We start from the raw sequence: 144,179 nt of genomic DNA, 5'->3' as shown, positions 1-144,179 counted from the left end.
TCACTGGACTTTTCCTTCCAGGTGTATTTTGTGGATTGCAAAACCTATGGATCGGTTTCAAGTGCTCAGAGAAAACTTATTAAGATATTTAACTACCTTCACTTACATGCTCAGAAGTGACTCATTAGAACCACTATCAACATGAGGCTGTGTTAACAAGCTGAAATAAGTGGGTCATGATCAGACATATAGATGTACTTAGATTTATTAGGAGATTTCTGTTTAAAGTCCTTCCATTAGACAGTATAGTTGCAAGTGTAACAGGGTTAGAGTGAGTCTAGCACAGAGGTATGTAGTCAACTTTTTACTGTACAGTTTTATTTTGGAAAAATCTGTAAAAATTATTAGGCTTTCTCTTTGGCATATGGTATCATTGATATATTCTCAAGCATGACAGCCTTAGTTTAAAATTCTACGTGGCAAAAAAGAAAAAGATCTTCCTAAGAGTAATTTCTGAGCTCATAAAAACCCCCAAAACACCAGTGGAAAGTCATTCCTGCTTTTTTGTTGTTGTTTTTTTGTATGGTTTTGATTGAAGACCAACAACAACAAAAATCAGATTGTGACCTTTCTTAATTAATATTCCAGTCCTTGTTGGGGGTACTGTGTTCTGGAGCCAAAACTGGCAAAGGGCTTCTGCTTCAGAAGAGAAATAAACTGGAGCCGTATCTTTGAAGATCCCTTAGATGCATCAGAAATACAGTTTCAAGCCTTTTGGTGTAGTCTGTGCCAAGCTTGTGTATCCTGAACAGCCCATAAATGTTGACACCCTCTCTTGTACTGCAGATGTGCCGAATAGCCCCCTAATCTTTACAGTGGGAAATTGCCAGTGCTGTAGCTGCTGGTCTGTTCTGCCCCACCTGCAGATGTTGAAGGAAAACAGGCTGACGTCCTGTTCTCATCCAGCCCTTTTGCTTACTGTTATGAGCCTGTTAAAATCTTTCAGAAGAACAAATTTTGTTAGATCTGTCACAACAAAAAATAGTCACCTCCTTTGATGCCCCTTCAGAGCAGCAGCTTCAAATGTAGAAGGATGTAGGAACCAACACTCTTTTCAGAGGCTGGGTGATTTGAATTTTTCTCTTTTCTTCTTTGGTAGGAAATGAGGATGCAGTACTGACACCCAGCAGCAGTCATGCGGATGAGATTCAGTTTTAAGCTATGTCTACTGAAGTCCTGCAGAGGTGCAGCTTTCCTTCAAAATTCTGTCAAGAAGCAAAACATGCTGATTTTCAACAGCATACTTATATTTTACTATAGTGAACAGTCACTGTGAGATGCTTTGGTTTTATCTGCTGTGTCCTGTGACTTCAGTGTTACATCTTATGCTGCACAGTCACTCGTGCAGGGTGCATTCCACTTTAAGTTCTATGAAAAACATTAGGATTGTCCAGCAAGTGTATGTCTGCTCTGCAGTATTGTGCTGCTCTGTGTTGAGTTTTCTAGTTGCAGTTCACACATACATGCTCTGGGTACACAGTAACGTCAGGAAGCTAATGCTGATTGTGTATCACCTTGCAGCTGATGCCTGTAGCAGTTGAAGCTGATGCAGTCTCTAGATGGATCAGGCAGAGACTTTCTGTCTTTTACTGAATATGTTGTGAGGCACGTAAACGACATGTTATCTAATACTTGATTAGCAGGAAAGGATTAAGATTGCTAAGGAAAAACAGGCTGCACTTTTGTTTTCCATTCCACAGTGTTTTTGCAACTTCTTGTATGCTTTCTTCTCTCCTATTATCACAGAGATATTATTATTATTCTATTTTTATTTTTTAGTATAACATATGAATTGCTCTTTTTTCTTCCCCTTTGCTTATGAAATGCTTTCAATTGAAATGACTTTCTAATAGACAAGCATCAAAGTGGAGAAAAAGGAACATGTCAGAAATGGTCAGTTCTCTTGACTGTTCCTTGTGACTTGTGTAATAGCAGGCCTGCTCTGTCTCAAGGCTATTTGCTTGTCAATGCATGAGAACAGGAAAACAGCTCCTTTACCACCATCCTGAGACCTTCATGCTGGAGCTGTGGAGGTGTCAGTGGGTCAGGCTGACTGGGAGCAGCAATCCTTACCTGGAGGCCATTGTGCCCTGGGTAGCATGTGATTCATGCAGTGGGACTTCTGGGTGCTGGCTTTACTGCCACTGGCAAGGCAACTGGCCTACCCATTGTAGCTACCATGCAGCACAGTGTGGTGCCACCTGCCTTGCCTTTATCTGATGGTGCTGTGGGGTGTTCTAATGTGAACGATATTTCTCTTTGGTAGTGGAAGTGATAAGTAAAGCTGCTTTTTGTAAGGCTTTCATGGCATAGCTTGAGTGACCAGAAATGTGAATGGGATCTGAGCAGGGCATTGTGGGAAAATCCATCCAAGTTCTGACTGATGCCTTGTAATTGTGGGGTTCCCATCATAAGATTTACTCACTATGTATATTCCTCTTCTATCTCATTTCTACCTTATTAAAATGCCTATTATTAAGCCTTTTGTGTCAGACCTTTCTGACAGATCCAAGAGAAGCCCTGTGTCATCTTTCTCTCACCTCACCCAGCAGATTGTGAAATTGTGAGGCTGTGGAACTGAGTGTGTGATGAGATCAGATCAGATCTGGAGCACAGCCAGCCACCAGCACAGAAATGAGAGGCAATATCTGAAGTGTGCAGCCAAAGCATTGTTTCCAGACACCAACATCTAATGTATGCCTTGACTACGTCCCAACTAGCCTTCCCTGTGCCATGCTTTCCTTAAGAAGAAAAATTGGGCAAGTGAACCAAAAAGAAATCGTGGCCCATTCCAATCATGCCCAGTCACACCAATTGCTCTTGTGACTGGGACGGCAAGACTGCAGAATACAGTGAGGAATTCATTTGCTATGCAGTACAAAGAAGCTGTTATCAATGCTGTGATATTTTGGTGGTAGTTCTTTGTTAGCTGAGGACTTGTGGGTTTTAAGGACATGATATTGCTGTTAAAAAAAAAAAAATTAATGGAGTTTACCTCGCTTACACTGAGTGTCTGTCCATAAATCTCCAGTGGTAAAAACTGTTACAGAGACAAAGCTTCACAGTCTAAGTGAAGGCTGCAATTTTAGAGATGGGTAGGCTGTGACCTTTATCAATCATAACAATGAATCACTTATTAAATATCAAGGAATGAAGGGCTGAGCTTAGGAGTTTGGTATGCTCTACTATGAATGTTCACACAGTGTATACAGCACTTCTTGTTTTATTTGAGCTATCAGAAAGATAATTTTTTTTCAAACACTAATTATTCTTGTGTGCTCTGTTTTCTTCTTCTTCTACAGCCTATACTTCACGAAAATATTTCTGGTCTTGCAAAACATGTGGAGGCACTTGCTATTTTAAATCTTTGCCTACAACAAGAGTGTAAGGTTAGTATTGTTTATATTCCACGAAGTCAGTCTGATTTTACAGACGCTTCTTTTGGTTTTGTTTTTCCGTGTTACTGCCTTGCATTGAAACTTAAGAACAGAGCCTATGTCCAGGAGAAAATGTCTTCAAAAGCTATATTCTCTCATTATTGTCAGTTTTTTTCAGCTGAATAATTACCCACCAAAAGAAATTCTAGAATGAACACCAGCATAAATGACAATAACTACTTGTTTGTGTGAGATTTTGTTACTTAGTCTCTTAGGCACTGTTCTGAACATAACACATTTTACTCCGAAGAAAACTACAAGCTATTAACATTCCATATTTAGAACATTGTTCTAAATGTTTACAAGTTGAGAACTGTGCTAAATGTTTGCTTAGGTTTCACTGTGATTTTCACTGCTTTTAGGAGATCAATGTTGTGCTGAAATAACATTATTTAAAGCTCAGCTTCTTGAAAGAGAGGTGAAAATAGCACAATAGTTTATGAGAACACTTGTGCAGGTCCATTTCAGAAAACTGGACAAGACCCAAGATGATACCAGAAAACATAGAATCACAAGGTTGGAAAGGACCTACATGTTCCTATGGATTTTTTTCTATGTGCATTAGGTAGAGGATAGAGGACCACACTGTTTGTTGTCAGTAAGATTCTTCTGGGATTTTATAACCTACAAATTATGTTGGCTCATATAAGGAAAGTTTTATACCCAGGCTTCACACTACTACTGAGCAGAATCACTTCGGAGTTCTGAGAGAAACTTGAGTATCAGCATCTCATTCTGGATCTATGTGTTATCTTCTTTTGGCTCTCATGCTGAACTTTAAGATAAGAGTAGCTCTTAAGCATTCTGGAAGAGTGGGGATGCTTTTGATGATATAGGAAAAACTGCAGTACCAGCAAGAACCATAAAGAATCTCTAAAAGCATCAGAACTATTAGAACTAATGTTTGATGTTTCATTTAGGGTGGAACTTGGAATTTCTCTGTGCCCTGGTTTATTTCTTATTCCCCAGATAACTTGATCTCTCAAACAGGGACTGAGAAAGATTTATTTCTGTGTTGGCAGCTTGACCACACTGGCATGCTGAGCTACCATCCTTTCACTTATCTCTCGCAGGTGATTACCCAAATGGAATACCTCTGTCTCTCAGGACACAGAGAATTTCTTCATATCACAAAGGGTGAGACACACAGACAAGAGTGCTGCTGTGTTGGTACAATCAGTGTCGCTAATTTATCCATCATGTTGTATTTTCTAAATCAAGAATTTCAACACCTCCAAATAAATATCAAGAACATAGTAAAGAAATGACATTCTATGTATGTATAAGACATATGTATCCCCTCCTTATAAAAGGAAAACTTAGGAAGACTATATGGGGGCAAAGATCAGATGGTGCTGTCTTGCAGGAGATTCATTTTTTTCCCCCCTTTGTTCCAATTAAAATGTGATAGTTGTGATCTCGTTGTGCCAGGATATTGTTGTATTTTATTTAGAAGGCCAAAGTTGAGGTAGCACTGCCACAGACTCAAGAACAAACTCTGCAGTACTGCTCAGGTTTGGAGTCAAATTGAGGTGCTCCATGGGATGGAGAAAAGTGAGTGTGAAGTATTATCTTCTGAGTGGCCCAATTTCCGGAGGAAGAAAGGTCAAGAAAGCTTTGGAAAGCAACAATTGCTATTATTTTCTATAATTTGCCCAGAATCATATCAAGTCTTATACCTCAAGGACTACCATCCATTTATGAGCCACTTGATTGAAATGGCATTCATCTGATTATTCATCTACTACCATTTTACTGTGAACTGAGGGGTAATTAGTTGTTTTCACTTAGCAACTTTTTTCTTTTTTCTTTTCTTTTCTTTTCTTTCTTTTTTTTTTTTTTTTTTGGTCTGGGAAATATAACAACAGCAATATCATTGCCCATTTGTTTTATGATAGAGTAATTGAATGTTCAGTGGCTGAGTTATGAGACTGAAGAACAGGTAGTTTATCACAAGTGAATTGGATTACTGCTTTGCAGAACACAGGGGCAATGATGGTATCGCTTAATTATAAACTTCCAAGGTAATCTGCTCAGCGTTTCTTGGGAAGCCTTCAGAGGTGCAGGGCCAAACATGACCTTGAGATCAGTTGCTTAAGAGTTTCATGGACTCTTGGGATGCACTTCCCGTGCTTTGTACCACTTTCAAGAAACACAGCTCATCTGTAACAAATTAAGATCACTTACTTTCATCATTTTATTGCTGTGAGACCATAAGAAATTGCTGTGTGCTCCAGAACCTGTGATTCGACAGGAGAAAAGTAAATGCTGAGATGAGTTTTAATCATCCAATGGCCTTGAAAAAATCAGAAACATTTGAGATCCATTATAATTACAGTATAGTGAAGGGGAGCAATGCTGGAAACTTGCCCCACTGACATTTAGAGTTAATGATGGAAAAAACTGTGCCCTAAACGAGAACATAAACTTTTCTTGATTATTAGCAGTTATTTTTTTATGAAGAATTATGAACACACACACACAATCACTCCACATAACGAATAGGCATGATTATTAAATGTAACAGCTATGGTCATTGGCACGCTGTCAATTTCAGGTGCTTTCCCTTAGCTATCTTTTCCTATGATTTCTTTCTCCCAACCATTACAGAACATTTTTATAATCTTAAGGACAATGGCTATTTATTCTCTTTCAATCAAAGGTACTTACTGTAACTTTTTATTCACCCTGTAGGAATTTTTAAAAAGTTACCATTGTTAAACAGAACTACAGCAAGTACTTTTTATATATTCCATTTATTAGAAAGCACTGATTATCCAGATTTTAAGGGATGTAAGGTTAGGAATATACCACATAATGTAACAAATAGAGTCTTCTGTTTCCAGACCAGGTTAGTAACATTATATATACATCACAAGGATAGATGCTGTCTTAATGTGCAATAGGGCCATAGTGGTAAGAATTGTTTACTATCCTTCCTCTTAAGCCCTTTGCCCACTGCTTTACTGTGGTGTGGTAATTCTGTTTTCTGTCTGGAATGTGTGCAAATGTACTTGGTAGTTCACGTGGTTCTACAGTAAATGAATGCAATCATATGGACTTTATGAACTTGTGTGGTGATTCACAGTCATGGGTCTGGTTTAGACAGAGCAGGAAGACTGAAGGAGAGGGATCTCACCATAAGCATATCCTGCAGCTCTTGTCAGAATGCCATGTGAGGGTAAATCTTCAAAGCTTAGATTAACTCCTTTGATGACAGAAGTTTTTAGAAGCTTTTTAAATTCCTTTTTGATCTTTTGATGCATTTTGGGGCTTCACATCAAAATCCTTTTCCCTCTTTGCCCCCTGCAAAAAAAAAAACCAAACAAAACAACACAACAAAACCAAAACAAAACAAAAAAAACCCCAACACCAAAAAGCCCCAACAACAACACAAAAAAACCCCAATCCTGCTAAGAACAAGGATGCAGTGAGGCAAACTAACCCATGTGTGAGGGGTTGGCATAGTTTACAAGAGCACTTTCATTCCAGCTTGACAGCAGCATCTGAAACAGCTGTTTGACAGTGTTTGGCACTTTGTCAGGCTACTAGTGATAGCATTTTTTCAGTCCACTGGGAACATGCTTAGAAAATTCTGCTATCCAGTGATGTATCTGAATGTCTTTTTCAATAGTATTTAGTGTGGTGGTTGCTGTCAGCCATGTAAGTTGGCACAGCTGCTTCCTGTAGATTATCCTGGGAGGAGGGCAAGCATCACAAGTTATGCAAAGGAAAGGCTGGACACTCACTGTGTGGGATCTGCCTGGCAGAAGGTGTATTGGTGGTGACCTGGGGGAACAGCATATTTGTTACTGCCAATTCTATTGAGAGCAGCTGAAGTGCCTATTCTTTCTTTTTTTTTCATGAACGAATGTTGTCTACTAAAATTCTTACATTTTATAAAAGACATTGGCTTCTATGCAAAGGCTGAAATGTAGGAGAAAGGATTTATTAGCAATATGGAATATATAGCAAAATGGAAAGAAAATGCTACTCAGATGGTGTTTTTACAGATGCTAGATTACTGCTGGAGAACAGGAACAGACACTTGTGCATACAAACCCTTGTTAAATCTTTTAAGCAGTGCACAAGCTTGCTCATGATTTATTCTGTTGGTTATTTTTATTTTCTCTTTTCCTTGCAACTGTGATGGATTGCCTGGTTAATAGTGCCTGGAACTCTGCCAGCATCAAATATAAAGTACACATTTATTTATTTTTTTTAACTTGCAAATTTATAAAGATTTACAAACTTGTTAGATGACAGCAGAATGTGCAACAAATTGATTCTGTTTTGAATTCTTTCTGCTGTACAGAATTAACTTGAAAGGAATTCAGGAACAAACATTTTTCTATTACTAATTCCTGGATACTGTAGCTGGCAGACACTTTATTCAGTTTATTCCCATGTTTTTGTATTGTAATAGGTCATATGGTCTTTTTAACTTTGAAGAACAGGCTTCAGGGGGAGCAAGTTACTTGAATAGGTGTGATCCCAGATGTGCTCAAATTTACAAACTTTCTAGAATCTTCATTACTCCTTTATCCTCCAAATAAATGAAATAGAATGCTGAAAATACTTGGAGGGATGGAGCACTGCAGGATGAGGGGATACTTTTTTAAGCAAAGTGATTGGCTCTCTTATGTGTTCTCTTTCTTCAGGATATTTGCTCCTTCTGGAAACCAAAAGAAACCACAAACCAATCTGTCAGCAGTGATTGCGTACTGAATAAAATGTCTGAGGTGTGATAGGGACAGAGCTTTGAGCAACCTTATCCAGAGAAACCTATCCCTGCCCATGGTGATGGGGGGAATAGCTAAATGATCTTTAATGGTTGCTTCCAACCCCCAAATTATGTATGTTTAATAGCCATGTGAGTGGTAAATTCATTCATAGAATGTTAAAGATTGAAATAGTGATGTATTTAGCATCACCTAAGGTCATGTGGTAGAAAATACAATGAAAGAATAATGGTACTAAGCTGAGGCTTATAGAGTACTGTTACTGTGTCAGCATTAAAGCTTTGAACAAAATCATATTGCTGTCTTACAAATTTGTCTCTTTTTCTCCAGAGAATACTGTCAATTCCGCCTCAGATAACAAAGTTAGGTTTATGTAAAATGGAAAAGTCTGAAATTTTTAATATCGATAGAGCAGAAAAATTCATGTTTGCTTCTGTTACAAAGCGATAAAATTCTTGTCCTCTTTAATCTGTAAACCTGCTTCACAGACTGATGTCACTGGGACTGTGCACACCAGACCAGTAGCAATTATTCCAGCTACTAATGCAAATACAATGATTTCTCTTTAATCTTAGTTTTTTCAAATTCATATCCTAGAGATGGCATCAGTCATCCTAGCACAATGGAATCCCCACTGTGTGGCTGATTGTTTCCTCTTACCTCCAAGTCCCTTAAGTCCAATTCTACAGCTAACCCCAAGTTGTTGAGGGATGTTGCTATTGTGCATATGCAGACTCCGTAGGACAGTGCTGGTTGCTGAGGGACTCAACCCAGCGTTGCTCCAAGAAAAATTTTGCATGCATGGATACTGGAGTTTGCTTAGTGTCAAGCTGTGAAAATTAGGCTTGTGAACAATGACATGAAAAATGTTTGTTGTCACTGTCAAAAACTTTTCCAGTGAAGCACCAGTGCATGACAGCATCTCTTTCCTATTCTTGTTGTAATCATTTTCAAGTTTCCTAATTTCTAGGAACAAATATGCCTTTTGTTTTGTCTTATATGACATGATTCTAATGTTCCCTTACAAGAAGCTGTTTTTCTCCTTGTTAATTATGAAAAAGCAATTCTAGTGACTGTTTTCCAAGTTATCCAGCAATTAAGCAACAAAATGTTTTTCTCTCCCGTGCTTGTTTTCAGAAGCAATAGGAGAGCTGAAGATAGCTATTAATCTTCTCTGTTATTTGCAAAAGATACAGTGCCCTCCCCCACCCCCTTTGATCTTTTTCTGTAGTACTGAGGATGCCATTTGCTTTTTATTTTGTGGATTGGAATGCTGATGATATTCATTGAGACTTAGCAAATAGATGTATTGGGCTAGCTGCAGCATTTCTCTTTAGATTACAACCCTTCATTTGCATGGAAAAATGTGCTTTGTATGGGAAGATATTTGTCTAATGCTTCCAAGGCCTCCAGCCCTTTACTGTACTTTTTAGCTACCACTTGCTTTTTAGCATAGTTTGGGTCATTGATCAAAAGAATCACTAAGAGTGCTAATTGAACACTTCAGAAACATGAAAGAAGAAAGCAAAGTCTTTTTTTCTTCCTTTTTTTTTTTTTTCTTTTTTCTTTTTTTTTCTTTTTCTTTTTTTTTTTTCTTTGAATTAGTTATCTATTTTTCTTTAATGATAGTTCCAGAGCTTATACTTCTGTCTGGCATCCAGTCCACAGAATTGTCCTTGAATGGGCTGGTGTGACTTATCCAGTGTAAACTACACAAGTCAGCTTTCTCAAAGTGAAGCAAAACGTTTATGGCAGCCTGCTGAGAGGACACTTTCAAATCCTGTTAAGATCTTATGGCACAGCACTGCTGGCTGCCTAAATAACAATTTAATAGGACAACTCAGTTTATTATTTTCTTGGCATTAGTATTGTATCCTTGATGATTTAGCATAAGTGATAGATGGACTCAGAAAACCTATGACATTTTTCAAGTGGCAGAGCAGAGTCTTTGCAAAGCTAGTGTTACGCTTATTTGATGGGTGAAGATGCTCCAGTCATTAGTGGAATGAGGGAGAATTTCAGAATGGTAATTCACACTGTCTTGAGCTTCCTCAGCTAATCTTCTAGTATACACATCTGCTTTTGAACTTTTCTCTGCATTGCTTTTCTTCTCTTTTAGGTAAGCTCCCAACTCTGGGTGCTAGAGTAGCAAGTCAGGAGTGAGGAATGGCGTGAACAATACATATGAATACTTTGTGTACTGGAGGCTGATATTCATAGATGCGGGACAAAGAGAGGTTGGCTAAGGCAGTCTTAACTACCTGTCTACTACAGGCTACTACTGTGAGCCTGAAAAGCTTGTGTACACCTCCTGCCTCTGCCAGTCAGGGCTAAATCCCTATAGGTTCCCCACTTTATGGCTGCCTTATGGTTTCCCCTGGCCACAGTCACAGTCCCTATTGTAGAACTGCAGGTTCTCTAGAGTAGGCATCCAGGAGGGTTTTGAATGTTACCGGAGAAGGAGATTTTGTGATCTCTCTGGGCAGCCTGTTCCAGAGCTTTGTCACTGTCACAGTAAAGAGTTTATTTCTCATGTTCATATGGAACTTCCTGTGTTCCAATTTGTACCTGTTGCGCCTTGTTCTGTCACTAGGCACCACTGAAAACTGCCTGGCCCTGTCTACTTGACTCCCACCTGTTAGATATCTATAATCACTGATAAGATCTCCTCTCAGTCTTCTGTTCTCCAGACTTGAACATTCATAGGTCTCTCAGTCTTTTTTCACAAGGGAGGAGCTCCAGGCTCCTTGTTCTCTTGGTGGCCCTATGCCCAAGAGCAATTTGTTCCTATCACTTTTTAGCAACTTGTGTCTAAGACCTGTCTCCTTGAAGATGATTTATTTGTGAGGCAGATGAAGAACATGACAGCTATCCCAAACATGCTAGCATTGGCTAAATCAATACACAGCCAAGGGAGCAGTGGGAATGCTGCCTCACCCCACCAGTGAGGGCTGATCTGAAGTAACTACAAATGATGTGGGAGATGATGGGGTAAAACATGGCACAAAGTCTAACTGTGATGTTTGAGGAAAGGAAATTAGAAGGAATCCTATGAGTTTCAGACTTTGGGAAACTGTTCCAGCTGTAACTTCAGTAGACTGATAAGAGCAAACAAGAGTGAGAAGCCTCTGTCATATTGGCTGGGGTGTCCTCATGGGAGTCACTGGATGGCCTCAATACCAGCTTGTGCCTGTAATAGAAGTTCAAGCTGCAAAGCTATAATCTTCCTTTCCTGCTGACCTGCTTCAAAGTTTTATTCTTGCTCACAAGCATAGGACAGGGATCTGTAGCTTGTACTTTTCCTAGGACTGATCATTCACATTAAATGTATTCTGAGTGAGTTATCTTCACCATTGTTCCACTTGGGCACATCCTGAGTCTTTTGCGTGGTGTGACACACTTCTGGAGAGTGCACCTACCTACTTATTACAAAGGCTTAAATGTTAAGGGGTGGTTAACATCAACCCTTGATGATGGAGCTGGCATTTAGCTTGGGTCAGTACATTAGCTGTTCTTGCTATTCAGGTGTATTGTAAGCAAAACATTTCTGATTAAGGCTAAACCCTCTGTTGCAGGAAAATAATTTAAATGCAAAAGAATGATTTGTTTGTACTCTTTGGACAGTATTGTGTACAATCTCTGTGTTGGGTGAGGTATTCTCTGGCCGTATAAGGTCGTCTTGCACTGCTTAAAGGCTTTGCATTCTAACACTTCAACCATGCACAGAGCAAGCCCAGCTTATTTGACATAGCTGGGCTTTATTGCTTTAAAACTGACTAGTATTTAAGTTTCTTCTTTAGGAAAGGCATTAAAAAAATCCAGATTACTGTTATTAATAAGATATGATCTACTCCAGCACATTTCAGAGATTCGGTTCACTAATCTATTACATTACGCTCCCTTATGTTTCAGTATTCTGCAAGTGGAAAAGTAAAGTACGAGATGAACTTTTAAGCAAGGTTTACTTAAGTACAAGGAGCTTAATGTGAATGGATTTTATGTACATATATGTATCCTGCTTTTATTTGCCTAGCAGAGCCCTCAGCCAGTACTTAGGAAGGCATTGTTCTCACAGTTGTACAGTTGCAATGTGAGAGTCCTCGCTTCAAGGGACATTGGTATTTACTGATGGGGAGCATATGCTGGGAGGTGGATGTGAGGGTCTTGTGCAGAACTGGGAATTCAAAGCAGTGACCAGGCTTTATGCTCACCTAGATAGCTGTCATCTGACTTCTGGTTGCAGCACTGTGGTTTTGGGATAGCAGTTCTCATTAAGTCTAATTCCAGGTACTTCTGTCTTCTTTATAAATTAGAACTTTGTTTGTGTATAGTGTAAGTACATGTTAGATTTTCTATATGCTATAATTAACCCTTTCTTTGAAGGAACAGAGAGCAGAAGGAACATGTATTGAACTGGCTCTGATATATACGTTTAAACAAAAAAGATTTCATTAAAATAAACACTGTGACCCAGAGGAGAGGTAATTTCTATCTGGGGAATCTAATTATCTCATGTTGCAAAACTGAGAGCATAACTCGGAATGGATGTATTTGGGTTGTGTTTGTTTGTTTGTATCTTATTTCCTGTGAAAGCCTCAGTGCAGGATTTCACCAAAGGCAGAAGCTCTAACAGCCAACGGACAATCTTGGTGAAATGAAAGAACTTATGAGGACTCACTCATAAGGTGCTGGAAGGTGCCCTTCTGCATATCGTCTTGCCTTCATTGTTTTGTTAAGGATTCAAGAAAGTTTTGGTTAGGTAGGAGGAGGAGGAGACTGTTTTGGTTTTTAGCTTAAATTCTGACGCAGATTTCTTTACTGCATATTAAAAAGTAGTTCTTTGAAGCTGTAGTCAAAGATATGAAAGTTTAATTCATAGCTGGAACATAGTTTAGGGCCAGAAGGGACCATTAAGATAGTAATTTCCAACCTCCTGCATAATTACTACTTGCTGTTGTGGAGTGAAATTGAAAAGCTGTTGTGTTTTTTTGAGAAAGATCATTAAAAGCCAAACACATTTTTAACTAGTTATAAATACATTTTGAAGTACCTCTAATGAAACTGAAAATATTAATGTGCTCTGTCCAGGTCGCCCATGCTAAAATATATGAGATGTGTCTTTACTTTTTCAAGATTGCATCAGAATAGTTTATATACTGATCAAAGAAAGGAAGGTAGGAAAAGGCTTGACATTCTTCATCCCTTTTTTGCTGTTAATGTTTTTGGCTTTTTGAAACTTTAAGTTCTATCAGGAGGTAAATATTATTCACAAATTTGGGCTAAAAAGAGAAGAATGTGAGATTTGCATGATATAAACTGATGTCATATCACACACACTGAGTGTTGTAACTCATTCTAGACACTTTGCAGAATGATATTTCTCTTTAACTCACAGAATGTTGAACTTGAAGATTTCTGCTACCAAACTCTTATTATAAAATCAGTATACTTATGTATCATTTTCACTAGGTAAACGTTAATACAAACATCCAATCAGAATTCTTAATGCCTTACCATGTAACTACTGATTTATATATCATCAGTTACAGTTGAATATATCTTATAACACAGAAAGTGCTGTAAGATAATTGTATCATCTGTGCATAGTGCCATTAAATTTATATGCATGCAATAGAAATTAGGAAGAATTGTGATGTCACTGCATAAAATTAAGGTCAAGGTTTATTCTAGGCCATCATCTTCTCTTACAGTGTTTTCAGTGGGCTGATTTTCATTAAAGTAAGATTTTTTGCTTGGTACTCTGAATTTGAGGAATACAATAAGACATTTCTTGTCATCATTAAAAGCCATTTAAGTCATAGTGCAGCCCTACGTGGCTGTTTTCTGACAATACATTAGGGACATGTGCATTAATTTCCCATCAGATCTGTAGATATGAGTTGGGACTTATGGGATGAAATTTTCAAGTGGAAGGACAGTAAGAAAACAGGAGATTTTCTTGATTATTCCAAGGTTTGTCTTCAAAGATATGTTTCTCCATAAAGATAATATTCAAGTGAATATTTTTTTTAATGGGAGAAGTGATGCACTTTGCAATTATTATTATTTTTTTTCCAATTTCTGTCAAAGGAAGGAGCTGAACCATAGCTTCTGCAGAGATAGGCAGGAAGTTGTAAGGCTTGACAAGCTGAGATGTTGAGTGAAAGGATGAGAGGCCGGCAGAAGGCTGCTGTTTTGTGTGTGTGGGGAAGCAGCACAATGCCTGCAAGTCTTTAAGAGGTATGGAGGGGAAGGGAGAAGAATATAAGAGCTCTGTGTTCAGAGGTGAGTGAAGTATGCATTGTAACCTGAGGGACAGTGAGGTTTCCATTCTCCTACCATTCCTTCTTATGTTATGGCTTTTGTGTACTCATCTTTGGAAGCTGTAATTCTGGGTAGTGTTTTCAGGCTGTGCTTGGCACCTCCCACTGTCCCTTTCCATCCACCAGAGCTAGCTGTGGATCTGATGGGAGATGGTGGAGAGAGGTGGTCAGTTGTGGCAGTTGTTACAGGTGGTAGTGAGACCATAAAGAACAGAGAAATCTTACTGTGGTAATCAGACTTTCACAATCTGTCTCTTTGCAGAATGGAGGAAAAAAAAAGTTGGAACTAGTTGATCTAGAGAATAAAATCACAGATAATGTAAAGACAGAGGGAAGAAGAAAGCTAGGAGACACCGCTGTACTTAGAAGGGGTTCCACAGGGACACAATGAGAAGGACTGATTTATCTGGAACCCATTTAAAGGGTGATTTCACATGATAGCATGAGAACTGTTTGTATAATGTGTAGTCTACTCAGGTCCAGGTTTTCAGATCCAAGCAGCAATCTATCATCTTAATGCAGTTTTCTGTAAGGGTGGATCTCGAAAGGCAGCTCCTAAAGTGAGTCCCTCTTTTTTCCTCATGAAGATTTCCACCTACTCTTTCATGAAGATTTCCACCTGATCAGTAGCTGGTTTACATATGTATAAGTGCTTACCTCAGTCAAAGCAGGATCCCTGGCACTACTCAAATCCTTTCCTTCCTGAGTTTCCTTTGCTGAAGTTATTGAAATCCTGACAGCTGTAAGCCTGACCTAAAGCCCCTCACAGATGGTGTGAGTCAGTAGGGTTGGGATCAGTATCCTTGAAATACTGGTGCAAAAACTGTGAGATTGGCTTAGCTGCCAACCGGAACTTTGATTTAGAGCAAAGTTGTATGTGTAGATTTAATTATCCCAAATGCAATCTATTATAAATCAGATAGATACAACTTAAAGAAGATGATCTAAGAAGTTATAACTCAAATGAAATCTGAGGTTAAAACACACTGTAAATGGATCCAGAGAGCTTTAATTCTGCTCTGTGGTGACAACACAAATAGCTGCAGTGTCTCACGGCAAGTACTCTCCTTTAAACAACTTGCAAGAAAACATGTGTAGTCACCCTGTTGACTCTGTACGCCCTGTGCTTGGGTGTTCATGAGAAGGAAAGGTTCAGGGACCAGTTCATTCACCCTAACAACATCATCTGCCAGCATTCAGAACAGTCTAAGAATGAACATATACAGTACTGAACATGTATAAAAACCAAACAAAAAATAAAACAGAGAAAACCTACAAAAAAAGAATAACCCCTCCCAAATGCATTAAGTAATAAATAGTTTGTATATGCTGTCATCTCTCTGAGTTCCAACCTCAAATTCATTTCTTCTTATAGTGTCTTCCCAAGATTTACTTTGCAGATAGATATTTGTATGTTCTGACATACAGTTTAAGAACCCATTTTCCCCACTGGAGATTATACTTTTTGAAAGCGTTTATTAGACCAGTCAGGTTTCTGAAATGCTGAGCAATTTATTTTGACTTATTTATTAGAGAAACTGGTAGCATAAGTGAAGCATTTTATTGTAAGCAGTTTCTTTATCACTGAAAAAATGAATGAGGTACGACATGTTGCTTTTGAATTCTTCATCCAGGTGTTAACCAGAACTGAAAATTAGCCTTTATGGTGCTTTTTTGATATTACTGGAAAGCAGAGGGAATGGATATATGTATGTATTTTAAAAACCTTTCTTTTCCTGTGGAGTTCTACACAGAGGTTTTCTGATAATTTTGAGTACTAAAACAACATTTTGAGGCACTGCTGAGGTATTTGAAAATATGCGTTGGTCTTGGAAACAAGTGCAGATTAAGTCAATGGCATCAAGTTAGTCAAGAACAAAGCCACAACGTCCATGCAAAGTTCAGCATCCTTGACCTTTGCAATTCTAGTGGCTTAAGCGACCTAAATCAAGAAGATGAAGAAACGAAGAGTATCGCAGAAGGAGTGCAGAGCAATGGTACATTGCTTGTACTTTCTTTAGAAAATGATTTACATCAGCTATGAAGTGGTTTGGCTAGTTGAGAAATGGAGCAGACTTTGGAGAGGTGTATGCAGCAGTGAATTGCTCTCTAGAATGCTTCCTGGAAAGGCTGGAAACAGCGGACAGAGGGGAATCTTGAGGATTATGGAGTAATGTTCAGTGTCATCACAGGCTCTGTCACTTAATTCCTTCTAATCCCATAATTAGTTTTCTTTTGCATTTATTTAGAGATTTCATTTTCCCACTAATTTGCTTAATTCATTGTTTGTCTCCCTGTCACTACTTCATTTACCATCTTATTTATATCATAGATACATTTTAGTTGTAACTGGTTTTGGGCTACTAGGGTTTATCCTCAAAGACCTCCAGTTCGTTTGTGTTCAGTATTTTTATCTCTGCCATAGCAGTCACAGCTAGGAAGGATATGGAGAGGAGTTATAGTGTCAAATAGAAGAATTGTAATGCCAAATAGGAATTTTATTTTGTGCTCTGTAAGTTGTTAATATAATATTTGATAAAGTAATTTTGCTTTTTATACTTACCAGGTGATGTGTTGTATTGTTCTAGAGAAAATTTGACTGTATGGTGTTTACTCTTGATATTTAGAGGTTCTATGTTATGGTTATCAGTTACTGTTTAATCTCTGCTGAAAAGTTGAAGGTACGTTCTAAAGTCTTCAATTCTGTTGACAGTGATTTTAAGGGTACTTAACCAAAAAGGTGTAGTGGTGTAATACGAAAATAGTATCTGGAAGGTCTTTTTGTTTTTCTACATAGAAAGAAATAACTGCCCCAGATAATAAGTGCTGTGGTCACAGCTACCGCAGCACTGTGAGGAGAAGCAGCAGCTTATGAAGCAAAACAATCAGTGACCGTGGTTTGTCCTTTTGTCATGGGTCAGGGATGCTGCCAGGGCTGGAATCACAGATCCTGTTTTCCCTGCAGTAGACCCTCAGTTCTGATTACTGAGCTGGTGTTGAGCATTTGTTGTGCTGTTTCTACTTGACACCATTTCCACTCGTGGCTACTATTTGGCGAGAAAAGATCATCTCTATTTCTTGCTACTTGAAACTTAAAATTGTTTGTACCAGTACACTGCACTGATTTTTAATACTGTAGTGAATTCAGAGTACGAACAGAAAAATATGTCCGCCAAAAGCTGGTTTATCCATTTTCAGTTTTCTGATCATTGGTCAGCGGTCAGAGAGGCACTAATTAATTGATGATGGCTGACGACTAATGGAATGACGTTCAAAGGATGCAGAACATTGTAGGAAAGTGTTCATCGGTAAGTTAAGTAAGGAAAGAAGTAAGCAGTGTGAGGCTCTTTCAGGGTTCAGAAGGGTCAACCATAATCTGAACTGGCTGAGGCAAGGTCAGATGTCTCTGCTTAGTGATGTCCTAATTAGTAATGCTACTGATGAACTATGAGAGCAATACTGGCAGTCTGATGTTAATCATATGAACCTAACTCACTTAATTGGATTGTGTTTTGCCACTTTGCAAATCCTAATTATACAAAGAGGCTATTTAACAGCAAACACGCTTTAACTCTACAGAAGATTTTTTTCCCTTGTCATAACTGTTCTTCATTAAAAGGTTTCTTTACTTTCACAAAAGATTATTTCACTTGAGTTAGAGAGCAGATATAAGGTTTTTATTATTATTATTATTATTATTTTTAAATCTTAAATCAATATTTAATGGTAAAATCCTGCCAGCTGGGAGTTTCTACAGTTTCTAAAGAGATGATATAAATGCGAGAACGTTGTCACAAAATAATAGTCTCCTACTGATTCACAAAAACCAAAGCAGAGCAAAGTTATTGACTGTAAAGTGGGGAGACATTGATTGTTTGACAGTGTTTCCTTACAGTGAGGTTGTAAGTTACTCTTCCTTTCTGTTAGTCCAAATGAATAATATAGATTTATTTGTTTTGCTACGTGGGTGTCAGTGCAGCAGTGAATACTGTGTTACTATCTAATTGTATTCTGTTTGAGCTATAAAACAAATTGACTGATTTGGGTTTCTAGAGGTAGAGGACTTCAGGCTCTTCATCCCTACTGTGTTGTTCAGCAAATCAGGCTACTTCCTGCACAAGGTTGTATAAAAAAACTATATTATCACATTATCTCTCTGGGGTGGTACATTTCTGTGGTGTTCAAGGACCAGAGAAAGTTTGACTCTATCTCTCCTAGTTTCTGCAAATGGCTCTTTCTTGCCTCAGCTATCTTTTCAACTGTGTATCTTGTCTTTAGCTCCTGGTCATCCTGACTAGTATCTCTTATATGGCAGGCAGAACAGGGACAGGCAGTAAACTTTCTCTTCCTGATGCTGAGTAAAACAAACTGGAGGGTTTTCCCAGTGCCTGCTGTATAGAAAAAAAATTGACTTCTGACAGCCAACATGAAACCTCATCTTCAAACAACTGCATTTGAAGAAGTGTCCTACCTGGTTATTACTGCCTACATGGTGTCTGAGTTTGAGCAGTCTTCTTTATCTATTTCTTTTTAATTTTTAATTTGCTCCTGCTGAGATTGTTTACCCTGAAATATTTGTCTTCAGGGTGGATTGTTCAAAAGTACAAATGTTGGCCTAAACTGGCTCCCATTGAAAGCAGTGGTGGAGCTCCCATAACGAGAATGGTTGAACTGAAACTGTGTGGTAAATTATGCAAGTGCAGCTTCTCTCACAAATGCAGCTTCTTTATTTTATGAGATGTGAATACATCATACAGTGCTGCAGTGAGTGGAGTTCCCTTAAAGCGCTATAGGCATGTATGCCTACTACTCAAGCAGAACTAATTAGTCCAGCTCATCAGCACTGTTTCTCTGTGCCCACATGATTTTAAGGAACCCCCCTGTGTAGCTGTTGGTGTGTCACTTTGTGCACTAACTTACTTGGCACTTCCTTGGCAGTCTTAAAAGCAATACAAGGTGAACATGCCCCCAGAAAGCTGTGTTTCGTCATTTCAGTGCCTGTTTATTTCAAGATGGCAACTGTATGCTTATTTCCACAAAAGACAGATGTACTTTTCTTTTCCAGAAATACAAATGAAGATGACAGCTACCACAGACAGCAGCTCTGATAGGCTCCTTCTGTTCTCAGTGGTATCCGGATCAGTTTTCTTCATGCACAAATCCCAGAATTTCTCTTTTGGAGAATCAAAGACAGCTTTAGTGGATTGGTGAATAATTGCAAGTCAGCAGGTAGAGAACCTCAAGAGAACAGTGTGTTTTCTTAATGCACTTTTTTTCCAAAAAAAAAATTTGTGATTTCAAAAAATTGCTCTTGTAATTTGAGTTTTATTTATTTTAAGAATATTTCCAGAAATAGGATCTTTAAATCTGAAAGTAGCCCTATGCACACCTGTCAGATGTTACTTAGGTCCCTCTCTACTCTGATTTTGGCTCACAAAGCTGCTTCTAATGGAGTCGTTAACACTTCTGCTCATGGAGATCTGCAGTCCTCTGAGGCAGAGACCTAAATACACGCCTTGTTGTGACCTGCAAGTGGGTTAGGCTGACACAAAACTGTATGTAACCCAGGGAAGGAAAAATAAATAAATGGTGCTTCTGTGGTGCACTCAGAAACCTTTGTGGCCTTTGTGGCCAGGCAGGTTGCAGACCTGGTCAGTGAGTGCTACTGCACATCCCTAGTAGAGGTGCCTTTATTTCTTGTCACAGGAACCTGAACAAAGTGATGGGGTAGGATAGAAGAAAAGCGTCTGTCTGACACAGTAAACCAGCTACAAAACAGCCACTTAGATGTTGCCTTGCTACCTACTACCCCATTATCTATCTCCTCTCTTCTCAGACAGCTGGGGCACCTGTATCTATCTAATTGCATTTTCTTCTGCTCGGGCATCTGCCTTTAATTTTTCATCACGTTACAGATCTAATTCAATCTATGATGTTTCAAAAGAAGTTCTCACTATAGCATTTCAAATGCTTTACAAAAGCAAGGACCATGAGAGGAAATGAAATACGGCCAAGGACTTTGTGCTTTCTTTTTTCTTTCATTCTTTTTTTTCCTATTATGGTTAGCTTGTTATTTCCAGGGAAGGTCTTCTCAAAAACAGTATGTGGATTTAACTCTCTGAGAATGAACTACAATAGAGCCAAGTGTGATATCTCTTGGCAAGTTGTTCCATGCCTTCCTGCTTTTGTAAATGATCTGTTGTCATTTGAACATCTGATCATCTCCAGCTGTGGGATCTCAGAGAAGTATAACAGTGTGTCTGAAATGAAGTGGATTAGCTGCTTTTGAGGTACTGATGAGCAAAAATACTAGAGAATCTATGCCCATATCACCTCCAAAAGAGAGAATTAAAACAAATAAAGTTCTAAATTTCAAATTATATATCTAACAGTTGTATTGTAAAATTGCATAATCATTTGAGGTAAGCTTCCAGCCTGTGTGGGTCGGATGGGACAAGATGTAATTTCCATCCTCAGGTTTAGCTCTTGGCTTGCTGCAGGTATGAGTCTCACTATTCTGGTGGGCTGCGCCCTGAGCTCTGGTTCAGTTTTCAGAACAGAGATCTACCGAACGTAAATACTGTGTCACAATAGGTTTAGCAGAGGGAAGCAAAGGAGTTAAATGCAGCATACTATATATATTTCTACGTTAATCTACAACACTGTGGGGAAATAAGATATGAATCAAAAATGAAATCAATCACCTTGAGAAAATATCTCCTAACCTAAAAGTAAACTCTACCAAATAAAACAATAAATACTTATGTGTTTTCCAGTGTTGCAAGATTATTAGATTTTTTAAAAAATCGGTGTTGAAAACTACTGGCATGATCGGAAGCTCTTCTTTTATTAGGTAAACAATCCTTTTTCTCTCTCTCTGAAGCAAACAGGCTCTTGAGAGTGATTAATAATTTATGGCAGAGAAACTGCAATTGTAGGTAGCATTTTTGCCCTGTTAGTGTAAAAAAAAAACAACAAAAAAATGACTAACCTATTTGCTGAGGTAGATGGGCACCCATTCTAAGAGAAATAACCGGTACCTTAGGAAATGTTGCAAATAGATGGCTACCATACTCTGTGCACAGAAATAGGTGATTAAAACTGAGAAACTGAAATAAATATGACCCTCACCTTAGCAGGCTTCTGGGCAGAGTTGTAACTTAATTCTTGTGAACACTGAATAAGTTTTCACAAGGGCAGGGTCTTGGTTTGCAATGCCTCCAGGGTGCTGTAATTGCTGTGCTTTTGCAGTGATGCTCAGGGACTGCAGTCACTGCCATGGGCTCTTTGTGTGAGGGGTGGTGGAACATGAGCTGTAGAAGATAGTGTGAGCTGGAGTGTTTTGTTGTCAGGCTTTGATCTCCATACCGAATTTACTGAAATATGTTGACTTACTGGGGTTATGAGGTGCACAGGGTCAGTGCAGTAGAGGTGGAGACAGGGTCTGTGGTAGCAGTAGGAGCAACTGAAGTGATGGGGTATGTTAGGCAGTGACACAAAATTACATAGGAAATATTTAATTGGTGTTATCTAAGCGTTGGTACATCTTTTTCCTAACCTTGAATGTGCTCTAGTTGAATTACTTGCAGAAGGACATCACAGAAATAGAAGAGATTCAGAGGGCAATGGAAATTATTAGAAGCAGAGGGGCTAACAACCGAAGAGGTATTTATAAGGCTTGCTTGACCTAGCGAAGGAAGATGTTAGGGTTATATAAAATATGAAGTGGTATGGAGAAGCTCAGTCTTTTTACTCTTATAATAAAAGAACAAAGGAATGTTGAAATTAAAAGGCAACACATTTAAAACAGATGAAGAGAAACATATTTTCATGCGACATTTATTCAGTCTATAGAAATTGCTGAAGCAGGGTGATGCTGTTGCCAGTAGATTGGTTAGGAAATAAAAATGACAAGACATACATGAAAAGAATTTCAGTTACATAAGCCAGGAAAATAGTTAGAGAATATAAGCAATTAATCAGCCTTCAAGGGAAAAATAATGATCAACTGCTGGGTGCAGGAAGACTTCTCTGAGCCTTGAATTCTTAAAGAGGCAAAACTTCTCTTTAATTCAATAGAATTTGTGCTAATTAAGGACTGTGTGATGGGCTTCATCACTGCACTTTTTCCACATGATCACACAATTAGCAAAAAGTGTATTTAAATAAACAATGCTTACTGTCCAGTGCCCAAATACAGGATAAACCCCATCCCGTTGTCCCTTATTCTTCTGGAATATGTTCTCATGAAACAGTCTGCTAACACTTGGGTATGGCATGTAGGAAGCATTCTACCCTGTAATGCTAAAGCCAGGTTACTCTGATAGTCTCCATTTAGGCAAGGATAAAGTCTTGGGAAGAGTCACACCAAGATGTGAGGCTTCCTGCACAGGTACAGAAGTGCCTGATAATCTTATTTATGAACATGCTTTTTCTCCTAGGGTACACAAGCTCTATTGTGTTAATACCAATATTCTACTTAGAAAATTCTAGAATGTAAAGTTTTAGCTGTTATGTGCTCTTTGTTTTGTTAATGTCAAAAAAGGTGTTTACAACTGCCTGCCGTGATGTGGAATTGAATGAATCTACATTGTGAAAATACAGAACTGTCTGCCTGCCATATGTTACTAGTTTCTAATGTTAAGTATTATTCTGAAAGAAAAGCTGCAATATTCCACAAGTTTTTACGTTCTTTACAGAACAAATCTGTTAGTCAAAAAGATTATCTCTTGTTGTCTCAGATCTCCTTTATATTAGAATCTTAGAATCTTTAAGGTTGGAAAAGACCTGTAAGATCATCTAGTCCAATCATCCACCTACTGCCAACATTGCCTGCTAGACAATGTCCCAAAATACTGTATGTGCACTTTCCTTAAACAGCTACAGGGATGGTGACCTCCACCACCTCCCTAGGCAGCCTGTTCCAGTGCCTCACCATTCTTTCAGAGAGGAAATTCTTCCTAATATCCAACCTGAACCTCTCCTGGCACAACCTGAGGCTATTTCTTCTTGTCCTATCATTTGTTACCTAAGAGAAGAGTTTACTTGGCTTAAAATTCATTTATAAGATAATTGCTTCATATTTTTGAAGCTAACCTTATTTCTGCAAATTGTCTTTCATGTTTTTAAACATTTTTCTTGTAAGGATGTCACATTGGATGCTCGTTTTGTATGCTATAATGTTCAGTAGCAATTTAGCTTTGTTCCACTAAAAACAATTTTCAGGACCTAATTTTACATATACTTGTGGAGAGAATGGAGAAAGTTGATGTGATTGCCTGTGTGTAAGCCTACTTCAACGGTAAAACAGACCTCACTGGGTTCTCTTTGTCTGTAAATCAAGGAATCTCACATTAGATGGGCAAACTGACAGTGGCTGCTCCCAGCTCAGGCAAGTCCCCAAGCCTTTATTATCCTGATATTGTCTTGCAGGTCAGAGGCAGCACAGCAAATTATTGTGATAAATGTCAATAGTTAATTTAACTCCTATTAACATTTTCTGTGTTGTAAACCTGAAATTAAAGACTAAGGGCATCTCCATGCATTATATCAGGCTTTGACTCACAGGAAAAGGAAGAAGTGACTTGAAAACATTTTGCAAAACACATGGCGGCCCACTGCTTTTCATTGTCACCTGTCACTCTGCATGAGGAAGGTTGCCCTGCTCAGCATGGTGCTGACCCTGCCAATACGGATGTTTTCCTTTGCAGCTGGGAGGCGTGGAAGCAGCCAAACCTGTCAGGGCTGTTTGAAGTTCCTAAAGGTATCACTGTTAACTGCAGCCTGTGATAGCCACGTGGGAATCTTTCTCCTTTGTTCCCAGGCTGAGAAGGAAAAAAAAAGATATGCATGAGCAGAATGGGCATCTTACTTTACAGATGATACAGACACCTGATTTCATATTAGAGCTTCCTAAATCCCAATGAAATTCTAACCCCAGTCATTGAGGCTGGGCAGGAATTCAGTTCCTAAATGATTTGTAGCTGTTTCCTTTGTGTGGCACCTGCCTGTTTTGAAGAGATATGATATTAAACTTTTTCCCGCTTAAGAGGAAATCTGTTGTGAAAAGGTGATCTCCAAAACTTGTTTAGAATGTGGACTATAACTCTTCCATATGCAGGTAAACTCTATGAAAAAAAAACCAAGATTATGGAGCTGGAGGAGATGGGCAGGAAACATAAATTCCCATTGAAACTTCTGATTTTGTGACCTCTCTGTGTACCTATGGCATATGTGGAGTTTTCAATAGTGACACATGGTTTCATTTTTTACTATTATTATTGCTTATTTTCAGTGTAGTACATAATGGCTTTTAAATGTTGATGTTATGGTGAGTTGGTTTTATTGTTTGTGAGTCTAAGCGTGTGAGCAAGGCATTACCTAACGATATCTGCTTATTTTTCACAAAGTTTCGTGCCCTGTGGGTACTGTGAAATAAGTGCAAGTCCATGATTCAAAGGCTGAAATTTTAAGTACCACCACAGGCCACTTTCTTCAATTAGGAAATGTTTTCTCCTGGGAGCACAAGGACATAATTAAAGGGATGTGGATTTGTATGCCTTGCCCTCCCACAATCTTTCAGTAAAGAGAGTGAAAGTTTTGTTAGCAGCTACAGTCAGATATTAATGTTTTTGCATAAAACCAACCAAGCAACCCCCACCCATCCCTCATGGAAATCAGATGTTTGGAGAAGAGCAAAAAAAAGTATTTCCTTCTTTTGCAGATGGCTAATTCTGACCTGATGTGAAGTGTCATGCTAACAAAATGGTCTGCATATCCTACTGTGACACTGCTCTTGTGCTACCTACTGCTTGTACAGGCTGCAGCGGTGGAGACTTTCACACTGATGAATTCAAGGGCAAAGTGAATGTTTTAAAGAAGAGTTTCTTCATCATCTCTTGATTATATCATTAGATGAGAAGTGAAGTACCTTGTGATTATGTTTTTAAGAAGATAAATTCAGTTATCTTTAATTGTTGACAGATGCAGGTTTTTTTGTAAGCAATTAACTGCAATTCACAAGGAAAACTAAGGTTCTCTTTAAGTTATCTCTGATTTGTTTGAAAGTTATTTTAGGACTTTTTTTTTTTTTTAATCATTGTAGGCTTTGGGTTAAAGATCAATGTAGGCTTATGGTCTCACTGGTTATTTCCTATTTTATTTTTATTTCCTATTTTATTTTCTTAAGCTTATCTTAAGAATATTTGGCATAGCTGAAATCTTCCTAGGCTTCCTGTGTTTAATGTCACAGATTACTAAGGACTTTAAGGGTGCCCTGAAACTTTACTAAGGGGTTTTTTTTTGGTTTTTTTTAGAGAATAATAATAAAAACAAACAACTGAAAGCTGCGGAATGTTCTGCATTAATCCATCTGTCATATTAGCTTTTAAAATGAGCTTTATTGGGTACCAAGAAATGAATTTTGGTAGATACATCACTCACTATGTATTAATAATCTGTGAAAACTTATTGCAAATTTCTTGCAGAAATCATACAGATTTTGCATTACAAGGCTTAACTCAGTGCCATGCCATCTTGGTCTTTCTCTTTCTGTTGGAAGAGTTTGCTTAATGAAGTGTATGAGTTCAAAGGTGGAGCAAACAGCAAGGAATACTACTGTGAATGGCCTTATTACCACAGCTTTCCTATAACTGATATTATGTCATTTTCTCGTAGGCTTTGCAAGTGCCCTGCAATGAAGCAAGGTTTCATTTTTCTCTTCTCCAAAACCACATGCTCTTTTTTGCCAAACTGCATTACGTGTTCATGAAATGAGAGTGAAGCTCTTGGTGGAGTGCTGCTGCAAATTTAGTTTGTAAATCTGAGTGGTCTGAAAGAGAGGATCTTTATTTGGCACCTTCCAGTATCTCTACTGAGTTGCCAGCAGGTTTTTAGTCAGTGTTTTTCCATGTCTTTTTACACCTTCTGTTTATTCAGAAGTTTGAGGTAACCATGCTGCTCCACTGGTTTAACTGATTCATTGTAAAGTCCTGAAAGAGTTGAAAACATGGACAAAAATCCATCCAAGAAAAATAATTATGGGATTTGGAGGAGACAGGTAGGAGACCTTGTTTCCTGTATGAGTACGTTCCATTGGCAACTCTACTACTATCGTTTCCCTGTTATAACGGAGAGCCACATTAACAGAGGCTCTTCAAGTTTTGGAAAATTTGAGCTCTTGAGTATATTGTCTGTGCAAGTCTGTGTTGCAACTTATCCTAAGCCTGATCAGCTGTTTAAAATTCTTCTTTTTCCATTAGTGTGCAGGAAATAGTTTTATGAGAGGAAAAAAAAAACGCAGTGCATTCAAACACTTTCTTTTTCCTTTTGTTTTCCTGTACAATGTTATGGTAGTATTAAATGTTCAGCATGCTTTGAACATTTGATCTGAAAATGAGAAAACCTCGTATGCTTCGTAGTGGAAGTAGATGATACTGGAAATGGACAAAAATAAATGCTACAGAAATACTGTAAAATGTTTAAATTTTGTAGCTGTTATGTTTTTGTGAGTAATAAATAGGACTAGGCTTCCCTTGGGGTTTCAGCCTTTCATTTCTAATGTTTCAGTCCTTTCTTCTTTTGAAATGTACAGGAAAAGTGCTAAGGTAGCCACCTTATTCCACAATCCATTATTTCAAAATAGGCAATTAGGAGAGCAAATAATTTAATATTAGTTGACAGATCATTAGCCTGTAATACAAAAAGTAGATGAACAAGTAAGAAAAGTCAGGAGCCTAAGGAAGCAATAGCTAAATTTGGAATTAAGTGGGAGAAAAAAAAGATCTTAATAGTGAAGCATGGTAATAGCTAGAGGATAGGCACAAGAAAGCAGAAAATTGCTGGTACACAAAAAACTTAGACTATCTTACTACTGCAGCTGAATCAGCTTGAATCTGAGCAGTAATTGGCACGCATAGGCTGCTCTCTCTATTTCTCCTGCATGACCTGGACCTGTCTTGGGTGATGGTGTATGCTGAGTACCTTGGTGAATGACAGCTGTGATGAGCAAATCTGGGCCTCATTGCCCAGAGGACTGGGTCTTCATTAGGAAAATTGTTTTTTGAATGACTGAAAATAGAGTCAAGTCCTGGTGAAGAAGTAGCCCGAGTATTTAATTCGTTAAGATTAAGTTTATATGTCACCCTGAAATGGGAGGATGTGTTGCAGTGAGGAGGTACTGATTGGTGCATGAGACTGAAGTGGGAATTTCATGAGACTGAAATGGGAAGCTGGATGGCCCCAAGAGTAGTTTTTTAAAATAAAGATTTTCTTTTAAATGATGACTTAGGGCTGCCTCAAACCTAGAAACTTCTTCACTTTCTAGGTAATCTCATTCATATTTGGGGAACAAATCTAGTTACAGATCTTCCATAATGAGAAAAGAAAGTTACAGGAAATGCCTACTGTGTATGTCAAACTGCTGCCAGACCCTGTGCGTGGTAATGCATTTGTCACATTCAGAAAAGCATTCCAATAAACAACAGCAACAGCAGTAACAGGAGATGGATGTCCTAAGACAGAGAATAGCACATTCAGCAGGAAAAGAGGATAAGTGTTTTTCATTTGGGAATTTATAATGAGATCACAGCAAAGACTTGGCTGGAACTAATAACTAGTTAATTTTTCACTCTAGGCAAATCAGTACAATGCATTCTATTGTTAATATATATATATTTTTATTTTAATTTTATGTCTGATTAATCTCCAGCTAAACATTCACTGAAATTCAATTTGCTAAACACTACATTGTGATTCGGATAGATCTTAATAAAAAATATCTATAGTTAGAACAGTGACCTTTCGAGGTATTATTCTTTGTTTCCCCATCTTTTTTAAGGAAAAACCTGAAAAACTTCAAAGTAAAACAGAATTCTATTCTTCCATTTGTACTGAGAGTCTTTAATATATAATTGCTTACAATTCTCTACTTTTTCTCTGTTATACTTGAAAATCAATTTCTTGCGTTTTAATTTCATCATGGATTCATCTAAAAACATTCCAAAACTCTAATGTGATCTAATGCTTCTTATATATTTCAGTCATTATGACACTCTTATCATCATGACTGGTTTCTCTCCACTGTGGCGCAGAAGTATATTTAGTGTTGTTGAGAACCAGCCTTTTCTCAGAGACCTCTGCAGTTTTCTGAAAACCCTGAATGCCAGAAGGGAGGTAGTTATTAGAAAAAGAGGAGGATATGTTTTAGATCTCTTGGCTTGGCTATTCCGCGGGGAAAGGCCAGAAAACAGGAGCTTAATTCTTCCCCAGTGTCTGGACAAAGGACAGCACACCATGAGACAAAGGGATAAATCTTCAGATAGAGATTTAAAAAAGACATTTGAGGAAAAGGATTGTTGTGGGAGAGATGAAGGCTCACTAATGGATTGATAATGCCAGGAACTGGCAAGACTGCATGTGTCCTGGGACTGAATCCTGCCCATGCAACCAGAGGCACAGAAATTACTTCTCTCTTTTATCTCGTGTGTGACAGCTAACAATTTAATCTGCTCTGTTCATTATGCAGGTTGGCTTCTCTTCCTAGTTAGTGGATTATGGGAACAAAAAGCACTGTGGTTGTGAAACAATTACTCTGATCCTCTGATTGTTTGTGTGCTATAAAGCAAGATAATCTTTCAGATATTAAGCAAATACATTTAGGCTCTCAATAACTTGACATTCAGCAGTGTGCTAGGTATTCTGATAAGCAACTTGTAGGCTCAGGTTTCATCTGGAGGTCAACTTAACAAGAGGTGTCATGGGAACAATAACTTGGAGTCCCTCTTTGATCAATCGCTTATGTGGAGTTACTTCATTTCCCTTTCAAAGAACAATCTCCCTTGAGTCTGAGGTGAGGTCTATAGGAATCTTTGCTGATTCAGTGTTGGTTGCTGTGTAAAACAGCACTGGGGATGACTCTTCTGATCCTTCCAAGGTCTTATAAGAGCTTTTAAAAATTGTACAGAAGTGGGTGAGTGGGGGGAACGGGTGGACTGAATGGGATGGAAGCTGGGAATCTTCAGTGCTTGTTTGTCTCTGATAGAGTGGCTCTTTCTCTTGCAGAGACCCCATTTGTCAGCTGAGGAGGACCCTTTCTAGGTCAAGGGACTGCCACCCTGGGGCATACTCTCAATCACAAGGTAAAAGTGGACAAGTTTAAACTCTTTGTCATGTACAGTGTGAGAAAGCAGGAAGATTTTAGTTGCCAGGGATCTGTCATTCTGTCATATCCCTTCTTCCTCTGTTTTTTGTCTGTGGCATAAGTATGTGCAGAATGAGCTCTATCTTTTTCAAAGGTGAGATAATAAATACTACTATAATAAACATTTGTTTCCTTTGAACTCAATGTCTTCATCACTTCAGTCATCCCGCCTCATGTTCATCTTCTTGAAAAAGTTTTGTTTCATTTTGATTTCTGGTGGAAAGAGGAAAGGAAATGAATTTACTAGGAGGAGAAGGCTTATGGCGTGCACATTACTGTTGGCAATACAGGTGTTTAGAGCACAGGAACTTCTAGAGAGGCTAGTGCTGGGGGTGTTTTACTTTAGTCCAGGTGGAGGTGGAATCCTTATGGATCTTTATAGATAAGAAAGGCATCTGAGTCTCATTCCTGGCCTGCTGTCCTCCTGCTTGAAGAGCTCTAAGAGTTGCTGTGGAGCAAACCAAATCCTTTTTCCACCCACCTGCTCTACTTCCTGATGCCTGTCACAGAACAGCTGCTCAGATTGGCTTGCACAGATGTGTTCATGAAAAAATGCAGGCTTTTCCTGTATCCTGTCACACTGTTTGGGGGTTAGATGCTTCAAAGGTAGGTGTTTTCATTCATTTGCTCATTGTCTCTCCGTCTCTTGATTTTTAAGAGCATCAGCTTGTATGAGAAAATGACAACTTGTCCCATTAGAATTATTCCACAGATTGATGTAGTCTCATTTCCCTGTGTGTCCTCAGATAGATTTTGTTTCTGTCAGTTTTATAATTCAGGTGGTGTGAATAAAATCTGATGACAGAGAACTGTTGAGATATAAGTACTTTAGATCTAGTGAGATTTCACTGGTTTATTAAGTAAGGGATGAAGAGAATATGCCAGTTCAAAATCTGCAGATTGTCACCTTTTCAGTTATTTGAGTGTTCTGTTGCTTTAGTCTCTCCATGTGCTTCTCACCAAGTTTTAAGTTGTACAAAACCCCTATCCTTTACATGCCCACGTCCTGGCTTCTCCATTGCTTTGCATTGCTAAGCCCGAGGTACTTGGAGTCTAGCAAAACTCCTTGTCTCGGCACCTTTGTATCTTTTCCTCTCTCTAGTATGTCTCTGATACAGAGATGAGATATCACATGGTTAGAAAGAGAAGCAGCTTTATGAAAAGCTATTCCCTTTCCTTGAGGTATGCTGGATTAGTGTTGCTTAGCTTCTTGGCTGGCTGGCTCTGTGAACTAGCACTTTGTTTTCTCCTCCAGTGCTGCACTCTTAGAAAAGGGAGTGCAGCAGGAGTGTCACTGGTTGAGAACACTTAGCCCAGATCATTTTTGATTTTGTGTCTTAACATATAGAAGTTTTAGGGCTGTGCATAAAGCCAGTGAAGCATAAAGAGCATTAGAGATTTGGAGAGTCTCAGGATGTGGCTTAATTGTTCTGGAAATGAATCAGTTGGGATATGACTGTAAATCTGTCTTCTCTATCTCTGTAGTATAGTCCTTCTGCTTTGGAGTAAAATGTTTGACATTTCAGAAAAGATAGAACTAGTATGTAATGCAGGGTAGCCTCTTCTCCATATCAACTGGGTGATGTGGAAGATACAGCAGCAACAGTTTCCTGACTCGCACATGCCATTGTATTCATATTGATTTGTCAGCATGTATGAAGCTGTAATATCTTTAAGTGTAGTCTAATCTACAGTCTAATTGTCTTATTTTTACATTATAATTTTCTTACAAAATTCTATTTAGTTCTTTTCTTGAATTTTTGTTCTTTTGCCTCAGACGTTTTGCAGTGATGAATCTTGGTTTGATCTTTGAGACAGCCAGGACAGACTTCTGACATAGTGTAGCAAATATAGTAGTTTTTGATGATACGGGTAAGTCTTAACTATTTTTAAAAGGTCCCAATCGTAGGGCTTTGAAGTCTTTACTTCAGTAGCCTACAGTGAGTATCAGCTAAAATCACAAAACCAGGATCAGAGTTAAAGAGCATTAGGAAACAGAATCTTTTGTTATCTCCCATACGTAGAAGATCCTGTGCAGAGACTGCACCTACTACCTCACCAAAGCAGTTCTGAGATCATTTTTACTGTGTTGTACTTGAAGGCTGTGACTGAAGGTTTCTCTATAAGTGTACTTAGTTAAGCAGTGAAGGAGAATGCAAGGCCACTAATCTATTTTCCATTTTGTCATTGGTAAGAGAGGGAATTATTTAGCAAAAAAGATGACTAAACAGGCAGCTTTCCTACACCCTCTCTCTTCTCTCTACAGTTGCATACTTCCACCCACACACTGTTTTCTCCACAAGAATTGTCTGCGTGCAACTGAACTGCAAAACCATTTCCAAAGTCGTTACCAGAAAGGAAAACAATTTTTCAATTCATTTTTACCTTGTAATTCCTTCATCCCAATCAGTGGCTTGTGCCTCACGTTTATTATTCATGTAAGGAATTCTAAAGTGAGCCACTTGTTCTTTATTATGAAAGACAGATTTTATTTTCTGATCATGGGCTGTAGATACAAAGGGCTGTTGATTATAAAACCATTATTTAAACTCTGTGCCCTTCTTTTAGTTTACAGAAAATATTGCAATTATTTTCCTACTTGCACAAGGCTTGGTCTGCTGTGACTGGACTGTAGTACAGATCTGCATTATTCAGACTTCAAACTTCCAAGTCTGTACCACAGTGGATTTGAAATGCAATGCTTTCTGGAGAAAAGTATATTAATTTTTTCAAAAAGGTCTGATGTATCAGCATCACTATGCCTTTGCTGCTTGTTTGTGGAGCTTTTGGATTTCCATTCCCAGGGTTGGCATTCCACTGTTCAGGGAAAGAAGATCTAGGTTTGAAGGCTATATCTGATATAGGTACAAGGTCATTATATACCAATAATGGCTGTGAAAATGCTGCTGAAATTGTCTGTTTTGTATGTACATCTTCGTAGATCTTGAAATTATGGGACACAGAGGTTTCTTCCTCGCTGAAGCTGACTTTGTTACCTGATAGGAGCTTACTTTGGGAATCCTTTTTTGAGCCTTTTTAGCAATATCAGTATCTATTTGTTAGACAAAGGTTGAAGTAGTGCACAGTCTAGTGAAACTAGTGAATGTGATGGGTGGCATCAGCTGACAAATACACCACAGTTTGTGTTATTGTGGTTGGCAGGGAATTCTCCTCTCTGAGCTGTCTGAATGGTGCTTTTCTCATGCTACCCTTCCTTGTGTTGTCTGTTTCAAGTGAGCAAGTCAGGGGTTGTTCAGGAAAGCCATCTAGTGAAATCATCCAAGCATTGTTGTGTGATAGTAATGAAGTAAGAACATTAGTACATCTGCATTTGCTACCTCAGAGGGAAATATTTTGGGAGCAGAAGTTACTGAACACTTGGAAGGATGTTCAGCTAACAACATTACAGCTTTTTCAGAACATCGCTTCTCCAACTAGCATCTAGTCATTTCTTTCATGACCCCTTTATCCTCCTGGTCATCCTGGTATGTTTTTCTACCATTACTTGTCCACATAGTGCTCTTCTGTTGCATTATTAATGGTAACCTTTTCCCTGCATGCTGTCTTGTTAGTCAGCCATTGTTTTGACCTCCTGGCCTGAGTTATCCAGGAGGAAAATGTCAGTGGACAAGCTTGTAGCTTGTTTGGTGTCCCTTCAAGAAAGCTGAGGGTTTATTTTGTTTTATTTTATATATATTTATTTTATTTCCACCTGTGGAAATTTATAGCAGCTGCCACCCTTGAAAGTGCAGAGCACAATAGCGAAGCTATAATTATGGCTAAAGGCAGATCCCTGAAATGTTGAGCTTTGCCCCAGTGCTGTAGATTGTATCAGAATTTCAAATAAGGTAAATCTGTGCTAGAGGAGAAGCAAAACAGCAGCAGGAAAAGCCTATAACTAACTGCTAAATACAATCCCTGCTTGGCCCAACATATGATTATAGAAAAGCAAATACAAAAGCTTTCTCTGGAGAAGTGTTTGTGAATGGCATGGTGTGTTTGTTTTGTGCCATCATATCTAAGCTCAATGGAATGATTAATTTTTCTTTATTTATTGATTTATTTATTTTTCCAAGGGAAGTGTGTAATGATTGCCTGTTGATCAGTAGTGTTTCTTGCAAGATAGCTGTCAAACTGTGGGGAGTTCCAGATCAGAGTAATAACTGAAGGATTATCGTAGCTCTTTTGACAATGTTACTTCCCTAAAGATTTCTCTGATTTCTTCTTAGACGGAGAAATGAAAACAAATACTTTTTTTGGTCTTCTAACAGTCCCTAGACTGCAGAAAGATTATGACTATTAGAGCTTTCTGTCTGGACGTGCTTTATCCCATTTACTGTTTCAGTTTTCAGATAAATGTTTAGTTGTAATGAATGTTAATGATGACTCTGGCATGCAATCATTTGAAGTGACAATAAATATTTGGAGTTCAATATTGAGCCAGTTGTAACAATTTTCTTTTTTCTGTTGACTCCTGTAACTTTGGACCATGCCCAAAGTGCTCTTTTGACTTCTGATGTCTCCTTATCTTGCCAGTGAAATCTGATGATCTTAGTGCAGCTGAGATGCTGAGGGTGTTTGAAGAGTGAGAATAAAAGGAGGAACTGAGTTATTTGACAGTAGATCTGATAGAGAAGGAAAAGAATGATGTTGTAGGAAAGAAGATGTAATCTTAAATATTTACCACTCTGTTGTCAATGTCTCTGGGCTGATTTAATATAGCATTATATAAAAAAGTAAATTGTGTCAGACACACTTTCATTTTATATGAAAAAATAAATTTAGCTGCAATCCAGTAAATGTTTAGGAAAGTAACAGATATTGTCTTGTATAAAGAACCCAAGATCAATATCAGTAACTTTTTAAAAGGACCTAAAGTTGTGCCTTTATTGTATGTTATAAATAATACTGTCCTTAATATTGTGTCCTCAGGCAAACAGACCCGCAACTCTTTAAAGAGTAGAATTTCAGTGTTCATTGTGCTTAGTTTTTGCAACCTGTGTCTAAGTTCCATATACCTATGAACTTATTGCTTTTGTTTTCCCCTAGGAAAGTTTACTGCCCATTATTATTATTATTTTGTGATGACTGTCTTTTCTAGTATTATTTTGTTAGCCCTGGTTCAGACACATAGAGCTAAAGAACAAAATGCTCAGAATATTCCCTTTACAGGTCATCAGGGATACAGCACCTGGGATATCTAGAGAACTGTAATTTTTCAGTTGTTTTACAGGCAAAGAAAAATACCCAAAAAACAATGAAGTATAACCAAAGTATAATGTACCTCTTGTTATTTTATGTTTAAATGTTAGTATACGTGGAGTTATGTGGAAACCAGACAGCTGCTGCCTGCTCCACTGATGTGAGTTTGCCATAAATTGATGGGCTAAGAAGTGATGGGGGTTCAGAGGTGATTCCTGGGTGGGTCAGACATCCCTGCCTCTGGGGTAGCGGCACTGGTCAGGCAGGTGGGGAGGGAGGCTGGCAGCAGCTGTCTGGTTGCCGTCTGCCTCTGAATGCTTTCTGGGCCCTGACCTGGAATGAGGGTTGTTGCTTGTTCTCAATGGGATGGTGCTTGACACACTGGCTACAGGCCTCTGGCAAAAAGGAGCTCTTGCTGGGAGGTGAGCCTCAGCTGGGCTGCATTCCCCAGAACCTGGCAAAGACAGCATGGGGAGATGGACACCAGCAGTTGCCTTTTCCTCCTGCTTTTCCAATTTCTCTTACATCTTTCACACCTTTCCATATTCATTTGTACCTGCACTTTTACAAAGCTCAGTAATTTGCTCTGTTTTTCTTGCAGAATGCTTTTCTAACACAGCTGAGGAATTATGTTGCTCTTTCAGGTGTTAAATATGGTGTTCATGTGGCTGCAGGTGGCAGCCACCCAGACACAGAGTTAGCCTGGTCATCAATATGTTCTGAGTTGGTGTATCCCAGTTGCTTTTGATCTAAGGACCACCTATCATGGGAAAAAATGCACGGACTGTTGTGGGCTTTGTAGTTAAAATGATTAACTTTAAAAAATTGGATATAATTTATGCTTTCTTGTGCTTTGTTTGGTGACTTGCTTTTGTCTATAAGAGTGTGCATGTGGCTTTATTAAAAAAGGTGACTATGATTTATTTCCAAATGTCTTGCAAACCACAGATGGAGGAAATTCTCAGTCACAGACAAAATATTTCTGAGTCAAGCAGAAGTTAATGTAACTTGTCAATTACACCTGTATTTTCTTGTCGAGCTCCCAAACCTAAGGAAGTTGGAAGGAACTGCATTTCCCAATGAAATTAATCTGGAGGCGTAGTTCATAGCAGCCTCTAAGACTTTAGCTAAGCTGCACCTGGACTGTGTGCAGGGATCAGCTATGTTGTGTTCAGGTGTCCTTGGTGTAGAAGCTAGATTTCAGGAATAGAGAAAATATTGTGCTTGCTTGGGGTGCATGCAGATGTTGAATTGAGGAGCAGGTATGCACTCCTGCCTTGTAGAGGGGAACTCTCTAAGGCTGGTAATAAAGATATAGCTCAAACAGCTTCAGTTTCTGCTAATGAAGAAAAAAATAGGGCTGCTAAATAGCAGTGCCTTTCCTTCTGGCATGAAGTCCATGACAAATAAAAGACAGGCGTTTCTTCTAGTCTTTTATGCTGGAGAAACCGGTGGCATTGGATCTGGTGCTGGAATAAAAGGAACCACAGTGTAGGATGCTCTGGAAATGATTATTCAGGTGAGATGAATACTGGGGAGAGAATGAGAAAGGAGAGAATACATAATTCAGTCAGACAATAGGACTGAATCATTTCATGAGAGGTTTCATCAGAAACAGATTTTTTTCTTGTTGTCTGGCTTCACCTCTTTTTTTTTTTTTTTTTTTTTCCTAGCCATGGGCTCTTTTTAGATTCATTAGTGAGGAGCGCAGTAGTAGTACTGCTGCTGATGCTCAGTCCCTACTGAAGTGGAGCTCATCTCAATTACCTTTTACTCCAAACATTAGAGAAAATAAAAATACCAGAGTCCATAATAGGGGAAAAGCATCAATAATAAAAATGAAATGCAACCTCTTGCTCAAAATTTTGGTCTGCCAAGAGCCCTGTGCTTCTTCTAAAGCCAGTTCCCATCCTATTATTTTATAGTTATAGTGATCTGGATGATTTCATTATCTCAGCTTCATTGGATCACTTTGTGTCTAGAGTAAGAAAGAAAGATTTGATCGAGTATGTATGTACAGTTTGGGAATGCTTCAGTTTCATGTGGGAGTTGGTGTAGGTTTGTGCCAAATTTTATTTTAGATTATTATTTTTTTCTTAGTACAAAAAAGCAAGATGCGAATAAAGGTCATCAGATACTTAATCTGTTAGGATCTCTCTGAAGCGGGTGCCTGTGTTGCTCAGGTGTGGTGCTGGGTGTGTTCTTACTCATTTCATTGCTCTCCTGGGCAGACTGACAACCCTGTGCAGACTGGCACCAGAGCCCAGCAGGCTCCCAGAGCTGTGCTGCATAGCCCTTGCTGCACGGCGCGTCCCAGCGTGTCTAATTGCACTGTAATGAGGGATTAAAATCCACAGCTATGACCTGCCTCAGAAGGAGGGAAGGGGGAAGATGTTGCCAGACACAAATCCTGAGGTGCCCAGCCTTTTGGACTCCCTGCTTCTTAGCCAGTCCTCCACAGCTCCTGTTTCTGTATGCTCAACTTTGCATTTTTTCAGCTTTTATTCTAAGAACTGCTATTGAGAAGGTATAAGTGAAGTCATCCACCAAATGTTTTCATTGTAACCTTTGATCATCTGTTGTTTTGAATGCATACCTAAGAGAAATGTTAAAACAGCAGATGAACTTCCACAGTTCCTATCTCTTTCCTTTCTCTAACAAACCAGTACACTAACTGGGACCAATACAGGATGCTCTGAATTATTTAGCGTCACTGGCACAGGTGGCACCTTGTCATCTCCCTTCTCCTCAGAGTATTCATCCATGCAGAAAAGGATGTAGCTCAGACCTCACCGATAGCTTCCCTCTAGTGCAAAACCTGGCCATTTTTTTCCCATCCCTTTTGTCTGGTTATTAATGCACATTGTTAATTTCCCCCTTCTCCCTGAGTACATTTGTTTTGAAGTAGACTGGAGGTTTGGGTGTAATTGAGGACAGAATGTGAACCTTTGGAGTCTTTGTATGGGAGGCTAATTAAGGAGGGGGAATTCTGGATTGTGTTCATCTTTTCTTCTTCAGGAACAAAGTTGTAAGTAGGGTAGAGCTCTCAGAAATCACGAAGGAACATGAAGATACCCAGTGCAGGCAGAAAAGCAAGCCTCCTTTAGATGGTTTGGTCTTTGTTGTGGTGTCTTAGGAATAGCATGGGTATTTCTGCTAAGTGCTCTGTATCATTAACTAGTATAAGCTCTTTGCATTATTAATTGTTCTCATATTCCGTGAAGCAGGGAAACAGCCAAAGGTGCATAATCTTAATTCCCACTCTCCTTATATAATTTAAATAGTGTTCAGTGACCTTTAACTGGAAAATGATTTTTCAAAAGCTCTTTCCAAATCTATTTTTTACTTGACATCCATACTGTCAGCTATGCCTGAGATTTTGCCAAGCTTAAGAGAAGGTCAGAACGTTATAGAAAACAGATCATCTTGCTTCTAGCCACACTCCAATAAAAAAATAAAACAGATCAATAAAGAGTGTTGAAGCCATATAATCCGAATTTTGGAAATTCCTGTTGGCAGAGGCACTTACAGGTATTAACAGAAAATATGTTTTCTTTAAGGATGAGTGGCTGCAATAGCTGCTGTCAGTCAGTGACTGGGAGCTTTCTCTGCATTCAGATATCATGTCCAGCTCAAGTGTGTATCATTCAGGTGGCAGCTTCCTTTTGGCCATACTAGCAAAAGGAGAAACACATCAGTACCCTGATCGCCCTTCCCGCTAAGCTAACCTTTTTTTGGTATCTTGGAAATGACCACATTCAATAGTACATCACAAGACACACCATAGCTATAAAAGGTTCCAATAAAGACCTAATGTATTTTATAACTATTCATCTGGCTTTTGTCTACGTAAATGTTCAGGGCTAAATTCAAGGAGTTAAGATGGCAGCAGCCAAAAGAGATCAATAGTCATTACCTGTTTTAAAAAAAGTTGTACTTGATTTGAATCAATCTGGTTGTAAACTTTGGCCCATGTGTTGTACAGTTTGAACTTCATCCTGGGATGATCATCCCCATTTAAAACAACTGGAGAAGGGCATAGATATGTTGACACATGTGACTGATTTATTTATTTTTAGGGAAACTGTTCAATCATGCCGTGTTAATGCTGGGAACAAAACACCGAGCTGGAAATGATGAAATGTGTTCACTTTCAAAATTTCAAGTTTTAAATGAACCTAATTTTTAATATAACCTATTCTTCTGCTACTTTTCCATGTGATGCTCATACCAGCCCAGGCAAAACAGAATTATTCTGTCCTGAGACAGCCAGGACTGAACAGTCAGCAAAACAAGTGACTAAAGGTCTGATTAATTCTAAAGGAGTGGAGATAAAGCTGCTGCAATACGGTGTCTCTATTTGAACAGTTTATAATGATCCTAGCCTGAAGTGTTTTGCTAAGTACTGACATGTTAACTGGTGTTGTAGGGCATGTGTTAGTTTTCTGTAGTTCTGCTAATTATAAGTGTAACAGATCTATAAAACCGTAAAGTTGATTCTTCTGCCAGGTCAGGATTGTTTTCCAGGGCAGATGTAGTACTGTGTTAGGTATTTAATGTATTACTCATTCAAGCTTCCAGAGCGCGTGAGTCTGTAACCATGGTCACACTCTGAGATTCTCTGTGGAAGCAAAAGAAGCTCAGAAAACTGAATGGGAAGTTAAACAGCCCCCTTTGAACACATGGGATGTAGGCATGAAGACTAATGCGTGCTTTCCTATTCCCTACTTTATCTTATTATTCTATTTCTTATCTCTGATTATTCTCCAAGATGTAATCCTTAAAGATACGACTAGTTAATCCTAACAGACTTCTGAAGGGCATGCTGACTTGAGGTGTCGGTGATGGGGATTCTGTAACATCAAAGTATGTTTCTGTCCCTCCTAGGGAAACAACAGGTGCATGCAATCCTTTTCGGTGGTGGTTGTTGTGCTGGGAATAAAATACTTGGCCTTTATGTCTGACTTCTAATGCCCAAGGCTAAATTTATGGGACTGACAGTTGTTATAAATGTAGTGCTGTCTGTGGAATGATCCAGCTTGTTCTGGAAACTGCTGACAGGGAGCTCTAGCTCAACAGTTTCTGAGGTTAATTTTCTGAATAAAGTCTCAGTGTAACTGGTAGAGAAATTAAATAACTTCCAAAGAGATTTTAACTTGTAAAAATTTCTTAGAGTTTGGAGACCTAGAATTTACATGATGTCTCAACCAGACATCCCTGAAAATGGACTCACTAATGCAAGAAAACCAGAGAATGGACCTTCTGTTCAGCGTTTATTAGTAAAACTGTAACTTCAGAACACAAGTACCTTTGTTTTCAAATGAAAACACAACCTGTTCCAATAGTCATCCTCAAATAAGTCTTGCCTGACATCTGTTGTTCCTACCCCCAGCATCACCTGAATGTGATGGAAATGAAGCTGCCAAGCGTTGCATCAGCAAAACCTTTTCTGGTGAAGGCACCAGTTAGAAAATCTTTCCTTTTAAGGCACATTCAATCAGAAGAACTGTCTCTTTCTCAGTAGCTTACATAATCATTTCTTGTTTGAAGGACTTTGCTTAATTGTGTAATGTTAAAAGGTTATTTGCTGTTCAACAGTACTTGTTTATAGGGGCTTCAATTACAGGAAAGATCTTTGGTTTGGTTTTGTTTTTTAACTTGTTTTTAGTTTACTTCCTGAATACTTTAAATATGAATTCTTGTGAACTAAACTGTATTTTCACAAAGTAATGCCTATGATTCTAGGCCTGTTTTGGAAGGGAGATATCAACGGTCCATAATTGTAAAGTTAACAAGCTGTCAGGTATTAGGCCTTTAAAAAAATTAAACTGTCATTTACCATTAAATATCCAGTGGTACCGAAATAAAGACTTTGCCCTAGTTTTTAAAAAGTCAGACTCTGCAGTGCAAGAGATGTTATGTTATTGTTGTTGCATACTTTGTAGTATTATTAATGATATATTTTTCCTAGGCTTGTAAATATAATCAAACTTTGAATCACCTCAGACTGCAAATAATCATTTTAAGTAGTGCATAGTGATAGGACAAAAGGGAATGGTTTTAAACTCAAGGAGGGAAGGTTTAGGTTAGATGTCAGGATGATGTTCTTCGCAGAGAGAGCAGTGAGATGTTGGAACAGGCTGCCCAGTGAGGCTGTGAGTGCCCCATCCCTGGAGGTGTTCAAGACCAGGTTGGATGAAGCTCTGGGCAACCTGGTCTAGTACCATATGTGAAGGTTGGTGGCCCTGTCTGTGGATAGGGGGGTTGGAACTTGATGACTGTTGGGGTAACTTCCAACCTAGTCCATTCTGTGATTAGCGAGTTTCACTGAATCGTAGAATCATAAAATGACTTTGGTTGAAAAGGACCACAATGCTCATCTAGTTTCAACCCCACTGCCATTAGCAAGGCCTCCAGCTACCAGACGCAGAGCAACATCCAGCCTGGCCTTGAATGTCTCTAGGGATGGGGCATCCACAACCTCCCTGAGCAGCCTGTTCCAGTGCGTCACCACTCTCTGTGTGAAAAAATTCCTCCTAACCTAAACCTCCCCCGTCTCAGTTTAAAACCATTCCCCCTTGTCCTATCACTATCTACCCTTGTAAATACTCATTCTCCCTACTGTTTACATGCTCCTTTCAAGTACTGGATGGCCACAATGAGTTGTCCCCAGAACCTTTTCCTTTCCAAGATGAACAAGCCCAGTTCCCTCAACTCAATAGTATCTGATGGTTTATATTCAGCAAGTAGGTATAAAATAATGTTTCCTGGTGTAAAGGAGTGTTCCTGCACCTCATGCTAAAGGTACTGAATTGATACCCACAAAGTTGGCTTTGCAGAACTTGCAGTGTCTTGAATGCAGCACCCCACTGTCATAGTCTGATTTTGCTGTGGCTCTCAGCTACTGTCATCATCAGCTCAAAGATCTCCACCCAGCCCTTTCTCTGCAGGGCCAATTTGCTCTTTGCCTCCTTGGCTGGGGCTTGTTTGCTCAATTGCAGATACCTGTAGTGAGCCTCCACCTGTGGAAACCACTTGGCTCCATTTACAGTCTGTGGAATGAAGATGAATGTCTGGGGCAAGACTGGTCTCATTCTGCATGTAGTGATGTGAAACAGGTCATATGATCCTGACCTTAACATGCTTTTTTAACGGAGCCTATGGAAACATCTATGAAACCTAACTTGTGTGACCTATGAAAGCTTAGTTATCTAAACATAGTAATTGGCAGTAATATAAATATATCTTTAGGGGATTTCAGAAATGCCTTAAACCAAGGAGCAAGAGTAGCATCAGGATGAGAAAGCTATGGATATGAATGCTCACCTAAGTTGAAGTCTAGGCTTGCTTGGAAGTCTTGCCCTTTCTTAGTTTGTCTTGTAAAATGTAATAATGCTTTTTGATTACAAATGTTTTGGTGCTGTCCATAAGGTAAGCTGTGGCCATGGCCACAGTTGCATAAGCTGTAGACCACCACCAAGGGATGGCAAGTGATTGTACTGGCTTTACAAATTTGGTGAAGATAACTTGGTGCAAAACCTGACACTTAAGTTCTGATTTTCATGTGTTGCCATTTGTAATTACAGGATAATAGGATATGAATTTTACAGGATTTGGAGGTGCATGTGGAATTGATTTCAAACAACAGCACTCAAGGAAAAGGCATAGGGGTCCTCTGCTTCTGGATATGTCCATGCACTAACATTGACATTCATATGATGTTATTTACATTATCGTGCAGCTCTTATATATTGACCTTTTGCCTCTGGAAAATGTTGAAAGTGCAGAACTGTCTGTCATATGTAAAACACCAGGACTGTCTTGGATACACACCACAGGCATATCAGTAATAAACAATCGAGTGTTCCCTGATAACAGCAGCTGTCTAAGTCCCTACATCCAATTTAAGAGATGCCTGCAATAGAAATTCACAGTTTGGCCATTGGAATTTAAATTACACAGGGTGAAAGCATGTTAAAATGGTGAACTAATATAGCTGCTTGGGTCTGTGAGAAAGAAAAATTAATAGGAGACCATGGGATCAAGGTTGGCTAGCTGTGATTGAAAATTAGAAGTGTTGAGCACTGTGTGATTTCTTCTGTGTAAATGGAATGAAAGCAATTTTGAAAGCTTAACAAGTCTGTCTCCCTATTGCTTTTTGTAATTCAAAGCAAGTGTCTGTGCTGGTAATTTCTGACAGTCTCCTGAAACCCCAATAGTTGGAGAGTATAGTTTTGTTAGTTTTCTAAATTCTAATCTTTGTTTCTTCTTACAAGTTCTATATGTGGGGGTTAGTATTTCTTTCAGGAAGGAAATGCAATTTGAGTATTACAAGGAGTGGCCTCTCTGCAACTTGCACAGGAGCTCTGGTGGTGTGCCCTGGAGTGCATTTTGGTGGAGCTGGGATGCAGCCTGAGCATGGATGTGGGAGCTGCAGTTTGATTCTTGAGATTCTGCCTTCTTCTTAAATACTTTGCAATTTGTCCTGCCCCAGCCTTGTCCATTTGATGCATAAATTTGAATATTAAATATAGTTATCTCAAGTGTGGTCTACCTTCCATCTGTTTAAAGGCTGCAAGTCTTCTTAGTACGTGGTATTATGTATTATGCCAATAGGTTGTGGTAGACAAAGTAGTGGCACTCAGGAGTAGCTGTATGTCATGTATTTATGAGCTGATAGTTCTCAGAATGTGAAAGACAAATAGGAGGGTAGTGATTCAGGTACTTAATTATGGATACCTAAAGCATTTTACATTGCTGATCTAGCCTTGGTAGTATTGGTAGATGTGAAACTGGAAGAATGGGATACCCATGCCTACCTGTAACATCAGCTGAGGCAGAGGGACACCTGAAAACATTGCAAGTGGCGGAGGCATCAATATCTAGGCATATGGATCAGTGTCAAAATGGTGAGAGGTTAACAGTGACCTCCTGGCCTTTCTCCTTTGCTGAATTCATTAATATGAAACATTCTGCTCTTCTCTTCCCTTACTGTATGAATGGTACTCTCGTGTCTACTAGAACTTGTTCTTAATATTCAGCAAGGACCAGCCTGGGAGTATAGCATTTTGTACTTCTCTTTCGTATATATATTTTTTCTCCTTAGAACCTTCTTTGTACTTAGCAGTTTTTCCTTTTAATTAGTTCTCTTCATTGGTCCTAACATGTAGGAGAATTAAGCAAGGCTCTCCAGGCTGCCAGTAAGATCAAAATCTGTAAAATGAAGTGGAAGATGGAAATGAAACTTTGTTTGAACATTAAACAAAGAAAAATAATTATGATGAAGATCATGATAATAAGATGACTCCTAAATTACTACAGAGCAGCCTGACCACAAAACTATAAAAAGAAAAAAAGAAAATCCATCGTAGCAGTTTGAATTTTAATTAAAATGTGTCACATTTAAGAGCTGTCATAAATTGTACCCCCAGGACAATGATTCCTGATGTTGGACCTAACTCTGATTTTGGATCAGGAGCTACGTTCACACAGGTTACCATGGATTTACTTGAGAATAACTCTAGAGGAAAGGACTTTTGCCTCCTTTGTAGTCCAAAACAAGCATACAGTAAGGAAAACAGAGGTTTAAAGAAAACAGCTGCAGAATAACAACTGAGTCTGGATTTAGATGCAACATTTGAACTTTTTCACTTTATGGACTTTTCATGCTCAGGCACAAACAATCTGTGGAGCCCACTGGAACTGGGATGTTCTAGGAACTCATGAACTCTTCTGTCTGAAGCTTGAAAAAAGGGTACCTGTAAAATAAGAGATGCAATTTTATGAAAAATATACAGTAAAAATTGATGTTAATTATCTTGTTGGGAATTTACTTTGCTTATTGAAAAGTTTTGAATTTCATAAGAAAAAAGTTGACCTCAGGACTGTCTGAAGATAAAGTCATCTCTTCAAGTGTTTACGATGTCTTCAGAAAGAAAATATCATATTTTTGTGCTAACTGCAACTTACTGAGACTCCACAGCATACAGAAAGACCGAGCTACCTTTGCCCACAGCTGAAATGCAATAGTCTCTGAAGAGTGCTCAACTGCATTGAGTGGTTTTGTAGATGAAATGGAGAACCAAGAAGGTGGGTGGCTGGGGCCCACAAGAGGCTGCTCATTGAGTCGCAATTACCTGAACAGAAATTTAATTAGGGCGCTGGTGCTGGCACAACTGATTTTGTAAAGTTAGTACAAGATCTGTATTGATTGTAACTGCCTTTGAAAAACTAGCTAGTTTATGTAGCACCTGTGGCATGCCTTTTTGAATCTTGGCAGGTAGTGGCTTTGGGATGGGGAAATGCTGCTAAAACATGTGGTGGATTGGGGTCATTCGTTTACATGGCGGACAGCTTCAGTTTTCTCTCTCAATAAGATACCATTCTTTCTTTTATTTTTATGGTAAGAAAACCTGCCTCTGTAATAGCAAAGAGATGCTACTGGAAACTCTGCAGAGGCTGGGGAAATGCCTGAAGGTCAGATCACGACTCACCACATCCCTCAGGTGTGCAGGCAATATTTCTTCAAAAATTGCTCCTGTGCTGTAATCAGCATGCTTGTGACCTTGCAGAATGAAAGAAGGCCTACCTACTTGTTCATCTTCAATAGGCTTTCATTTCTGCTGCAAGAAGAGGAGTCTTGCTGAGCCCAAATTACCATCTCTGGGCATTGTGAAAAATCTAGGGGATTCACTTGTTAAGTCAACCCTTCAATGAATATACATAAAAGTTGCTTTTTTTTTTTTTTTTTTTTTTTTCTGCAGGTATGAGACTAGCACATTCATTTAGACCAGTGAGAGACCTTTGTTTTAGGAACAGCCTATTTCTCTTGTTCTCCACAGGGATTTTGTTGTGTTTATGCAGTATATTTCACTGGCTTAAAGTTACATTTAGTCTTCTATTATATGCCTGTTACTGAAACTTAGACTTGTGCAACCTCCTCTGTCTTTGTGCATTTGGGAATATTTGGATCTTTTCCACCTTTTCCTATTGAATTTGAATGGCACCATTTTGCCCTCATGTCACTGCTGAAAAAGAATAAATGTTATGACAGAGGTGCGCCTGCAGACTTGAATAATTACTTAATACCCACCCTCTTCTCCTGTTATATTATTGGAATAATGATATAACTTTACTATAACAAGATCCAATGGATGGAACACCTTCCCCACAAGGATGGACTGAGAGAGCTGGAGCTGTTCAGCTTGAAGAAGAGAAGGCTCCAGGAAGACCTGATAGCGGCCTTTCAGTATCTAAGGGGGGCTGTAAGAAAAATTGGACACTCTTTAGTAGGATTCACTGTAAGAGGTCAAAGGAAAATGGTTTCAAACTAAAAGAGGAGAAATGTAGACTGGATTTAAGGAAGAAGTTTTTTATAAAGGTAGTGAGGCACTGGAATGAGTTGGCCAGAGGTATGGTGGAAATCCCATCCCTGGAGACATTCAAGGTTAGGCTGGATGGGGCTCTGAGCAACCTGGTATAGCTGTAGGTGTCCCTGTTCATTGCAGGGGAGTTGGACTAGATGACTGTTATGGCTTCTTTCCAGTTCTAGTGATTCTATAATTGTATGATGATTTTAGAAACTTACCAGTGGAATTAGAAACTAGCTCTATTTTGACCAGTGTGCAGTTTTCAGTGATAACTCACACCTTGCTGAAGGTTACTAGTATTCAATATAAATGGTAAAATATATTGTAAAATAAAGTGAATACTATAATCATTTGGCTCTGATAAAGGTGCTTCTGCTGTCACCTATCTAACACTAATCTCTGTACTACATTAAAGCAGAATGCAGATAGCTTTGTGGTCCTCTGTTGTCCAACGGGTAGAAGCAGTGCTGCTAGCATTGCCTGATGGCAATGTGAGCACAAAAAAATCACCGTCCCTTGTAGTAAAAATAATACTAAAAAATTCAGAGTGCATTAAAGGTTTAATTGTCAAAAGCTATTCATCAGAAGAGGGATAAGAACTACATATTGCCATGTCCTTGCATCAAAGGTTGTACTTTAGCAGTTTCCTATTCAGCAAAAGTCCTAGCATTGGCATTGCCTGCCGTAGCACCAAGGTGACTGCATAGCTTAGCATTATGCTCTGGTCACTTGTATGTGGTTAAAGATTCCCTTAAAATGGTCCTCTTTGTATTCTGTTGTGGTAGTATTTTACTTGTCTTTTTTATACTCCTGGGCTTAGGGAGACAATTGTAAGTAATGAAAGATCAAGTGCTGGGATTGTGGCCCTGATAATTTAATATGCCCAAGATTTCCTCGTGTTATACTCTAAATAAGTGAAGGTGTTTCAATGGAAATGAATATATTAATCTTAAGGATTGCAAAGTGCACTTAAAACCGAAGGAAAAAAAAACAACACATGAACAGTGTTGTGAGTGATTCAGTAACATCTTCATTTTGATTTTAAATGTATTTGAGTCCGTGATGGACAAACTGCTAACAACAAAATCAGAGCAGGTAGAAATACCTCCTCTCAAATCTTTTTGACCTGACATACCTGACATGCAATGATATGCGATTTCCAGAAAGAAGACCTAAGTATGAGGCAGCTGTCAGGGGAGTGAGGAATGCAGTTACATATCATGGTATGTTTACAAAATGTCCACCTCCCACACTCCCTTATATAGAGTTTTCAGGACAGGAATGATGCAGAAGCTATGCATTAAACTGTAGACTTCATGGTAAAAGCTGTCTGCTGGTCTGTTTTATGTGTTGTTGTTGGAGTAGACTTTAAACATAGGATAAGCCAAGTTTTAAGAGGAGTGGCTGTTCCTCAAGGTCATTCTGTAGAAATGTGAGTAATAGGATGCTCGAGTTGTGTCGTCTTCTTTTAGATATTCAGACTGATATGTGCTGTCTTTGGGGGAAAATGAAATAGAAGTCCTCTTCTAAAATAAAATCCTTGTAGCCCTGTGCAAGAGACACACTCAGGAAGCTGTGCTGTGTGGTCAAAGCGGTCAGCAGGTTTGTTAACTGAGGGCTCCCTGCTGCCCACGTAGCACTGTTGTCTTGGATCCCATACAACTCCTTTGAAGTCAGGGATGCTTGGTGCTGAGTTCAGGTGTAGCAGTGCCATGGGTTGATGAAGGCAGAACTTTAGAAAGAACTAGAGCCACAGAAAGTGCAAAACTAAGAGCTGGGAAACACGTGGTCATGTGTATGAGGTCACACCATTACATGTTGAAGGGAGTGGAGCTCCATAGCTTTGTAAAGCTACAAAATGTAATAAAAAGTGTATTCTCAGGAAATGCTCAGGAAATGCTCAGGAAGGGTGTACTAAAATGTGTTATTGTAAATTATCCCTCTGACCTCTTCTATGTGTTTAAGGCTCACTGTCGCATAACCTCAGTAACATTGTTTCTCTATAATTTTGTACAGAGATGTTGCAACTAATGTACTAATTCATGAGAGGTTTCTGTTCACAGATGACCTTTAGTTAGGCACAGTTTTAGCTGGAATGATATTGCCTTATACTTAAGTATTACCATTACTTTACTTTTTTCCTCATAATTTTTACGTCTGGGCATCAGCCCATTTTCTATTTTATTCAGTTTCCTGCTTTGTTGACAAACAAAGCAAACAACGTTAGAGTTTCTAAAATTCCATTATTTTCTAACTCAGAGATCTTCTGCCTGAAAAAGTGCTGTCTTTCAGTATTTAATCTATAATACAACTTTCAATTTATTTACTTATTTATTACTGAGTTTACTTTAATGCATCAAATGTGAAGCTTTCATAACACTCTTTAAAAACCTGGATCTGTTCTTCTTTTACAGATATCTTGGAGTTGTCTTGAGAAGGAGAACAAGTCTCATGCTCAGAGATTTTAAGTGAAAATTCTTCTGCAAGATTTTTCATGTGATCTTTTGACAAAATGGTCATTAACCCACTAATCTTAAGGAGTGTAAAATGTATATATATAATATGCTATATACAATACTAAGAATCAATCATCTTGGTAAAATTTTGTGCACACATTGGGTTCCTTCTCTAAAAACAAAATTCATAGAAGATTAATAACAAGAAATTTATCTAAGCATCTACCCAAAGTGGCCAGAAACTCCACAATTGTCTGAAACATTACAGTGCTTCCCACTGTCACCTCTTGTTTTTCTGAATAACTCTGCACACTGTTGTGAAACTCATTACAAAGCTGAGCTGTTTTTCAAAGCTGACTGCTTCTATGGGTGGGGGCAGTAATAACTTCTTTCTTCTGTGTTTCTTTTTATATTTCCAGGGTCTGCTAGTCCCAAGTATGAGCAAATTGTGCACGGCCATGCTTACATGGGCAATAATATATATATATATATATATATATTTATCTCCAGGGGCAGCTTCTTGTGTTTTTCTGCTTTAAACAAGATTCTGCAAAATATTGTCCATCGCTGTGTCATCATAATACATAGCATTACTTTTGTGTTGCTAGAGAGAAGCTTGTGGTAGCTTGGATCTAGCACAATATTATCTTGACATACACTAGAGTACACACAATTACTTAACTGATAGTTAACAACTATGGGAAAAGCTTTTCCTAGATAGATGGAGCTTAAAAATAACCAGTGACCTCTGACTCTCCATCTGGCTGCACTTGGTTTAAAGCTGGGCTGTGTAATGCTAGATAAGCAGAGGAACTACACCACCTTTTGTTGTGAGAGCCTTTTATGGCCCAGGATTATATGGATGTGTCTGAAAAGCAGAGGAGCTCAGGGACAGGTCAGATAGACAAGCAAGGAGTGAGGGAGTGGAAAATTATGCTTTATTTATTTATTTATTTATTTAAGTTCCTCTAGGAGCAGGAGGGTACTCACAACCCTCTTTGTCACTTTTCCTAGTGCTGTTTCCTCATTTATAAATGTTTTTTCTTCTCCCAAATGTGTCAGTGCAGGGATATTTTGTGTACTACTGGCTTTATTTCAGTGCTGGGGATTGTAACTTGGATGGGTGGTCCTGTTTCTTGTTTTTATGATGCTGCCAGTATTTGACCCTGGAGCATCACAGAGGGGCATAGTAGCAGATACGCTCTGCTGTAAATTTACCTCACCTAGAATGTTCCTTCTACCCTGCTCTGGTGTGCTATGGGGTAGTCTTTTTGGTAAAAACCTCAGTCTGCTGCCTCCTCAGCTGAAGGAGCCCATAATTTATCCCTCTCACTGATGCACACACACACGCATCTTAAATGGATTGGTAAGTAATCATTATCTTGAAGTGGCAGGCGGTAATTGCTGTATTAAAATTCTATGTAGCTTATTTGCTGTGCAGAACTACAGCAGAACTGTATGTACTTGGCCAAGCAAGTTGATTAGAGATGCCTTAGGCATCATCTTTTCCAATTTTTAAAAGATTAATCATGCATAGTTTTCATATTAACTTAGAACAGGGCAAGGGGTGAATATGAGACAGTTCTTGCAGCATGCTCTGCATGTTCTGTATCTTTTTATGAGCCCAGGCTAACCTCTGTCTGTCTCTGATGACCCATTCTTGAAAGAAGAAAACAGAAATATTGTAATGAATCCACCTTCTCCAGGCAGGGTTTCTGTTCCCCCTGGAAAAGATACAAATGAAAAGAAATGTTGGAGATGCTGAACGTTCCTGTTGACCTTGCCAGCACTAGAATAGCTATGGTACCGTTCGCTAGCATATGTCACAATGTTAACATAGTCAAGGTGGAGAAGCTGCCTAGCAGAGGTGCAGAGTGTTTGCATTGTACAAAAAATGACAAATGACATAAGCTAAGCTTGCAAAACTACTCAGCTGTTAGTGAATCTGTTTCTATGCCAGAGATTTTGCTATCTTTGTTTGAGCTGACAGTGATTTATTCTGCCCTCCAATGCCAGCTGATGTAGTTGTGATGGAAAACCTTGTTGTACAGTGTCCTGTAGTAAGTACAGGAATTACAGCAGTCTGAAGAGTAAGTTTTTGCACATCTAACAATATTTAGAGAAGAAACTGAGACTAGGAAGTGCTTTGGTGGTTACTTGTCGTCCTGCAACTGCACGCAACAGTTCTGCGCAAGTGAAGATATTCGACTTCACAGGTTGTGAGGTAGTCTGGTTCTGGTCTAACAATAAAACTAGAAGAAGTATGTTGTACCGTATGGCTTTATTTCCATTGTGATAGGTCCAGCTGAGTTTTGAGAATGGACAGAGTCTGTTGATATGTTTATACTGCAGACTGGGAGAGATGCCTGCCTAAAATGAAATGGGTTGGATGGTGGAACCAGAGCAGACACAGAAGTGTGAATATCCCACAGATGATATGCCCATGCCTGTCCCTGTTCAAGCAGTGTGAGGCATTTCTGTTGTGTGGGTGGGTGTTCATGTGTAACTTAAAGACCCAAACCATGCAGTGAAAGCTTACAGCCCAAATCCCTCTGAAATATGACTATTAATCAGATTAAAGTTAAGCATAGGAGGCACTGGATAAGCAGTGAGACCTGTGATGTTAGCTGTGGATACAAGAAAAGGGAAGTGTGAGTGTAAGCTGATGGTAAAAACAGAATTCTCAGGACCTGCTGTCCACAGTCATTTGGAGGCTATGAGTTGTTTTTTTGGCTGAAAAGCAGTGTGAAAAATTTCCCTGTTCATTACTCACAGGGGAGGAAATTTTGCAAAAATCGCCAAAACCTACTTTAGAAAACTTGACATAAACAAACATAAGTAAAAAGCTCAATCTGATGTTTATAATTCACTAATTTGTAATGATTTCCACAGCAAACAGTGATATCAAAAGCAGAAGTTCATGATGAAAGGTATGAAAGAGCGAACTTCATATTGATAATGGGTATACTGAACCCAGGAGACAAAGGAGGGTGGGTTGTTTTCTCTTTAAGGCAATGGAAATTACTTGATTGCCATGTAAAGATAAAATGATCAGTAATGTCAATGTCTCTGTGATTAGATGCTGAGGTTGGTGGGTGATTGTCATTGGATGAGTTTCTGAGATAAGTGTAGTTAAATCACATAGTGTTGGCCATGCATTTCTTTCTGCACTGCTGTGCAAAAAGTGTGCACAGTTGCTTCCTTTTTACTTCTCTGCTGCTTGTGCAGTGTGATATATACATTTACTGTGTTCTTGATTAGTACTGCCAGCTGGTAGAGTTAGTTTTGCAGTGAAGGTGGCTTATAGCATAGGGTTCGCATTTTCTTGATGGTTCATGACAGAGATTGTTGTGCAGCTTATACACATTTCTTTCAACAACTGGACGCAAGAATGTACTTATGGAACTTCCTCTCTGTCCCTTCAGGAGAACACAAAGCTGAATCTTTCTTCCTCTTAATTTGGTTTCTCTATTTTTCATATGTAAACTGTGTGCTGTGGCTAACAACAGAGTTAGTAATTTCAGAGTACAAATGCTGTTTACTTTAAAATGAAGATCTGTCAGATTTTCTCCCTTGCATTATTGTGTTCCATTAAATCTGTTTGAATCTGTGTTGTTTTTAAAAAATGTTGTTTGCCATTGAATGAGTATTTTAAAAGATCATCAAGCCAATATTCTGCTGAAGTTGTCTTTCTTTCATTTTGAAACCTCTACCCAAATAAGCAGGAGCTAGCAACATAAAGATCTCTCAGAGAATTGAATAGCATTCAGATAGTTAATGCCTTAAATACTATTAACAGGTATCCCTTGAACGGTATTTTGTCCTTGTTAAATTATGATACATAGATTATCTGGTTTAAGATAATTGAATAAAGACTAAATGAATTATAAGAAATATGACTACGGTGGAAAATTATCATTCTTGTTTTATTTTGTCATCTAAACTACCCTCATTTTGGGATTTCTCTGATAGCAGAGTTGACCCGTGTCGAGTTAATATCACTCATAAATGGATACAACAAGAGGAAGGTGCTGTACTGGAGCATCAATCCAATGGTCAAACTCTCACGATACTGATGTTCCACTTTTTCCTCACTGCAGATCATATGGGCTCAGACAACTTTGTATTTCAAGAGAGTTTTTACTAAAGAAAGGTGAATAGTGATCGTATGTTTTTTCTGGGGAATTGGTTTTAAATATTCAAACATTACAAAGGTTTCTGACCTAAATGAACAATGTAAGAGAACCAGGGGCCTACCTTAACTCTGGCTTTTTTTTTTTTTTTTTCACCTGGAGAACACTCTACATAATAGTTAAAATTCACTATAACCTGTTTCTCAGAGGTCTCATTTGTAAATTTATCTTCCTCATCTTGGCATTTAAATCTGACCATTACTTTCCAAGGAATTTAAAAGAGAAATTTGGAAATGTTTAAGTGCATATGGATGCCAAATTGCTCTTCTGAATTATATTCAACAACCTTAATGGAAAATAGAATCATGAAGATCAGGGTTCATTGTTATTATTACCTTTTAAAAAATCTATCTCCTTAAAGTTGTTGAAAGGTACGATCTTGAAAAATGCACTCTAAAGTGAATCTATAAGAATTTTAAAAAGGTGAATGGTTGTGGGATTTTTTGGAGGGGGGTGGAGGTAGGCAGGGTTTTTTTGTTTGTTTCTTGAGCATATGGCCTAAAACAAGAGAAAAATTTCAGATACAAATAAAGAAAATACATTTTTTTTCTCCAAGGTGGAAGGATGTATGGAAAGTGCTCGTGCAAATACATGGTGGAGGCCATTAATACAGTAACAATTTGGATGCATCTTCTGCATCAAGAACCCTTGGACCCGCAGCTGTTGCAGCACTCTTTCTTGGGAGACCCAGTGAAGGGGTGGCCTTAATCTGATATACAGACGTTATTGCGGTAAATGACTTGTTTATTGTCAAAAGAAAAGTTCCCAGAGGAAGATGAATACTATTGGCTCGGTATTAACCGCAGTACTCTAGACCCACTGTTTTTCCACTGTACTGTGTTTGAATGGTGTTTACAGGGCTGGACCAAGCCATGATGTCCCTCATGTTTCAAAGGTGTAGGTGAAGGTGAAAGCAGCCCAGCTGTTGGGACGAGGTGGCACAACTTCCCTTCTCCTTCTGAGGAGGTGTCACCCTGTGAAGACTGCTCTGCCTTGTGAAGACTTCAGTTTAGTTTGATTCATCCAAAACATTTCTATTCTGTTTCTGTCTGAAGTGGTTTTGGATGCAAAGCAAAAGGTGTTTTTCTGACTGAACAGGTTTTGTTGATATATGCACTGGGGGCTGGAGAGAATGCAGAGATAAGCATACAGCAGCTGAATTGTGTAAATGAGCAGTTGTGACCCTGAGTTGTTCCAGTAGTTCTGTGATTTAATACTCTCTGCTTCGAGTGCGATTTACTGCACAGTCTGCATCCGTAGAGTCTATAGCGCAAAATTTCGTTGTGCTAGATGCATCTATTAAATGGCTTCCAGCTTCCTTTATGCATTATTCCAAGAGGAGAAAATATATAGAATAGGAGGCAAGAAATGTTTTGTTGCAAGATATAAAGAGAGGAGGATTAAAAAACCAGAAAGAAAGAAATTGGCAATTGCTAGTTGGCTGTTCATGTTAATCCTCTTTAACACCCACGTGACTTCAGCTGGAAAGCCTCTCACATTTTTCAATCTGTTGTGGAGCACCGAGCTTAGTGACAGCTATAAGAACCTTTAAAAATCTTTAAACAGTTTGTATCCCCTCTCAGTGTCACTCTGTGACTTGGCAGGCTGGCACTGCTCAGAGACCTAGAGCTGAATGATAAGTACAAACCCTGTTTCTATGTATTTCCAATAGTCTGTCATGCCATGGCTAGTGGTTCAAAGTGACGTGTCAGACACTGATATGTGGATTTCAACAGAAAATTTTTGGAAGAGGGTTTAAGCAGGATTTTTATGTTCAAAGTGCAATTTGATAATTTTTAGTATGTGCTATAAAAACACACCCTGGAATTCCCTGATTTCAGAGGTATTTCAGAGGAACTGCCGGAGAGCATAATTACAAATGCTTTCCTTCTTGAAAGAGGTAATAAAAAAAAAAGGCAGAGTACAATAGATCATTTTCGTCTGTTGTGTTGTCAAGGCCATGGCTCATATATCATTTGCAGTACTTATCCAGGTTGATTTTGATATTGCGAGGAGCTCAGTTTTGCTGCCACGTATGCTGAGACCTACAGTCTCAGGGTTATTTTTATTGGTTTTTTTTTTTTTTTTTCCCTCTACTGGCAGGTCTCTTACATGGATTATGGTGAGATATAGACTAACTGAGAACAATATTACAAATATTTCTGGCATATGTGGCTTGACAATGTGGAGAAACTCTATCATAATTTTTTCAGACCTTAAAATGTAATGTGTACTCTGGGCCATTCAGAAGAAATATCAAATAATAAGAGAATGGTCAGGTTTATGGTGTTTGGTTTTTTTGTTTGTTTGCTTGTTTTTCCAGCATTAATTTTTTCTGTATCATTTAAGCATGAGAACTGAATAGCAGAGCTGACTGTTTGAAGTGCTGCTGTTATGCTGAACTGCAGTGGAGCTGATTTTTCTGTTTGGTAGTTTCACGCTGTCTTTATTTTGCTGAAATTTCAAACATGGTGATACTGATGAACTTCACTAATGATCCCTTTCATACTGTAAGAAATGAGATACGTCATGGCCTAGAAGCACCAACCAAGTCATTTAGCTATTTACAGAAGTCATTCTTTATGAGATCTTGGATTTTGCTGTGTAAATGCTTCAGTTAGTTGGATCCTAATATACACAGTAAACTTACAGAAATTAAATGAAGGGTAAATCAGAGACAATATATCTTAAAAGGTTTCTCTTGCATAATGATTGTGTATATGTCATAAATGTGTATGTGGATCTGTTTTGTTACACAAGGTATTATCCTGAAATCAAATTCTGATTCATTTACTATTGCAGAGTCTTTCTGCTACTTGGTTGCCAGGTCCTATTAATGAGCACAGCAGCAGTTTTAACACAGTGCTTTATAAATGTAAATGTTGCCGTTATGGTTTCAGGCATAGCTTCTCTTTTAACTCAAAAAGTCACTGTAAAACTCATGTGTGCAGGTAAAGTATAAACAAACGGATTGTATGATTTTAAAATGATGTGGTGAGGGTAATTAAAAATGAGACATTGCTGAGAGAGGGAAAGCAACCTCTACAAATCTGGGCATCTGCCCCACAGATCCTACCCTACAAGCCCTGAAGTTCTGATGGCAGGTAGTACAGCTCAGTGGGAATGCTGAATAGGATTTAAAATGATTTTTTTTTTTTTAACGAAGTAACAGTGGAGCAGTGTATGACTGCATTTATATAAACCTTCCACCAGATGATATTTGAAAGATAAAACCTAGAAAGGGACAATGTATGAATGGAAGCAGCCAGGCAGGCTGGGGGAGTGGCCATCAGTTTATGCGCACAACTGCACTTTCGACATAATTAGCTGTCTAATTGAGCATTATAATTTAACTGACACATTTAAACATGTAATTTATTTGAATGCACGCTGCTTGTAATCTGTTTATAATGTTTTCCTCTTCAGGATGGTGTCGGACTCTAGAGGATAAAAATATCTTTCTGATGAACAGAAAAATAACCAAAATTAATATATCAAAAAGCCCCAAATGGGGAATTAATTTCTACAGTTCTGGATTTGAAGAGGAGTTAGGTAGCAGAAGTGGCATGCAGGTAAAGTTAAACAAAATCTGGCTATCTGCTCTGCATAATCATAAGCTGAATTTTATTATTTTAAATACCAGGGTAGTTGTACAGAACATCATATCCTCAGGTTTTCATGCAAAACTGACTAGTTTGCCTGGCATCTAGGTAGGAAGGACATTTTGGTAGCTGAGAGGTTTAAACTGCACATCTGTCTTGTCTGGAGCAAAGAAGCATCCCTTTCTCGAGGTGATAGATATTGCCAATAGGCACAATTCAATTTGCTCAAAGAGGCAATTGAAAATGTTTGCCCTGGGTACTTCCCGCACAATCAGACCAATTTATATTTATTTTCAGGGGCAGATTCTGGACCTGAAGCTGATAGGCTCTGCCACAAGTAATCACACAGATACAAGTTTTTCTTCTGCACTGATGATGCTGGGTTTGTGCTGATGCCTGCCTGCCTGCCATTTTGGTGTTATTTCTTCCGGCCTTACAGCAATGCTTTGGGTATGACTGGCTCTCTTCATATCTGGGAAGGAACAAAACCACATATTCCCTAGGCTCTGTTAAAATTCAGAGACCAGCCTGTCAACGGGTTAGTGACGAAGGAGCCAAAAGTCCTTTCATCTACCCTTGCACACTCCCTGATGAGCTGAAACATGCAGTTTCCTATGCACCTGGATGTTTGTTTTCAAGGATTAAAACAAACTAATACATATTTATTTTTGTTCCCATGATATTATTTTTACTTCCACGCTATATTTGCTGAACAAAATAGTTGCAGGTTTCCTTTCAACCTAATAAACTTCTGTACTGTTACACCTCATTATTTATTTCATGGCGCTGAGATTTGAATCTGCTGCTTCAATTACAGAAACTGCCAACAGATGTGAAAATCCAGAAGACAGAGGCTGAAGTGTTCCTGCCTTTTAGCTTTGGAATTACTTTTGCATACTCTTGACAGTTTTCCCTTAAAAACGAGGTTGGTGATAGCTACAGATATGGAATGCAAGAAAACTGATGCAAACTTTGCCACCAGCATCAAGAGAAGAATTTTTATTTTTTTTTTTGAACCAGAAGTTGGTACAATTCCTGTTTTTCTGTCTTCACCCTCCTCTCTGCTCTCCCAGGTCTGTTACTAATTATCAGAAGTGGGGAAGAGGAAGTATATTCAGGGTCACACAAGAGGAAATACAAATGTGCAGGTGTTTTGCCCTGAAGAGTTGCAGCTTGCTGTCTGATAAGGCATACTAGGATTTTATGTTATTTGAGTTGATTGTACTCAGAACAGGATAATAATTGATGTAAAAAGTTCTACCCTTGGTGCATGTAAGGCTAGGAATTTTAGCTTTGGCCTTTAGCCTAAGTGATTGAAAAGTGCATTTGTATTATTTGTTTAACTGACCGGAAAATGCACTGAGTGGATGACATGTTGGACTGTGTGGAGGGGGGAGATTAATTCATTTTCAGATTGAAAAAGATGTATTAGCTTATGAGGAGATCATGAAGTTTGAAGAGATATTTTCTATGTGCGTGTGTAGGTTAGTCTGGGGTAAGATAATCTCAACAGATGAAATTAAAACAGGGTATGTACAAAGCTCTCCCAAATCTTGGAAAGACTCACCAGTCCCTATGGCTTCACAGTGTTGGTGCACTGGTTCCCAAATACCTAGTTCCATGTGTGTCACACAGAAGACTGGAGGCTCAGAACTCATCCAGGAAAACTGGACTGGAGGAGATTGAAGGAGAGTTAGGAAGACAAATTGTTTCTCAGAGCATCATTTCTCATTTCCAGGTCTCTGACAGAGCAATTGTCAAGAGATTGGACTCCTATTTTGTCACCTAGTGCGTTCAGAATAACTTTTGTCTTGGGAAGTAATATTAGATATATAAAGCCCAATACATTCTGTTAAGTAAAATTATTTACTGCTTTGACCTTTCAGTCCTTTGCGCTGTGGTTCACAAAGGTATCCTCCATTCTTTACTACTTACCCAGGCTGTCTGTATAAGGAAGACAGTCCATCAAAGCTGCTCCTTTCCGGCATCAGGATCTGTTGGCACTTTTTTGGTGTTTTGACTGTTAGTGCCTGTTCTGCTATTTTTTGTGGTGATAAAGGAGCAGTGAATCCTTTTCCATTTGAAAAAGGACCTGTTGAGCTCAGGGCACACCCCTCATTTGCCATTACCGGGAGAATGACCCCCACAGGCCAGATACTCTAATTGTGTACTCACAGCCCAGGCAGAAAAATGCTCTGAGAATGTAAGTTTTTTAACAGTTGGTATTGATAGTGAGGTGTATTAAAAATTCAAAATTTTCTTTTATTAGTGAGTAAGGATGGTGTCTATAGAAGGGAAGATGAAACAGTGAAAGGCGTGGATAGTTTACAGAATGGATAGTTTATGATGGAGCTACAAGGATCTACATGCTATGTTTGTCAAAGTCTGAGCCCAAGACTTTAGTCCTAATGCAACCTAGTACCTTTCAGCCTGGTAGCTCAGTTTCCTCAGATAATGAGGTCACTGGATGGAGAAAAAGAAGTTTGCCACCTGTGGTTTAAGCTAGCATGGTTGAGTCTGCACTGGAATAGGTGTGGCTGCCTCCAGTCTCGGTTAAGAAATAGCTGGTACCCTGGTAATGGCTCACTGAGGTTTCTGTTTGACTGTGCACTAGTGTATATACGCAAGTATCATAGCTGGAAACAGGTACATTTATGCACTTCGCTCAAAAGGGAGAAGCAGGACTATATTTGTTGATATAATAGGGATATGCTGTAGTGATTTAACAAGATTTTAGATGGCTGTATGAGCTTGATTATTTACTGCATAGATGTTAGGGTTAAACACACACATACAGAGACCCTCCCATTGAGTCACAAGGTTCAGAGTGGAACCCCTTGCTTTCTAAACTCCTTGAACCACAGAGAGAAGGAGCCTAGGTGCAGCTGGATCCACTCCTAGTCCCAGGCTTGGTCAGTAGTTTGTGCTTAAGGGGTTGTATGTGCACAATCAGTCTAAAATGTAATTTTGGCAAAGCTAACAAAGCTTACAGTGAATCTAAGATACAATCTTAATGAAGCTAGCTAACCTTAAAAGAAACTATTAGTCACATACCCAGAATCTGCACTGGCAAGACGTCTTGTCATCAAGGTGTAAGGGATCTCTGCATGACCTCAGAAGGCATCCCTACTTGATATGAGACTGTCTTGAAGCCCCACTGCTGTGCAGGAGAGCTCAAGGAGCTCTTGGGCTGCTCACTATTTATGGAGTAAGATAAATGGATTCACAGGCATACTTTTCTTTTAGGTGCCTTAGCTGTTGAACTAAGTGTCAGCTACCAGTTGTTTCAGCCTCCCAGTCTGAGACAGCTTTGTGACGGTTCATCTCTTTGAGCCAGACTGTTTCCTGTGCTGCAGCTCATTGTCTTCCTCTGCAAGGCTGGGCTGGAGGAGGAAGTTGGGAGAGAAAGGTTGAGAACACCCTCACAATGAGGCTGGCTCAGAGCTGGTTGGTCAAGTCCTCCTCCTCAAATGAGCAATTCTGAAATAGCCTGAGGGGCAAGCAGGACAATAAAATAGCCCTGAGATAAGCTGTTTGTTTTCTTGATACAGGTTTAATAAGCTATCTGCATTCATGATGGGTGCTGAGATCAAAGAATGAATGAGGCTGTGTTCACAGAGATTCATATTTTGCCCTGGGAAGGGGCATTGAAAAGTATGGAAAAATAAGAGAAATTTCTGAATAGCTCCTACCTCAGCTCAGAATTTATAGAGTGTACTTAAAGTGAGAGAAAAGGTGAGAAATGAAAAAGGAAAATGAAAGGATCAACAAATGGTAAAATAGCCCAGGCATACCACAATTGTTACTATGGTGTATGAGGATGTGTCTTTAAATCAATGTGGTTTTCAGAAAGTCAAACTGGGATGCTGTACTTTCCCTATTTTCTCTGAAGGAAATTAATAAACCGAAGTTAATTATAATTATATATATAATAATATCTGCAAATGATTATCTCAGTCTCTCTGCTTAGACTATCTTCCTGTCAGTAAGCATAGAGAAGTCTGCATTAAGTAACCTGGACAAAAATTGATACAGGAAAAGGCCAGGCTTCCCCCATCTTAAGTTTCTGTTATACTTAAGTATTCATGTGATTTACAGTACAGCATTGTTCAGTACCTTCTCGTACCTTCTTCTAGTCCTACCTGGATGGACAGTACCTCTGAAGAGTATATTGTAAATGTGGAAAAGAGGAATTCCACTTTCAAAGAAGAAACAGAAGCTGACCTCAGCACTAAGATGCTCTTCTCTATTGAAATGTAGGAATAATATATGGAGCAGGATTGTACAAACTGCTGAACTGCCTTGGCAGCACTCCAAACGACTGCTCTTTCTGATGGAGTTTTTAATACTTCAAGAAGACATAGTGTGCACATTTAGATGCCAATAAAACAATTCCCTGTAGGATCCATAAGCCACATTTCATTGCTAAATTATGATGCCAGTGTGAATGATTGACCGCCAATTGCCAGTGAAGCATTTCTGCACACCCACGTTGAGTAGCGCTTTTGCTTTTCTCTGTTTAATCCCTCCTTTTGGTAAACTCTGTCACTGCTTCAGCCCTTGACTGAGAAGATTTTGTCCATCTCTAAATGCACACGTTGTGCCATTGCTGCTGATGTTCAAGAAGTGCTAACTACCTGACAATTTATTGACTGGAACCTGACCTTGTTGTGTTCATGAGCGGCAAAATGCTGTGGCCAGGATTTGGTTGCTCTCCAGACAAAAAGCTATATTAAATGAACCAAAGGGAAATCCACAGGTGCAATTCTACTGCTGCATCTGGCAATTGAGAGAGGAATGAGAAGGGAACTAAAAATCCCATTACAATTATTCTTGGGTGCTTGGGTGAGAGTTTTTTGTTTCAGAAAAAACAAATCTTGAATCTATGCTCCATCTAGTCTAAGTTGTATGCAACAGGAGGGGAAAGAGCTCATTAAACTCGACAAGAAAGGAGGGTGACCTTCTTTTGCGGTGAGTTTAAGGAATTGGAGTCCAAATTAGGAAAAGTGATCTGAAAGATTTCCCTGGGGAGTGGTCAGTACATTGAAATTTTGCTCAGGTTTTTGAAAACTCCCCTTTCCAAGATTTAGTATAGATTATTTCATTAACAGGATTCAGTGGCTGGATTTCGTTGTCACACCTGTGATTTGGGATAAGTATCATTAACACATTAAAAGGATTTCATAGAAAATTTGACTCATCATGGGAGAATGTGATTTGCATGAAGTATGGGACCTGGCCAAATAGAGGAGGAAGGTAAGTACCCCAGCATCCTATTTCTTGTGTATGCAATACAGGATAAATTGTATGAAAAATGCAATAAAAGCAAATACAGATCAGATTAGTTAAACAGCCAAGTCTCAGTATGATAATCTAAGCAACTGTTACACAGTTTCTTCACATTACAAGCTTTTTACCTAGTGTGAAGAATTCTCATAAAAAAATGGAGAAATGAACTAGGAAAGAAGATCATTTCTGTGATAATTACCTGTCTTTATTGTTTAGAAATCCTAATTTTTCAGAAGCACCAAGTAATTTTGTCAACATGCTCAGCCTGTGTTAAGACATCTCAACTTAAATCTCAGCTTCCTGAAGCCAACAATGAATTTGTATTTGTGCCAGGAATCAATCTGTGCATTTTTGATAGAAATTTACCACAAAGTCTTGATTCTTGAAAGCCATGGGATATCTCAGTGTGTGCATCCGAAAGATGAGGAAGGATAACATAGGGACTCTGAAAATTGTCGTCTCAATCTGCTGACAAGAAATGCAAACATAGAAAAAATAAGAATAATATTTATGCACAGCATTGCTTAGGCTATAATTGCATAGGTTCCAAATATGAAAAACAAGATGGTGTAAAGCACAATCCCTTATCTATGTATGTAAGGCTTCAGTAAAAATTTGCTATTTTTCATTTGAAGTTTTCTTGCTTGGCACCAGGCATTAATGATTTTTGTCCATTTGAAAAAAAATCATTAAAACATCCAACTGTTCAGTTGGAATTATCATGGTTGCAGCTGGAAATAAAGCTCTAGTAGTAAAAAACACAGGAAGGATTTCTGAAAAGCTTTGTTTTTTTTCTTTTCTATCTGAAAATGGATAGGCAGGTATCAGCTAATTGAATCATAGAATCCTTTGAGTTGGAAGGGACCTTTAAAGGTCATGTAGCCCAACTTCCCTGCAATGAACAGGGACACCTACAGCTACAGCAGGTTGCTCAGAGCCTTGTCCAGCCCAGCCTTGAATGTCTCCAGGGATGGGACATCCACCACCTCTCTGGCTGACCCATTCCAGTGCCTCAACAACCCTATAGTAAAACAAACAACAAAACAAAACAAAAACTCTCTTTCTTACATCCATGCAAAATCTCCCCTCTTTTAGTTTGAAACCATTTCTCCTTGTTCTATCACAGCAGACCCCTCTAAAGAGTCTGTCCCCTTCTTTCTTACAGCTCCCCTTTAGAAAGGCCGTTATCTGGTCTTTCCCCAGCCTTTTCTTCTCCAGGCTGAACAGCCCTGGAAATGAAGATAGACTCTTTCAGAAGTTTTTGCTTTCTAAACTGCTGTTGTTGTCTGTAGGCTTCTTGGAAGCAGATTTCTATTTGCTGACTGCATAGGCATTTTGTTGGAAGTCTTTTACTGAAAATTCATGAAGTAACATTTGAATTGCTTTTGGATTTCTTCTAGGTTTTTGTTTGATTTTTAAAACCTATGAACTATTTCACTCCTCATTCTTCTTTTTTTTTTCTTTCCTTTCTTCTAAGTATCTTTGTATCCAGCACAAAGTGGAATGCAAAATAATTGAGTAATTTGTGAGACTGACTACAAAATAACATCCCCAGCTTTCTCTATAATTCTCTTTTTTAACTAAAACTTTGGCTTGCAGTAGAGATCGTAGCATCTTCTTAAATTTCCAGGTTTTCTTTATAACATTAAAACCCATCTTGATCTACTGGGATTTCTTTGTATGATGATGCTTTTCTCACTTAATTCCCAGTAACACCTGAGCACTTAAATTGCTTACGGATATTTTTTTTTTCCCAGAGTTAGTTAAAATATTCCTCAACATTACAAAAGGAACAGAAAATCCCCAGTCACAAGTTTTTACTGCGTAGATAGTCTGCGTGAAACAAAGACTTGTAGGTATTTTGTCCTCCTTTGACATGTGAAACCAGACTACTGCTTTCCTACAGAACTGCTTTCTGAGGCTCGCAAGCGGTTTCAGATTATGCAAAGAAGATTCAGCCCAGTTTTCTAAACAACTTTTTCATGCCGTGCCACCCACACAGAGAAGTTTGGGGTTTTCCTTGCCTCACCATACTTCCTTTTATTCTGTGTCTCCAGTGGCTGTGGCAGTGTGTGGCCTGGAGGCTCGACTTGTGACTCTGGAGTTGCTTGATTCAATGAGCTGATATACAAATGCCTGGAAGGATGATCAAAATATGCTTGCTACACCACAAAATCAAGGAGTTTATGTGGGCTTGAGAAGTTGAAACTCAAGTCTGGACTTGAATTTTAAGGTGTGTGTGTTTGTTTGGTAGCATTTCTCAGGGGAAATATCCACTCTGTAGCTTCTTCAGAGTTAAGGTTTAGTCGTGTCCAGGAATCTGGCACAAGCCCTGCTAGTACCAATTCTGTATCAAGGCTTTTTCAGCCTGTGAAACACTGTCCCAGGGCTGATGGTGCAGATCAGAAGAAAGCCATCTCACTTTAAGGATCTCTGTTTGAAAATGTTTGCTCAGGAGAAAATGTCTGGGGAGGGAGGGGAGAAAAAAGCAAAGAGAAACAATAAAAATCCATGCACAATGCCAGCTGCCATTGGAGGCTGAAGGTTTGTTTTCAGAGCACTGTCTTTACTTCCACTGCTTCCAGTAATTTCATCAGTCTAAAGAAATTTGTACCTTTTATATTTTTGCTCTGCTTCCAGTGAAGGTTTTTATGGAAGAAGGCTTTTTTTGAATGTCAGGCAAGTTAAGCCCCACACCTTCAGAAGAGCTCTCTGAAAAAGGCTGAGTGCTGTGCTGTGGTTGCCCAGGGAAGGTACAACAGCCCATGGTGGGCTGCAGGTGATGAAAACAGGTTTGGAACATGCTGTGTACTGTGGGGCAGCAGTGGGCATTCTCCACAGAGGATTCTCATGAAATTTCCAGGAAACCACAAACCATCCCCGAGCACCAAATAAGTATTCTCTGTTCTGATAGTTTGAATTAAGCTTCGAATGCAGGAACTTGTTTGATATTAATTGATAGGATAGAGAAATGCTGTACACTGCAGTGCTCACTGGGAAGGATGCAAATAGCGTAATCATGAGCGAGCTGCCAATAGTTCAGAAAAAAGGTTTTCTGTGTCTATCCCTCCTTGGTTATTCACACTTTAGACAGTTTGGTGGGAGTTCTATGTAGTCTTAAGCTTTCCATGTCCACTATCCTCCCCTAGTAGAAGCAGCAGGCACCCTTTTCCCTGTGTGGGGGAGTGTTACTCGTGATGTCCAAAGGGCAATTGTGGATTCAGAACATTTTTGCATTTTTTTGGCTAGGGATCAGATGAAATTAGAAAGCCATTTGACTGCTCAGTGCTTATACTGATGCAGATGGCTGGGTGATGGGGAGCTGCCTGGGGATCAGCTGGGAACCCACTGAGCTTTGATGTGATCCCAGAGCCATCTTCCTACTGAAACAGAGGGTAATCATTGGGTAAGAATGACTACATTATGCTATTAGATGTTTCAAGATGTCATGTGTTTCTTCTGAAAGCAGCCTTCGGAAATGAGAGTAAAGATCATGAGTCCATTTCTGTGGTGAATGCTTTTTCCTGGTTAGAACTGGTTATTTACTTCAGGCATTAATAATCTCGTGGAGGGACTGCTTAACAAATGTACACCAAGGGAAAACAGTTCTGTGTAGTATGACACCTCCTCGTGGCTTCATGTGTGACCAGTACTGAGAGAGTCAGCTTGGTTCAGACCCAGCAGTGCTGCATGAGGAGCAGGTGTGTCCTGAGGTCAGGTGCAAGCTGTGCTGGGGCAGGCAGGGCAGGATGTGTTCAGAAAACAGGCAGTGCCAGTCTGCAGTCAAAAGCTGAAATGCCTTCTGTTTTTATCTGCGTGCATTTAAACCAGATAAGCTTTTAGCATGCCTTGTTTCACCTCGGTGCAAATTATTACAGGTGAGTGATAACTGAAAATGTGAGGCTTTAAAATCACCGTAATTTTACAGCTGCAGTGTTTTAGTACTCCAGCATCTCCGTTTCCCAAATAAATGTGAAAGCACAGTTGTGCTCAGAGCTCTGTGCCTGTTTTTCACATGATAAAATGCCGCTTTATTGCTTTCTTTCCCCACCCCAATCCCGGGTCCCAATTAAACAGCAACCCCAGGAATCACTTCTCTGTGCACTGATCTGATCTGAAGCCATGAGCAGCTGCAGAAGTTAAGCTGGGCAGGATTTTTCCCTTTGGCACATATTGCATGCCCCTTAATTAGCTGACAAGCACTTGAAAGCTAGTGATTTTCATCCTGCTTTAGCAGAGGGTTCTTCTTTTAAAGATTTTAATTTCTCAGGTTGGAATTTGAGGAATCAGGCAGTGAAACAGAAGTTTGTAGGGTCCAGCAGTCTTACTGCTCTGAGGGGCTTTGTGAGAGGGAACACTTGGGTTGCCGGGTTGCCGGAGACCCTGTGCTCCCTGCAGCTCTCCTCCTGCCAGAGCATGGCATCTGCAGACAGGGATGGTGTTTCCAAAGGGGAAGTGTCACTGCTGAGTTGCTACCAACATCCAGAAACACCGCCTGTATGAAAAGTACTGTTCTGGGGAAATAACCTAGATTTTCACGAGTCTGATTTGGGTGTGTTGCCAGGCAACATGGGCTAACAGGGGTTTGTATGTTTTCTTTAGATAGGTGGAGGCAGTCCCCCTAGGCTTGCAGGTAGGCAGAGGCTGACCCGCTGCAGCAGGACGAAGAGTTCAGCTCTGAGCACTGAACTTTCACTAAGAGAGCTGAGAGAAAAAGCAGCTGGATCAGACCCAGAGCTGACGTATCCTGTTTGATTTCTTTTCCCCTCGCGCTCCGACACGCTTTGTGTTTCGGCAGGCTTTTGTTTCTGCGTACAAGTTGCTGTAACAAACTGGGGAGCGTGTCTGGGGGTGCCGGCGGCGATGTGCTGAGCTCGATGGGCTGGGTTTCCTGCGAAGGCTTTGTTCCTCCTACCACGCTCAGGTCGGTTGTGCAACATGCCCCTGAGCTTTGAGAAGAAAAAAAAAAAAAGTGCTGAGTAATGCCAGAGGTTTCTCAAATGGCTGATGCAAACCTGGAGAATTTGCATCATCATTCAGCTGGACTAACTTGGTACGACAAGAGCTTAAATACAGGTCCACGCGGAAGCTGAGCTGGTTCCCAATGATAGGGCAGTGCCCGTGGGCAGGGTGAGGGTGCAGGTGCTGCGAGCGCTGGCAGGCAGCAGGGCAGAGCAGAGCAGAGCTCTACCTGCACGTAGTAGCAACCCCACTGATAAGAGGTGGCGGAGGAAGAGGCTGGGAGAGGAAAAAGCCTTGAGTTGCTGCTGGGAACTTTTTGGCTGTGCTCGCCATCGGCGTGCTGGTGGCACGGTAGCATGGTGAGGAAAGCTGCTGTCATGACAGTTTCTAATGGGAGCTACTTGCAGGGGCAGCCGAACGGCAGGTTGCCTTCCATGGACAGCAGGCAGCCACAAGAGAAGGTGGTGCTGAAGAAGAAAGTCACGCTGCTGAGGGGGATCTCCATCATCATTGGCACTATCATTGGGGCTGGCATCTTCATCTCACCCAAGGGGATCCTGAAGAACACAGGCAGTGTTGGCATGTCCTTGATGGTCTGGACAGCATGTGGCATCCTCTCGCTCTTTGGTAAGTCTGCTTCCAATTGGTCTGGAGGGGCAGCTGGTGGATTATTCCTATTTTTTGTCTGATTTTCCATTGGATATCAAGGCTCAGCATGGAGCCTGAGGACCAATGGGGCTGCGGAAGGCTTTTGCTCTGCAGAATGCTGCATGCAAGGCACAGCAGTCCACAGTCTTTGTCACCCAGCATCGTGTCAGCACTGGTTGTGAGTACAGGTTGTTTCTCATGGGTTCCTAAAGAAAAAGCAAGTAGCCGCTTTCTGCTGTTAGCTGTGCTGTACATAATATGCTGTTCTTCTGGCTGTAAGAAGTAGCTCACAGCTTGCTTGTGAGGCCCCTGACAGCTGGTGTGCGGGGCCAAGTGTTGAGGTAGCTTTACTTGGTTCCCTGGAGGCTCGGTCAAGGTCTCAGGGAATAACTCCCACTGGGTGTAATCTGTGTTGGTACGAGAGGGAGCAGTGTAGTAACATCAACAGCCCCTCTCCCCTGTCTCATGTTACTGCTTTTCACTTTATTCCCTGCTCTCAGTGTGCCTTGAAAAGTTCAGGTTGCAAGGATGAATGCAGCAGAAACAAATGTGTAAAATGAGTTTTATTGTTGGCCTGTTTGTTGTGACAGTTTTTACTAATTTTGCTGTGTTTCTTTTTAACAATATTACATTCTGAAGAATGTCGGGTGGTTTGTTCTGTTCACAAAGCCCCATTCAGAGCAGAAAACCCCACCCTGACTCCTGGGGGACAGAGGGTCCATTGACCTCCTTAATGAGTTAATCTCAAAGAAGCGGAGGAACTAACATGAGTATTGGCTTTATTTAAAACAGAGGCGACTTGTTTTCTGGCACGAGGTAGGGAGGACAAATAGGGGCTAACACGTGTCTGTCTAATAGGTGGAATGTGCAAATGCCACCCTGTATAACTTGGCTCTGAGCTTAAAAGCAGCATTGAGTGTTTGGAGGCTAAGTCCACCCAAGCCAAACAGACGTTTCAAGAAAGTTAGGACCTGTTCTGGTCAAATGTTAATTGTACTGGCACAATGTGCAACATATTCTGTTGTCCAAATGTTTAAGTCCTGCCGGTAATAAAAATTTCCCTATAGAAACACCTCAAATACAATTTGTAATTCTGTCGTAGGACCCTGGTCTTCAGGTGCAGTCAAAACAGAATTTGCTTAAGCATCTCCCATTTAGCTTTAACTTCAATAGCAGTAATTTTCTGACTGTGAAGTAAAGTCTGTGGAAAAAAATCAGATGGGTTTTCCTAGTCATTTTCCAGATCTCAACGTGTAGAGATCTGTCTAATTTGGTCCAGTAAAAGATATTACCTCTTCCCTCTAAATGGACTTGGTATGGTTGTTATTTCATAATATTTTTGTTATTAATGTTTTAATTTCCTACAAGACTTAATTATGGTAAAACCTCACACAAAGGTTAGCTAGGCTCTTGCTGAGGTTGTCTGTGTAATACGTACCAAAGCATGGTTTGATTTCATTCAGAATCATGCCAGAGCCGGTTGACAAGAGAAAGCCTGTCAATAGACCTTTTATATTTCTTTTTAAATGTGGCTCTAAGAATTTCTGTAAGTAAATTTCCAGGAAAGCTAAAGATGATTGGGTAAAAACTGTCATGTTCTTGCAAATCCCCAAACAAAGCAGAAGAATGAGCATGTAATGTGTTGTAAAGTCTTATGGCTTCATTGGGCTTGGTACGTGTCAGGTAGTCTTGACAACTGTAGTTTTCACCTTAACATGTAGCAGCATAAAAGCAGGTGTGAAGAAGGCTTCGCATATGTTGCTGATCTGTGTAATGCTCTGTGTAATACAATGCTCACAAACTGGTTTTCTTGTGGCTTCTCCAAAAAGGGCTGCTAGCATTGTGCAGACCCAGTGCTCTGTTTACCCACAGAGCTGAGAATCCACTGGCTGTAAGGCTGGGTGACGGCCATCATGCAGCGCTAGCAGGTGGTTCATGTAGGCCTTCGTGGTCACAGTGTGCTGTTGCCGCTCTGTAATGCCTGGGGTGACACACCATGCTGACAGCAGCCTTGAGGATTTCCCTGGGAGCTGTTCTTTACTGGGAAATCCAATACTGCCTCAGTGCTGATAGTGCTAAGCCATTCTCTGAGTTTGGTGTGCAAGACATTACGAGTACTGGTGAGGAAAATCCTCCATCTGTGATTCCTGATTCCAAACATGAATGAGACAGTTGCTTGCTCCCCCTGTGGCTGAGGAGGGAAGGGAATGCCATATTTCCTCCAAGGATGAGGTGGGTTTTCTGAAACTCGATGGTGCCAGGCAATGTTTGCTCATAACTGTGTGTCAGAGGGCTCTGCACTGTTGGCATGATGCAGCACTTTATGCCATGCCAGCGTAGGTCAGTAAGAAGTACCTTGCTTGTAAACACTTTGTTCCACGGCTTACACATAAATGTAACCAGCTACATTTGCAGCTTGGCTAATTGCACGTCTGTCTGAATGACATCAAACTCATAACCCTCTTGAAAAATAAATAAATAAATAAATGAGGATTAGAATGTATCAGAAGTTGTTTTGTTACCATAGTAGCTCGGTTGTTCACCTTACAGATGTTTGGAAATGTGTTTCTGGATATCTCTTGTGATGCCTCAGTTTCATTCTCACAGGTGCCCTCTGCTATGCTGAGCTGGGAACATGCATTAAGAAATCTGGTGGTCACTACACATATATCCTGGAGGCTTTTGGCCCGCTTCCTGCTTTTGTGAGAGTCTGGGTGGAACTGCTTGTTATTCGGTAAGTGTGTTCTTTCTCTTGTGGCACAACAGTTCTCAGTCACGATGAAAACTCTCCACTATGTGAAGTGCAAAGATATCTTGATCTATCAGCTAAGTTTTTTAGTGTGGCTGCTCCAGACAATTTAACAATGCTATTTTGCTTCTCACCGTTGAAACATTCAAAAAGACATATGTGTATGTATGGAAAAAAAAGATTCTACAAATGCTGTCTGTCACACAAATTCAGAGACTTGTTTTGATTTTTGCTAAGCTTACTATATCTGTTGATGTTAATATCCATGCCTATGTGAAGTCTAGTGGAAGAGGAAGGTCACCTTTACATTTTCTAAGCCTAGGTGCTGGCTTTTGGAGCAATTTCTATTGTCTGTGGATACAGAAATAACACCTGGCACAGTGGTTGCCCAATAGATTTCAGATCTGTGGGTGCCGTGTCTTCTCTAGATGACAATTCTGGTCCCCATCTTTTGTTATCATGGTGTGTTGGAGAAGTTACTACAGAAAGCTGGCCAAATAAAGCAATATTAAGTCCTTACATACCTAAAATGCCCCAAGTACTGATGTGGTGTGTAAGATTGTGATTTCTACAGCCCTTGGTATTGTCTAGGGAAATTATAGATCTTTTTGTCAAACTTACATGTGTCCCTTTTAAAATATATGTGTATATATATATAATTTTACAGTATTACAGGAACTGGAGAGCTCATTGCTTGTAGAATAAGGCAGTTCATTAGTGTGAAATAAACTCAGGAATGCTGTGTTCATGCCCTAGGCCAATCAGCACTCCTTTGCATTCTCTTCTGATATGAGCACATGAGTCACCAACACACAAGCCTCATCACAAATCGCAGCTATGTTTACATAATATTGACGAGTTCTAGCATAGACTGTAGAGTTTAAAATCACTAACAGTGCTGACTCATTATGAAATCGTAAATCCTTATCTTATTTCCAGAGGAAATGATTGTGCATGTCAGATGGCCCCATGCTTCCTTCCCACCCATACGTAACCTTAGAATAAACTCCATCAAATGTGATGAAAGAGTGGATCCTTTAATCGTATTAAGTGTTTTCTGAAAAGAAAACCAGAAAGAGGAAGTGGAGTTACGGATTTCATCGAGGGAGACAGTGGCATGAATGTAGTTATACCCTTGCACAATCATGAAAGGAGAGTCATGAGAAATCCTCTTGTTAACCTGCACCCTAGTAGGCGGGGAGATGCTGTTCCTAGGCATGAGTACCCACAAGAAACCAGACCTTATAAAGTCTTCTAGTCAATTATTTTTTTCTTTTTTTTTCTTGTACACATGACAGCATCCCAGGAGTGTCATCAAAACAGTCTTAGTCACTGCACTCTGCCCCACACCCAGTAAATAATCATGTTTCATGGGAAAGAACATCAGTGGGTCCTTTAATCATCCAACCCAAGAGGCAGTGAGGGAGACGGACTTGTTGTAACTTGTGATCAGAGCGGCACTGCCAAAACTCTGGGCACAGTTTTAGGGCTGACTCTGGTACGGCGAACTAGTTGGCTGCAGCTACCAAAGGGGCTGAGCCTCAGTGTGTAGCTGTGTTATTGTCAGGGGGCCAAGCTGCACACACACTTTTCACTTCAGCCTTTTTTTCCTCTGAATGATTGCAATATTTTCATGCCCACAACCAAAATAAACATTTCCTGTTCTCATATATACATACAGCCACTATTTTATGGTCCAAGACACACTTAGCTGTGCCCGCATACTGAGTAAACCATGCTAGCATCGCCTGTAGAAGCGCCCCGTGCTCCTCATCCAGTGCAGGTGGGAACACCTTTTCTCTCAGGTGTACTGTGTTCCTAAAAACAGGAAGAGACAAAAAAAGAAGGCAGGTTCTCAAACAAGTGAGGATGACTGAAGGAGTTGTCTGCAGCACTTGGATCTGGTGCTTGCTCCCTGCAGGTTGGGTAGGAGAACGCTGCCGAAGAGGTGACTCGTGCATCTGCTGTGTGTACTGCAGACCCTCTGCCTGCCCCCACCTACTGGCTTTCTTCTTCAGGCTTTTTCTTTTCTCTTTGCCTTTAAATGAAAGCTGTTAATTTGCTTGGTGTGCGTTTGTGAGCACACAGCTGTTAAGAGCCTGCTGATCCTTATGATTGCAGTCAAAAGGAAAATGCCCCATTCCCTCCCCCTCGGCCTCAACTGGTTGAGCGAACTGCCAGCAGCATATCTCCAATTGTGTGAGAAGCCTGGATAACTAGCTATTTATTAAAGGAGCTTTGTTTTTAAAAGTGAATGGTGTGGAGCTAGATTTTCCATAAAACAAGAGGGAAAAATCAAGGTTCTGCAGGAAGGAGCTGAGTCTGAGGAGACAATCCAGGGAAAGCTTTGGAGATCTGCTCTTCTGTCTGATCTAGGTCAGTTCAAACTGAGCAGCTAAGAGTATAAGAGCTGAGGCTGGTGAGCTGCTTATGTCAGTTAGATAGGTAAAGGCAGCAAATGGATAAGTAGAATAAGTGCCCAGGCCATCATCTGCCTTCACTTAATGTAGAAAGTCTCATAGGAAGGTGCTTCAGGTCTTTGCTTCCTGCAGTTTTGTCCAATGCAGCGTGTGATACTTTGGTTGGGTTGTAGTTCTTTTTGGTTCAAAGGCAAAACTCTCTGGTGGGAAATCCCTTTAGCATTCCAATGAACAAGAACAACTTCTCTGCAGTGTTTTCACACAGTTCTTAGCAACTATGTTTTAGTTAAAATTCAGCTGGGAGAGGTATATTCTGTACTTAAGGTGTTGTTTCATTAAATGCTGTAGATTTTTCATAACAAATTTGCAGAGACTCTTATTTTACTCAAAAATCCTTTGAGGCCCCCTTTCTCCTTGCTGTGTGTAGCAGTATGATGGAGCTCAGATTCTGTGATCTATCCAGTGGAAGGTAACATGTGAAGGCTTCTGGCAAATACTTAGCTAGCCTCAAAAAGAAAGGCTGTAGGGATGGCATTTCAGATTGGGAAATGCAACAGGCTTGCCTACCTTTCATTACATTGCTCTGTTGCATGGAAGGGGCTTTCTGTGCTTTGAGGATTTTCCCTGTCACGGTGCAGGAAAGTTTGTCAGTAAAAGTAGCACACATTTTAAATAGTGTTTGCGTGTTAGGAGATGCCATTTTCATTCATCTTTTATATTGTCTCAGATTTCAGTAACAGACTTGGGTTAATTTTGTGATTCCTATTTCAGTAAAGCAGAATTCTCATCTTCATTGAAATTAATATGCTTGCTATGAGGGGTGGGATGTATCTAACCACCACACTTCAGTCTTCAACAACTTTTAAACTTTTAATTTGCCTATACAAATTAAATCTGGCCGTGTCCACTGCAAGGATGGGTATGAATATTTGCATTGATGCATCTCTTTTCTGTGTATGGCTGCTTCACACCATGGAAATAGTAAAACCACACAGGGTAAGAATTATCACTGGCAGGATCAAAGCCACTGAGCAAAGCCAAACAGTTTCTGGTTGTCTGCTGTGCTCAGGAATCACAGCACATGGCGCCATAGTCACCAACAGGCTGGGAACACCTTGTGCTTTTGTGATAATAATGTTACAGTGTGATCCCAAATGAGTATTGTTTACATGCTACTGCAGAGTAATTTTGTGCTTTTTCTATTCTATTCTTTCTTTTCACTCCAGCCCTGCAGCCACAGCAGTGATATCTTTGGCATTTGGACGCTACATTTTGGAGCCTTTCTTTATGCAGTGCGAAATCCCAGAACTTGCGATTAAACTTATTACGGCTGTTGGCATCAGTAAGTATCTGATTGTAGTTGTCAGAAAGAGTAAAGATGATGGAAACTAATAATAATAATAATAATAATAAAAGTTAATCAGACACTGAACAGGTAGTTGTTTGCTGTGAATTGTTGCAGAATGAGTGTGCATCCAGTTCCAAGGGCATTGGTGTGTTTTTTTTCCTGAGTGTGTGTTTCTGAAGGTATGCAATAGTAAAAAAAAAAAGAAGAATAGACTTTATTAATGGCAGAAAAAATCTATTGCTAAGCCTGATTCTGTTGCCACTTGAATTAATGGCAGAACTCTTATTACTTTCGTGGAAGCAATTTCAGTCCTTGGGAGATGACGAGCCAGTGCCAGAGATACGGAAGAATGATTACTTGATTTTAAGTGCACTGCTCTACCTCTGTTTTAGCAGGCAAGCACTTGCCAAGTATGATGCCATGAAGAAATGTAGCACTTCTGACTGGAGCACAGGCAACATGAGATCATCATCCTCAGTCCCTCACTGCCCTGCACAGTGATAAAACTTACTGAGGCACTCACAGCTTGGGAAGCAGGAACCCAAATGACTTTGGGAGCAGGGTGTATGGTTGGCTTGAAATGCTAATTTATTATGAGTAGCTTCTTCTCCTTCCAACTTTACAATTAGTGTAAAAGGGACTGTTTGGGGACACTGAGAAGCAAAATGTGCTGATGTTAGGAAGGAGGTTAGCTCTTAGCAGGGGCTTCTTGGGTGCCTGGACAGTGTGTGAAGCTGTGTAAAATGGAAGGCATGACTCTGATGGGAAACAGAGCCATGCAGCAGTAAAGGTTTTGTTTCCAGTTCTGTGCGGTATCATGGATGATGTTCCCTCACTCTCTCTCACACACGCTCTTTCAGCTGTGCTGGGAGGGGTGTGCAGAGCAGATCGGAGTAATTAGCAACAGATTGTTCCTTTCAGTTCGGCCAGTGCACATATCAGAAACAAAAGGGGTGGAAAAAGGAATTAAGACATGCAAAGTGATCAAAGGCATGCAGGGGGACCACTTCAATTTTGCACAATAATAGGTTCAGATGACTTTTTCTTTCTTTGGGGTAGAGAGTTCAATTGACATGGAAATTTTCGGTCTCCAGGTTACTGGGGCTTTTTGTAGGAGCTCTCTTGATGAGAGCTCTCTTCTGCCAGGAGTGTTAAAAAATCAGTGTGTGACCGCATTTCTTTCTGACTTAATTATGCACAAACTATAGGTTTCATAGGAATAATTGAATTAAGGGCTTGAATTTCGAGGTCAATGACTTTTTATGACTACATCTGTCTAAAATATTTTAGTGAAAGATAAGGATGAAACAGATGTTCAGTAACTTCAAGGTCACTGAGACAGAAGGAATGTTAAGCGAGGACTCCATTAAAAGTGTTTTGTTAAGTGCATTGCGATTCAAGCACAATAAGTGAACAATTTGAAATAGATTTTTATTGCTTTTAATTTAATTGAAAATCTGTGGGATAAGCCGGGGCTACACAAAGTAATTAAACAAAGAAGTAGCACTGCAGGTTGGGGGGGAAGGGGGGAGATACGCTGGAATAATTACACCCCGAAGGGAGATGGGAGTTCACAGCAGCCTGTTCCTATGGTGACCGAGGTTCTGTGCAGAGCAGGTAGGATGTGCTGCTGTCTCACTGAAGCGAGAGATTCTGGTAGAAAGTTTGTAATTGTGAATGGGATGGTGCTGAGAAGAGCAGGGAACCTGTCAGACTGAGGCTTCATTTTAATTCTTCGCACTGTGCTTTGTAGCAGATTCTCATTTGTGGTGGTTTTTGAGCCGATGCTACATTCTGAGCTAAGCTATCTGAGAACATACAGCTGTTATTCTTGCACTGTGAGAATTAGCTGGTGTGGTGACTGTGATGAATGTTCTGCGTTGTGCTGGTAGGCAGAGTGATAGGTGAGATTAAGATGTTGAGCTGCACAGACACATTGGAGCACTGAAGATCTTATAATCCAATTTAACAGTGGCAAAGGTAGTGTTTACTTCCACTGAAGATTTTGTTAAGTTAATGAAAATATGAGCTTATGAGCTTTTTGTCATTTTATCCACTCTTGGTCCCATCTGCTGCCTACACCTGCAGAGTGCTCACTACATACCTATTGCATGGGGAGAAAGGTAGTACCAGCCTGTATCCTTGAAAGAAACTTTACTCTGTAGTGTTATCTTGTATTTTCTGATCATACTACAAAGGGAAGGAAGAGATTTTGAAAAATCTCCAGGCAGTCCCTTGCCTCAAACACAATCAGTGCATTTCTAAACAGCTCCCAACAGATGTTAATCTACAGTGGTTTTCACAGTCCCAGGGGTGAGTTCCTACACCTTACCCAGTGCTGTAGCCCAGTTTTTCTTGTACTTTTCACAAAGATTTTTTTCTTTTCTTTTCATTTTTCTTTTTTTAATGTAAACATTCTGTTCTGCAAGACAGGTTTGTGAAGGGAGATAAGGGGGGGAGTAGTGAAATACTGTGTACCAACATTGTGCATGGCCAAGAATGATATTCATGAGAGTTCCTTCTGAACTGCAATGCAAAGGTTGCGTGAGATGGATGCAGGCAGGATTAAGATGGCAGTGGCGGACACTGCTGTCTCACCTAGCTGCAGAAAAACACTGCTTATAGAGTGGCCAAAGCTCATTCCTATCCCCACTGTTCCACCTCAGTGTCTCTGTGATGCAAAAGAAAAAAGGGTGCTCTAGAGGAGATGGAGATCATATGAAAACTAAAATGGAACCATGGGAGATGATGACCTTAAAAATATTTCCATCTTTATTCGTTATTTATAGGAGCAAAGGTGTGCTCGGCATAAAATTCCCCCTAAAGTCACCCGTCCTGAGCTGTAGATGCAGATTTTCTGTTCCAGGGTATGGTGCTTTTGTCGTAGGTTTTTTTTTTTGTTTTTTTTTTTTTTGTAATAGTGAGCGAGAGGTTATGCTGTGTTAACTTATTGAACTGTATTGTTGATGTATAACCTGAATGGCCACGCAGCCTTAATTGAGCCACTTCTAATCTTTTCTCTTGGTCTAAATATCAGAAGTCAAATAAACAGGGTTCAGCTATAAAAAACTGAAAGTGAAAGCAGGTTACCAACTCTAACATTCATAAAGTTTTTCAACTCAAGCACATTTAGAGTAAAATATGTAATATTTCCTCTCTCTTTGTGTTCGGAGGTCTGCCAAAAAGACCTAATTACCCAAGTTCTGCCTGCTAGACAGAAGCCATATCATGCTTGGAAATCAAGGTCAGCTCTACAGATCTGTCAGGGCTTGCTGGCAGATACTTTGGGAAGTTTTGTTGGCATCAATTGGATGTACATGGGAGCCAATAGCTGCTTTTTCTACCTTCATGGTGGATGCTGTGGACGCTGCTCTCTCCCACTGACAGTTTTCAGACAAGTGGTTTAAATTAAGACATCACTTGGCTGTAGGAATAACAAAAGCTGCTCCGATGGGTGCTTTTGTGCCTCCTGTGACTTCATTTTAATTGATGCATTAAAAGCCACAATCTAAGGATACTTTTTGCTTTGTGTAAATGTCTTGACCCTAAAAGCCTGAAAAGTCAGGGGAAGGCAGCTCCCTTGGCTTCCTGCTGAGGCAATGGTACATGTATTCCTGAAAGGCAGGCTGGGATGCTTGCTGCTGCTTCTGTCATCAGGTGTTATCCATTTATAGCTGTGGCTATGTGAAGGCTAAGGATTGTAAAAAGCAACATGATTAGTGTTACCAATTGTTCACAAACCCTGTTTGTTCTCTCTCCATAGATTAGAATTCAACTCACCTTTAGTTAGGTATTTAGTTATAGCCAGTTGCCTCTGCTCCCTGTAAAATTAGTGAGGAGGGGGGAGGGAGGGAAGGGAATATCTTTCCTGAAGGCAGCTGTTCTCTTTGCTAGGCATCTGAAAGATGGGTGATTAATCATCCTGTGGAGGTAAATGTCTTTTCATGGAGGATGCAGGCAGACCAGCCACCTGACTTTTAGCTAGCCAATTTAGAGGTGAGTCCTGCTTTTACTGTCCTTTTGTCTGGGGACTTGCTGTGTCCTTATGATCTTTGCTCTGATCCTGTATCAAAGTCTCTGCAATCTTGAAATATCTCCACAAGATCCTATTCGTAGAAGATAATGACCACAGACCCAAGATAAAATTTCCATCTTCATTTGTGCAGATGCTCAACTCTGCAAGGGACTTGCTTTTCTGGAGGATCATCCAAACTAATGGCATTGTGCACTGGACTGGCTGCAAGCATAGCCTTCCTTTACCTTCCCCATCAAATGAAGATCCTTGCTGTGCCCATTTTGCTTTCTCCATTTCATTAAGAAACCTTAGCTGAAAGCACTTTGCTGGTTTGAGTTCGCGGGCAGGGATGGGAAAAGTTTAGCAGCCTGCACATATGGAGGTTATCTTCACAGAAACATTGCTCTAGGTGCTTTTCTTTCAAGCCAGTGTGGCTCTTAGGCAGATTTATGGTTTGTGATTTGTGTGTGGCTGACGAGCAAGCAAGGTGATGAGTGGATCAAAATTAGTGCTCATTTTAGTTTGCCATCTGATGACATTCTCATATGTGTATCTGGAGGCTGAAAGCGATGCATTAACGACACTCGAGGAGGGTGAGGATGCTCACATAAGCTGTTCTGCCACAGGTAAGGTAGCAGACTGATTGCTGCAGGGGTCTTGAACTCTGAGCATGCTAGATGTCAAGTCACAGATCTTTTCCCAAGCGTGGAATTCTTTGGTGACATTTTTTCATAGCCTGGTCCCTTCCTGGGCCTGTCCTGTGGAATAGGAAAAGGCAGTACAGTGAACTTTGCAAGAAATCTGAAAAGAGACAGTGCTCGTTTCTGGCATGGGATCTCTTCATAGTTTAATCACTGTTTGTTAAATATCTATGTTGATATGCTATGCTTGAATGACAGCTGCTAGCTTTTTCTACCCTATTTTCCTGGTGATAAAGCCTTAAGAAAGAGGGGAAGCCTCAGTAAGCCCTGCTATTTGGCAGTGGCTTAAGGGGAGCTTTCAGCATCTCAGTGAGTGAACTTACATCAGGGTAATATTGGGAAAGTAGAGTAATGAGTTGAACCCCATGGATTTTCTGTTTCCTGCCAAATATACACACATAAGGATTTAATAAAGCAAAAAAAAAAAAAAAAAAAACCCAACAAAAAAGTGTTTGGGTCTCAAGTGATACTTTCCATAAGTCCAGGTGATATTTTGGTGACTCAGAAAATGACATCTCAGTTCTAAAATATGGTACAATACAGAACTGGAAAAAATATTGTAACCTTCAAGATCTTTATTTTTGTTGTTGTTGCTTTTTTTTTTTTTTTTTTTTTTAAATTTTTGTGTGTGGATTTAAAACTAAGTGATAGTCTGAGTTTGTGTTGACTTTGCTCATCAACATTGGTTAATTTTGGTAAATTGTCCACTTGAGTGTGGGGCCTGCAAGTTTGCAAATGCAAATTCCAGAAAATGCTGCTTACATATATATTATACTATATATTTTCTATATATTATTTATTTATTTATTTATTTATTTAGGGTTTGTTTTTTTTTTCTGGATTGCTTGTAGTTTTCTCACTTTTCCATGAAACCCCAACTCTTTTTTGATTTAAACAGTGAATTGCTTATAATACATTCTGGCCTTGCCACTGGCCAAAATCGATACAGAAGGCGTGGGACAGCCCAGCTGTTTCTGCAGTCAGAGCCCTGTGCTGTGCCAGGTTTGTGATGCCAGCTCCCACAAACCTGCAGGGTCTGGTGGGAAACAGTGCCTCACAATTGTATGCATCCTGTGGTGTGCTGTGTGGCTGATGAGGCAGATAGAGCAGCGCTCTTGGGAGGGCTGGAGGGAAGGAAGAGCTGTGATGAAGGACTAATTCATTAGTTCCACACGATGGAAGGAGCAAGATGATCAATGAGTAGGCTTGTTGTGCCACACTCACCTTTCCCTGCGGCAGAAGGGAAAGAGGAATTCTTATCTAGTGAAATGACTCATGTTTTCCATTCAGTTAGTAAATATTATTTTTAGGTGAACTACTCTATTGATTCTGTTTTGCCAGGGTAATTGTTTATGTAAACTGGAATGAGTGGCACTTGAGCTGTAGGACCTCTCATCACTGAGCTCCAGCAGTGGCCCAGGGGAATGTGTGTTGGGCAGGTGGGGTAGGGAAGCTCCACTCCCCTGGGCTCCTTGGCTTGGCAAGGTGCAGACTTGGGTTTTGGTTTCCTCATCAGTTCCCAGTGTGGGCAGAAATGCTGCTTGCACTCTGGCCCTCCTGTGTCACCATGGAATGGCTGTACAGGAGGGGAAATAGCAAGAGAAAGGAGGAGGTGTAAACAAGTCAGTGAGTGACAAATTCATGTGGAGCCTAAAAGGGTGTGAGAAAGTTTAATGTCATTATTAATTGTTACTGTTTTCTGAAAATGCAAATCTCTAATCAAACTGGCACTGGTACAGAAATCTGGAATGACAGGGCTTGTGCAATTATTTTTTTTCATCTGAGGCAGCTTCTGTCAGCCCATCACCTACCAACAGCTAATAGTCCTGGGTAAACGAACCTTTAATTTGATGCAGAAGGAGCTAAGTGGAGAACGAAGTGGAAGGGTCTAAGAAGGGCTAGCTCCAGCATTTAGTACAGAGACTGTAAGGGAAACATGAGAGGGGTGGGAGGGCAGCAGATAGAGAAGGCTATCAGGGTGTTATTTCCTTCATTGCTGCAGAATCTAGTATCTCTGCAGCCTCAGAGAGTTTTGTGGTGATTTCTGTGGAATGAATATTTCTTTCTGACTTTTCTTTTTTCCTCTTGCAGCGCTAGTGATGGTCCTGAATAGCACAAGTGTCAGCTGGAGTGCCCGCATTCAGATTTTCCTTACCTTTTGCAAGCTTGTAGCAATTCTGATAATTATAGTCCCTGGAGTTATCCAGCTAATTAAAGGTATGAAATGAAAAGTAAATGCTTTTAAAGTGCTTTTATCTTTACCCTCTGCAGCCTCCCCCCACCTGCCTCCACCAAATAATGCTTATAGCAGCAAAATCTCTTAATTAGTCTCTGCTTGTTCAACTGGAGCTCTGTACTGTCATGTAATTGATTAGAGGTGGAACTACACTGGGATGAACTGGTATTTCCTTCTGCATGCCAATGAGACTATTCAGATAGAGTTGGTTTTCAAGCCAGTGACAGGATTGCCCTTCTCTGTAAATTGCATTGTGCATAAGCTTTGGGAACTGTGCTGGTGCCTGCTCCTCTTCAGCACAAGGGTATGGTGGTGTTAGGGGCTCAGCTTTGGGCATGTATGAAAGAAACGTTATCGTGGAGGATGTTCTAATTGTGGGTGCTATTCTTTAACCAATTGGTAGGAATGGTTGTGATGATTCATTATCAGAGAGAAATGAATGATGAAGAGGTGCTGTCTTGGAGAACAAGACAGCTAGCTGCTGTTTTCACAGGTTTCCTGGCTGCAGCTTTCTGGGATGCTCTGCTGCATGTGTACTTTACTTCTTCCAATTGAAAAACAGAAGCATACCACTATATCATAGACTAGAATCACAGAATCATTAAGGTTGGAAAAGACCTTTAAGAACACCTAGTCCAACTGTCAACCCATCACCACCATGCCCACTAACCATGTCCCTCAGTACCACATCTCCACATTTCTTGAACACCTGCAGGGACTGTGCCTTCACCACCTCTGTGGGCAGCCCATTCCAGTGCCCAACTACTCTTTCTGAGAAGTTTTTCCTAATGTCTAACCTAAATACAATGGTGTGGGCCTATCCAAGAGTAAGAAAAGAAAGCAGGCTGGATAGTTGCTGCCTAAGCAAGGAGTGTGAAATTATCCTGCATGGATAATGGTATGCAGCCTTTTCCTACTGACAATGAAGTTCTACTGGTCTCCACAGAGCTGCCTGAGAGGAGACTCTTCCATTAGAGCCCTGATGGCCATGAGTGAGAAGGGGACAAGCCACAACTCTCTCTCATTACAGTAAAGCTAGATAATAATTACACAAAGCACAAGGAGCCATTCAGCACAGTGAGTCAGAAAGGAGGACAGATTTAATGAATTAGCAGCAGGTTTTATCTTGCAAAAATGATGGCAGTGATTGGCCCAGCTCCTGGGGCCACTCTTGTGCCCCACAAGGCTCCTTCCCACCCGAGACAGCTGCATAGCACTGGGTCTGCCCATGAGCTCAGCACCTGACAGGGACAGGCAGCTCACTGCCCTTAGCCTCTGTAATAAATGTGACCCTATGCAGTGTTCTGCTAATTCACTATTTCTATTTGCACGTTTTTCACATGCTTTCTGGTCACTACCATGCCTTCCCTTACCTCCTTTCACACACAGACGTTTTCTATATTTATACCTGCGCATTTTCCTCTAGGCCTTTGGAACAGGTCAGACCCAGATTTGGACCAGCTTTGCCTCTCTTATGCAGCTCAATGTTCCCAATTCCTTTAGCTAAAATGCCTCCATTCCAGTGGAAGTTCTGCCTGAGGGTTCAGTAAAAATGTGTAAAGAGGAGTGTTTGACCATCGCTCATTTAAATCTCAATGAATTCTCCTTTTTCCTACTGCTTGCTTTTTGTTGTTGTTATTGTTGATGCAGAGGATCATTTCTTCTCAAGAAATCTGGGGCTTATGGGCTGGTCTTTTGAACCATAGAGGACTTCGCAGATGTATAATGAAATAGCATAACCCATTGACTATGTCAAAGGCACACAGATAAAGCTCATAATGTGGCTTTAGAATTTCCAGTTGTTTCTATTACTTTTTGGAGGAGTATATCCTTAATCATGCTTTGTTCCTGCATGGGTCCTCCACGTTTCATCGTTCAGCTGCAGGTACCCATCCATAAGGAAAGATGAATGTCTGGTGTTCTTTAGTGGCAGTGCATTTACACTAGCAGGGAGACTACTGGCTTTGTCAGCACCTTCCTCTGTTATCAAAATATTGGAAAGATCTTTACTGAATATTTGGTCTCATGGTGTATATGTAGTGTTTTTTGGACAGAGACTTTGGCTCTCATGCACTCATTTTGTTACTGATCTTTGGCACTCAACTACTTCTACAACTTTTCTGCTATCTGCCTTGCACATTTTTCAAAATGTCAAAACATTTGCATGTAGAGAAGCATAACTCTCGCTATAACATAAGCTACAGTGCTGCCTATAATGCAGAAGAGAAACTTTCTGAGAACTTTAGTCATGGTAAGGCTTAAGATACTGGGTTTGTTTACTTTACAAATGTTTCTTATAAGTGAAATGCTATTAATGCTCCATCTGAAGAAAATGTTAACAAACAAGGGAAATGTTTATAGCAAAAAACCCAGAGCTCATTTTGCTCTTCAATGTTGATATAAGTCACTGCTAGAGACAATAGTGTGCTGAGTGTCATCAAACTCAGAATGCTTTACAAAAACTAAGAGGTCAAATTCTGCTGTGACATGGCTAAGGACACCACAAGAGCCTTTTACAATTGCAAACAGAATTTGGCTGTGAGGGTTGGGTCAGAAATTAAGGTCAAGGGCAGAGCTTGAAGTCAGTGAACTACTGGGTGATTAAATGTTCCATGGTGCGATATATTTATTTGTTTTAAAGTAGGAGGTGACCAAAGAGCTTGTTTTTCATTTTTTATTTTTTTTTTAATTCTTATTTTTTATTTTCTGATGTTGCAGGAGAAACGCAGCACTTTAAAAATGCCTTTTCAGGGAATGATGCCAGTATTATGGGATTACCACTTGCTTTCTATTCAGGAATGTATGCCTATTCAGGCTGGTAAGTTGTTGAAACCTATAAGCATTTGTCCTGAAAGCAAACACTAATATGAACTAACAGAGGCATTTATTTATACCACAGATTGAGTCACACATTCTACCTATTTTCCCAAACTCCATCATATATAGTGAAGATAGCTCTTGCTGCTTTCCCACATGCTCGGCAGCTTCTCTGCCAGCAGCTCTGAGAAGGAAAGATTGTTCTTCTTCAATATGCAGTACGTAAGCACCCACTAAACACTAAAAAAATCAGGTATATTTCTGTTCTCAAGGCTAGAAATAAAAGCAACGAGAAATGAATGCTCTTAAATTCTTACTAAGTATTTTAATAGAAGGCTAAAAGGGATAATAATGCTTTAGATTTTGTTGAAGAAGACAATAATTATATGAAAAAGATCGCTCTGAACTGATTCAAAGTTGTAGTTCTCCATCCCACTTGTGTGGACCTCAGCTTTTGCTTTGTAAAAGCAGCATTTTAGAATCAGAAGCAAATTCTGATAAGGCCAGTGCAGACCACAAAACAAGATGATAACACTGGTTCTTAGGGCTTCTGCTCTGACAAAACTGGGCCTCACTTAACAAGAAGTGCAACTCACTTCCACAAAAGTTAAGTGCTATTCAAAAGGTAATGAGAATCTGCCTTCAAGTATCTGGCTCAGAACTTTCTTTTAAGTTCTCCCCACCAAAGTACACTGCGGCTTGTTTGAAAGAAGCTTCTACGCTTCAAATCTACCTTACGATTTATTTGTGCTTAGCAAGGGCTCCACTTTGCACAGTGCTGATGTGCTTTGCAGCAGTGGCATGAAAAAAAGACTACAATATGCAACAAAAAGACTGCAGAGCGTGGGCTTATTTTTGAGATAGCTTTGTCTGGAGGTCTTCCCTTTCCCTTCCATAGCCTTCACAGACAGTAAAGTTCTTACCCTTGTACAAAAGCTGGGGAATGAATGATAAGGGATTTATTTATTTCATTCAGAGGGACAATGGGACCAGCATCTGAGTTCTCTGTTGGCCTGTAACTCCCCCACTGCAGGAGCAGTATAAACATGCACACTAAATCACTGAACAGCACTTTTGTATTAAATGGTGGCAGTGTTGGGGGGGGGGGGACAGGGTAACCTTAGCGAGTCCACAGCTTTTATCTGTGATAGATATGTAAGAAAAGAGCCTGGCATTTTGAAGGCTCAAAGAAATTGAACTCATTATAGGGACAGTCTCTTCCTTCTTCCTTCTCTGATACAGCCACCTTTGTCTCATACATCCATACACATGGTGGTTTCTCACTTTTAAAACATTGCCCTTGGTGTACACATTTCTAAGGTGGCAACTTTAAAAGGTCTTTAATATTATTCATTGCCAAAGCAGAGCTGGTTTACTGTGAAATCTTACATCAAGAAGATTGCTATTCTGCTGTTGTTTCTTTCCCATTTCTTTCCTTTTTCCACATGACGTTCCAAACCTCCTAAAATAAAAATCATCTCTGTTTTTCCCTTACACCTTCTGACTTTTATTTCATGGTCCTGATTTGCCACTTATAGGAGAAATTAGCAGGAAAAGATCTCGTTTGGATAGTGCTTCTCCTAAGCTGCCTATTTGTCTTTGTCACCAGCTCAAATTGATTGCCTCAGAGCACAGAAGAGCAGACCATTAAGTGAAGTGTCAATACCCTTGCACTATCAGTTTCATGGGGCTAAATCAATCCAATAAGCTGGATGTAAAGGAGTGCTGCAAGTGCTGGTGATGTGTCCCAGGATGGAGGCAGAAATTTATGCATAGCCTGTGACACTATTATCTTTTAATGATACAGTTTTAAAGTACAAAACAAAGGTGTTATTGCTTATGGATGTGGGCTCATCCTGCCAAGAGCAAGTGTAGACTACCTGGGTATAAAATGCTGGGAGAAAAAGGACAAGTAGAGAAAAGAATGTAAAGAAACATGCCTTTGCATTAATAAAATGACTAATGCAGGACCACCAAATTATTTCTACCTGGTAGCATGTGGAAGGGGTCCTGTTAAAGAAACCATTTCCCTTTGGAACTATCCTGTGCTGCACACACTAGCAAGTCTAGAAACAAATGCTGAAGAGGTAGGATGAGATGGCAAACCTGGCTGTGTGGAATTTCATGCTGGGTCAAAAGATGGCAAAAGACTTGAAGGTGCATGTCTTTGTGTGTGTCTGTGTAGCATTAGGACGATCATAGTTGGCCTAGTGTGTCAAGGCAACAGATGTGATTTCATCCCACAGTAACATGACATAGCTCTTGCCTTTTTTTCCTGCTTTACTGTTATTTCTGAGAATTCCCTTCCTGAGCCTGAGGAGCCTGCCGGAATTAACAGTGCTGCTTAACTAAATGCATCTTCTTGATTCTCTATGAAAAAAATACAGAATTAAAAAATCTACCAAGGTCTCATGATACATTTATGCCTCTTTCCTAGGTTTTACCTCAATTTTGTTACTGAAGAAGTGGAAAACCCTGAAAAGTATGTACCTATTTTATTATTTTTTTTAACTTTTGAAGGGTATTTGTAAAACACAAAATGCTGTAAAAGTCGTGATCTTCAGAAATTCTGCATGCTGGTCAAATTGCTTACTTTCCAGCAGATCTGATACCTGTCTGAATTGCAACTACTTGAAGATTTGCTATTTTTGGCCTGTCGTGACCTTATTATGTGTTCTGCTTTCATGTGCATGGAGAGCAGAAAACTAAGCAGCTCTCCAGGGCTCCAATCTCGCCCTCAGGATACAAGTAACTACCAGTGGCTCCTTTCAGTAAAAGTTCCTGGTATCCTGTCAGGGAAATTTTGCCCGAGAAACTTCTCTGCTGCAATATTTGGCAGTTTTGCTATGTTTAAATATTAATCCAATACTTAGTTCTTCTTGCTTTAGATGTCTCAATGTTGCAGGAGCTTGAATGCGTGCAGAACAGCATCCCATCCAATTAAGCCTAACATGGAGTGTTGGTGGGAGTCTATTTCAAACCAGAGATGAGATCTCTCACAGCACCTGTCTGCAAAATGTGAAAAGAAAAGCTCTCCTGTTACGGACAGTTTGACTTGGCAGGTCTGCTTTGATAGATACATCTTGGCGGAAGTGGCCAATAGTAAAACAATATTAACCTTTTCTGCAATTAAAGAAAACATCTTGCCCAATCCAATTGGGTTATTTGAGGGAAAAAGTAACTATTCACTTGTTTGAAAATGGTTACATAGATGTCATTTCCTTATGTTTTTTTAAAATGAGACATGTGGCTGTTTACCAAATAACTCTGTTTAAAAAGATCTCCAGCACTGCATGATCCTATAAAGCTGTACATCTGAGATGTGTAAAGAAAAATACTACACACAGCCATCAGAGTGTGCTGACGGGCTTTAGTCTCAGCTGAGCCTAGTGCCATTCGGTATTTTTCTGAGAGACCTAAAAATAATTACATAAAAAATGAGATGTTTAACATGAGAGTGGCAGAGACTGTCAGATTTCTATTGTCTCAGTGTCTTTGAGGGGTCCTGGGTGTTAATAGGCTCTTCAGTGCGGTAAGGATGTGTATACCAAGGCATTTATGACTGGAAGCTGAAGCCAGACAAATACAGGTAGAAATAGCATTAATATTTAACAAGGTTGACTAATCATTAGAACAAATACCTATGTAAACATTGGATGCCTCATCGTCACTCTTCCATTCAGACAGAACATCTTTTTAGAAGCTTTGCTTTAGTGAAATCCAAGTCATTTGGCTCCATGTCAAGTAGCTGGCTCACACTTCCCATCCTGCGACACACAGGGAATCGGGTTAGCGAATCTCATAGCAGATCTGGGTTTAACTGCCAGGAATCTGTGTACTTTATAAAGTTAAGGGAGGCAGAGCTGTGGATTTTGATGCTTTTAAAAAATCACTTTTATGGCAGACTGATTTAAAAAGAAATGTGAACCTAAATGAAATGATTTGAGTGATTCTGGTCCAAGTCTTTTTCAGGAAATGTTGCCCTCTGCTGCTTAGGACAGAAGGGCATTGCCGTCCCACTCCCCTTGTCAAAGCAGGGCTGGCCTTGCCCACCTGGTTTGATTTCTTCCCAGGCAGCTCTGGAAAACTAGCTCCCTTTATCCCCTGCAGTGCTGTCACAAAGCTGTTAGGGCTTCTCTGCATTACTCTGCTTGTTAGGTTGCACTTGGAGACCAAGATAAAGGAAAAAGCACAGTGCTTGCAGCAGGGTGCCTGAGATCACAACCTCCTGGCGCCAGGACAAATAAACAGTGGAGAAGGCTGGGACTGTCCACCCTGTTTTGTAATTGGCGGGTGGAGATAGGGCAAGTGGCTTCTTGCCTGCTGTGCTGGGAAAGTCCTCTGCACCTTCTGGAAATGGGGAAGCAGGACTCCCTTCACCCAAAAAGGTGAAATGAAACAGTGGTGATATTTTTCAGCCATTTGCCACCTGTGAATGGCAAAAAACCCCAAGCAAGCTAAAACCAGTTGCATACAGGCACCATGCAATCCACTGATCACATTTGATGTTGCAAGCACTTTTATAATTTATTTTGAGCTAAGATACTGTCTCTCCTCTCACTCCCGTAGCATTCCTTATTTTAAGGATGACACATAGTGCTGTGGTGACACTCCAGGTGTTTTTAAAATGGAAGAAAAAGTGCAGCTTTGAGCCACTTGGGGCTTGTAACAGCTCCAGGTGTGCAATTTGTAATATTTGTCAGTGTTAGGGATGCAAATTGCTTACAGCGACAGAGGCGAATGTGAGGATTCCTTCTGCACTGTGCATGCCAAGGTAAATGTTTGTCAGAGAATCAGTCACAGTTGCCTGTTTCCAGGTGTGCGGCAGCTTTAGAGTAACAAACAGCAGGAGCTTGGGCAGTCAGCCTGAGCCATCCCCTCCTGCTGCAAACATGCAGGGAAATGTGCTGAGAGGGTTCTGGGGGTAACAGTGCCCTTACATGAGAGGGAATGCAGAAATGCTCCTTTCTGCTGGGTAAGTCGTGGGCTCTTGTGTTATGGAGAGATAGAGAGAGAGAGAGAAGAACCAGAGCCCTCAATTATATCATAAAATGCACAGGAAGATGCGAACATCTGCTGGGTCATCTTTTAGATAGGAATTTCTTTGATGTGATGTGTGGTGTACCAGGAAGCTTGTTGGAGGGTAGCAATTGCCTCTGTAAGGGCAGAGGGGTAGGAAAGATGCAGGGACAGAGGGTGCGCTTAGCCTTACCCAGTGGAAAACTGACCTTGTGCTCTGGCAGAGAGGCTGTTTATATGGGCAGAAATGCCTCCTGAGGGGCTAGGAGTCTATGTGGGTGCAGCACTCTGCCTAGGCACAGTAAATTGCTGAGTTAGGTGTATAAATAGGATAAAATATTATGGGCCTGAGGCACTGAGATACCCAGGTGATCTGAAATCCTGGACAGAGAGAGTGGAAATGAGCCAAGTGGAAAGGAAGTGCCATTTAAGCTACAGAAAGGAAAATGGGAAAGGAAACAATATGAAAGTGAATCCTGTTGCTGTCTTTCCAGACTTTTGAAGCAGAAATGATTCTCACTGTGGAAATGGTACAGTCTCTTCTTTTGTAAACTAAAAAGGACATTAATATAGCGTGAGCTATCATAAGATGTAAAAGCAGCTGTTTCTGTCTCCTGCTAAACCCCCTTTTGATGTCTCATTTTTAAGCCTGAACTTATTTCTTTTATTCCTCTCTGTTAAAGAGCTTCCCGTGATCAGTGTCAGAGGGCCCTGAAGCAACACCAAGTCAGTGTTTGTTCCACTGGGAGCTGTGGTTGCAGCGCTCAGCTTTAATATGCAGTATTTTTAAAAGGAGCCTGAAGTAACTTTATTAACATGAGTAAGTGGAACAACACTGAAATGTAATAACGCATTCCTTTTTTACTTTTACTTTTTAAAATCATGCTTTGCATATGTGTGCTGGCTCAATCGTGATTGCTGTTTGAAATGGAATCTCTGACTAATCCCTGAGGCAGAGCTTTCCTACAATAACCTCATGCAGCCACATCACGTGCGGCTTTGATCTTTTCGATTTTCTTACATTATAAGGATCAGCCCTACTCAGACTGAGGTCATATTGTATTGTCTAAATAATAAGTGAGCGAAGGAACAGTCAGGTCTCTGAAAGAGTATTTGTCACCTGAAAATTGACAGGAGCTGTGTTGCCTGGAGCAGTAAATTTAGAGGACTGGAAATCAAGCGTGTTGAACTTTCAGACTCATTCCTTATACATAGTCTTTGAGCTCATCTGTATTCTTGAGCCTCTGTTCTGTACTTCCAAGAAACAGACCAAGTTATTTCAATCGAGACCCTAGAAGCAGCAGGTGCCTGGCCAGCACTTTCTTCCTCCCTTTGCAGGTGGAGCAGGCTCTGAGGCCGGTGTTTGACTCTGTCAGGGAATTTGACAAGCTGCAGAGGAGGAAATAGTACAGCAGTGTTTTACATTACAGCGCTGCCTTCAGAGCCTCATCAAAGTTGGGGCCAGCTCATGTCAGGCACTGGCCAAAGAGAACCCTGCTTTAAAAAATTCATGAGCCACGTCCTCAGTGTGAGCAGAGGATGAGCCTGAAGGCTTCATGTTATAAAGATTAGGCTCTTGGCGGAAGAGCAAGAATATTATTAAAGTTTAAGAGAAAGGAAACTAAGACTTGAACTCATTAATGACTTAAAGGGTGTCTGTGTCAGTAGTAGGCAACTGCAGGTATTGATTCACAATCCTTCTGGAACCCCAATACCTATTTTTATTTTGGCAATGTAATTTTTGTTAGTGCTGTTGGACTTAAATATTTTTGCTTTAGTGGCGTTCAATTTCAGTTGCATAAAATAATGAACAGGAGATTTTTTATAAGGATATGGATCCTGAAAATATTTTAGAGCAGATAGATTCCTTAGCAGTTACAGTTAAGCAAATCTCCTATTTGGCCTAATCTCTTTTTTTCATTTTTTTTTTCTTTCCCCCCTCTCTTTTCTTTTTTTTTTCCCCCCCTCCCTGTTGAACTATTTCATTTGCAAAAATTCTATTTCTGTTTGTAAAATAACTTTGGTCCAGCCCAAGCAATCTATCATTGTTTAAAAAGTTACACAGTGCAAAGAACATATTATTGAGATGTATAGTGTTTATAAGCTGGGTCTCAGATTGATAAATCATGTCTTGTGCTGTTGAAAAGCCAAGAAATGAATTGCTTTGCTATGACCTTGGGGTCTGAGATTAGTCAGTTTGTCTATTAGATTTTTCCAGTGTTCTTCTCACTTCATTTATTCCTTCTTTTCTAAGGAAGCAAGAAACAGTAGATGTATAGCAAGTCATCAAGGCTTGATGTCATTAGACATTTTGTAAAACGAGGGTTTCAAAGTGTTTGCTGTAATCTGTTTTTATATTGGATTTAAATAATGTGAGTGTCGTGTCTAATTAATCTAAAGTGTACCACCCATTTGTATTAATTAAAGTTGAAAGTCACACTTGGCATCTAGGAGGACCAAGCGAGGCTTTTTCAGGGTGTCTGAGCACCATAGGGATGCAGATGGATGGGAGGAGAATTGCGGCTGAGACACTGATACTCCCCCAGTTCCCTTGTTTGTAGCTGTCTGATTTTGGCACTTCACATTAGGATAAGTCTCCCCTTCCAAAATCAATATCAGGAACTTGGATTGTGCTACTGCTTTCCTACAGTCTAGACCACCAGTAGTTACTCCATGTGCATGATGTGCTCAGTAATCACATTGGAAAACAGTTTAAGTGGTCATTGAGAGGACAAAAGCCACTGCTACCTCTGTGTTTCACTCTTCACTTTTGTTATTTTATAATTTAATGCCAAGCTCTATTCTGAAGCAGAATATTGATGATTATAATCTTAGGAACTGGAAAATGAATGAAGTTGGATACTGATCTCCTTCCAGCTATCCTGTCTGTAATTTGTAACCCTCCTCAGCACTGCTTTTTATTTTGGAAAGAAAGACAATGTAGTTAAAAGCACCAAATGGAGACTCCCGAGATCTGGTCGGGCACAGACTTGCTTAGATAATGAAGAATTATTTCATTTTTTCTTGTCCCATTTCCCTGCTTTCTCTTCTTCCCTCTTTTTTGTATCAGCCTTATGGTGTGAGAGGTACCATGTCCATGCTGCAGTTCGGGAGTATGTATGTTGCTCCAAAGCTGGAGAACCCAGAAACTTTCTTTAGATTTAAAACTGCATCTTCTGCCTGACCCGAAGGCTTTAGCAGGTGGACTAAGCCCTGTGTGTCTCTTCTTTAGGGCACAGTTCTTCTGTAGGGCTCATGTGGTATCAGCAGAACAAGGGAGCATGTAGGTACGTACACAAACCTGACAGCAATTAGCACCTGAGGGTTTTCCCCATGGGGCTACAATCTTTTTTTTTTTTCAAATGAACTTTGGACAAGCTTTCTCACAAAGTAGCTGAGTATAAGCACAAATCCTTTTAAGTCTAAAGCTGGATTCAGATATCCTGCCTTTATGTAGGCGGAGCAGCTTCTCTACCTGGAGATTGAAGCCTTCCTTGTTTTATTCTGTTCCATTTACTCATAAAAGATGCATTTGACTGCAAGTTGTTTTGTTCATGTCAGGCCACAGTGCCAAATATTCAGTGCAGAAATTATAGGATTACATCTGGAGATAATCAGGAGAGACAAATGCTAATCTTTCAGCTATTTTGCAAAGCCCATTTGCTCATGTGAATTCATCAGATTGCCTTAAAGTGAAACTCAGGTCAGTACATTGTGTGTTGAGTTATTTTTCTCTTTTAATATTTACTCTCCATCTTGGAATAAGAATGTTCTATTTAAAACTCTCCAGCTACTTCTAAGTCATTGTTAAAGAAATCGTACTTTTTCTAGTTTTCCTTTTACACCCAGCAGCATAGCAAATTGCCTAAAATTCCATCAGTTCTCTGCTAAGCATCTCAGAAGAAAAGCTTCCCAAACACCAGTGAATGTAACCTCCCTTTCCAGAGTTTAACTGTGCCCTGTGTCAGGGGTAAAATGATAGATTCACAGCCTTCAGACCTATAAGGACCTTTAATGGGGGAAGTGAATCTCCTGAATACAGAAAAGAATTTACCAGACCAAGTATCCTACTTACACAGAATCAAGAATGGGTTCTGCTATTTGTGAAGTATATAAAAAAGAATTTAATTAAGTCTGCAATTCAGTAGCATTTGTGTGTTTTTGAGAGGGAGAAAGAGATCATTATTAGATCATAGGGGAGCTAGTTCACCGGCATGAAATTGGTCTTGATAAAATGAACTTGCTTTTACTTTTGCTCTTTCTCTAAGCTTATTAACTGCTGGCTGCTTGCGTGCCTCACATCATCAACTCATTCATTATAGTTTCTTATTATAAGGCTGATAATTCATTTCTGAAGCTAAGCTTTTCAGTCTTGGACGCATGTTTTTAGATGGTTTGGATTTCTGAAATCTCAGTATGGAAATACATTTTTGCACTTTTTTTCTCCTTTTGCTGCAAGCTGGAGATTCTCCTAGAGTGGGACCCAAATATTGTGAGTTGTTTTGTTCTTATTTATCATCTTTCTCTCTCTCTCTCTCTCTCTTTTTTTTTTTTTTTTTTCCTTTTCAGTAAACATCTTGTTTGGTAGAAGTTAATTGGCAGATAACTCGATAGTTTTTTCCTGATTTCTAAAGCATCTGTACTGCTATGTGCAGTGCCTCTGTGGTGTCCTTGAAGCCCAGCTCTGGGGCTGGATGAGCAGTGTCTGTGGCTCAACCTGGCAGGCTGCAGTGCTCAGCCCCTGGCTCCTGCCAAGCTTCCCTGTGTGTAATACCCAAAGGCCTCAGGTACAGCATCAGGCTAAGAAATGCCTGACAAAATATTTTGTGGGAGGCAATGCAGTTTTAGGCGTGACATGATATGCTTCATAAATACAATTCATCGTTTGGAAGGAGTAATTATTACTTAATTTGTAGTTGATTCCAGCTAATTTTTGCTGATGGTTTGGGGCAGCTTAAATTCTAAGCTAATTGCAGAGTGTGGGGGACTGAACAAGCTGCTTGGCCAGCTGTGATGTCAGCCTAGGAATGGTAGTATTGCAGCTGGGGAAATTTTCTTGCAAGTGCTTCCTAATTCCTAGTGGGAATGTCAGTAAATCAATAAGGAATAATGCACATTTATAAAAGCAGACAGACTTCCTTCAGGACATACTGCTGTGCATGTCAGTGAGTGGAGATTTTAGAGTCATGAGTGAAAGGATTTGGAAGAAATTGCCCATGCTAGAGCAGCAGATGCTGTGGTAGGTTCAGCTGAGTTCTGCCTTCAGCTTTTACTTCTCTCTCTTCTCCAGCCCCCGCAGGAGACCTGCTGTAGATGGCCTAGACTTCACAAGCTGTTACTTCTCTGAGGATGGATGCAATTAAGCGATTTATGAGACGTACAAATGTTTGGAGGGCTTCAGAGTGCTTGTAAGCCATGCTTGGGAGCTGTCTGTGATGGGGTTTGGTGGGAGTTACTGAATCCCCAGAGTGTTTTCAACCACCTGGAGTGAAGAAAGGATACTGTGACTGTAATTGTTGGTAGCTTGAATTAAAACAGGGAAAAGGTCAGGATGGAATTGAGATTGGTGACCCAAATTAAAATCCAAGTGATTTTTTTTTTTTTTTTTTTTAAATCTTCAATTGCACTGAACTAGATTTTTAGATTGGGTAACATTAGTTACCCCCATAGTCTTGCAGCACAGATGTTTGGCACTACAGTTTTCAAGTGTTTCAGCAAAGTAGCTACTCTAAGTAATACCTCATAACAACTGAGGATGTGAATTCAGCCCTTTAATTTTTGTTTTTCCTGTTAGAGGCTATTGAACGCAAATTTCTCTACCACACCTGGGTGACCCTTGCCCTAGGGATGCAGTGTTGCCTTCTGGATAGCAGTCAACCTGGAAAATAGGATATGCCATGCAACATGAGCTTGCAGTGGTTGACACCACATACACAAAGACTCTGCCAGGCTGGATCCCCTGCCTTGTCTCTGACGTGCACTTTTTGCTTTGAATTCACCTGAGCAGTGCAAGCAGACAGCTGAAGGACTAGGAGGATGGGATGAGTCATGGCATCAACTCACCTGCCATCTGGAATAGGGATCAGAGGGAGAAAAGGCTTCAGCAGCAGGGATAACACATGCTGTCCATTTCACCAGGCACTATCAGGTAGCTGCTGCATGTATGCATTGCTTTCCAGAGTGTGCACATTTTCCTTGTACATTTAGTTGGGGACTGACCTCATGGGTGTTATCACCATTTGTAATGGCTAGTCATGTGCGTGTAACATGCATTCAACAAACATTGCTATTTCTATTTCCTTTTCCCTTGTGTGCTTCTGTTTCTTTCTCCAGCCCATCTCTGATGATGCTTATATCCTCTGGGGCAATTCCATGCCATGAAGAGGAGAAATGATCTTTGCCTGAATTTTTCAGGCCCTGATACTTGTGTAATTTATGGCTGCTTTTTAAACACTAGTTTAGCATTTGAACTGGTTCAAGGGACAGCCAGTCTTTCTGTCCTCTACTTCATTAGAGCTACCTGTGACCGGTCAGGAAGTGTAAATGAGAAAAGAGACTGATGTAATCTGTGGTGTCTGTAAAGGCTTCAAATATATACCTTGATCATTAATTAAGGCAATAAGGATGTCTCATAAAATTGCAGTTGGGAAGACTAATAATTCACTATTGAATGAAGAAAGGCAAGGTCACTTGTATAATTACCTCTTCTAACATTTATATTCCTGGTACGAAATGCTCCTACTCACACAAAAGTCGAGGTGACAGCTGTGGAAATATTCAGGACTGGGAGACGTAACTTTGACAGCTTAAGCTTTGAGGTCATAATAAAGGAAAGCATAGTTGTCTTTTCTGTTAGTTTGTTCTGCTTTATTTTCCTAGTGTGAGCATTTCAAACAGTCAGAGCTAACTTAGAGCACATGGATGCCTAAGGAAGGGTGATGGGCAAAATGGAAGAAGAACAAAGATGAATGCTGTGGATGTAGGGTTCAGTATTACTGTGCTGCCTTTTAGCTGTGGATATTTGTATTGAAATTAATAGAGCAATTTCTATTCACTTTCTCCTAATTGTCTGACGTAGTATCCGATTCTAATCCCTTCCATATTTTAAGAATGTAATAAAGATATTGTAAATGGTTTTAGCAATGAAAACAGAAAGGTAGTCAGCTGCTTGAGAAATCAGAAATGTTCAGCAAACATCACTGGAGGATGGAAGGAAAAAAAGTGTGGAAGGTATTTAGGGAGGTCAGGGCCATACTGCTGTGCTGACACAGCTGGTGATGGCTGTGCTTCTCTGGGGTGTGAGAGGGGTGGTACAACCACCTTTCTTTTAAGGCATCATCTATATTAAGGAAATGCTTCCTTTGCTAGATTTGCTCATGTTTACTTGGATTCTGTGGTTTAAGACAAAAGCCCAACTTGAAATGAGAATGACTGAAATCTCTCAGAATTCTGGAATCAGCAAAAACTTTCTGAAGATTATTTGTAGTCCTACAAATGCATCAGTGTGGGGTAATCTCTTCTGTGTGTGTGTGTGGGGGGGGGGGGCAGTTGAAGATATTGTTACATCCTGATTTTAACAAGTGACTGACCCTGCCAGTTTGATGCTGAGGATGTAAGTTGTGACCAGGCAGAGGTGAAGCTATTGTCCCAAGGCAAATACTCACACTGTGGTGGATACTGAAGAGGCAAGCCCACAGCCTGGCCTCTCATCCTCTGCTGAGCTCTTTCAAGGAAGCAGAACTCAAGGACCTCAGCTGGTGCTGTTGGGCCTCTCCTTGTCTTGCTAGGGGGCTCTTGGTTGGCACAGAACCCCCCAAGAGACTCAAAGAGCTTTGCTTTTTTCCCAAGAGTTTTACAAACTATTGGTGTCTTTGGGCATAACAAGAAGGTGTGTGTCCATGTTTGCATCAGCACTGGGAGGCGGCTGCCCAGCCTGTTGCTGTGGCTGTGCAGTGTTTGCTTTGCCCCGTGTCACATTGCTGCTGAGCGGGTTGCCTGCTCCAAGCCCTGGCGGCCCACTTGGCATGCTGATGTGATAACCTGCTGAGTGCAAGGTGTGTTTGCTTTGCTTTTTGCCTTCTCTGTTTGTTTATGTGAATCATTGTTGCTGTGAATCAGCCCTGCTAGAGAAGTAAAACAAATGTTTATTCACAATCTCCCTGGGTAGTTGGCAATATCCTAATCTGCTTTAACAGCAGGCTCATGTAATGTAACAACTAAACAACGTAACCTTCTGAGTTTCCACTGCCTTGCATTTTCCTTCATTTTCCCCACTTTGGCACCCAAAATATATGCAAGCCTCCTCTTTCTCTGGGGAACACACAGCCCCAGATCCACAGCTGTGCACATATAGGAGGATGACGGCACATGTGAACTCAGAGCTCCTTCACAGGATATTCATTGCAGGAATAAAAGCCATTTGCAAGAATTATGCTGTATTAAAGCTTTAAAGGTGTAAAACCAATTCAGTTGTACTGGAGAGATCACAACTCAGGTTTAAGCTAGTGAAGGCCTTGGACTTTTGTTGGCCCTTTTTGTTCATTTTTGGGGTTTTTAAGCAGGTTTGTCTTGGTGGCCTGTCTGAATTCACTAGAGAAGAGTTAAGAGGGCAGTGCATTTATGGTAGATATGAAAGCGAGTATACTCACCACATCAGCTAACCAGACAAGATCAAACAGTGTCCCAGTAGGAATCAGATAAACTTAAGTCTATAGACTTACAGCGTCAGCTACAGCACAGTGATATGATTTGTTAACGTCAAACATACCAGCCCAAATCAACAAGTGCTTTGGCTATCTAAGAATTACTGGTTTGGGAACCAGTTTTTCATTCAGCTTTGATGACCTGCATGTTTGTATACTAGTGCAATGCAGGAAAACCTCGATTGTACCAGCTGATAACTGCTATCAGGTTGCACTTCAGGCTGGCAGCCAGATAAGGTAACAAAGCATACAGGGACTTGGCATGTTCTGGAGCCTGCCCTTTGATATAGAGTGCAATTTTGCAACTCTCCAACTCTCTTCTTGTTCTTGAGTACTACTATGTAGATCACATAGATAAGAGGAAACCTGTGACCTAGGCTAACAACTTTTTTTCCTGTTACTTGCAAAAGCAAGCCAACACCTGCTACCTAAGGGTAGCAGAGACTGCTGGGACAGCTGATGCTGAGACAGCTTAATGGCCTGTGCTCGATACAACTTTTCCTGGTTGCAGAATTGGAAGAGTTTCTTTGTGCCCCCCTTGCTCCCCTTTCCCTTTAGCGCTGACCCCCAGAAATGATAACACATGTAGGCCTAAGCCAATGTTCAGTGTTATGTCAGAATCAGTAGCAGCCTCTTGTATGCCATTTATAGCAGCCTTTTACTGGAGCACCATCTTAAACATCTATAGGCTTTTTGTTTGTATAAAACATAAGTTGCAGAACACAACACAAATAAAGTAAATAACTACTAAAATACTGAGGGTATTGTGTTCTTTATTGTCCCCAGGTGTATAAGAAGTGACGTACAGAACTTCATAGTCTGTAATTACCATGTGCCATGTCATCAAGGATATTTATCCTTTAGAACAGCCTAGTCAAAGCATCAATAGCAATGGTATCTTCATACATGAGAAATGATGTGTATTTCACTTACATCAGCTAGCAGAGCAACTTACTCAATGTTTATGCTGTCTTATTTGTTCAGCTTTAATGAGAAGTGGAATTGCTGACTTGTATTTAAGTTATACTGCAGTTGTATCAAAACAAGACCATTTGGCTTTGTGCCTCTTTCCTGTAGATGAACGTCTCCCACTCTGTGTGATGGCAGAATTTCCATCAGAGAAGGCTGTAGGCTCCTCTTACCCAGTGAGTGTTGAGATTCATGTTCCTCTGCATACCTCTTCCCTACACAGTAGTTGCTTTGTGTGTATGCCTATGGGTTTGCTGATAATTTGGAAGTGGGTTGCTTACTGTGTAGCTTGTGTTTTGATATTTGGTTTTGTGTTTGCTGGAAATTTAAATATGTGATGACAGAGATATTTTATTTAAGTGAAGGAAATGGTTAACTAACATCCCATAAGGGTTTTCAATCATTTAAATTACAGTGTAGCCTGTATCCATGATCTGTAAACTAAGTGGATTTATATAAGACTATAATGGCTTCAGAGGATCTGTGAAGTGAATAATCTGCATTTTACAAGTTGCACTGCTGTGGTCTATTATGTCAATCCTCATTCACTTGTAGCGCTTGTTGTTGAGCAAGTACTATTATTTGCATCTTCACCTTGTCATTATGTTTTCTTCATTGCAAGAAATATGGAGTATATAATAACAGTATTTAATTTTTGAAGTATGATGGAATGAAGTGTCCCTTAGAAGGATGGTTTTGATATCATCATTTGAAAGGATCTAACAGCAATGGAGAAACTCCCACCATAGGTCATGAGAATGGTTAGAGAATAGCAGCACTCCGGTATGACAAGAGGTTTATCTTGTGTTGGAATTATTTTAGTGAAAAAAGAATCAGGCTCATCCTATCATGAAGGACAAGCGTTTCTATTTTTTCTTCGCATTTGCTTACTACAGAACAACAACAGCAACAGCAAAAACAGCTGCTAAATAAGAACAGATGAATGTAAATATTTATCCACAAAGATAATTAAATTGCATTTCCTTGAGTGAAACTTCATTGCAGAATAAGCTTCTTGTGGGTCTAAGGTATTTTTTCTAGGCTTGCTTTTAGGTGTGAATGTTAGAGGGGCTGGTGCTGGCCAGTGTTCTATGAAGTGCCAGGGCACAGGGCTTCTTGGTGGCACCATTACACAGCTTTTTAATGGGCTGATATTGAGTGAGACTAAGAGACCACATAGAAAGGTCTGAAAAAAACATCATTGTCACTTTGTTTTAAGATTTTAGCTTGAAAGAGTAGCATCTGATTGACAGAAAGTACATTGGACTGTGTGCAATTGCAAAGATCCATCTTAAAAAAAAATATTCTAAGCCTCACTGACCATACTGTCTGAGATCACTGAAAAAGAATAATTCTGGATAGTTCATATCACGATCTGATTTGAAAGACCTTGAAGGAGTTGGCATTTCAGGAGGGTTTTAATACCTTTATGTACTTTGTACCTTAAGTACCTTCAACACCTTACACCTTAAATATAAGCCTTTAAGGCTTAGACTTGAGAGCCCCAGCTTGAACACAGAAAATGAAAATTGAGCTTCACCATTGATTTTGAAAATTTTATATGCATATGCTTTTCTTCTCCTGTGCATGTGATTGTAGTTCAATTATTATGAATTTTTAGTGAGAAGCAATCAAGCTAATAAAATAGAAAAGTAGATATTCCCATTTGAAGTCTGTTCAGTTGCCTCCGGTTACTGTACTTAGGAAAGGCACATTTCAGCTCACGCTTAGTATTGGATGAATTTCTCTTCTGTGTCAGAACTCTGTCATTTTGTGGAGTTGTTTCAATGTGCTGTCCCATGTCTGGGGCCCGTCTCCTGGTCTGACCTTAGTTGGAGCCTCATTTCCTTTCTTACCGCATGGCAAAATATCTGCCTGCCAGACAGCCCCTTCTTAGCAATGCAGTATTGTTAAGAGCTCTCCTTTTAATTTCATTTAAGCCCTTTTATAGCTTTAAAATTCTAATGCTGCAAGGCACCCACAGTTGCCATTTTTCTCATTTTGAATTCCTTCAGCAGAAGAGCCTGCCTTGGTAAATGATATTTCAGTTTCCATGGAGCTCCTTATTACAAGTAGCTGCTCTTTTCATCACCGGACGGTGCAATTTCCATTCATGCCGAAATATCAATGGTAACATACAGCAGCAAATTGTTCCTTCATGATCTTTGGCATTGTGGAAACTCTCCTGCTCAAAATTAAATGTCAGGGAATTCAACAAGTATGAAAAATCCGATTCCTTTCAGAGACACACATGCAGACACACGCTCCTCCCTCCACCCCTCTGTTCTCCTCAGCGTTTGTCTTATGTTGCTCCCATACGGCGTCATTAATATGCTAATGGCAATGCTTCATTAGAAGTTCAGATGCCGGATGAGGGGCAGCATTCCCTTTTGTATCCACATCAGGAGCTGGGCGAGGTGCTTGGTATGCAGGCTGCTTGTCGACGGGCTCTGAATTCCCGTGGTTCATTTCCAGAATGATAGCAAATGCACCAGCCCTTTCCCTTGCATTACTCATGGTGTCGCTTCGCCATTTACTGTTCCATAAATCAGAAACATATGTCCTCGGTATAGACAATAGAAATACATACAGAGTAAGGCAGTGCTCTGCTTTCACCCCAGCCCCGTTACCTGCAATTGCTTGGGTACCTGTGGGAGTACAGGAAGGGTGCTGTGACAGGTGGTTTTAGTGGGAATCCAGCTGCAAGCACCATATTTTCTTTCTTGGCATTAACATTATTGTTATTTGGTAGCTGTTCCCTGCTGGCTTAATTTTCGGAGCTATGGGGCCTTGTCAGCCCATTTCCCATCTCTAGTGCCTTGTTTGTACTGCTGAATCCCACTCCAGCTACTGCCAGCTCTGCCTGCTGCTCTCGGTGCCTTATGGGAAATGGTTCTGTAGGTCCATAGCTCTGCAGATTGGGAAATGTGTAGGGAGCTTCAGGAGACGCCTCCTTTACTGCTAGAAGTGATTCTGCCTGGAGAAAGTCGACCCCATTCATAAAATCAGATGCTCAGAGATTTAATAGTTTCAGACTTCCAGGACAACCTCCTGTAATAGATAAAACCACTTTTAATAGGCAATTATCTCTCGACACCCTTCTTATTACATTTATTTTAAGTCTGGCAGTGAGATATGTTTCTGTGTGGAAGAGTTAAGAGGAAGTTAGAGCTGAGATCCTGTGCTAGATAATGCAGGTTGGAGGGAGAGCCTGGAAGTGCTGCCCTGCTCCACTCCCCTGCATTTCCATATGCGATGGAAATGATAGTCCCAGCTGGTTGTTTTATTTTTAGCATCTCGTGTCAGGTTGGTGGTTATAGCTCCCTTGCCTCCAAGCAAGCACTGTGATTTACTATTGCTTCTCATCATAACCTCCATGACTGGCAGGGCTGTAAGCACTGCCAGCAAATATGCCTCAGAAGAAAATACAAAGCCAGAGTTTGTGAAAGAGCAGAGGTGCTCCCTTCATCTCCTTTCTGAATGTGAGCTAAGCAATACAAATAAAATCTGAGTTTTTGGGCCTCAAGTGAAAAAGGTTCCAAGCTTCCTAGAGTACATGAAAGTTTCCTACCAGGGAAATAAATAGAACATGTCAAAATACTGACACTTTTTAGGGAACAAGGAAGTCATTTATCAAAATCATGATTGAGAGCCTGGCAGTGACAATATATTTGTATTTGAATTCTCTGAGCCTAGACTTTTATTTGAAAGGCAAGCTTTTGTGGAAGAGAGTGGCAGACACTGTTTTAATTATGGGTCCAACCTAAAGCACGCCTTTCTTGCCATACCCTAGATTATTGACACTGTCTCTAAAGGTGAGCAGCTGCCATCCATGAAAGATCTGAGGATCATCACTCATTTTGGGCTGTGAAATGCTGAGCATGGATCCCTCGGAGATCCTGCTCAACTGCTTCCAGGTTTCTCAGGCATCTGACTTTTCTCCAATGCTGAGCTCCCCTGGGCAAGCCTGGCCCATGCTGGGGTGAGCAGGGCTGACTGTTACAAGGAGAAAGAAAAGCTAGCTCAGATCCTTTGGACCTGTAGGTCCTCCAGAAGGATGTGATTTATGGTCAAGTTACAGTGCAAAATGAAAGCCAGGTTTGTTTATTTATACATCTCTCAGAAACGGTCATAAACTTTGTACAGTAAGATTGCAAATGGAGCAATCTAGAAACACTAGATACTGACACCCAAGGGATATATGGAGATGGTTTATCAAAGAGCTGAGTGAGAAGTCACAGGAGGATGATTTATATCTTAGGTTTCAAGTCTATTTTATTTCTTTTTATTTATTTATTTATTTTTTTTCTTTCAGATGTATATTTCTTAAAATTTAGGCCTTGTTTTACTTGCATTCCTTGTCATGTTAGCAGCTCTGTTTTCCTCCTCTTGTGTTTATTCCTTGGTTAAGAATACCTAATGCTCGCTGTGAAGGAAATGTGTATAGGAAAGCAGAGCCAGTGTATCTAATACTTAGTGTTGTAATCTCAAAAATCCTTTGTGGATTTTGCTGTTATCCTTAATACCTGCTGTATTTTACTGGTTTTCCTTGGGACAAATAGGAGCTATCCACTCCATAGGAAATGACTCAGGATCCTGCCTGAATGTCTAGTGTCTCCTTAGCTAGCGGTCCAAGTTTCAGATGAATCAGTTCTGATCCTCAAAGAAAGTTATTTTGTAAAAGACATTGGCTTAGCAAGTTAGGACTTGGGCCTGGATATAAATGATTTCTATGCTCAGGTGAGATTTGGCTCACCATAGCCTGAGTGGGTTTGTGATATGACTGCAGCCACATTCAAATCTCTGTTTAAAGAAAACAAATCACACTGCTAATGAAACAATTAGCCTTAGGCTAATTAGCCAGGGCTGTCACCAGGTTGGCTGGAATAAGATGTTACGGTAAACAGTGCTAGTCTGTGCAGTCGGTACCTTTCTAGGCATTAAGTTTTAGTCGAGAGAGTATTTATGCTAATTCACATTTTAGGAAACCCTGCTGGAAGGGATACTGAAAACATCTGAGAAGTTAATAAAATCTCCTGCCCTGCCCAGCACACTTACATCACAGTTTGACCTCTCAAAGTCAGCTGGCCATAGAAGACCCCTTTTATGAACTGTAACCAATTATAATCCAAACCTGTGAAGTCAAACACCAGGAAGAAAGCAAGTAATTAGACACAGCAGAAACCTTTTTCTTCTCTTGCAAGGTGATAGAAAGTGAGATGGGTTTTAAATGCAGACTGCGGCTTGATTCTTCACTCTATTATCCCGATGTCATGCTGCTGCATCTCTGCAGATGTCAGAGGTACAGAACCAGGGCATCAGAATGGAGACGGAAGCCCTTCGACTGGCACCCCAGCAACAGAAACGAAAGTGCTGCTAATAGCCACTCTCTCCTTTTTCATTTCTCCCCTGGGAAATTGCAATCAAAAGAAGATAAAGACAAGTCACATAATTTAATAGTGGCTGCACTGCAAGCCCATTGGCAGCGCTTCCAGTCTGGAACAGAAAGCTGGGGGGGCAGCAAAGGGAGAGATGCAGGGATCTGTTGAGGAGAATGCTTGGTTCAATAAACAAAATAATAATAGTTATTTCTAAAACCAGTAATTGCTAAGAACCATGTTAGCCTTTACAGATTTGTGGACTCAAGATGTGATGTGATGATATCATACTTTCTGCCTCTATATTCCTACCTTTGATTCTGTCCTGGGAGGTGGCCTCTATTTATATTCTGCATCTTCCTTTTACTCCATTTATTGTAACCGATAGATGTGAGGTTGTAATTTCCCCCCACACTGATGTGTTGAGAACCATTCGATCCCTTCAGTGTGATGGGATGTCTTGTAGGCACTGCTTTTGTCATAAAGAGGCAAGTAAGCGTGTGTCAGATCCTACTGCTGTGTTGCACAGGATTCAGAGTCACCACTGTTCACGATCACCTGGGAATGCTTGGAGATACAGATCAGTGCCGGTACACAGTATTTACTAAGTTTGTATGCTTTCTTCTCTTGCAGTGAAGTCCTCAGAACATTAAATCACCAGGGTTCTCTTTGCTGCCTTCTGTACCGTATGTGGTTATTTTTTTTTCCAATACTGGGATGTACTTGTGACTTATTCCACCAAGCCTTGGCCCTATGGACTGTGCGATGGATGATTAGATTTTAGGAGTGCCAAAATCTGGAAACAGTTCAATTGGAAAATTGCTTAACAGATTGCAAATGGTGAATAAATTATTGCACAAGGGAACTTTTGAGAAGGATCTTCAAATTCCCGTGGTTGTAAATTTCTGACTAAAGAAGTGCAGAATATATAGGCTTGTGCTCATGAAAACCAAATCCCTTCCTGGAATCCATGCAAAAGAATTAGGACTTCTCCACTCTTCTTCTTTTACATTTAAATACAACAGAAATTCACAATTACCGCAGTGCAGTAAAGATGCAGTTGATCTAATATAACTTTACCAGCAATTATTTCATTTGTTTAGGTCCTCTTACTTATGTTTTCTGATCGGGTTCCATCAATGCAGTTTTTCTCTAGGGCAGCCGCCTCAGACCAAGTATTTGTAAAACTGAAATTTAAAGTGCATTCAGGGGAATGATTTTGTCATGGCCTCTAAACAGCACAGGATGTGGTGACAATGTATTTGGTACTTGTGACCTCAGCTGAATCTGTGGGGCATATTTTGGCGGTGTGCTTGTCGTTTCATAGAAAGATCAGTCTGCAGTGGTCACAGCTCTTAGCACTTACTGTTTGTTGTTATAAAATTTGTCATTAAGCTGAGCTATGAGCTGTAAACTTCTGGGAATGTTCCTCAGCTGATTTATTGACATTGTTCTTCCTATCCCCAGGTTCTCACTTTCGATTTCTTTTTATTTCCCCCCACCTTTTATTTATTTATTTATTTTTACTTCTTACTCAATCTTCCCTGTGTGTTTCTCTCAAAAATATGTGTGTGAGGTGGTGTGGTGTCAGAGTAGATTATCGGAAGATCTATAGTTCTGCAACACCTAGGGTCAAACCCAAACTGCAGTGGATATCCTGATTGACTGAACCTGTGCCCTGGCTCTGGGGCCTTTTCAGACTTGAGGAGAGAATTTATTTCCAGGCCACAGAGCAGAGCTCAGCAGTACACTGCAATGTGTTTCAGCCCTGCACAGTCACATGTGGGACTGGTTGTATTGCTGATACTACATTTCTTTGTGATAGTAGACACCTCTGTGACTTTTGTTCTGGGGAGCAAAAGGTAGATGTGACCTGTGCTTAAACTGTCATGATCCTTCATCACAATTACTTTGTATGTAGGGGAGGAAGGGAAGATTTGGCTTTGAATAGTCGCTAGGGGGTGGTGAATCTAAAAATGTGTAGAGATTCAATTCAGTTTTAATTACCATTTAAAAACTTCCTTCACTATCTAAACCTCGTTTCATTTGAAAAAGACTTCTAGTGATGTTGTCAATACTTTCCCTGCTCAGGTCTCCCCAGAATTCCTTCCTTTTGATACTGATCTTCTTTGAAGTATCAGAGAAGCAGCATGCCTGAATGCCATTTTGGTGCTAACGCACAGGCCAGTTCCAAGGCATCCACACTTGAAGTTCTACTCAGAAAAACAGCTACCTTGAGAATGATTTCTCTTGATTTTGAAATGCATTGAGATTTTACTCTGAGATGAAATGCAAAAGGAAAACGCTGCCCTGCAGTAACCAGCGAACACTTCAGTGCAAGTTCAAGTCCTGGGTCAGCTTTGTACAAAACAAATATGTCAGTCTTCCATGTCTGAGCATAATGCTGTGGTTTTTAAGCCATAGGCCATCCTGAGGTGTGTCTGAGTTGGACAAGAATTTGTCCTGGCTCTAAGACTTTTTTTCCAAAGAAATGTCATACTGAAATGGTTCAGTTTCCTGTCAAGACTTTCAGCTTCAATGAATGAAAAACTTCATTCGAAAGTGAGAAATACTTTCTTCCTTGAATTTCCTAACTCACTCTAGTCCAAAACTGTTGTCTACCCATATGACAGTAATGAATTCGCAGTGTATAAGAAATGTGACTTACTGGCTTGCTAACAGCTTGTGTTGCATTTGGTTCATATGACAGAGAACTGAAAAGGTGAAATCTATATAGCTGGAGGTAATTTAATGGAGAATAGACTTGGGTCTGATTTTTCCTGATTTCGAAGAGGATTTGGAAGCCTAGGAGAGCAGATAAAATACTAGAAAAACCTATACAGTGATCTTCTGGCATAACAGTTAACGTACAGTGTAGTACCTGTAGTTGACAGCAGTAAGTTTGATGGTATCCTGCTGCAGACTGGGAAGTGCTTCTTGAATTGGAAGGATAGGAAAGTGTGGTCAGAGCTGTCACTTAACAGCAATGCAAAGGGTTTGCACCTCTCTCTGTGTCTTCAGATGAGTCAAGAACCAAGTATAAATCTGAAGTGTCACCGAGAAGCAAGGCATGCTATAAGCCTCACTCCTGAAGTCCTGAACATGGCCTTTAACTTTCCTGAAATCTGTCATGGAGGGCAGCTTCCAAGCAGCCCTGGGCTGGCTGTGTGCAAATGTGCTGCATCCGTCCCAGAGGCACTCATGCCAGGGGACAAATAGAGCCACAACCTGAGCATGCTTTGCTCAGAAACTTGCAAGCAGCAACACTCCTTGTGCTGCTCCAGGCATGAGTTGGGATCTCTGGGCTTCTTAATGAGCTGACTACTTCAGGCTTGCTTTGTTATTCTGCTTTACTTTTTCTCCTCAATGTTTTATTTTTTATTTTTATTTTTATTGTGGATTTTTTGTTGCTGTGGTTACTATCAGCATCCGGTAGTGCTCCTCAGAATCGTGAGGCAGGACTCTGTGCTGGGAATGTTTGTATTTGGAAGCAAGTGGCTTTTTTGCACTGCTATTTTATTTTTGAGGAAGTGAGGCTGGGATTTAAGTCAGAAGAAAGTATGGCGGCTGGATTTTGGAGCTGGTTATAATAGACAAAGACAGTTTCTTAAGTTTGACACAGTGTGCTTCAGTAATTCAAATGATATTTGTGAAAATAGTGCAAATTTGCTGGTTTTGGTTAGAAGCACATTTTAAGGCTGGAATGAGTGCTGACCTACTCAACAGCACCATGGTTGAAGCATTTGTGGTGCAAAAGATATTAAAATGCCTTTTTTGAGGGGGCTTCAAACCATGCATTCCTACTTTGAATCAGATTCTAAGCAGATCTAATTTCATTTATACTAAGATCAAGTTAGAAATATAACCAAGCTGGCTGCAGAATATCTGGCAGCTGAGCCACAAAAATTTTGCACAGCTGTGTTATGAACACACAGTTCTGCAATATTTCTTGAGTTGGTAACTTGGTGTTTTTTTCTGGCAATAAAACACTTCTATCCTGGTCTTTGCCATGGCCTAGTCCACCATTAATGAGCATATGTTACAAACTGATTCCTTCCAGTTTTTTTATCTGAGAGGATGGGCCTGAGGTAGCACTGATATTGTGTCCAGATTTGATATTGCAGTACAGCGTGATCTTGTGTAACTGGGTTAGCTACAGGGGTTCGCACCATGATTGCTAAGGTGGGCATGATGTGCAACTGTGATGCTACCCCACTTTATTTATATATTCAGTTTAGAACTTCTTTTCCAGCTTTATTCAGGCATACTAATGGCAAGGGTTTCTCTGAGAAGTAAGGATTAGGAGTGAAGAGGATCATTAAATTTTGACCCTGCTGTGTTTCTTTAGGGGAAAAAAAAAAAAAAAGTGAAAATAATGCATCTTAGTATTGGCTTTCAAACTGCCTTCTCCTTTAGGTAAATACACTAGTCCTTTTGCACTGTACTTCTGTTATACCACAGTTCCTACTTCTTTCTCTTCCTACTTCTAGCTGGTCAGATGACCTTCATAGCAAAGTCTGCTAGTTGTAGCAGCCTTAACACCTCTTCAGCCTCTTGGAATAGGTAGCCAAAGTGAACTGTCTGTGAGGCAGCAGCTCTCAGCTCAGGTCTGGTGAAGTGCATGTGCTGGGTCTTTCAAACTGCACTCCATGGCCTTGGAATCAAAGTACCTGGTGTTGGTTCCTGATCTGAATTCCTACAGATATCATCTTGGCCTAGTGATGGCATTAAGTGGAAAGAAGTATGCTTTAAACATCTAAAAAAAAGCTTTGTTTTCCTAACCTGATCATTTACCTACAGTGTGCTTGCTCATGCCTCTATTTTTCTTCTTTAAAAAAGATATAACTCTGCTTTTCTATTTTGCTGAATGTGAGGATGTATTCTGTATCAGTCTGAATTTATCATTTGTGCTATTGATTTTTTGTTTTGTTTTGTTTTGTTTTTGTTTTTGACTAAGATGTCAGAGGCTTTGTGCTGATTGATACAAGTAGTACAGAATGGCACAAATTCATGCTGTTCCTATCTCTGTACCTCACTCTACTCTCAGGTATCCCTGAAAAAATGATGGGGAGAACAAAGGCGTGGTGAGGGGTACAAGGGAAGAACTGCATAGGGAGGTGAGGGCAGATGTGCTGGATGTCTTGGCATGCAGGGGAAGGTATCAAACCACCCCTAAGTGTGTTGCCAGGTTTGGAAAGCAATGCCCAACTTTGGCACCTGTTGGAAATGGCACGGCAGTTGCCCTCCTGACAGGCAAAGTGCTGGGTCACCCCGTCCATGTCATCCATGCTATTGCTGGTTCCAGCATTAAGACCTGCTGCTTTACCATTGAGCTCAGTCTGAAAAGAAAATGTGCCACTCATCTTATATGGGAGATATGGAACAATGACCTCTTGGGATCCCCAAAGGATTCCTCCCTCTTTGCCATGAAACTCTTTACTTTGTCTAGATGGTTTTGTTTAGATGTGTTATTTTCACTGGTAGTTTCTAATTATGGTATTGCAGGATCACCAAAAAGCACACTCACCACCATTAGCGGCTGCTTCTTATGTTTTTGGTTTTGTTTTTTTTTTGTTTCATGTTCAGGAGATAGCAACCAGATTGCAAAATAATGAGCTACCTTGTGTATTTCAGAAACATACCCCTCGCAATATGCATTTCAATGATTATCGTCACAGTTGGCTATGTGTTAACAAACGTGGCTTATTTCACTACAATCAGTGCTGGGGAATTGCTGCTTTCAAAAGCTGTAGCAGTGGTAAGTTACAGAAGAAAAATACAAAGCTATATCCCTGCTGCAGTTCTGTTTGTCCATATACTCTTATTTCCAAGGGGAAAAAGGTTGGGTGGGATGCATCCAATCATGCTTTGTATAACTCCTCTCTTACACAATAGAGTAGCAACCAGGCGAACGTTGATTATTGTCTGGTGAGTGGGATTGCATTTAAGGTCATAGCATGTATAATAATAATGTTAGACCATATCTATTTACTTGATATAACAAAGTCAATAGGACTTGAATTGTCCAATATGTACTTAACTATAACATTTTTTACTAAATCATGGGCTGAACCCCTGGGAAGCAGAAAATACAGATACTTGAGAAAGTGGGGGGTCTAGCCTATTTAGTGTATCAAGAAGCAGTAACGCTGTCTCTGCACATCCTGTATCCCGGGTACTTAGTAAGGGGGTTGCTGTGAATACTGGAGCTTATTTGGAAACGAGTTGTAAGGCACCTGGCTTGGAAATACTGCTGTGATTGGTCTTGCTGAATTGTGATGACACTGATTTTTATATATGATATCGAACTTGGAATGAGGAAATAAAAATTTCCATTTACTTTGCAGTAGTGACACAGCCTGTGACTTTTTCAATTGATGTGTCATTTAAAAAATGGCCAATTCAGTAGCTCCTGGGAGATTTAGAAAAAAAAAACATTTTGCAGATCTCCAGAAAATTGTGCAGGTCTCCTGTGGTGCCCCAAACACCAAGTAAGGCTCTTTCAGTGACCTTGAACAACGAAGTGTGACTGGGAGGAATAAAGTGTTGAGTAGCATCAGCTAAGGAAAAGGCTGTGGAAAAAAATACAAGCTATGCAGATCAGAATCTGATCTGTTCAGAGTGAGTCTTCTTTTTGGAGGCATAATGATCTGACACAACAAAGTCAAGGTCTGATTCCACGTCAACAGCACTGCCTCAGCTGGAGGCCTAACATGGACAGTCAGAAGTAAGAGTGGAAGACCTCATCTGCAGCAGGCTTGTGTTGGAGAGGGAGGAGTCACAAATGTACAGCACAAGTTTCAGTGAGGGAAGCAAAGAGGGTTATAAATAAAATTCAAATGCTTATTAATAATTTGTTAATAAAGTAAAATTGCTTTCATGTTTTATGAGGGAAAAGTCATAGTATGTTTTTCTCTCCTCCAACAGACCTTTGCTGAACGATTAATGGGAAGCTTTTCTTTAGCTGTACCAGTGTTTGTTGCTCTCTCCTGCTTTGGATCTATGAATGGTGGCATTTTTGCAGTCTCCAGGTGAGCATATGTTAATATTACTGGAAGTGAAAGGCATAGGATGTACACTGAAAGTAAGGAAGCAAGTAGAAGGAAGAAAAGGCTTTATTCCTTTAGCAGGAAATTGAAAATGACTGAAAAGTTTATAAAGTGTGTTTTTGTCCCCCCTCACTTTGCTCCTGTTGAGTTTAGTATCATTGCTAAAACCCTTTGAACAGTTTGGAAACTGATCCCTTTGAGTGTTGCACTTCATTAATGGCTGTTTTGTTTCATGTGAAGGAGGTAAATTGGAGGGAAAACATTAACTACTTCTAAACACTGATCATAGTGTAAGATAATGGGGGGACACAAACAGAGATTACTTTGATTTCTGCTTATGGGCCTCTCTTGCTACTCTTTTCATTCTGAACACCTCAAACGAGCCTAAGAAGTGCTTCTGTGTTGTGTGACTTTCATGAGCTGCTTTGCCTTGTCACAGTAATGAGCACATTTAAAGTCTGTCCACATTTATTTCCCACCAGGATGTTCTTCGTTGCCTCCCGTGAGGGTCACCTTCCGGAAATTCTCTCCATGATTCATGTCCGCAAGCACACTCCTCTGCCAGCTGTCATTGTTTTGGTAAATCATACAAACAAATGTTCCTGCACAAGAATTCATATTACAGGCTTGCTCTGGAGGATTCAAACAGAATTTGGGCACTGCTTGAGTCTCATTTATTAATGTATATGCAGGCTTTGGGCAGGGCAGGGGACAGTAAAGAGAGGAATGAGATCTGGGAGTTGTTATTATTCTATCATCTCCTCCTTGCTATCTTGTTGGTAGCGCCTGACTGCCTTTTGCTGGAACAGTATTCATGTCTTATTGCCCCTTTTTTTCTAAGGACGTGCTAGAGATGAGCTAGCTCCTTTTCAGAGAGACAAATTCTGGTTAAACAAACAAACAAAAAAAGGTCTTCATTTCACTGAAAGTGCAGCTAAACACCAGCGTCTGGGGGCACCCTAAAAGCTCATTATACCACCTTACAGTGAAAAATGCAAACAATTATGCACTTCGATAATGGAAAGCAAACCCTCAGCAGCATGGTGTAGTGGTGATTAAAAAATGAGAGTATGTGTGCCTGGGCAATAGTCTGTGAATCATCTGAGGAGAAGCACCAGCATTATAGTTGAAATACTATTACTGTGTTCTAACATAGAGGCAGAGCTCAATGTTGGCCATGTGTTTGCATTGCAGGCTAATTTGTGTAGTAAACTGTTAGGACAAAATGTCAAAATACAAACTTCACACCAATTTGCATAGTGCCAAGTAGATTTCCACTTAACTTGCAGACTTGTTCGTAGCTGTGGGTGTTCAGCCACTCTTTTGGGACCCATTGACTGTAATGTGTTTGGACAGACCTCTGCATCTGGGGGAGTTCTAACTACAGCAGGAGATGTGTGTACATATGTGTCTATGCAAGCAAGATCAGTTGCTTGCACTAGAATTTAAATCATTTTTTTGCAAGGCATGCCTTGAGCTCGCTTTTGAAGTGCCAGCTGAAGTATTGAATCTTATATATGCCCATGTAGCTGTAGGCATCCAAGTTTGCAAAACTAGACAGCATAATTATAGTGAAAAGTTTTAAGGGAATTCATTTTAATTAAATGTTTACTTTGCATTTTATATCTTTGGGCTGAAATATTCATAATCATCAGGTAAATTGTACTGAATTTTTCTGTGGAATGAAATGCCCTAAATATACTAAAGTACACACATACACACACACACACACACATATATATATATTTTCCCCCTGAAAATGTTTTCTTCTCTTGCATCTGGTCCCATTACTAGTGCATTGGTCTCCTTTAAAAAAGTCAGATTCTCGTATGAAGATGGTTTTCATTCAAGGATTGTGTTTCTCTTGCCTCAGAGTAGATGCAGGATATATTCTGTGTCAGTAGTCTGCAGTTAAGCATTTTCTTCTTTTATTTCTCCTTACAAGTTCTACATGCTGTACGAAAGGGAAGGGATCTTGAGGAGAAACTGAGAAAATGAGCATGTTCAGTGTTTGAGGCCTGAAAAAAAAAAACAAAAAAAAACCCAAAAAACAAAACATTTAGGAATTAAGAAATTTGCATATTATTTGTATCTCCTGATATTTGGTGGATGTGTATGTGACAATTCCAAGAAACCATACAGTATGGTTTTGTTTCTCTTAGCTCTCTTTCACTGGCTGTGGCTCATTGTTGCAATATCACTCCCATAACTGAGATTTCTTCTAGGGACTGAGTCTATATAGCAGAATTCTGGCCCAGTATAATTCAGTGGAAAATTTCCTTTGACCTTTACAGAGAAGTTTGCTTAATATCTATGAGTAAAGAACCAAGTGCTTTGTAAGTCATTAGAGTTTGGAAGTCAGATACCCATATTTGAAATATTGATCCTTCTGATTCAAATCCACACAGTACTCACTGCTTAAAAAAAAAAAAAAAAAAAAAAAAAAAAAAAAGAAAAGAAAAAAAAACCAAAACCAACAAACAAACAAAGAAAAACGTAAAGAGGGGCTGTGACTCTAGATCTCTAATGCAAATGTTCTTTATACAAAGATTTAGCCTAGCTAAATATTTAGAGATCTGCATTTCACCTGTTGCCTTGTTATAATTCTCGAGGGACTGTCACCACTGGGACATTGTCTTTTTCTGAAGAATTGCACAATAGTGATGCTTGCGGGTGCCTTCATTCCCAAATGCAAGGGCTGTGTCATTGCAGGTATAGAGTGTCTCATATGGGAAGTGTGGACTACCCTTTATAGTTGGTCCAAGCTACAGATATTCTGCTTTTGTCCAGAGATAACGCTGAAGCAGATCCATGTAGCCTACACTAATCATCTAACCCCAGGTACAACACTCTGATTTATGCTTAAGCTTTCACCCATCTCGCAGACACCTTATACCTCAAAACACCCATTTAGTGAAGAATTGTATTTATTTTACTGTTGTTTTCCCTTTTTACTGTTCAGCAACCTCTTGAGTGACAGCTAATTGCTTATCTCTGCTTAGAAATGTTTGTATTTCCAATGTGCAGTAAGTCTACATCCCTCAAGCCCACAGGGCATGCTGCTGGTACAAGCTGGTGTCAGCCTGGTGTGCCCAGCCACCATCCCATACTGTGTAGCCAACCTCTGATATGCTCCCTTTGTCACGAGCAAGCAGAGGAGTGGTGGGCAGGTCCTGTGAGAACAAAGCACAGGATGCACATGTGTTGTGGTGCCTGTCTATCTGTCTGGGTCACTGGGGACAGGTGTGTATGGCTCACATGTGGTAAGCCAGGGTAGCAAATATTGATTAAACATGATCCGAGGGGACTGGTAGAAATTGATCAAACATCTGGTTACATGAGCTGGCTTGCTTGAAGGCTGTGGCCCTCATGTATCTCTGGATAAGACTGTGTTGCTTCTCTCCATGCCGATGGATTTGGCATCACTGCTATAAAATAACAGAGATCAAACCATTAAAAGCCTCTTACACTCTGAATTTCTTTTGCAGCACCCTCTCACAATGATAATGTTATTCAGTGGGGATCTCTACAGTCTCCTGAATTTCCTCAGTTTTGCCAGGTGGCTTTTTATTGGACTGGTAGTTGCTGGCTTGATTTATCTCAGATATAAACGCCCTGATATGCCTCGTCCTTTCAAGGTAACCTTCTCTCTATGCTGTTCTACATGAATTTTTCTCCCCTGTATCTATTGTCTAGTCAGATAGCAAAGCAGCATTTGCTGATGTAAAAAGTTAGGCTATTTTAAGAAAAAAACAGGATTTAATAGAAAATAGTCTTTTACATTGAAGAGTCTCCTCGTGTTTTCCTTCAAGTTATCCAGTGCTATCCTGGCTGAGCTCTCTTCTGAAAGACAATTTTTATTAATTCCCTGGTGGCTGTAGGGGAGCGATTGAGCTTGCTGTGCAAAAGGCAAGCTGTTTGCTCAGTTTTGCCTGTTGTGTTGAAGCAGTGTGAGGCAAGCTAAGGTCACTATGCTCTGCCAAGTTGTGTGAAAATATCTCCAGTCTGGTGTAGCTGGAGCTGGGCTGAAGCACCTCTCCTATGAGGAAAGGTTGAGGGAACTGGGCTTATTTATCTTAGAGAAGAGAAGGCTCTGGCGGGACCTCATTGTGGTCTTCCAGTACTTGAAGGGAGCATTTGAACAGGAAGGGGAATGGCTGTTTACAAGGGTGGCTAGTGATAGGATGAGGAGGAATGGTTTTGAAACTAAGACAGGGGAGGTTTAGGTTAGAGATTAGGAGAAAATTTTTTACTCAGTTTTTGAACTCACAAGTGGTTTGCAGGCACTGTTACTGTGAAACCAGAAAGTAAATAACAATAGTTTGGCCCACTGAACTTAGTTCTTAGAACTTAGTTCTGTCGCTGATCTTGTTTCATTTAACATCTCACAGAGTGAGTTTTCCTATTATGTGTACGGAAAGGTAACGTGATGAAAAATGTGGAGGATTCTAGCCCTATTTATGTATTCCTAAGAAATCTATTTTATGAAGAACTCAGAATGTGCACTGTTGCGTTCTCGCAGGCATAACAGCAAATAAGAAGGTCAACAGCACAGCCCATTTTGCTTTGATTAAAAAAAGTGCTTTGACAGTACAGAAAAGAGGAACAGTAATGTTTCAAGGCATGAAAAGAAGAAAATAGTCTCCAGGGGAATTCTCCAATTCTCCATTGCACCAAACATTTCACAAGCCATGGCACAGGGAGGTGGTAACGTAGTGATTGTGGTAGCATTCTTTAAAATTGAGAGAATGAATCTGATATTGCTATTTTTTCATCCTTTCAACAGTGACACTGACAATGCTACTGGTCATATTGTCAGAAAAGTGCTTTTCCAGAAGCTATCAGTTTCATAATGGTATCAGATATCTTTATCAGTAGTTAAATGGGTGTTTAACTTGCTCTCTTCCTGCCAGATTTTGATTTTTACCTTAGGAAGAAAATCAATATCTTCTTAATAGTTTTAAAAGGTGGCTTGAGCTCCGTGTTGTGTTTTAAAATGTTTTCTAATAGGTAATTATCAAAGAGGAAATCTTTACTGCAGTTAGTGCTGCTTACTTATCTACTGGAGGATTAGAGAAAGGAATTTTGTAATGTAACATATTTACAACCCTTACATTTTAAAGGGCATAAAACACTCTAGTGTTTTAGTGTGTAATTAAAAGACTTCTGTGGTGCTTACTGCGTAGCACTTGGCTTAGCTTGGTTCCTGCAGTCTCTGGCATTTTGCGTGCCTCTTCTAGAAACCTGCATTTCTCCAGGACTATCCTGTACTGCTGAGTTTTATCTGGTTTACATTTCATGGAACATTAAATGCCATTATCATTCAACAGCAAGGTCAGTGTCAAGTAATGATTCTTTGTATTCCAGGTGCCTCTGTTTATTCCAGCATTGTTTTCCTTCACCTGTCTCTTCATGGTTGCACTGTCACTTTACTCCGATCCAGTCAATACAGGGATTGGATTCGCAATAACCCTGACGGGAGTTCCTGCCTACTACCTCTTTATTGTATGGGACAAGAAACCAAAGTGGTTCAGAAAGCTCTTAGGTAAGTCCCCAGGGGGCTTCCCTCCTTGATCTGACTCTAGAACTTTCTGAGGGCTCTGGGTGTTGTGAAATCCTTGCTATCGATTCCCTTGGCTGCTCTGCTCCGGGCATGACAATGCAAGTTTCTTTGTGGAATATGCTGTAGCGTTGGTTACAATCAATGTCAGCTAACTAAACAGAGATGTTTACAGCAAGCCTATTCTTCAGCCAAAGAAAGTGACTTCAAACGTCTGCATGCTTTTCTTCCTGCTTCCTTTTCCCCTTCTTGCCCTTACAACCATGTGATTCCTTTTAAATTCAATCTCCCTCTCTTCTACTCCGACAGTATCTCACTTGTAGCAGAATTTGTTTGGAAATGTCACCGTTGTGATGGCAGGATGGGCTTGTTACTCACTGTTGGCACAACACATCTGTGTACCACTGAGGAATGTAGGGAAATAGGACAGGCTTGGTCAGATTTGGTGGGGGTGTATTGTCCTTGAGGATGGCTTCCAACCAAGGGAATTTCCCCAATGAGGGAAAATTTACCAAACCTGACACACCTCTGTGGAAATGGTTTCTGTGCTTTGTGACAAACAACTTCCCAAGTGACATGTAAAATACACAAATAATCATTTCTGTGCCATTTCTGAATGTTTATAAAAGCATTTGTGAAAGTTCTGGTATGCTTGAGAAGGGTTATTTGGAACATTTCTACTAGAAAGAAATCATTGTCATTTATTATTTTCTTCTTTTCTCACTGAACATGAGAGGAAGTTGGCAAAATGTGGGTAATTTTCAAAAAATAAATTAAGAAAATAGGCAAAATACTTGAGAGATGGGAGAAATGAAACTAAAAGAAAATCTCTGCTGCAAAACAGAAAATTCAGCCCCTGAAAAATTTCAGCTACAAATAGTTTGTGTATATACTTTGTTGTGTATACTGTCCTATAATATAGGTGGTGAACTGAAAATCTGTATTGCCTTTTGTGCTGCACTGTTAAAAGACGCTTTAAAACAATATGCTCACAGTAAGAGTATCTCGGTATTTATATGTATTGCACTATAACCTATTATTCATGTTTTTATATGTGCATAGATAATAAAAATGTAGTCTTTGTATTTATATCTCATCTGTTGTAAAATCTATGAATTTTTCAATTCATTCTGGGAAATCCATAGACAATAAAGCAGAAAAAATTTACATTAAGAAGGTGTTAGTTTAAGGCTATCGGTTTCTGCTCTACTTAATTTTATATCAGGAAAGTTGTAAATTACATGAAATACACCGGGACTGAGTAGAAAATTCCAGTGCAAATGAAAATAATTGTGTGCAAAAAGGCATTCTATTAAATAGTTGTTTGTCTGTAATTTCTCAGACAAATAGACATTTAGGAACTTGGAGATTTTCTCTTATCATATACTGGAGATTTTTAGCATTTTCTGTGAAGACTCGGAGGTTTTGGAATATAGTCGCTTGAATCTCTGGCCACAGGATGCCAGTGTTGAACCACGTTACTTGGATGAGAGAAAAAATGTTCTCTTTAAGGTAGTCTGGGTGTATGTGGAGCTCATTCTGCCAGCTGTGACAATGAAGGTAAATCTTCTAGCTTTTCAGATAACAGAAAATTCTCCTCCTAGAAGGAAGGCCAGGTGCCTGTGTAATGTGTGTGGACACAGTGTGCTGGCTCAGGGGGGAGAGCAGCGGGTGCCAGGCGGTGGGTGAAACAGCTTGTTTGCTCTGCAATTATTATTCCCAAAATAACAACAGTAATGACAGAAAAGCGATGTTGACAGTTTTTAGGTGGAGTGGAGAGGTGATTTTCTTGTTAAATATAAAGATTTTTTTCTTTTTTCTTTTTTCTTTTTTTTTTTTTTACCTCTCAGAGTAAGCAATCAACATTCAGCATGGAGTCATTATTAAACTGGCATGACTTTCTAAAAGCTAAGGATGCTTCTCTGTATAGCCTGAGAGCGTTTTTCAAAGGCACTGAATGAGGATGAATTCACTTAAGGTACCTCTGTGAGATACAGGAAGGAATAGTCATGGCACAGCTGAGAGATTGTTATTCCTGCTTTGAAACCATATGTATTAGATGAGTTTAGGCATGAAAGAGTAATTCTGGACACCGTATAAGTGGACACTGTGAAAAAATTGATTGCAATTCACCAAAGGCAGATTTTTGCCAGATCAGCTGGGTAGCTGTCTTTGAGAAGATAACTGATTTTTCCAGACAAGGAAAAGGAAAATGCAATAGATTTAGTGTATTTAGACTTGAGTGGAGCATTCTGTGCAGAACTGCTGGAGGTCGGAGCTGGTTGGTTGGGGCACAGTGTCCTGCTGGCAAAGCTGTGCCCAGTGTGCCGGTGGCATGGGTCTCTGTCTGCCCGTTTGCAGTCACCTTGATGGGGTGAATGTCACTTGCTCATCTCCCCAGACATGCCTTGAAAAATGCTGCAAGATCCCAGAGGTACAAACCATCCCCACATAAGATTTGTCTGGATATTCAATATAGTTTTTTTTAATGATTAGAGGAGAGGGATGTTGAACAGTCGGGAGTAGTGAGTTCAAATACTGAGCCTGAAGATGAGTACGCATTACCCAAGAAATCCCCTCCAAGACTGAACATCTTTGTTCTTTGGATAAGCACATTTTGACTGTCCTTAATGGCATTTACATTGCCTATTCACTTTACCAAATTACTGTATTGAACAAAAGATTGCTTCACAGTTGGAGAGGTTAATAGGGTCGGGGTGGTAGTTTGCAGTGGGAGTAACATTTTGTTCTTTTCCAAAGGAAGTTTGCTGTAGTACCAAATGTTCTGGGACAAATAATTTTCAGCTAGTACAGGTTTCATTTGACCTCTGCTTGCTTGCTTTTTGTACAACTAATGTGAAAATGAAAAAAAGTCAAGTCTAGCAAATCCTTTGAAGCAGATGAATGTGTAAAAAAGATGTGGCACCAGCACCAGGACTCTTCCAGTTGGACTTCTCAGTTGAAAACCCAACCATAGAATCATGCTTTATTTCTTTACAGTGGATTGAATTGGAAGGTCTTTAAAAGCTGAATGCTGCTTTCTTCATAGCCTGAGCCCATACTAGAAAAGAGACTGTTTATATAACAAAATGTCTCCTTTGGGATTATGTACAAACACCAGAGGATGATGCTTTCTCACTCAGGACACAGTATCATACATTGTTCTCTTCTCTGAGCATGTGATGCTATGATCCACAGGAAATTTACTCAGTATATGTTGCTGCAGATCATATGTCTGGTCTTATAAATATGCAAAAAATAACTGCTTTCTTTACCCTTCCAAGCAATATGTGGCACTCACAGAGCTACCAGCTAAGGGCTTTTTCTTTTGATAAAGGTTGTTGGCCCTTATTCACAGTGACTTCTACACTTGAAATGTGAAATAAGGGTTGAAAGTAGAAACAAAAAGTGTCTTTACTGATGGTTCTTTGTCTCATTACAAATGGAAAGGTGGTCATGTGAATCCAGGTACTGCTTAATCCAAATACAGACTGATGACAGAATGAAATGTTCTTACACTGTCTTACCTTGTGTATAGTGCAAACAAAACCAGCCAAACAAGCAACTCAAACCCCTCACCCCCATGCTTGTGTGATTGCTTCTCCATTTGCTACTACTGCATGGAGGTAGAAGAGGGGAGGTTGCCTCCCACCATAGGGAGGGCAAGGCCTGGCTGCATGTTGCTGTGCCTGGTTAGTCTAACAGGATATTGATGTTCCAGACAGCTCTCGAGGTGCCTTGGCTCTCTCTCTGCTGCTGTGCCCTTTCTCCAAGAACGGTTACACCTCAGCTCAGCCTGACAGAAAGTCTCTTTCTTCTTACTCCTTGCTCATCTTCCACCCTGGAAGGAGTGGACCAACCAGGGCAAACCCCTGCAGGCTTCCCACTGCTGGCTCTCCTACCCTTCACCCTAAATCCATACAGCCCAGATCTGAAGTCCATGCTGCTGGAAGGGAGGGAGATGGAAGAAAATGCAGTCCCTGTTGAATCTCAGCCTCTCTGACTCCATCAATGTGTAGTCTGAGGGCACACTGGCTTTGCACTGTGCTGCTGACCTCCAGAGGGAAGAGCAGAATATGGCAGAGGCTGTTAGACAGCAAAGCAGGAAAGCAGTTCTGGTTCATGTCTTCTGAGAGCTGCACTGCTTTACCCTTCTCAGTCTGGATTGGTGTAGATGCTGACACATAGTACTAGACAGGGAAACAAGAACTTTCTCTCAAAATAAATCCTGCTAGCTGAAAATGTGTTGCTGAAAATGAAAGAAAAAAGACAAAGAAGTGGTAAAAGAATGCTCTTTTACTCTTCAGTATATAAATGAACTATGCCATTTATGAATCAGTTCTTTAAAAAGGAAACCTGTAAATACACAGGATGGAAATATGTCCGTGGTGACCAAGAATGTAAAGTTTCTTTGTACGTGTGACATTCTTAGATCTGTGAAGCATTATAATCGTTTTCTTTCTTCCTCTGTTTCTTAGTATTGTTTCCTTTTTTGGTTAGGCAGAACTTGGCACAGCTGAATTAACTTGTTTGAACCCTTCCAGAGTTTTATTTTAACATTACAATGGTGTTAAAACTAAGCAGTTGCGGAGAGCAGTCATGTTTTATGGTAGTCCTTAAATGCATGCATACCTTTATTGAACAAGTGTATACCTATATACCCTTCTGTTGTTATTTTATATAAATATCATTAGATGAGAGGAAAAGAACACATAGTTAAAAAGACAATAAAATAAGCCAGGCATTTAAATGATATGTGCACCAGGTATATGTAACTCATGAACACTATCTGCAAGCAGGCTGTGTAGCAGATGAGATAGTTTTCCTGGCTGCTTTTTCCTTCTCCATCCATCCAAAAAATCTCCCACGTGTATGCTTTTGTTTTTTCAGACACTGTAACCGAAGCATTGCAAATCCTCTTGGAAGTTGTCCCGTCAGAGGAGGACCAGAAATCATGATCTGCATCTACCCGAAATTGCAGCCTTTGGCTTGATGTTTCATTTCAACCTGAGGAAGAGCTTGCAGAGATGTCTTCCTCCTCCTAGTGCTCTGCAAAATGGAGGAACAAATCACAGTTGAGATGGATACTGAGTGTGTCAGTTACCAGAACTGTATTTTATGATGTTGCAATCTTTTTTTTTAATGTGGTTGGTTTATATGCAGAGAGCAAGAACTTGTGCCATAAGGGGTCTTTACTATTTTTGTTAGTGTTACGTTTTAATGAAACATAGGTTCTTCAAGCAAGGATTTTTGCTGCATTGTCACTGAAAATAAGTTTAAGCATTGTGTAAATAGTAGTCAGGTGTATTGTGAAGAACGTATCCTACTTGCTGTCCTGAAGAACCTACTGTCACTAGGGAAAGGGGGAGATAAAGCTGCTGAGTATCACTTAATAATGTTCTTCCTCTCCCTCTGTTTGGCAGCCCTAATTTACTTATGTCTTGCTTGGAGCACCAGTGCATTGATGCAGAAATACAGTGGTTTCTACTGTGTTTGTGGTAGCAAGATCAAGGTACAACATAACATATAAAAGCATCTTCTGAGAATTAGTATTTCTACCAGCGGGACAGGTGGATTTCAGCCTAGGGACAGTAATTTCATACATATTCCAGTTTCTACCAGTCAGGAGATTATGATTATTTTTGCCAATGTTTCTTTGTCTGTGTGTGTATGGGAAATACAGCAACAGAGTAATTACTTTCAAATCGGTATTTGAATCCAATCTCCATTGGTATATGAGTATTTTCTATCTGGAAGCATACAAACCTGCATTTATCAGTCAGGCAAACATGATTTTAGAGGTTTAGATAATTACTTGTGGGCAGCAAATGAATAATGGTCACTGGGTTTATAATCTGTGGGAATTTTGTATAGATACAGCAATAAATGCAGTACTGTTTTATGAGTAAGGTGTAAGGCAAGCTATAACAGATTTGTTGATTTGAATTGGGAACACACCTAATCTGTGGGTTTTTTATTCAAGCACACTCCAATTAATTGGGCTTTGAAACACCCAGGAACAGGTGCTTTGCCATCTTCTTCCTGGTTTTATCTCTGCTGAAACAGAGAAAAGCTATCAGAACTGATAAAATCAAACTAAACTGAAGTTTCACCTTCAGAATGATGTTTGATCTGAGAATTGGCTCGAATATGAGCTGAAATTTTTCCCTTTAAAAACAAAAAAATGTGGATAAGGAATTTTTTAATGCTTAAAAATTCAGTTTTATATAATTAATCAGAGACTACTCAACCTTAAGACTATTGTTTGTTAAGAATATTCTCTGTTAAGAATATAATGCTTAAACATTGAATGCACTACTTTCTGAGCTGTTTGCTATTAGCAAATCTTATGTTTCATGAAAACTTATGGAACTAAGCAACATTAGACTTCCTGAATAGGGAGGAAAGCACAACTAATAGCTGGACCACTACAGTAAAGGGAGACTGTATTTTGTACGCGTGTTGTATATATCCAGAATATTTACCATTTTAAGGGTGTACAGTAAAATATCTTAAATTCCTAAATGTTTTTCTTTCTTGTATTTCTATAGTGGAATTTCATTGAAGTAGGGTAATGGGAATAACTGATGATCTAGAAGAATGGTAATTTAAGAGAGAGAACATTCTCCAAACTATTTTTAAGTATTTGCTGTTTACGGTAACTTAAGTGTTATTTGAAACTTATTTTAGGCAAACATTTTGAGCTAGATTTTTGTGCTGACAGTGCATGCATTTAGTTGGTATTTACACATGGGGCAGAAGTAGGATTTTGAGGCCATCTCCTGCCCATCCCAGTCCCCCACGTTTTGGCCTGTGTCAGCGTGGAGCACCTTAGGTGTACACCATATCCATCCATTTCTCATGGAACCAAAGGCTTTTTGCCTTCCAGGAGCAGGGCTATCACATTCCTTGCTTGTGGAATCCCACCAGAGCAAAGCCTCCTTCACACTGATACTCTGGGCAGCAGGGCTTCCACATCAGTTGTTTAACTCCATGTATTCACTCCTGTTGTGCCCTATTACTTGAAGATTTAGGCATAGCCAGTGTTAACTTGTAGAAATAATGGCTCTGTAAGTATAACTGAATGTTACTTTATTTCTGTTGTTTTTGCCATTGTGGACTTTAGGAATGTTTCTGAAGTCTGACCCAATGACTGTATTTTACTGTATTTTCTGTTCATCTAAGGGATTAATTTGTCCTGAGAGAGCTCCTTTGACTTATTGTTTGTGAAGATGTATATTTTGGGAGAAAAAATGTTGCCTGAAAAATAAAAAATAATTTTTTTTTTTTTTGAAAATGCCTTTTGATTCTAAATTCTATTTTAGCTTCTTTAGCATCCAGAATCACCATATAATGTTCTAATCTGATCTCCATTGTGTTATAAAAGTCAGTGCTGAAGACTTTTATTATGCGTGGAAATGATGCGTGTCATCACAAAAGGAGAGAATACAGGTAGCAATACATACGTACATACATATATATATATATATATATACATAAATATATAAATATATATAAAAGATAAAAAGATTTTTTAAATCTTTTTATATATATATATAAATCTTTATATATATATATATATATATATATATATATATATATATATATATATATATAAAAGATGTGGAGTTGTTTTTTAAGACTTTTGAAAGCATTCTCTTCAGTCTCATAAAGGAATTTCTTCTAGGATTATAGATAAATTATATATATGTTTTTCTTATTAGGGCCTGAGGTGATCATGCTGATGAGAGTGCTTTGTGAAGAATTTAAAGATCCTTAAATGTTTTGCTGTTTTTTCTTGCCCATACAACTATTAATCCACTGGGCTTTGTAAAACCATTTCTTTCTTTGTTTTATGTGGGTGCTGCTCTTATTTTTTTCATTGCACAAAAAGCAGTGGAAACGAACACTTTATGCAAGTAGAGAATACATCTGAGGTTTAATATATCTCTGAGAGAAGCAGGTCAGCATTTGAAGCCACAGAAACCCTGACCTAACTTTGGTCCTCCTGATTCAGCCTGCTGTGTGGCCTGAGGCATGATCACATCAGCACGCCCTGCTCTGGCCCCTGCAGCCTGCCCACAGTATGATGTGGGTGCAATGTGCCCTCCTTCTCTTCCTGCTACAAGACCTGTGTCCCACCCTGGAGACTGCCTTGTCTTTCGTGAGGCTATTGGGCAGGTACCAGTTCATAAACTTCTCACACATCTATTATCTCCTAGACGTGTTTGTGTGTGTTTGCGAAACAACTTTCCTGTCTTTTATTGAGTTTTTGGTGCATTTTTCACTTTATACAGATATTGTTGCTTACTTTTACTCTCATTTGTGTATATCAGATGGTGCCTTTTAATGCTAACACACTGAAAAAAAAGGGATTAAATCTGATTTGATATAAGTATGCATTTGATATTAATAAATTAAGGGCCAAGCTCACTTAGGGAGAGACAAGCTTGAGAAAACTGAGCTGTCACAGATCTTGATGTGTCCTCTGCTGAGACCTAAGATGCATCTCATGGGTCCCTCACTACAAGAAAGTTGCGATGGCCTTGGAGCTTGTTCAGAGAAAGGCAACGAAGCTGCTGAAGGGTCTGGAGTACAAGTCTTATATGAAGTAGCGGAGGGAGCTGGGATTGGTCATTCTGGAGGAGAGGAGGCTCAGGGGTGACCCTGTTGCTCTCTACGACTGCCTGAAAGGAGTTTGTGGCAAGGTGAGGCTTGGCGTCTTCTCCCAGGTAACGTAAAATGCTTCAAGCATCAGACAAATTCCAGAATTCAGATAGTTTTATCAATCATGGTATTAGAAAACCAACTGTAGATCTTTCTGCTTGCTGCCATGAGTAGGGGGCAGGGTACAGATTCCCCTGTGCTCACACAGGAGCTCTCCTCTGCAGATTACTTGCATGAAATGCCTCCTGCTGACTTGCTGGGACATGGCAAACTGGTGCTGAATTTCTTGTTGGTGTTCAGAAGCCTTTAGTTTTTCTCTTTTTTCCTTTTTCTTTTATCCCTACATGTTAGTCCATGTGTAATTTGATTTCTGCTATTGTCTTTTGCAAAGGAACTGCTGGGGAGCAGGACTACAATTGACACACCTATTCAGTTTACATTGGCTTTCTTCTTCTTTTTTTTTCTATTCAAAGGAACTTTTGAAATACTCTTTTCCTTGAAGTGCAAAGACCCAAATGGATTAAACACCTTTCTCAACAAAGGCTTTACTTTATCAAGAGAGCGTTTGGATTCTCTTTAAATCCCTTGCAACAGGAATATCTACAACACTGTGATCTAAACCACAGCTTTGATATTTTCTAAATATCATGTTGGTGGTGTTCCAACATGGTTATAAAAGGACTGTGGCTAGGATGGGTTTTATGCTTGCATAGCTCATTCTCTTTCCCACAGCGTGAGCTAAAATACATTCCCACTGCTCAGCTTTCCTGCAGGCCTTTTCCCACTCACAGGAATTCACCCAGACCTCCTCTGAGAGGGAACCCCCTCCCCTCCTCTGGGGTGCACCTCTCCACACAGCAGGATGCTCTGGAAGCTAATACATGTTGGCTGCAGATGAATGCTTGGCAGAGCCCAGAGCTCGGTCTGACAGGGGGGAGCTGGAGTCCTCAGCCTGAGGAAGGAGCTGACTTTTACAATCACCACTCCCACTCAAAACATATTAACATTGTTACCTGGGAATTTTGGCATTTTTTTCCCCTCCCTGTTTGTTATGAGGTTAAAATGTTATGGGATATTTTTCTAATTTTACCCCCCGCTATTGGCTCTGCCTCAAGAAAGCTATTTGATGCTGTTTTAGCTGCCAATATCTCTTTGCCACTCAGTCATTACAGTGTAATTGGATCTAAAGTAGATGTATAATTTGCTGCTAGCAATGTTGGCTTGTCTTAATTATGATATCCAGATGATTTCTAAGGATACTGATCAATGAGTATGCATAGCACAGCAAACAGACTTGTACATATGGATGACCGAGTCTTTACAAGAACCAGAGTTTTCATGAAACCAGAATAAGACACCACGCAAAAGTATCAGGGCAGGACCTCTGGTTTAAGGCAGATGGATACTTTCAAAATGCCCAGGAAACAGCACAAAGACAGATGTACTCCGGACTGTGTATCTGTGTGTGCTCTGTGAGGAAATGAGGATTAAGTATGAACTCAAGCAGATGATTCGTCTGTGCATTTCCCCTGTGCTCTCTCCTGCCTTCACCCTGGTTGAAGGTTACAAATAACTTTTTACTGAGAGTATTTCCTTTCAGTGCCTCCTCTGCAGGCCAGCTTTTCAAGACATCTGTATTTAATTTTAAGCTGGGTGCTATTCTTGCCCGTGCACGTTCAATTTTTATTTTTTTTTCTAAGGCTTATATTTTTCCTCATCTGAAAACTGTCATGTCATAGACAACCAGTTCTCCAGGCTATAACAGTAATTTTAAAACCTAAAACGATTGCATGTTGTGGCCACACGTGTCTCACCCAAGGGCTCCTCTCTGCCAGGGTCCTACAGCTTTGCTTGCAAACTGCTTTCAGACTACTCAAGACAGCTGAACACACTGCACCCAGGTCCTGCAGTGCATCCACACCATTGGACTTCACATGTTCCAAGGCCCCATTGGAGGCCCCAGCATGGCTGCCTGCCCCAAGTCATCTGGGTACCTGATAAACCCAGCTGCAGGTTGTGAAAGCTCTGTGGGGGTACCGGTAGGTTTGTACAAATTGAGTGATGGTATGCAGAATGGTGAGTTCTGTGATTAGCCATCCTTGCATGCTTTATTACTTGCATACCTTCAATTACCGAGTGCTTTACTAAAAATTTCCTTTTTAGCATTTTCAGAGGAGTATTTCAGGTTTTCTGTGTTCTGATTACCAAAAACCTGCAGTGGGCAAAAAAGCTTCCAAGGGAGTTCTTGCTGTATTTTTCTTTGACATACCACACCATGCAATTCAATATTCATAAATTACTTTTGGCTGCTGTTAGTATTTCACAGCTCTGTTTGCTAATTCACAGGCCAGATATATTTAAAATGAATCATTAAATGCCAGGAGATTTGGTTCTTGTGCACATAACAGTTCACTACTGAACAAAGCTCCAGCAGTTTGTACTGATGCTAAACTCCGGCTACCTTTGATTTTATAATAAATATAAGCGTCAGAAAGAGGCAGGATAAATCAGATCCTGTGCTGTCAACCTGGCAGAGATGATTGATCGCACCTTTCTGACAGCACAGCATTTGATTGCAAGTCCCATGCAGCTCTGCTTTAGATCATACAAAGGCATCTGGATGATGAAAAGCGTGCTAGCTGGGAAGATAGCATACAGTGCTGCACCAGTGTCGTATTTATCCAGCGGTATGTGTACTCTAAAATGCTTCAGGCTGTAGCTCATGCTAATAATTATCTCTTGTGTTGAATCCACCTTGACCCATTTTTATTCTTTTACCCATAATTTAAACAGAAATTGTTTTCAAATTCCTTCCCAAAATGGAAATGTAAAGCCTTTATCTAAAACAGACACATGTGGGAAATAAAATACCTATCTCTGTGCTCACTGAGAGTTGCTACATTTAGAAATGAAATCATTATAAGGTTAGGTGGTCATCCAAACACTCCCCTTCTTCCTGTCTCAGAAAAAAAAACGGTCTTTGTCAAATAGAGCATCTGAAAGAAACCAATCCTGCAGATCCAGGTGTGATTTGTTGCTCTGTGGCTCTCAGCAATGGATGTCTGCTCCAAAGTATGTACTTGAAACAGGCTTGGAAATGGAGCAGCCTCCCTGAATGGAAAGGGTGTAGGAAAGCAGTGTGGGGCTACTCTCCCTTCCTGCTTCCCCCCCTCTGGGAGCAGCATGGCTTGTTCAGATGCTGCCCATAGTGAAATTGTGTCATTTACCTTACAAATGTGCCAGTATACTAAACACAGGCTGGTGCAATATGATGCTTTTTCTCACAGTGGTTTTCAAGATGTCGTTTAAGATGTATTTATGTTCAACACGCATGCCTTTCATTTGGCTTCTTCTTACAGTGCACATGTGGTTTTCTATATATACATATGTATGTATTGTTTAGGGCAAAGCTGTGCAGTGATGCACTCCTGCGTTGAGAGTTTAAGAAAATCAATAAAATATTATTTAATGCATGTCAGCTTCATTTTTAATACTATTTCTAAACTAAATTGCAGAAAGCATATAACCATACTCCATGGAATAATAAATTGGTACAGAATGTGTGGGGAAAAGGCAATAAGCCAGAATCATTAGAGAGCTCAGCATGCTGCTCCAGCAACACAAAGCAGCCATAAACCTGAGGTTGGAATTTCATGCGGCAAATGGTGTACACCAGTAAATCTGGCCCTGGTAATATTATTGCAAATGACATACAAGCCAGAAAAATGTTTAGATAATTGAAATTAACACTTTTAACAGTGATCTATAAAACAGTGAATAATAATTAGGAGCTCCTTTCAAGCTCTCCGCAATAAGCTTGCAGTCTCTCTGAATCTGTTTTTCACTATTATAAATGAGTGAAAATAAGATGGACCCTCTTTTCCTTATGCATAGTTAATGGAAACATCTTTGTGGGTAGGGTGTCCTATCAGCACCTTTTTCCAAACACTGCAATCGTGCCTGAAGTGATGGCTTGTTCTTTTGAACTTGGAACAAAGCTAGAGGGAAATGAAAATGGAAAAGATTAAAAAAAGAGAGCTGCTGGAAAAGCATAACACAGATCATTATGATTATCATTATTTATTATTGTTGTTTATTGATGTAAATCTGCACCTGTCTTTACCCACAGAAAAGTGCCTGTGCATGTCAGTTTGTGCAAAAGCAGCTCTAGAATATGTATAAATGCTGCTGCAAACTTTGAGAATGTGAGAGGTTTGGGGTAGTTTTTTCTAGTACTTTAATGCTGAAAAAAATTTCATTTTGTACTTCATCAGTAACACATTTTTCAGCATTGCTCTTAAGGTATGACCATTTCCTTTCTTTCTTAGTAAACTGATGAATGAAAGGATTGGATCTGTTGGGTCATAAATCACCTTTTTGATGTTGGATCAGTTGTATGAATCATAGTATGATCAGGCGATCGGTCACCCTCTGCTTTCATGCTGCCTCCCAGCAGGCACACACCCAAGACATGCCTTCAAAACAAGACTGGGAATAGGTCTGTAGGATCTGGGAATACTTCCTTGCATCAGGCTGGGCACGTGAGTGAAATCTTTCTTTCTGGTTGGGAACAAAAAACCCAGTGGAATCCCAGTATAAGCTGATGTTGTTCAAGAATTCCTTGCAGTGGCTCTGACACAAGTTTTGCTGGCTGGACTCTGTGTGGAAATCTGGCCACCACTTCCCAAGCTATCAATCTGAGTTCTTTCATGAATACCAAATTCATTTCAAAAAAAATCAGATTCAATAAAACAATTTCTGTAAGGGAAGCGGCAGCATTGGGAGAGCGACTGAAATACGGTTTTGCATTAAATTCCTCTTTTTGCTGGATAATATGGATGCTTCAGAAGCACTACTGCAAACATTTTAAAAATAACATCCAATCCTCCAGACTTATATAAAACCTTTTCCCTCTAATAAAAATGGATGGATGTGTCTATATGAGCGTGTGTGAGAGGGGGAATACAGAATTACAGGTGGTCTCAGCATCTAAAAGCAAATCTTTGGATGCCAGTGCAGAACTGTAAGAGAGAGGGCTGTGCTGCCACGGTCTGGGGACAACGCTTTGGAATTAAGAGAGTCACAACTTATTGGGGAGAAGTTTGTCTGTGATGGTTTCTCTTGGCTGGGTGGAGGAAATGGTTGTTTAAAGCAAACTGTGGTCTGCTGGCCTCTGCCCTGGCTGCACCCATGGGTGCTGCTGAATTAGTGAAAATAAAGACTTGGGAGAAAAAGGTGGCTTTTAGGACCCATCCAGAAATTGGTGTTTGTGACAAATGCAACCTGTCCAGACACTTGCCAGCTGTGAGGCCCTTTATACTAAGCAACAATAGACTGACCCCAAAACTGAATGTATCAAGGCTTCCAGTGTCATGTGCATTTCTGTGCTCCTCTGACCATAGGGGATAATTATTTCAACTCCCTGGAGAGCCAAGTGCATCTCAAAAAAGAAATAAGAGCCTCATTACTGGAGGGCAGTTGCAAAGGCTGACTTATTTAAAGAGGCTAGAGAAAAGAAGAAAGTTAGCAGTAGGGAGACAGACTGCATTGAGGATTAGGGCAATGCAGTGACAGTCACTGCCTGTAAGAAGAAATTGGAAAAGTTTTGTCCACATGGCTTTCAAGACATGGTGCCTTAAAGGGGCAGCCACGAGCTTGAAGTCCTCTTAAAGAATGCTGCCGAAGAGCCAGCCCTGTCTTGCCTTGCCAGAGAAAAACTGATGAGTGAAATCTGAGGACCAGGGGCAGGATGTCTGAGACAAGTTGCACTGACTAGCATGGAGCTGAAAAGAGGTCGGAGCTGCTGTGTTCATTTGTACAAATGCAAAAGGAACACTCATATAATCCTTTCGAGTTCTTTGATTTGCCTTCCATATTTCCCCATTTATTTTCAGCCCACAAATTATAAATTTGGACATTTTCCACCACTAGGCCTTTATGTGCTTGTCCCTTTAAAGATGTTCTTCCTCTCTTTTTGAGCCTATCTAGGAAGAAAATGGCCATTTGTGTGTGTGTGTGCTTATACTGTAGAAAAGTGATGAGGTTTTTTTTGCATTTTGGTTTTGGATTGGGAGAAGGGAGCTTCAGCGGGAGAAGAGAGAAGCCATGAAGAGCTCATGGGTGGATACGAGCCAGGTGGATGTAAGCCTTCAGCAGGTACTTACACGTAGCCCCCTGAGCCCAGAGGACAAAGGTGACAAGGCCATAAGAATGTAGTCTGACCAGATTCAAGAATCCCTAATGCAAATAATTCTCTGGAAAGGTTTGTCACCAATACATTGGGCACACTTTTTCTAATGATTCATTTGAAAATTGCATCTCCTTTCTTTGTGAATATTGTATCTAAGAAAAATTGTAGCTCCCTGAGACTCAGCTGATACTCAAGTGTTTCCACATAACGTTATTTTGAGTTCTCTTGTATACGATCGAAGCAGTACATCAATAAAACAACTGTGGTTGATTAGGATAGGAAAAAAATATTGTTTCTGTTTTGCTAGGATACCCATTACAAACGCTGCAGTTCAAATGATGATGAAAAGAACATGCACAAAATGCTTCAGTTACAATTGTGTCTTTTGAAGTAATAAGAAAAACATCTTAAAAAACAGTGACAGATTTTGGATGACTCTGATCTGGAGCGTCTAATTTCAAATATTTTGAGCTTAATTTTCAGTCTTAAGAGAAACTTTCACAGCCTTTATTTAGGAGCTTTATTTGATGCAGTATTTTTTTTTTTTTCCTGAAGAGTGTAATGTGTTTCTTGTGCACAGCACTCGCTGTGTTACCAATGCACTTTGAAATTTTTGCCTGCAGAGCCTGCAATTTAACTTTCCATTAATAAAAGGTTTTGTTCTTGAGAGAAAAAAAAAAGAAAAGAGAAGACAGATAGACTTTGTTTTTATTATCTGTGCAATGGATGCAGTTTATATTCCTGTATTCTAGGCAGTGCTGGGAGCGGACCAGGGGCTATCATTCCAGAGACAGTTATCTGAAGTCTAGGCGCAGTTATGGATTTTACATTAACAGCCTATTTTGCAGAAATCCTTTACTCCTCATTAACAAAATATAGGCCTGATGGGTACCATGATACTGCTGCTCTTTTATTTATGTTTCTGTTATTTCCAAAATTGATTGTAACTCCTTTTTAGTTTGTTTTCCCATATATTACAATATGTCATATTTTAATGTGTTTCTTTCAGAAAATTTATTCTCAGAAGTTCTGGACGAGGAACTCATTTTTTTTTTTTCCCTGTCCTGTTTTTCATTATGTTTATTTGTAGTAATTGGTAATGCTAGCAGCACTGCATTTAGTCTTCAGTTGTCTTTTCATCAGGCATCGTCACTGTTAATCTATTTTTCTTGGTAGAGATTGTCCTTCCCCACTGTATCATTACAAGGACTTACAGGCACCCCTTACTGTTACCAAACCGCACATACACAAAACCTAGGCTTGTTTCCTTGTCTACATACTTCAGTGTGGTTTTTTTTTTCCATGTCTTATCTCACAAGAAGTTTTATTTTGTCAATACCTTTTATTTTCTCTCCATTTTAGACAGAGAAATGCATAGCTGTGCAAGGTCTGCCTCATTTGTACATACATTCATTTACACCTGGATAACAAAATAGAGAGTGCTTACTCTTTCACCTCAATTTTTTCTCCTTTAAATTGATCAGTGTGCAGCAAAGTTATATTTCAATTGCAAGAGCAGCCTTCCAGAAATAAATAAATAAATAAACAAAGGGATGAGATTAAGAGCTAACATCACCACTGTGGAGCTGATGTCTTCAAAGCTGGATTGATTCCACCTGCATCTAACTATCTAAGAGCCAAGCACTTAGTCAGTGAGAGTTCTGAAGCTCTCTATAGGCCTAGGAGAGAAACTGCCCTTCCCTGGAAGTAGAATAAGCAACTCTGGTGCCTGCTATCTGCTCCCCCAGAACATTTCTTTCTTTGAGTCTGTAGTCTTGCTGTTTTCATGTTGGCAGCTCCTGATGCACTTCAGTTTACAGCTGTTGGAATATGACAGGTTTTCTCATTGCTGCTTCTGGAGGAGACTGTTCCCTGTTGACCACAGAGGGTAGTCCATAGAGGCAAGGTAAGCTGTGCATGTGACTGCAAGTCAGCTGCTGTCAGTGGCTCACAACCATTCTACAAAAGGTGTCTTGATGCCTGTCTCTGGGATGGAGGCAGCAATCTGCTTGTTATGGATTTTATACCTAAGGAGTAGGAGAAAAGGTAGCTTTTCCCCTTTCTCACAGATAACCTCATAACCAAAATGTTGACTGTTCAGTGATATGATGAATTGATGGGAGATGAAGTTCAGGTCTCCCCTCTTAGGCACTGCTTTGTTGCTAGAGATACCCTCTGTTCTCTCTCCTGAGCCTCCTCCCCTGCACCTGTGGCTTTCATGTAGGCATTGCAGCAGGAAAGAACATGAGGGCATCAAGAGGAATGCCTTTATATTCTGCCTGGAAGAGGATTTTGCTCCATGTGCTTTCTCTCAGGTACCATTCAGAGCAAAGTAGTTCAGCAGATGACCCAGCAGTCTGCTTTTTGAAACAAATAAACTCTTGAAAGAGAAATCTAGTGTTCTGCACAGAAGAAAGTCAACCTTAAAAACATGCAATCAGTGAGGATAAGAGGAAAACCTACTGCTTGTGTAGAAGAAGAATGCTTTACAGCCCTAATCCATTACTAAAGGTTCCCATTCATCCTTGGCAATGAGATCAATTTGTGCTGAGAATTTAGCCCTATATGTGTGAATTGGAAGCGATCTTATTAGTGTTTTACTGCATCAGGCCTGATAAACTCCCCAATCCATTTCAGTTAAGCTTATATTGATCCACTTAAGAGATCAATTTAGCTTTGATTATTTTTTGAGGTGGGAGGTGGAATGGGGGATTTCATTTGTCTCAGATTGAAGTTATGGGGAAAAAAAAGTAATTTAGCAATGGTGGTGTGTATGCACGTGTGTACTCGTTCTCTCTCATGCCCATCCCCATTCTAATGTTTATGCAGCAGAGCTGCCTGCATGATTCTTTGAATTTTCACTCTTGACTCTCTATAGTTCCTGATACTGCAGTTGAATGAGAGACTTCAGTAGCTGAACTGCAATACAGTTGAATAGTCAATGGCTAACAGAACCTTTCTGAAGTTCAGCTTGAAGTCAGCTGGTAGGATAGGTTAGAGGATTCTTGTCTCTGGAAAGAAGCTTAGAGTGGCTGAAGAAGACTGACAGGTGATATATGAACCCTAGGTAAAAGCTAGCTGCAAATCAGTCATTTCTGTCAGGAAGGAGGGTCCTTTCTTCTTGCACTGTAAATTTTTATAGGGTATGTTAGGGTATGCTCATCAGTGGAGGAAAACAGGGAGAGCAAGACAGCAAGAAAAGATCCTTTCTCCAAAGTATCTGTTGGTGGTTTTAGGTCTGCCTTCCACTAATGACAGAGGGATAGCTCCTGGAGGTGTGGAATAGAGAACAGATTGGGGCCCACTGGATGGGTCACTGGGTAAATATCCTTTGCTTCCCATCAGTGTGTGCCTCTCACTGCCACCAACCAGCAGAAAGAAAAAAAATCTTGGCACATGCTTATGTAGATACCCAAAACTATACTGACAGCAAATCTGAGAATAATTTTCTTAGTGCAGTGGCAACTAGGCAGCGCTGCAATTCTTGTCTCAAGTGCATGAAGTCGATGTCATTGAGTAATCAGAAAAAGAGGGGCGAGACAGGTTGTAAGAAGGATCTCACTGAGTCATTATTATCAGTAGAGAAGTCATAGACTAGCTACATTTAAATATACAATTGTAAATTCAACCCAAATCTTCAAAATCAGTTTTGCTATGGTACTGCACTGTGTCTTTACCATTGCTGTTCAGTCTCCATAGCCAGATGAAGTTATTAATACAAGGCTAATAATTCATGCTATTAAATTGAGAATGTCCCATTCATCTAAAAGTAACTCAGGACAATAAACTGGAGAGAGGGAGAGGAGAAAAAACAAACAAACAAACAAAAAACAAACAACTAACAGCACTTCAACACCCAATTTAAGAAAGAGAGAGATGCAAGGGCTGCTTGGAAATCAATGCCTCCTATTTTATTATGATGGCCCATGACATCACTGGTGGATGCTGGTGATATGGTAGTAGAGGTTGAACCTTCCCACCAATATTTAGTTAAATTTTGTTGCTGTGCAAAAGACAACAGCAGAAGGGCAGTGCAGAAGGGCAGTCTGACAAAATGGTATCTGACAAGGAAGTGGGTATGAAGCAAAGGTGTGTCCTTGAATTCTTCCATGTGGAAAAAATTACACTCATTGATGCTTGCTGAATGCTTTGGGAGACAAAAAAGTGGATGTGAGCACAGTGAAGTGGTGGCTGGTGCATTTCAGCAGTGGCAATAGTGATGTGAAAGACAAGTCACATTCTGGATGGCCATGCACAGCTGTTACACCATGAAACGAAGTGTCTCAATATGCTGATAGAAATGGTAAATGTCAGTCAAAATGCATAACTTTTGAAAAGTTTCTAAGAGACTTGTGAGGTGAAGACATTCCCTGTGCTGAACTTCCAACATTTTCATGGATGGAAATATCCTGACTGTGATACAGTTGGGCTACTATTATCTTCAGAAAGTTCATCTCAGAATATTTCTTCTCAGAATATTTCTTCAGATTTGCTGATAAGCATGGAATTGGCAAATGCAATCCCCAGCTCTGTAGTTGGCTCCTAGGTAGCAAACTGTTTCTGCCACACTTCAAAAGTATGCACTTAAGTAAGTTCTTTTTTGAGTGTGAAATTAAGTATACAATATTGTACAAAGAGAAAGCATAGCAGAAAGCATAATGTCTTAGATTTCTGTACAGGAAGCCACCGTTTATCTCTTGTATGTAATGTTTTGTCTTGGGGAAGAACTTTTGTTTAGCATAAATGACACACCATGTAACCAACAACCAAAAAGAATGTTTCTGTCATGTCTTGCACTGCTGCCACATTTAAACTTTGCAAAACTGGTTTTTGTTTATCCAGAAAGAGATATCTTGGGGGATGTATGCACAGATGAAGAAAGAGAAGAAAGAATCATAGAAAAAAGAAACACTATGCAAGGATAAATCACACAGCTGTTATGAAAGAAGAGCTCTCTTGCAGGTATGTCAAATAAAAAAGTGGGAAAAAAAAAATCAATGGAATCAATACTAGAAGCCATCTGGTCCCTATGTGGGGGAAATTAGATTATAAATGCAACCATCTCCCCAAACCTTTCATCTCTGGGATAGGTGGAATTTCAAGCCATGATATCCTTCATTACTCATCTCATTAGTCATCTTGATATTGTAATTGGTACCGCTAGACTAGACACTTGCACCCCAGATTTTAACCTGCTCATGGTGAACAGGGAGTGGAATTAATCAGCTCACTAAGAGCTGGCTGTCCCTCTGTGAAATGTCATCAAAAATCTGAGTATCAGAAAATCTGTTATCAGAAGGGGAAGGATGTTGTCCTGGAAGGTTTCTTTCAATGTCAGTGCATTTTATAAATAGGGCTCAGAACAGGGCACTGTCATAGTTTTGTATGAAATAATTAACCATTTCAAATGGCAGAGAGAGGGATTCAGTTCTGGGTTAGGATTAGCCTCTTTTCTTTCCTTCTATTTCTTTCTGTTGCTTCATATATTGCTTCATTTCTCTGTAGGAATTTTAGATTTGCAGTCTAAGAGTAATAGGAAAAAATTGGGCTGGCAGAGATGATTACAGTCTGATTATCTAAGCAGGGTAACTTCTGTGCAGGGACATACATAGTTCTGAGTGCCTCTAAGTTTGGCAACTGTACAGCCTTCTGGGAAGCCTGCTCCAGCGTTTTACAGAATCACAAAATGACCTAGGTTGGAAGGGAGCTCAAGGATCATGAAGCTCCAACCCCCCTGCCTGGAAGGGCCACCAAACTTCCATGCTTACTAGATCAGGTTGCCCAGGGCCCCATCCAACCTGGCCTTTAACACCTCCAGGGATGGGGCATGCACAACGTCCCTGGGCAGCCTGTTCCAGGACCTCACCACTCTAGGATGTTTGAACATCCTTGTGGTGAAACAGTTTTTTTTTGCTAGAGCTCTTAGCCACTTCTCATTTCACTCTTGTAAAATGCACAAACATGTGATGCAGAAAGCATTTGGTCTTGTTCTTAAAACAGTGGACAGCTGAGAATTTAAGCCTTTTCCATGCTGTGCAGTCCCTTAACCTCTCCTTTCAGATATGTTCTTCAGACCCTCAGCTGGCTTTATCGCCCTTTAATGAATTCACTCCAGTACATTCATGTCCTGCTGGCAGTGAGGAGCCTACAACTGAGCGCAGTATTCAGTACCCGGAAGTGCTGCAAAGACTTCATTGACTTGCTGTCTTCAGTCTTGCATATATAGCCCAGTTTGCAGTTAGTTGCCATCATCACAACTGTGTGCATGAACCTCATGTTTGTAAGACAAGTCAATGCTTTGTAGGTAAATGGAATTGGTATTACATGAGAGGAACAAACTTGACGCTGAACAAATGAATGTTTTCCATTCCAACATCCTAATTTCAGTTGGACGCAATTGTTTGAAGCTTGTAATTTAGGCTGAAGCATTGGGGTAGTCATAAATATTAACAGTGAACTTCTAACTTGCTACAGACTTCTATAGTTAAGGGCAAATTCTGGTGGTGGGGAGCAGAATGAGTTTAAAATATGAAACAGAGTGGCATTTACAGCCTTTGAGCAGTGCATTTGGGCTTAGTCTTTCATTACATTTACAGAGAGAACAAAGATAACTTCTTCCCATTAACTTGGATCCAAGGTTCAACATAGACATCTATCATTTCAGAAATTTTAGATGAAACTCAGCATGTATTTTCAGCAATATGTGTTTTGACTCTTTCTTTTTAAAGATACAACAGTACCTCCTCTCAGGTGTTACTGTTCTTTCTTCTGCAGTGTATACATTTACAAGCATAGGAAACTTTAGCTTTACACTTGCTGATATTTTTCTGTCAGCAATGTAATGTTACAAATGACATTTTAAGAGGAAAAAACAAAGGGAAGGAAGGTCAGGATGCATTTAACATTTGCTCAAATACATTAGAAATGCAGGAATCATCTGATCACTATCAAAGGCAACTGTTCTATTGATATCTAGGTTAGAAGGGCCTACAAAATACCTATCTCACTTGTCCCCAGACTCACAGGTCACTAATCACTCTAATAGAGACAATAAACAACATGAGATTTGAAGTAAGCGAATCAAAGACAAAAGCAATCAATCACAGCAAGAGGCACAAGAGAAAAGCAGAAACAAAAATAGAGAAAGACTGAAATTAGACTACAAATATGTGTATTGACATATGCGCAAGTGTCCTACATCTCCAAACCAAGCAAGTGTTCTGTTAGGTTAAGGCCAGCCCATCTGAACCTGTGAATCACTATATATTCCACACAATAGGAGCTAAAACTCCAACCTTTTTGTCCTTGCCAACTCAGCAGGCCATCAGATCTGTCTAGACATGAGATCTGGCTCATGTGTTGATACAGCATGTGCACCTTTACATGGCATTTACAGCATGCCGGGGGAAAACAAGCCTCTCCCTTTGTGGGACATCTTACCAAGTAAGAGGATTAAAATAGCAGCAAAAGCAATCCAGACACCTATCAAATGCAGGATAAAACTCAAGTGAAATATTTATTTTAGAGTTTAGCATGTAGAGATTATCTTCTTTCTTTTCTTTTCTTTTTTAGATGCTGCTGCCGATGGGAAAAAAAAAAAGGTAGATGGTGCCACCGATGAAATATTTAAGGCAACTGGATGTTAAAATGGTAAGATAACATAGCTTCATTCTTAAATATGGCTATCAATACCTCACCACTCCCAGCTACAAGGTACATCTTAATACCTCCTGAGTTTTTTGATTACTTATATGGGGTTTTTTTGTTTGTTTTTGTTTTTGCTTTCTCCTGGTAAGAACACAATTAAGTGTATATGCACAAATGGTGAGTTGTTTTTATGAACAATTGTTGCCCAGGAGCATTTAATTTACCCCCAAGCTCTACGATAATGATGAAACCTAATTCTGAGGTTACAGAAATGTGGTTCTTAAACTTTTGGTGATCCTAAGCAAGAAAATAATATATGGATTTTATCATCCGTCGTTGAAATTTATGGCATTGAAATAAAGAGCTAGCTAAAGGCTGACTCAGCCAAATGTATTCAGGGCATGGGCAGACGAGTGCCTAAGTTATTTTTGAGGGGGAGAGCATGTCATCTAAATTAATACGGAAAAATTGCCTCATAAGTCATCTCCGCAGTTGTGCTGCACTACACTGGTGAGAAGACCAGAGTTCAGTGCTGTACTCATTTTGCAGATGTAGCACTGATTCATCTGTTTTGGATCTTCATGTCGTTTCACACAGGCGAGTTGTAATGAGACTCAGATTAAGAAGAGGAGCAGCCTAGCTAGACCATTAAACTCGCCATTAAATCTCAGCGAACCCTTCAAGAAGCCTAAGTCATGTTCTAATATGCTATATGCTATTGCTGATGACTCCAGTGGGAAAAAAAAACCTGAAATAGATTCTATTTTACCAAAAAGAATACTAGAAACAGAAGACTGGGCAACACTGCATAGCTATTAGTATGTGTCTAATCACTGTTTTTCCTGAACGTTCAGAGCAGCCAAACCAAATATATTTTAAAGCATCTGCTTACCACAAGTGTTAAGTTTTGTAGACCTACATTTCACACTTATGATGAGCACCCTGGAGAAGTCACTATCAGCTTTCTTTTTATATTCTGGAGATATCCAGGAGTCCTGGAGGTTTGAATATTTTTATTAGTATTTTAGGGAAAAGAAGAACTATGTGCAAAGATAAAACTAGGGAACAAGATTCCTTGAGAAATGCATGGAAACCTCACCTGCTATATCCTGCAGTCTGGATCTTTTCCTGGGTTCTGAACCATGGGGTAATTGCTGGCTCCACAACAGCAGGTATGCTTCAAGGACAGACCCTGGGCTCCTAGATGTTGTTCCACCTGGCTGAAAGCCAGGCATATTTCTTAGGGTCCCTCTCCCTGAGATCAGTGTTGAACACTTTGTATTTGAAGAATGTGGTTCCTTTTAATGACAGCCTGTTTGGCTTAAAATTTTCTGGCTCTTTGTGTTTGGGAATTCTCTTGAATGAGCTTACCAAGGCACTTCTTTTGCATGGCTTTTCTCCAGAAAGCCACTGCCTTTCTTCACTCTGCTGCTAATGACGGCATAGCAGAGACACATACCAGTCTGCTCATTAGAGACCTGGAGAAACAGATTGCACAAAATAGCCTAATACCAATGTGGAAAATGTAAACTTGACAGGGTTTAGAAGGAAGCTAAACATAGTCTGGCACAAGGAGCTGTGAGAAGCGTAATGTAATCGTATGTTCATGCTTTTATTGAGCATGGAATTTATTTGAGAAAGAAGAGTGAAGGATGCTTCACTCATAAGTAGTATTGCTTGTAAGGAGATAGCTGATTTCTCAAGTAGATTGCTTGATGAAGGATTGATAGTTTTTTCTTCAATTTTGTTTTTTTATTGTTATTTTCTTTTCAAATAGAAACTCTTTCTGTTACAAATTATAACCTTTCTTTTCTAAGCAGATATTTCACTTTTTTTCTGATAGTTTTTCAAGGTTTTAGCGCATTGTGACAACACACTGTAAACTAAGAAAATGCCCTTTAACTCTCAACATATCTGTTTTGAAATTCATTGCTTGCACTGTTTGTATACTAACTGAGATACTGCCAGAAGAGTATCGAGATGATGATGACACACTCCTGCAAAAGGAAATCATAACCCAGGATATTCAGCACAGCTCTGAAAATGACAGAAGTGCACCAGAGAAAGCAACAAGCTGTGGCACTCTTTTAGAAATGGCTGGCTTTTGAGACAACTTTACTCAAAGGACTGAGCTGCCATGAGACCAGGAAAAATATGATTGAAGGAAAACACCTCTCCAGCATCTATCTCCAAAAATGGAACTAATCCCTGTGCTGTGTGTGCTATTTTGTTGACTAGGCTCAAAACGAAAATTAGAAGATGATACTTAAATACCATAAGGAGTGCAGAGAAAGGCAAAATGTGTACTCTGTGTGTGTGCAGAGGGGGAAAGGTAGGGTTAAGTGAATCTGTGTATGAAATAGGTTTAGGAAGCATAATGCCTCAAGGCCTAGAAAGGTGATAAAAGGGGGTCTAATTGCATTATATAGTCCATAAGGAGGTCTGTGTAATAATATAGCAGTATGTGTTCACATTTGAGGGAAATGGATAAATAATCCATAGACCTCTTTTGAAAGGAAGGAATGAAAAGTTCAGAATATCTACTAAATCTCTAGCATTTTTCTCAGAAGGCCTTTGATGACATAAAAGCCAGCTAACAAATGAACTAATTGTGCCAGGAAATAGGTTTATGTATATATGCATACATACACAGATGTATACAATGGACTGGATGTGTTTGATGAGTAGAGATGAAATACGTTTGTTAATCTATCATAAATGATGCACAAGTATGTGGTTTTCCTCCCACTTTGTATTTACATTTCGCTGATGGGGTCAGTATTTCTGAACAGAGGCTGAGTCAAGTGTAAGGGCTGGGGGATACGTTGTTATCTGTTTTTTTTTTTGTTGTTGTTTACCCAAAAAAGAAAATTAAAAATCAAAGGTTCACAAACAAATGCATGGCTAACGTGCTGCATGGAGGAACAGAACAGAGCCAAGACAGCCCCTGGCAGTGGACTCACACCACTGCAAACTACAGATTGTTTACAGAGTTGTAGACAAATTGCTATTGTAATTGTGAATAGCTGCAACACTGACAGATATGCTTCCAGAAGAGATGACAACAGTTGCTGCAGGCAAAACACAGCTAGGATTTTTTAGCTGTGAGAATCCCCTGACTCTGCACCCACTTGTATATACTTGTGTGTATCCTCCATAGACCAGCTGTGCCCACATAGATGACACATGGTTCAGCATGTTTGACATGTTTGAAGCACACCATCTCCTGTTGACAGAGAAGAGGTGACTGCATTTGACATGGCATTTCCCTACATTTGCTTTCTGCCTTCAGTTGCCTTTTGAGCAGGTGAACAAGAATACTGCAGCAGTGACCACCCTCATGAGGATGAAAGAAGTTGTGTAGAGATGTTTCTGTTAGCAGATTTGTTCCAGAATTACAAGGTGATTTATTTAGACCCATGGAAAATGCAGGCACGTTGAAGCATCTTGAATCTACAGCAGAATTTTCTGTGCTAGCAGGTGATCTATTTTTTTTTTTTTTTCTCTTTAAGAGGCTCAATCAGGCCAAGCAGTTGAAATGACCTTGTCAGAACAAGATGTTCTTAGACATCTTGAGAAATGTACAGAACAGGCTGCTAACTAGTGCACTTTATTAGGTAGCGTTACCTAAGTTTGGAAAGCTCAGAACTAGTTACTGAATCATGGAGGATTGCTCTCCTGTACTTCCTGGTTGTGTATGTAACAAGGGCAGGCGTTATAGCATCAGCAGATTAATTTTCCAACATAGTCCCTTAAATGTTGCTTTAAACTATATATCAAAAGGAACCATATATTGTCTGCTGCTGTTGTCCGCTTGCACTGAATTGCTTCTGTTTCTCTCAGCTGTCACTGCCAAATGTGTCCACGTAGAACAAAGAGCAGACATGAGCCTGGCTGGTAGGCCATTGGCAGCACTTAAATCGTGTCAAAGTGCTGAGCATCAGATGGATTGCAGCCAGGTCAGTGGTTTGTGTGGCAAAACACAAGTGAGTTTTTTGGGACACCTGTAATACTTTTTCTGGTTTAATCTCAGTCAATGTGCTGATTATCAGTGACTGGTAATGCAATGATTATTACTCTGAGTAAGAAAAAGGAGGGACCAGTTTTTCCTCTGACAAGGCTATTTCTGCATGTATAACATGTGCTTTACCTCTGACTAGGTTTTCCTGGATGTAAGAACCATCACTGTTTAGATCTGAAATCTTCAGATACTGCCATTTTGAAAAAGTTTGAATCCTCTGAATTGCCTGAGCAATCACAGGGTAGGAACACAACAAATTAGCAAGGGAAAGGACAGCAAGATACCAGGAAATGAACTGGTAAGCTCCTTATGGTAAGACTCAAGCCACTGTGTGAGGACCTTCTCTATCCAGTGCCCCTGACTGCACTGAGAGCCCAAATTGGATGACAACTCAATCCTAGTGAGAAAACAAAGAAGGGGCTTTGTGTGATGTGTTGGAAGGTCACTCCCATGTGAACAAGCTACTGGTGTGAGGATGCTCCTGGGAATGAGGGCCATAAATATGAACAAAGAGAATCTCTGCCAGGATGTAAACTCATATCTACTGTAGCACTCATCCTATAGGCAGCCATGTCCTCCTACCTGTCTTCTGCCTATAATTCCCTCTTGGGTCCTTGAGGCAGAACAGACTTCCTCCCTCAAATTTTTTTATAAAGTACCATCGCTGAAACACATGCTGAAGTGTATGTTTGAAATCCAAATTACACAATACTGGGAAAACATCTAATTCAACATGTTTTAAAGACAGTCACGCTGCTGTAAAGTTTTGTCAGTCAGTCACATGGTGCAGAAAAATGCACAGAATATTTAATTTAAATTTAGTAGAAATCATTCTGATTTGAGGTAGGCTGCACGCTCTCTAATGAAAAAAAATAATTTAGAGGCATTAATTGTAAGAAAGAGAGATGCTTTTTGCTTCAAAGAGCCCATCAGCAAGCTGTCTTTCCTGTTTTATCAGTAAGCAAAGCTGAGAGCAAATAACAGATGGGTACATCCCTTAGCGCCAGCAATGAATGTTCATGAAATATAGCACAATCTCCCTCCAGTGTGCTATGTTTTTTAACAGTAGTACTAGGTGTGGGGCAGGATGAATAACTAGCTCAGATCAAAGATCCTTTTTCTCCCACTGAGAATGTGGCAGCAATTGGCATTTGGGCAACGACTGCATTATTTTGGTGTCATTGCGGAAGAAGTGACAAACAGCTTCAGCAGACAGGTGGAACGGATTATACAGAGTGAGAGGAGCATGAAGAAAGTTTATAGGTCTGG

General features: G+C 40.0%; 1 protein-coding gene across 2 annotated transcripts; it reads left to right on the top strand.

Moving 5' to 3' along the window:
- Positions 1-65,748: 65,748 nt before the first annotated feature.
- On the top strand, positions 65,749-123,672 carry SLC7A11 (solute carrier family 7 member 11). Of its 2 annotated transcripts, XM_015861084.2 has the most exons (12): positions 65,754-67,401; positions 70,030-70,156; positions 73,818-73,933; positions 80,747-80,872; positions 83,610-83,709; positions 86,146-86,190; positions 109,411-109,534; positions 110,704-110,807; positions 111,308-111,404; positions 114,314-114,463; positions 116,193-116,370; positions 121,276-123,672. In XM_015861084.2, the coding sequence occupies exons 1-12, from the start codon at positions 67,131-67,133 to the stop codon at positions 121,341-121,343; spliced, it is 1,506 nt and encodes a 501-aa protein (XP_015716570.1). In that variant the 5' UTR covers positions 65,754-67,130; the 3' UTR covers positions 121,344-123,672. The 2 variants fall into 2 exon arrangements, 1 of the variants encoding a protein (XP_015716570.1); XR_004307049.1 differs by lacking the exons at positions 116,193-116,370; positions 121,276-123,672 and adding an exon at positions 113,538-113,666 and having other exon boundaries at positions 65,749-67,401; positions 114,314-114,415.
- Positions 123,673-144,179: the final 20,507 nt, after the last annotated feature.

Source organism: Coturnix japonica, chromosome 4, assembly GCF_001577835.2.
Source record: "Coturnix japonica isolate 7356 chromosome 4, Coturnix japonica 2.1, whole genome shotgun sequence".
Classification (NCBI taxonomy): domain Eukaryota; kingdom Metazoa; phylum Chordata; class Aves; order Galliformes; family Phasianidae; genus Coturnix; species Coturnix japonica.
Note: the sequence above shows the minus strand (reverse complement) of the source record. Positions and strands in the feature narration are given on the sequence as shown.

Coding starts and splice junctions, on each gene's coding strand:
- SLC7A11 (XM_015861084.2), top strand. CDS start 67,131: ATGGTGAGGAAAGCTGCTGTCATGACAGTTTCTAATGGGAGCTACTTG. Junction 80,873..83,609: donor AGTTATCCAGCTAATTAAAG/GTATGAAATGAA, acceptor CTGATGTTGCAG/GAGAAACGCAGCACTTTAAA. Junction 114,464..116,192: donor ATATGCCTCGTCCTTTCAAG/GTAACCTTCTCT, acceptor TTTGTATTCCAG/GTGCCTCTGTTTATTCCAGC.